The 144,179-nt window shown below is 39.8% G+C and overlaps 4 protein-coding genes across 8 annotated transcripts; 1 reads left to right on the top strand and 3 right to left on the bottom strand.

The window, feature by feature from the left end:
* Positions 1–10,565: 10,565 nt before the first annotated feature.
* PDP1 (pyruvate dehydrogenase phosphatase catalytic subunit 1) lies at positions 10,566–18,123 on the bottom strand. Of its 3 annotated transcripts, XM_051785366.1 has the most exons (3): positions 17,987–18,123; positions 17,546–17,580; positions 10,566–14,500 (listed from the first exon to the last, which is right to left on the bottom strand). In XM_051785366.1, the coding sequence occupies exons 2-3, from the start codon at positions 17,574–17,576 to the stop codon at positions 12,849–12,851; spliced, it is 1,683 nt and encodes a 560-aa protein (XP_051641326.1). In that variant the 5' UTR covers positions 17,577–17,580; positions 17,987–18,123; the 3' UTR covers positions 10,566–12,848. The 3 variants fall into 3 exon arrangements, with proteins under 3 accessions (XP_051641326.1, XP_051641328.1, XP_051641327.1); XM_051785368.1 differs by lacking the exon at positions 17,546–17,580 and having other exon boundaries at positions 17,987–18,105; XM_051785367.1 differs by lacking the exon at positions 17,987–18,123 and having other exon boundaries at positions 17,546–17,906.
* Positions 18,124–43,719: 25,596 nt separating this feature from the next.
* TMEM67 (transmembrane protein 67) lies at positions 43,720–73,685 on the bottom strand. The gene is made up of 28 exons (XM_051785358.1): positions 73,470–73,685; positions 71,435–71,523; positions 69,911–70,004; positions 68,399–68,498; positions 67,882–67,951; positions 67,712–67,786; positions 66,490–66,552; positions 63,991–64,145; positions 63,765–63,873; positions 62,069–62,155; positions 58,949–59,014; positions 55,892–56,048; positions 55,391–55,514; positions 54,071–54,176; positions 53,513–53,569; positions 53,313–53,411; positions 52,744–52,842; positions 52,307–52,393; positions 51,490–51,589; positions 51,249–51,388; positions 48,845–48,985; positions 48,296–48,376; positions 47,703–47,819; positions 46,391–46,507; positions 46,204–46,308; positions 45,854–45,956; positions 44,708–44,850; positions 43,720–44,255 (listed from the first exon to the last, which is right to left on the bottom strand). Exons 1-28 carry the CDS (start codon positions 73,654–73,656, stop codon positions 44,175–44,177), a joined length of 2,952 nt encoding a protein of 983 aa, XP_051641318.1. The 5' UTR covers positions 73,657–73,685; the 3' UTR covers positions 43,720–44,174.
* A 1,677-nt stretch (positions 73,686–75,362) lies between these two features.
* RBM12B (RNA binding motif protein 12B) lies at positions 75,363–82,925 on the top strand. 3 transcript variants are annotated; one of them, XM_051785360.1, is made up of 3 exons: positions 75,363–75,506; positions 78,413–78,458; positions 79,155–82,925. In XM_051785360.1, exon 3 carries the CDS (start codon positions 79,183–79,185, stop codon positions 81,280–81,282), a length of 2,100 nt encoding a protein of 699 aa, XP_051641320.1. In that variant the 5' UTR covers positions 75,363–75,506; positions 78,413–78,458; positions 79,155–79,182; the 3' UTR covers positions 81,283–82,925. The 3 variants fall into 3 exon arrangements, with proteins under 3 accessions (XP_051641320.1, XP_051641322.1, XP_051641321.1); XM_051785362.1 differs by having other exon boundaries at positions 75,363–75,510; XM_051785361.1 differs by lacking the exon at positions 75,363–75,506 and having other exon boundaries at positions 75,528–78,458.
* A 2,568-nt stretch (positions 82,926–85,493) lies between these two features.
* Positions 85,494–105,647, bottom strand: CIBAR1 (CBY1 interacting BAR domain containing 1). Its single transcript, XM_051785388.1, has 9 exons — positions 105,530–105,647; positions 103,497–103,731; positions 101,791–101,859; positions 96,905–97,006; positions 93,136–93,240; positions 91,811–91,924; positions 90,189–90,308; positions 86,195–86,293; positions 85,494–85,623 (listed from the first exon to the last, which is right to left on the bottom strand). The coding sequence occupies exons 1-9, from the start codon at positions 105,559–105,561 to the stop codon at positions 85,603–85,605; spliced, it is 897 nt and encodes a 298-aa protein (XP_051641348.1). The 5' UTR covers positions 105,562–105,647; the 3' UTR covers positions 85,494–85,602.
* Positions 105,648–144,179: the final 38,532 nt, after the last annotated feature.

The raw sequence follows: 144,179 nt of genomic DNA, 5'->3' as shown, positions 1-144,179 counted from the left end.
ATTTTGAATTTACTGTGCTAATTATAGTATAACTCACAAAGCTTAGTTTAACTTAGCAGTGTCTTTGTGAACGACCTCATTATTATCTTACAGCTATAACAATCTGGAGAAGAGTAGAAAGTGCAAGTGTGCAAAGCACTTGTTCAGTTGTGACTTCTCTTGCTTGGTTTTCAGACATGCTAAGCATTCAGAGAGCCATTTGAGGCCAATATGGTACAGGTGCACTCTCAGCCTGTATGGCCACAGGCTTTGAAAATGCAATCCAAAGTCTGAGGTTTGCAAATTAAGTGACCATATTTCAAAACTTGATCTTGAGCAACTTACCTACAATAACTCAGTCATGCCTGGCAGAATAAGGAACAAAATCCATATCTGTCAAAGATCAATAAAATGCTGCCAGATGCTGTGCCACAACCAAGGATTTCTCTTGATTTCACTTGAGCCAGGATTTCATCCAAGAATTCTTTCATGTAAGCAGGTTTTAGCTCAATTTTAAGCTCACTCACTTTCTTAAAAGGCAGTGCAGTTTTTCCTCTTTATACATTTATTTTATGTACCCAGAATTCCCAGTAATGTAAATGGTTTCTCTCTTTATCTGTCTGATTCCTTCTCTGTTTGCTTCAATTACTCCCTACTTTGCAAAATTACCTGAGCTGTTTATTAGGACTCCAGAAAAAAACTCATGGTAATATATTTTTTTTTTTTGCATTATCCAGACACAAGTACCTTCAACAGATTGTTTTAATAAAGTTGATGAAATGCTGAATTTCTACATTCTAATGAAACTGCCCTGCTATGATACTGGCTGGGAGGTCAACCAGGACACAAGCAACCTGGGTGTGAAGAACACGATTCAGGATGGGAACAGTTCCGGGCGTGGAGAGAAGCGTGCAGCAATTGGTGGGACTTTGTTGTGTGGACTTTGCTGTTATTATGTGGTTTCATTGTATTCACACTACACAGTGCACAGCCTGGACAAGCACAGGCTTGCCATGAGTTTGCCTCCTCCCTGCTTCCCCCACTCCTCCCCCTTTTGCCGGTGTCCCTATCCTGGTTTGTCCCCCTGCTCCGCCCTATGTTCTGGCCCGTTCCGCTCCCGCGCGGACAGAAAGAGAGTGTGTATGCCTGAATAAAGGATTCTGCTTGCACCCTTCCTCGTGTCCCGTCCCCCCTTCGGACCGTGGCACCTGGGGGTTACTGGAGTGCATTGATGAGAATTTGCCAATGAAGATGGTCACAGAGCCAATGTGGGCAAGCACTCTGTTGGACCCCACACTTACAACCAAGGAAGAACTCTTCAGGGCTGCGGAGGTCAAGGGCAGCAGTGGCCATGAAATGGTGGAGGACCCCAAAAAGAGGGAGCAAGGGAAATAACAGGATCAAACCTGGACTTAGGGAGAGCAGACTGTGGCCTCCTAGGGTATCTACTCGGAAAAATCCTGTGCAATGCATCTATAGAGAGAAGAGGGGAAGAGGCGATCATTTAATTTTTGTCTCACCTCCTCCCACTCCAGAATGATCCATCCCAACGTGCAGGAAATCAAGCAAAGGCAGGAGGTAGCTGCAAAGATGAGCAAGGAGGCCCTGACAAAGCTCAAATATAAAAAGGAAGCATACGAGAGGTAGAAGCAAGGACAGGTGAACTGCAAGGGATATAGAGATACTATCCAAGCATGTAGGGATAGGGATAGGAAAGCCGACACCTATCTGGAGTTAAATCTGGTAAAGAACTGTGGAGAGCACCAAGAAGAATATCTACAAGTATATCAGCTGCAAAAGAAAGAAAAGGGAAAATGTGGGCCTGCTGCTGAATAGGGTAGGGGACCTGGCAAGAAGGGATATGGTGAAAGCTGAGGTTCCTGTGTTTTATTGGCAAGGCCATCTTCAGGAACCCCATGCTCCTGAAATCTGTGAGAAAGCCTGGAGCAAAAGGAAAAAGATCAAATTAAGGAAAACAAAACAAAAAGCAAACAAACCAACAAAAGGACATATTAAAGTCCACAGGCCCTCATGGGAGGCATCCATACCTCCTAAGAGTGCTTGCTGATGTTATTAAGGCCATTCTCGATTATCTGTGAAAGGTTATGGTGATCAGGAGAGGCTCCTGAACAGTCAAAAAGAGTGAATGTCATTCCTGTCTTCAAGAAGGGCAAGTAGGAGGACACAGGGAACTATAGGCTGATCAGTCTCATCTCTGTTCCCTGGAGCATGATGAAGCAAGTATTCCTGGAAAGAATCTCCAAATAATTGAAGAACAAGGCGACTGGGAGTAACCAGCATGGAGTTTGTAATTACATAGTCCTGTAATACAGCCCAGCCATTGCTAGCAATGGGCCATAAGCTTTGTACTGAGTTTGCAAGGCCTCAGGATAGAGAGTCTTCAGGCTTGGTCTATCCAAACTTCTTCTGACCTTTCTGAGGCTTTATTTAATTTGGTTTATCTGTGACAGCAGTTTTGCTGACTGACCAGGGGCTTAAGCAGGAGAGTTGTACTAGATGATCTCCAGAGGTTCTTGCCAACCTCCACCACTCCATGAAAATAAAACCTGAAGAAATTAATCCAGAATTTGCCTCCTATTTAGCATTTTTTAAGTTGACTTCTTAATAAAATTTCAAACCGCAATTTCCTCTTTATTCTGACCCTCTCTTGTTTTGACTCAAGTGACTAATTATAGCTCATGAAGAAATGAACAGAAAAGAGCTGATGCAAAGTGTTTGGGAGGAGTTTACAGATATAGAATGTTTTATTCAAAATCTTAGGTAAAATACTGGGTTAGATTAACTGAAATTTTAAGAAAGACAGAAAACTAGCAAAAAAAGAATTTGTAGTATTGCTTTCATTCACTGCTTCTTTGAAGAGTAATTAATCAAATTCATTTGTGTTAATCCTTGGAAACGTAATGAAGCATATGAAAATTAATACACATTTTCAATCCAAGATGTCTTTTGCAGCCGTTGTAACTTATGCTGCTTCTTAGTTTCTTCTTACAAATACATCAGCAAAGACCTGTTTCTTGGATAGGTCTATCGATTTTTTAAAATCAGGAGTAGATCAAAACTGGTACCTATGTGATCAAACATTACTTCTGTCCTTATTATTAATCACTAGCTTTTTCTTTTACAAGAAAACTTTGAACTTACAGTGAAAATGATTTGTTTGTTCTTGATTTGTAGGTTTTGTTTGTTTCTTTGTTTGTTTGTTTTTTCAGCTGGAACACATTTTACAACCTGTCATCCAGACCAATAATGCTTTTATTTTCATAGTTTATACAAGATTGCCCATTAAAATATTATGCATAACATCCAGTCAAATTTGTTATTTACTTTGGGTTTTGCTTTCCGTTATGTTTTCCTGTCAGGTCTGGATGTATTATTGTCCCTGCTAGTTGAATACTCTAGAATGTCAATTTTTGCTTAGTTCAGTCAATAACTGATCAATTCACTATTGCAAAGTCCAAATGTATGTTGGACTTATATTCCTGGCTGGTTCTGCCAAAACAGTCACATCATCAATACAGACATTATTCTACTTAACTCCCACCAGTGAAATATTCTGGGAACTAAATTTATCTTGGAGGAAGTTTCTGAAAATGAAACACCACCAAAAGTCATCTTATGATAAAAATTTTAGTTCTTTGCCTGTGAAGCTGCCAGGCATCATGTGATGCTCCCAGTTTTGCAAACAGTTCCAATTATTTACTCCCCACTTGGTAATAGTTGACCCAGTTGTCTCTGATGGACTGGCAGGATCTCTGAATGCCTTGAGGACATTCTATTCAAGGAATGCACATGGACACTCGTGCATGCATGCAGCATGTTCTTCTCTTGGGTGGGGGTGATTTAAGATAGACAAAATGAACTGTTGGTCTTCAAGACAGTAGCATTCACCTGAAGTATGGAGAACAAGAAAAACTTGTTGAACAAGGGAAGGCCACAATGATTAGTATTCATTTGGGCAGCAATTGTCGGAATGCATGAGCAAAACTTCCAGTTTTGCATTTTAACACCCATGAAAATGTCAGCATATAGTTGCTTTTAACTACATTCTAAGCCAAACGTAACTTTTTATAGTCTAAAAGCTTAGGGCTCAAAAACCTACAAAAAACTCCCACACAGGCATCATCCAAATTTGAAGACTTTGACAGAAAAAGAAAATGAAGTGACAAGTGCTCCTCAGCTCTGATTTTAATTTCTTTCCTCTACTTAGTTTTCCTGATCTTTTTTCTTTCTTCCTAACTCACAGCTTCTTTTCTGTCTTCTGTACTGAGGTGCCATTGTAATGTAAAAATCAGAAAGGTACTGTTTTTTAATGTGCACTGTCCTTGGTTTTTAAAATTCCCTTTACCCATACATTTGTTTTGATGACTTGTGTCTCTGTTTTCATGTTTGCACAAAAGCAGTAAACTTAATTTAAAAAATCAAAACAGCAGCAGCTGTACTTTGTTCAGCTTTCCCTTTTTTTTGTTTGGTCATCAGCTTAGACATGCAGCCATTTCTATCTCTTGGTCTGTTGTTTGTTTTTCTGAGCAGGACAGTGTCACCAACCATAACTGATGCAAGATTCTTTCTCTTCATAACTCTCTCTGACATCATTGTAGTTTACTGTGCTGCCTTCTATATCTGTTTTATGACACACATCTAGGTTTTCTTTCATGTGTACAATTTCAGATCTAAAGACACATTAAGACAGGTTTTTTTCTCCGTTACATTTTCCTACTTTATACCGATTTTTTTTAGGATTCACATTCATTGTATTTCCATGTACTACTGAAAAATTCCACATTCTGTTGCTTTTCTGAAGCTGTCTCCTAATTCCACATTGCCAATTCAGTTATTGTCTCACAGCTTATGATGTGCTTTTTATGTCTCTTCATTAGCTAGACAGATCTTGTTACTTTTTTAATTTTTAAGAGTTAGCTGCTGTGGCAAGTGAGTTTCCAAACCTCTTTCCTGCGGGTGCCCTGGGAACACTTGATCTCATATCAAAGGGACTCTTATGATTCCCTGACTTCGAACTGATCTTTTAATATCACTGCTGTGGCATGTTTCAAAGGCTCCTTTGAGCTGCTGCATTGAGAAATAGGACCCATAGCATTCCGATATTTCTATTTTAATACAGGTTACCAAATAAAGCAGGCATCAAAATTGTCCGAATTGAGTCTTTTACCAAATTCAGTAATGATATATTTCAACTCTTTGAATGCTTGTCACAGCTCAGGCAATTTTAATTCCCAAAATGTTGTTTGCTACAGTGCCTTTAAAATGCAGTAATACCAGCTTGAATGCTTGCCAGCTACGAACCTGGAGGGTCTGTTATTTTTGGGGCCTTGTCTTGCATTACTTTTCTCCTCACATTTTTCTGTCAGCTGGATTTTCACAACTGTTCCTTACAGACTCTTGACAAAGTACGAGTAGTCATCAGCTGTAAGAAGCATCTCTTGCACATCACTTCTACAGAATATAGATTCTTTTCACCTGTTTGAAGATGATTTGGCGTGAAGTTACATAAACATGGTCCAAATGTAAAAAAAAGAAACCAGAATACCAAGAAGACAAAGGGTCTGTCAAACATCTACACATTTTTTATGCTCATCTATCTTTCTGACACTAAGCTAGACAGCTTCTCAGACTCTTTTGTGTCAGTGTTTGCTAAGCAGTGAATGGCTAAGCAGTGAATGGCACTTCAGTGTTCATTTCTACATCAGATTCGCTGACTCAGCATCGCAGAAGTCTATGGCCACATTACAGTGTTGCCAAGCTTCCTGATAGAAGACTCTTCTTCTCCCTTCTATACTATCAACTATAAGTTCAGGCTGTGTTTTCCCCTTAATTATTAATATTTTACCTTTTACAAGGTGGACTATTTTGACAAAAAGACATTGTGTCCTCAGTTTAGGATTTTTTATTTCGTTTTTCAGATAAAGGGGAACTATGTAAAGGCTGGATCATCTTTTTTATAGAGCCGTTCTCACAACTGAGCTTTGTAGTAGAATGAATAGAAGAACACAGATTTCTCTCATCAGCTGTGTTGTGAGCTTTATAGACTAGTGCTCAGGAAAGCTAGAAGGAATGCTGAACACTGTTGCAAGTGCAGGCTTCAGAGGTTATGCCAAAGAAACCATGTTGCTCACTTAACTCATAAACAGTGGCAGGGCTCTATAACAGGTAAAATAAAGGGTGTAATAGCAACGCATCATAGTGCACTGCAGCAACACCCTACACACTACCTGGGTAGGTCAACACAAAAGATGACACTGGAGTTTGAAATGCACTTCCATATACCTTAAAAACAAAAGGGCAAGAGCAGGCCCTTAGAATAGGGTTAATTACAGGTACACTAGGTACAACACAATTAAAAAATCTATAGTCATTATGCAGAAGTGGCAGATGCAATGTGGCCATGGGAGTCCTTGTACAGGACTGCTGTACCTTTGAAGACACTGGAAGGAATGGTTAAGATTTGCCTCCAGGAAACACCTAAATGGAGCTGCCTGTGTGGATAAGGTGACTAAGCTTCTATCGTGCTCAATGGAGTTTAATGTAGGCATGGAGTAGGCTGAAGAGCTACTCAGACTCCACAGTAGGATCTGAATACAGCTCCATCACCTGTGACAGGAGCTTCAACACCCAGTACATACAGAGGTATCCAAGTTTAGGTGTCTTAAGATAAAGCTGGTAAGGGATCTGCTCACAACAGTGACTGTGTGTATACACAGGAAAACATCGAGTTTTGCAGGGACATTTGAGCTTGTTCCAGAGTAGCAGGGTGGTAGTTGTACTAATGTAGCATCCTGTACAAACGAATACATCTGGCTTTTTAGTAGGAGTAATAAATCCCTACCAAGCACTGCTGTGCTATAGCTTCTGTACAGGTCTTCTGTACAGCAGACAGCTTTTGTTAAGAGATAATAGAGATTTACCTTTTCCCCCTCTAGAAGAGGCTGCCATTAGGGAAGCAACATTCACTCCTCTCCCAGCTGCCTAAAACTGGGAACACTAACCAATTACCATTAGTCATTTTAATCAACTTGCATATAATCCACAAAACTTTGGAAAATGCTATTTTCATATTAGCTCAGCTGTTAAGCCACCACAGTGGGCAAGGAATTACTAGGGAAGAACAACAGGGAAGACTACATAATTAATTATTATAACCTTGCTGCAAGTCCGAGATTCATTTCATTAATATAGAGAGCTTTTGAAAAAAACTATGCTTAATACGTGGCTGTGTGTCAGCTCATGGGGTGCTTTCCTGCTAAGGTCAATGATTTCCCTATTTATTAGGCATTTTTCCTGTCTTTCAGCATCATGTGACATGGCAGTTAGACAGCTCTAACTGGATTATTTTTGCAATTAAGATGTGAGGCAATACATTAAAGGCTACACTAAGTACAGATATAGGATATTAAAACTGACCAGTTTGTTTGTGATGCTACAAAAAATAGTTTGGTGTTGACAAGTTTTGTTCAATAGGATTTCCTAGCTAGGAAATGTCATAAAAAGTCTGTAAATCATGGATAATTTTTCTGTTCAAAAAAGATTCATCATGATGATAGTGAACAGTCTGCTGCATGATACATCCCCTGCAATCTGTAAAACTGATTACTTACTTATCCAGATTGGGATAGTTGGATACTTATCCAATCTAGGATAGACTGTTCTGCTGTTCTTTTTACCCTTTTTTTCCCTTTCAACACAGAAAGAGATGAAAGAATATAGGGAGGACAATCCCAAAATAATCTCGTACTGTGCCATGCTGATTTTTTGAGGGGTGAGAATTTTTAGTCTATTCCTCTTACTTAAGTCCTAGGAAAAGAAAAAATCTTGTTCCCTGTTAATTGCCACATGCAAAATAAAGTACCCGGTTATCATGGCATACTGAATGGTGCCTGTATTTTCTTATGCTGTTTTATGTAATCCTGGAAAGCTTCATGACTGATTAAGTGGGTCACTTGCAATAAATGCAGTTTCAGAAGACTTACACGTTGATCAATACATGAGATAAGTTATTTGGGTTTGTTTTTTTACCCTCAGACCCTGCAGAACAGATGAGAACATACCATTTACCCATCTCAGATTGCTTTTGTTTTTGCCACACAGTGCTCCTACTGACTTCCACTGCATTTGTGAGCCACTTGTGAAAGTTGGGTTATCCTTTGCCACTATCCAGAAATTTATTATTAAAACACGTATGAGCAGCAAACAAAACAGAAAGTGTAACCAGCATAACAAGCTTATCTATTGCATTGCAAATACATCCCTAGATCTGCCATCATGTCAATGGGGTTGTTGCCATGGAATTTTGGTGCTGAAAAAATCTCCAGAGCATTTAATTAGGCGTGAGATATTTTGCCAAGGCTAAGATGTTACAAGATGCGCGTTGGCCCTGCCTGAGATGTTACATTTTATAATACCATCCATCCAATCCCAGATGTGTCCACCCTGCGGCCTTTACTCTGGTCTGCCCCGGGTCCACCCCCTGAGAATTGAGTCGGGGGGCTTTCGGGCCCCCCCGTTCATCCCATCTTCCTCTCCCTCAGAGCACAAAGGGTACATAGTTACCCAATTTTTGACCATGTTCTGTGGCTTAGGCCCTGATATGCTGTTTTGCCAACAATCTAGGCCTTGCCTTGACAAAAGACTAAACATTTCTGCTATATTCAGGGGTATGAGTGATATAGGGAACATAGAATGGGGTAAGAGGGTTAAGGAATGTGTAAACAAGGGTGCTAGAGAGAAAGGGAAAGGGACAAGGGACAAAGGAGGGAAGGTTGCTGCTTTTAAAATCTACTTCCACGGATTTTGTTTTTATTTATATATTACTGAACAACAATCAGAAGCTGCATGTGTTTCTTCCCTAGGATCAAGTGTATCAACTAAAAGATGCCAATTACCTTGGCATCTCAAAATGCCTTGTGCTAGCACTGTTCTTGGACTGTCATGCAGCAGCACTTACGAGTAATCAGCAGTCTTTGCTACAACAGTCATTGGTGCAAATCAGACAGCACATATTTGTTTGTCATGAAACCACATGAACTGCCTGTATCAGGGAGCTTAGGTCACCACGGATGCTTAGAATTAGAAACCTGAATTATCCATCTACATCAGGTAATCTCATTACAAATACGCTTCCGCTGTGAGGAAGAACAGAGCAGCCTAAGCCTTCTACAGAGTATTTATCAGAACGTTACCAGAAACATCTCACTCCAGAATTGTTCCAAGCAGAGAGACATAAGTTTAAGAGACTAACTTCAAACAGCATCTCATGTAGAGACTACACTCTTGTGTTTTACAAGTCTGCTATATGCAAAACTCTGCCCTACAACGAGGAAATGAGTGGAAAGGGAAAATACTTTATTAAGTATTTTATTAAGTTCTGTGCTCACCAAGTCATGCACATAGATTGCACATGGACATTGGAGCACAAGTCTTAGGAGAAGCAGCTGAGGGAGTGGGGGTTGATTAATCTGGAGAGAAGGAGGCTCAGTGGACGGATCTTACTGCTCTTTACAACTACCTGAAAGGAGACTGTAAACAGGTGAGAGTCAGACTTTTTTCCCAGGTACCAAGTGATCGGACAAGAGGAAACTGACTCAAGTTGTGGCAGGGGAGGTTTAGATTAGATATTATGAAAAATTCATTCATCAAATGATTTAGTGGCAGACCTGGCAACGGTGGGTTAACAGTTTGATTCAGTGACCTTAGAGGTCTTCTCCAACCTTCGTGATTCTACAGCAAACTGAGAATACAGACGTTATCACAGCAATAGTTGTAAAATACTGTCCAAAGAAAATACAATGCACATACCACTATGTGCAGACTAACAGGAGATCTCCCATTCCTCTCTTACCTAATATCACTGTTAAACAATTCTGTTGATATTTATCAAGAACAGTTTTAAAGATTAAGGTGAATTTGAGGTCTCATGGTGACTATCAAGATTCAGCCACCCTCTTCAGTTGAGCCATGTATTTGCAGCTGTGAAATCCTTATCTGGAAAAGTAATCACAGCATCCCCCTTACATACACAAAAACTGTACTTTCTGCAATGCAACAATTCTGGTAGACAATGCAAACAACATATCCACAGCCTGTGACAGAAGAGCTGTTTCCATTTAGTTCATGATCAGTTCATTCTTATGCCAATTTAATCCACACACGTTTTAGATTGTTTATGAAATGCTGTATTGCTCTATACACAGTACAGTACACAGCTCTGTGATCTCAAATTATGCTGCTTCATCAGCAGCACTGGACCCAGAGGTATTCCTGCGGTGCTGGGCACTGAGACATGCAGCGATACTGATGGAAGGATTTGAGTTCTGCTGCCTGGGGGAGGCAGCACCAGCATGCCTGATGTAGGTGTTCAAGCCTCACAGTGGCATTTAAGAGCTCAGACGTTCAACTCTCACGTCTGTTTCTATTTATACTTCACTTTGTTTGGCCATCTGCTCTATTCATAACAGGGACAACACAAAGGAACAAAGTCTTGAAATATAAGCAGTTCATAAGCTCGGTCCTAGCAGAATAGAAATCACATTCTACATCAATTCAACACACGTGGATTTTTGCATAATTGATCGTTTTATTGGAATCTGTTAAAAGATGTTTGTTCAGACCACCTGTTCAGCAGGCAGTTATGCTGCTTCTGTTCACTGCATACATACTGAGCAAGTCTCCAAGCAATACATAAATATTCTTTTGTCTGACCCTATATATATATATATATGCATCTTTACTACAAAAAGCAGCGTTTCTTCAATAAAAGTTGTATCCATGGGACCAATGTGCATTTGTTTCAGCTATGACTTGTACCAAACCCATACTAACAATCATAGGGTAAGTACATCAATACATGTAATAGACCTTTAACAGTAAAAAAAGTAAGAAAGTTAAATACTGCAACAGTTGAGATTACATACTGCATTTGAATGCTAGAACAAAATCTATTGACCTAGTTAATGACACAGTCACCAAAACACAAGATACAGAAGCAATGTCAACAGCCAGTAATTGTCTAAGCATTTTAGAGTTCCCCTTTTCCCTTCAAATAAAGAAGGGTTGTGCATATCTTGAATGTGAACTTAGATATCATTAACCTTACAGCAATACTGATGCTGATACTTAGGTCAGGTAAAGAAACAGCCATACTCAAGCTGCAGGCCACTGAGTACACATAGCATTTGTGAGTTTGAGGAGCCAATGTTCACTATAGGACAAGTTCGTTGTTCAAAACAAGTGTATCCTATGGAACAGCAGCATTAATTGGCAAGATTTATATGTAGTGAAAATGCCACTTTAGAAACCTAGCATATTTTGGTTAATTGATAAAAGTGTTGATTTAACTAGCTATGATGAAGGCTAGGGAGGTATTTTAACTGAAACACCTTGGTAAAGTGAAATAAGCTGACCTATCATTGTTCTCTGCAACACAGGAATCAAACTGCACGTGTTCTCTCTGTCATCAAGTATTTCAGTCAGCATTTGAGTTTTTAATCTAACGCCAGGTTAAAATACATCAACATGCCTAAATTAGATACAATGATGACCAATTAGCTGTCAGTCCCTACTTTCTATAATTACAAGCCCAACAACTTCAGCACACAAGTATAGCCAATCTTTTTAAGTTCAAATTAAACCATTACAAGACAGAGAGACCCATTTCAGAGATTGCTGTGTGATAGCATTCTGGACTGTGAGAACATGCATAAAGCAGCTGTCCAGAAACACACAACTAAAAGAAGTTGCTAGAAATAGCCACTGAACATACACATGCATGCCAGTTAGTTTCCCAATTAAAATGCTATTTACAAGCTGTACTTCAATTTTTTGTAATTTGTAGTTTTTAACCCAAAGTGAGGGACTTCCGATGTGACCATTTGAAATAGCCAAAATGAAAATGAGTGCAAATTACAAAGCCACAAAGAGGTTAGCAATGATTTCCTGATCTTTTCAGGTAAAAACTTATTTACTAGACAAGCAACACCAGACAGTGGTGGAGTCCATGAAGGACATAACCTCTAGGAAAGCAAACACAGCCTTAAACAACAACACTGACTTTCTGAAAAGTCTGAAGGAGTGCAAATTGAAGTCCTCCACAAAGGTATCTGGTATCTTGCTGTATGTTGTAATGTATTATTGCCCTACGGGTTGATCAGAAACCCACAGCCAAATATTAATGCACAAGAAATTTAGAAGTTACCGTGCATAAGATTATGATTAAGCTGTAACAATCTCAGGTACTGATTATGGCTTAGACCTGCACTGAAAGTTAACACTTAGACAAACATCCTTATGTGAATGACATTGTCCATATGAAAGTGAGACAACTTTGTTACACTGAAGACTTACTTGGTTAAAGTGGCCTTTGAAGAAACAAGACAATACATTTATACATAACCATAGCAAGAATTAGCCCCATAAAAAAATTCAGCAACATTTTTACTCATCTCTTCTTATAGATATTTGCAGATATTTTATAAACAGGTTTTGTTTCTAGCCAGATCTTTGATAGTTAATTCTTCATCCTACTTCCCTCCCTCACCCAAATCTGCCAAATTCAAGACATTGTTCTAGCAGCATTCATGAAACCAACAGTGCAAAGCTGTTATAAAAGCCTCTTTTCCCAAACTGTGACATCCTCTTCAAGTTTTTTATTAGGTCAATAGCACTTCCCATGTATTTAGAGCTCTGGGGAAAGGCAGGAACAATGGATATGCTGAATCTAGCAAACAAACAATTTGTTTGCCAAAGGCTTTTTTGGGGTTTTATTGTTGGGTGGATGTTTTTAATTTGCTGCTCATACTGGCCATTGTTACAACTTTCGTAATTAGTTCATTACATTAAATTCACAGTTCCTCATTTTGACATGCACCTATAACATGTGAATTGAACTGCACCACAATAATTGTAATGTCATCCCTATACATTCGAGCCAGCTCTTCTGGAAGACTAAGCATCTTGGACAGTCGCTCATGATCCACGGTTCCAAACTCATTGTTACCCACTGCATGTCGGATCAGGTGAGTCGCTGCATTCTGATCTTCAAATACTGAAGAGATTCTTGCTCTCCTTTCTGTTAAGAGACCATGCATCTGTCCCAAAGTTACCTTATACCCACCAACAGCTATTGGCTGTTGGTGGTGAACACCAGTGAGGTACTCCCCTACAATTCTAGCCACATCTTGCCTGTGCATCGTCTCCCACAGTCCATCTGTAGCCAAAACCAGGAACTTATCCTGTGGCCGTAATTTGTGATATATGACTTCTGGTTCAGCTGTGAGGTATGGGGGAGTGTGATAGTTTGGAGGAATGAACTTTGTATATTCATTGTCATTCAGCTGATCTGGGCCTGATTCTATTACTCTCTTCTGCAGTTCGATACTCCATTTAAACTTCACATCACCAAAAGCTCTGAAAGGCATCAGGAGACCCAAGAGACGATCTTGTTTCACAAGAGTTTTCTCTTCAGATTTTGGATGCTCCGTTTTCACACGTTCCACTTCATGTTCATTTTGTGCATTGTGGTCATAGGACAAAGTAACTGCAGACCAAGATCCATCTTCTTCCTGAACCCCAAGCATTGCTCTACTGTCACCTGTGTTTGCAATGTGCAAGTCAACACCATCTACATGAGCTACACAGGCAGTTGCACCAGAAAATGCCACTCGCAGTACTAGATAGTTGAGAAAAGAATTTGGATCTCCTACTTGAGCTTCCAAAGAAATATCGTTATCAAGCCTCTTAAAAGCATTAATTAAAGCTTCTCTCACATCAGTAGTCTCTCCACTGTTGAGATCAATCAGCTCCTGCCAGTAAGTTCTTAGACTGTTGAAATAAAGCTTGGAAGCTTCTTTGCTAAAATAATCATTGGGATGCTTGTGCCACTGTAAAATGGGCAACAGAGCTCTGCCACTTTCCACAGCATTTTCTATTTCAAGTAAAGTCTCATGAGGTAACAAAGAGACAGCAATGTAGTAAAACAGTCTTTCACTTACAGCTTGAGCACAAGCACAGCCTGCGTGGCCATCAAACACACCCAGAAGCATCCCTCTTGTCTGTAAACATGTGGCAGCACTCCTCCGGTCCTCTATTGGAGCATTAGCAGGCAATTGGTTGCTATCAAATCCAAGAACAGAACTTACATTTTTACCATCAAATTCTGGGACTTTGAAACTGTACTCATTTGCCTTCAGGATGCTGTTGACCTGTGGAGGAGTGAGGTAAAACCTCTGTGACGCAGAAGCATGATCCCTTGTGTGAATGAAGTGATTAAAGTTCTCCTTTGGCCTATAAAGTGCTGCAAATTTCTTCTGTGGTGCATATCTGAAGTGACTGTGAGCAAAATGAGATGACAAACAACACAGATGTCTATGGTGGCAGTAACACGCAGTGCTGCCTATTCTGCTAATCTCACAGTTACGAATCAATGGGAACAGATGAGCTGGTGCTGGCATGGCATCAGACAACAATGGTAGCCTGGAGCTTCGGACTGGAATTGCTGAAAGACAAGAGAACAACTGTGCTTATGGGGACAGCCAACAGATTCTTACCCTGCCCCCCAAGGTCTGTGTTAAGATGCTTACAGCCCCTAACCGAGTTCCTTATATCGACTTCATAGCTTCAGAGGACTTGACAAAGAAAGGCATTAAGAGGTGTTTGTTTATAGACACTACATTGGGCTGTAACAAAAAAGCTATACCACACTTCAGTTCAGAATAGATATTTTAGCTCTTATACCCACTCAGGTAGCAGGCAGGAAGTGAAAACATCAGCCAGACAGACAAAAAGCTTCAAAGAACTTAGGACAACAGTCATCATGGACCACTCTACAGTATTGTCACCTTCTACAGGGCTTTCATAGGTATTTGCTTTCCTGGTGATTTCACAGATGTCAGAGTCAGATATCAGGGCACACAGGGAGGAAAACTCTGTCTTTCTATAAGGCTAAAGAAGAGAAAGCATCTAACAGTAAGACTCAAGAACAACTTAAATACAACATACAACTGGGTTTAAAATGAAGATGGTTTAGATGACAGAAGCAAGCAGTAGGTCATAAAGAGCAGATATTCTTTTTGTAACCACATCTTACTAACAGCTCATCTACTCCAGTGAGTTTTAGAACTATAAAACACTTTAGGAAGCTATTCAATTGAAGAACTACATCCAAACTGTGTTTGCTTCCATGACTAGAATAAAACCCTGCTCAATAGACTAATGCTAGTTCAGTATTAAGATAAACTATTAAGTTCAATACCAAAAAAAATTATACTACTTGCCACATCTAAAATGTTTCCTTATTTTTCATTCCCCTGAAGAAAGATCATTCTAATATACGCTTCCTTTTTCCCATTTACATACCAAATCACAACATTAGTGTATCTCTCAAAAGTCTTATTCACTATGCTTCATTATCAGGAAGTCTTCTACAGTGTCATACTTGAGGAAACAATTCCAGAATGGAAATGGAATTGAACTGTGCCTCGTGCGAAGTACATGCAGTTAAGGAGAATTCAATTTTCTCTAACTTTTATGATCAAGTTCCATCATAAAAGCTTCTTCTCAGAAAAGACCATTAAAAGGCTTACTGCAGTCATAAGTACTAATCTATCAGCACCATTCTCAGATTCGTTTTACTGAAAAAAATGAATATTGCTGTGTTATGCAAGGTGCTTCAGTCACTAAATTGATTTTTTTTTAGCCAAGTACTACAGTATTTCAGATGAGACACTGCTATAAAATATGCAGCAAGCCCCAATACTCAATCTAAAGGATTGTGCAATACAGACAGAATTGCATTCTGTAATCACTCTATTCCCTGAGCTTTCCATAGCTTCAGCCATAGGATTCTGATCACTCAGACCAGCTGAGAAGTGTCTAGAAATATATGAAACTTCACCCCATTCACTCTGTTTCAAGAGAGGCAAGCAAGTCACATTCTTCCCTCCAAGCTTGCTTCTTTTCCTTATGTAACCTGGAGTGGAGTCCATTTCTCTGTTGCAAGATACATAACTGCCAAAAGCAAAGCAGAATTCATGTTGCTATTACTCCACCGGCTTCCCAGTCTTAATGAGTGACTGTCACTCTTGACTTAGATTGACAAAAAATCTTGTCCATTGACCTCTCCATGTCTCCCACTGACAGCTGTGAAGAGTGAACTGGTCAGTTTTCTGTTATGCAGCTACAAGAAGAGCTCTGGTTGTAGTCCAGATGCTCAGCAGCAGCATATTGGCTCAAACTTCCAGATGAATACTAAATTTCTGTTACCCATTTGCTTTTCAAAGTCTTTTTCTCCAGTCCAAGTTTCACATGCACAGAGCATGACAGCAGTAGACTGCAACTCCAAATATTCACTGCCTTCTAATTATAAAGGATCTATTTTGGTAACAGTTATGTATATTTCTTCAGGTGACATTTAAAAGCAACAATTTTGCTTACAGAACGGTAACCTCAAGGTTCTATGGATGTGCCTGGCCTACAGCAGCACCTTAGACTCTAATGGGAGACCAGTGCTGAATCCAACTGAGTCAGGTTCTCCTGACTGCTCAGCATTTGTGTTCAGTGCTGACCCTCAGTGGTGCCACAACTGTTCTGACAGTTTTGTTGTTGGTCCATGATGAAGCAAAAATACCAATATACCACTGTTGTAATGGCTCTGCATCACCACTGGAGGATATTTTGCTGATTTTTAATCATTAGTTTATTAAATATTACAGGAAATCCAAGAGGAAGTAGTAGAAAGTTGGCCTCAAATAATCCATGGTCTGTATCATTTACATTAGATCTACATTAGCTTAAGAGATCAGTTTGTTTCACATACTAGATTTAATAAATCCTATGAAGTTGATGAAGCAAATGCAAAATTTCAAGTTTCCCAACCTGAACTGAAATTCTAAGTCTCTCCCATTTATCCCCACAACACAGATGTCCCAAATATAACCAGACACCCCATCTAGCCTTTAAATAATTACTTTAAGATCCCAAGTTCATTATGATTGATCAAAAGATGGCAGAGAAGAAAAAGAGGTGAAGTAGAAATTTTACAGTTCAATGAAGATTTGTCAAGAGATTAGAACTGATGCAGTGTAAACATCTCTCCAAGTTCTGAACAGGGTACAAATGTTACTTTTCAAGCTGCAAACATAATACAGCCAATAATGAGTCAGGTGGTCAATGTATGGCTTTTATACTACTACACTAAAAAAACCCAGAAAAATATCCCTTCCTTTAATAAAGGGATGTTCTAGTTGTACTACTAAGGTCAATTGACACAGCACAGACAGGTTCCTCCATAACACTGTGCCAAAGACACCTATGGCTTCAGCTAATAAGACTTCCCTTGGGTGCCCTTCCTACACCTTACAGACCTGAACGAGCCTGTTGTAGAGGATGGAGGTGGGGAGGAGGAACAAGAAGCACTGAACCCAAGCAGCACCGCTAATCCTCCCCCCACGCCTCAGCCCTCGGACACAGCCCAGCCCGGTAGCCCCTTCCCCGGATCCCATCGGACCCTCGAGCCCGTCGTTCCACGCAGGGACATACATACCGATCCGCCTGGGCCCAGGACACACACACATTCTCCTGTCACAACATGAAGCCGCCAACATCCACAAAGCAGAAGCCCGGGGGGCGGGGGGAGAAGCAAGGCAGAGAGTTTGTTAGAGAAGGCGCAGAGCTCCGGCACGGAGGCAGGACGGCAGACAGGAGGAGACACGCACACAGCCCTTCTGCGGGCGCCCGGCGCCGCCGCCCGCTCGGCGATGGGACCGAGCCAGCTCCGCAGCGATCGCCCGCACCGAGCCCCGCCGGCCCCGCTGTCCCTTCCGGCAGGGCGAGGAGCCGGGCCCGCCAGGCGCCGCCGCGGGGACAGCGCTGCCCGCTCAGGCGCTGCGCGGTCCCGACATGGCCGCCCCTCCCCAGCCAGCCGCCCGCCCGCCTCCGGCACGACGACCACCTCCTCCTCCCTCCGCCCGTCCCGGGCACAGACCTGGCCCCTTCCCAGGCAGCACAAGGAGGCGGGTGGAAGGACCAGGCGGCACAGGGAGAGAGGCGGGTGGAAGGCCCGCGACACCCCGCACGCGCCACACCCTCCCGGACCCCCAGCAGCCACCGCCTCACGCCCGCGGCTGCTGCGCCGCGCCTTATAAAGAGCCCTGCGGCGCGCGGCGCGCCGCCCATTGGCTGCCGAGAAGGGCAAGGCGGTCACGTGAGGCGGAGGCTGCGGGAGCGCGCGTGGGGGCGGGAGGCGCAGGGGGCGCTGCGTGCGCGCGCACCGCGCAGGGGCGGGAAGGCGCGAACGCGGCGGCGGCGCGCGGCACATCCGCCGCACCCCCACGCCCCGCCCCGCCCAGCGCGCGGGGAGGGCGAGCCCGTCCGGGCCCTCGTTTTCCAGGGGGAAATGTGTGAGGGGGTTCGCCCTTGAAATCTTCGTGAAGTTCCTTTTAACAGTCACAAAGCACGTTAACTCCGCAAGAGACCACTGCGAAGCCTGTCCCCTAAACCGGGGAACTCTGCCCCGAGAAAGCCCCCCACGCTGGTCAGGAGCTAGAGTCACACAGCTTCGGTCTGTTAGGGAGACTGAATATGGGAAAATGTCTAAAAATCGTCTGTAAGGCGTATTGACATTTACTTTGAATTAATCTTAAAGAGTGGAAAATGTGGGCTGGGTTGTTTTTTCCACTTGAAATATTCACGATGTGAACAGTAACAAAACACGTTAACTCCTCAAGAGTTGACTGAAGTCTGTAGCGCAACATGTGCTTTTTCTGTCTGTTGGGTTTTTGTTTGTTTTGTTGTTTTTTTTTTCATTTGCCCTGTGGTGTTTCGTCTTCACCAGAATCCCTCCAGAAAAAGCTGCCATGGAGTGCCAACATCCAGGGACCTCTGCCCTGACAAAGCCACCCTGGCTGCTGCCACTGCCAGCTAGGAATGGTTTGAGGGCAATGGTTACAAAGCCCTTCCCCAGAAGAGCAGCACCTATCATTCCCACCAGTGCGGCAGGAGCAGCAGCCTCGCCTACTCCCTTTCTCTCCCCGCTGTTAGTTATGGTCCTGTCCTCACTGATGTATCTAGGGCAATGCTAAATTTTGCACGTGCTTCTGAGATACTCTGATCCAGCCTTATTCTTCCTGTAAATTTCTGAATATGGAAAGTATATAACTTCAATAGTCAATGATGTCTTTCTCTGTCGATAGATACCTGTGCTCTCATGCCTTTCTATTTTCAGGATGGCCGGGATGCCCACTTTGCTGTGTGTTGTTGGCAGCAGATATTCAGCGAGCCTCAGGGTGTTGCAATTAGCGTTCCCTTAGGAGCTCTAACAAAACATGGATTTTGACTATACTTGCATTTTACCCAGTTGGTAGGGTGTGTATAGCTGTATACCAAAACCAGAGGTTTTGGAAACAAAAGAAAATCTGCACTTAGTGAGCTGTACTTGAGATGTAAGAGTGTGGAAAGTACTGGCCTGTGACCTTCTGTGTGAAAACCAGCTAGAAAGATAAAATGATGCCATCCTTAAAAATGCAAGTCTTCCCCAGCAGTAGTTGGAAATGCAGAGTATTATCATGTTAATTCATCGATGTTCTGGGTGACTTTTGGGACATTTGTCTATCAAGAATTGTACTCCATCATCTTCTCTTTGAGGTTTATTTTAGAATTAAAACCAGAAAAAGGCATTTGACAGACACCATTGTACATTAAAGACTTCATTAAACAGGCATGGAAGATGAATAATTTGCATTCCTTTCTAATGGCTAGAAATAGATTGGCGGAATACGCTGAAACAACAACCATTTACATAATTTTCTACTTGCAGCAAGAGTGACTGTAAAGCCCCCAAGTTTAGAAATGTTCTTATAGATTACGTCCAGTGGCACAGTTAAGGCATCATCTTACCCTGTCAGAGGGTAGAAGGCTGTGGGAAGACAGACCTCTGCCTGGGTGAATTTGAGTAGTAGTTATATGAGTAGGTATACAGAAATGGATTGGGATGAAGTCGCCACCCATCACCTCGTATTCCTGACTATAAGTACAATAAGTACAAAGTTTGTAGAATGGATTCATATATGAATTCTGCAGAGACTGTTGGTCTCTAGAGTTGTCTACTGAGAAAAAAAAAATCTCAAAATAGTTAGCATTTAGTACTTTTGGTCTCCAGAAAACTTGTACCCATTAGTTTGATTCTCCATAATTTGCTGTGAAATCGGAAGTGTAGTTATAGGTCTCTGCTCATTTATTTATTTATTTATCCTTTTTTCTTCCTGATTTCCTGATGAGGCCAGGAGAAGAGCTACTCTTAGAGCTTGTGTTGGAAGTTGTGGCTCCTTCTCCTACAGTATCCTATTGATACCACTTATCTCTGAACAATAGACAAAATCTGAATTTTAAAATACTGAATGAGAAGAGAATTTGGCCTTAGCAACCACATATAAATCCTACAAATGAAAGACAAAATACTAAAAGTTGGCTGATATTTTGCTCCTCAAGCTGATGCGAGTTTGCTGGTCTTCCAGAAGTTGGATGTTGCAATCTAACTGGAAAATTAAGTTTTCCTTCTCTTCATCTTACTGCTGCCAAAACCTTTTTGTGCACTTTGAGGAACAATCCATTTTTGCTGATTCTAAAGAATAAAAATTATTTTAATGAATAAAAACCTGTTGTTCCACATTTTACATCAGAGACTGATGGAGAAGCAACCACTTGTAACTGCTTCACGATATGCAAAGTCTCCCTGTTTCCCTGGATGAAAGGATTATCAGCTGAGTGTGACAAAAGACATCAGTTCTTGTCCACTGTGCCTGTTGCTGGCAGTGGGTAATTCTGCACTGCAGAACCAATAGGCAGCTATGCATTATCACTGGAGCTAAGGTGCTGCAGTAGTTACCCTAACACACATTTCCAGAGAAACTCCATTACAGAGCATCAAACCCCATTTTCATTTGAAATCAAGTGTTTCTAATAACTTTCTAGTTTAAATATGTTCTTGTGCCTAACATATGAATATTTTATTTATTCAATTTTATTGATTCATTTTACTGAAAGCTAGCTCAGAAGCATAGGGTAACACTTTACTTGTTTTTATGTCCACTGACTCCTTAACATTCTTATGATATCTTTGCACACAATGTTTCAGAAATGCTGTTTTTTCCAGAAATGCTTGTTGAAAAGAGCAGTTGCTCCTAAAACCTGCCTTGAAGCTGAGTGCACAGATCAAACACTTCCACCTGGCATGCTGCCATACCAACCTAGAGCAGGACAAAAAGACAGAGGGGTCATACAAGTTTTGAAAGCATAAAAAAGAAAAGCCTAGAAAGGGGGGAAATAAGGGAGAAAAACATACAATGTACTGGATAAACAGGAAGAATAGGACAAGACTAAACTATCTTCTTTCCTTTCCTGAGAGCATTACAGAAGCACTGACACCAATCCAAGTCTGCAGTTGCACAGAGCAGTAATTTATTTTTGGTGGAGGCATTATGTGGCAAATATAAATGTGTCAGTAGAGTTCAGAGCAGCTGGAGTACCTGCAAACAGCGGTAGCCTGTGGTCTTCAGTGTGCTTCAAAGGGAAGGTTTGGTTGTACATTCAAGTGTTCTGCTGCCCTCTCAGGGAGTGTTTGCTGCAGGTGGGACATTCATCCTCCCTCAACACAGCTGGATTCCCAAGTATGGTGAATGTTTCTGAAATTTTACATTGAGCCCTGCAAAAGGTGTTTTTTAAAAAACATCTCTTAAGAGTATCAACTTTAGAGTAAACCAGTGGTACACGATTGATGTCTCCCACTGCCCTTTCTAAAGGCAAGTCCAATGGGGAATCGTAGTCAATTGCTTTCAGTGGGTATTTCGCTATCACTGTGAGACTCAGGGATAGTGTAATTTATTTTATCTCCCCTGGAGGCCCTTTGTCCCTTCACTCTCAGTTGCTTTCTGAAATGAAGCAATGGTTCTGAGTCATTCAACCATTCAAATCCAGCTTCCCAGAATCATAGAATAGTTGAGGTCAAACAGGACCTGCTCAGAGCAAGGCCACCTTCAAAGCTAGGTCAGGTTGTTCAGGGAGTTGGCCGGTCCTGTTTTGGACATCTCTGAGGACTGAGGTGCTCCAATCTGCCTGAGCCCCAGTTCCAGTGGTTCACCACTTTCATTGTGAAGATTTTTAACTTGTAGTTAATCAGAATTTTCCTTGTTCAGCTTGTATCTGTTGACTCTTGCCCCTCAGGACTTCTTTGCTCCATACTATGTGTTGATCCCCATCTCATTAGCAGAGAACTAAATGCATTTTTTGCATTTGGTAGTAGTTGTGCACTAGTTTGCACCCTTCACTTGGGTTCATCTTTCAGGGTCTGTATCCAGTTTGGGGAATACAGCATTCTGACAACTTGGTGAAGTAAAGGAAATTCTGGAAAATAATTTTTTGGCCAGCCTCAAGAATTATACTTATGACATTATCAGTGTCTGTGTTATGAGGAAGCAGTTTTGGGATATCAGGAGGTTGAATCTGGGAATTATCTTGTCTCTGAAGGGTCTGATCCCTTTTCCAGCTGTAGTTCATGATGTGCATTTTTCAAATGTCTTTGTTACAGTCATTTAAAAAAGTAACTACATTTGCAGTTATAATGGATGCCATGCAAAAGATTCAATAGACTCCAGGGGAACTAGCAGAGATTAAAACTCGGAGGGGAATTTGCCAGCATTTTTTTTCATACAGAGAATAGCCTACACTTTTCAACAGCCAAAATATGACTTACCTAATACTGCTGAAACAATGATATCCTGGGTTCATTTTATCAGGTATGATACTTCTGAAATCAAAGATGATTTAGAGACTGGTAATTGCATACAGCCTTTTGTCTTTACTTGAGGTCACTGGAGTTGAAAGATGGTCTTTAGACACAGCTGGCTCATTTGAGCTGAGATCTTTCTAGGCAAATGTGGATGTTAAAGACTAATAACTTTTCCAGCAATGAGGAAGAGCAACAAGTGCCAATTACTAGAAGTACCAGTGTTACCTTCTTAGCATGAGGGTATACTTTGGAGTGGAAAGTAGTTATGGAAGATAAAATTAGAAATTTCAATTTAGAACCAAGAGTAGACTCTGAACCAATCTCTTAGATGTCTTGTAGCCCAGGGTTAGATCAGGTCTCATTTCCACTTGAAACAAGGAAGTTTAGAAAGAATACGAGACAAAAGTGACCTCTTTGTCACTCTTATTTATCTTTCTGAAGATCAGCCTTGCCTAAATGCTGGAAAAATAAGACTGAGCTGTATCTTTTGGGGTTCGAAATTTGTATTTGATGAAAAAACATAAGCATTTAGGTTTTTTTAGTGGAAGAAAGATAAGTTAGGTTACTGTTTTCCTTGGTTGATAAATAGACATGATCTCAAGTGACCCCATCTACATAAATATTTACTATTTGCTTTACACTATGTGTTTAATTTAAATTTTTAAACAACAAATCAAAAATGTATTTGTTCTATCCTCTTACCTTTGGTCTGGTTTGTCTGCCCACCCCTAAACAGTGTGCTTCTCAAAAGGAAAATAATTTCCTGATGTCTTGGAAAGGAGTTAGCTCAAGTCTAGCCACAAATAACTGAGAATATAGTCCAAGAAATATGTAACCAATATAATAATTGAAAAAGATATGGAGCCTTATGGTTGGATCCAGTAAATTACTCTGTTTTTCCAGGCAAGTGCCTAGGCAGAAGGTTACAGAATCCCAGCTGCTGCCTCTGAGCCAAGGAGTGGTTGGACTCCTGGGTGAGTCAGGGACTCACCCAGCTAAGGGATTGCCCTCACCTCAGCTGACCTACAGCCAGACAGTAACAGGACTTGTCTGGAAAAACAGGCCGTGTGGAATGAAGGTGACAATTCTATCAGTGTTTTACAGTTACAACCTTTAGCCACTAGGCTATTACAGAAAGATAGAGACCAGCAGAAAGAGCAACACTGTGTCTTACAAGGAAAGCCAGAGCTTTGTTTATTGTGTCCAGGAACTGGAGGCAGCCAACTCCCTCTGAGAAATCCTCTCCATCTCAGCAGAACAAAGCTGTGCTCCTGTGCCAGGCTTTTAACCAAAAGAGAAGGCCTGACTGACTATTTCCAGCAGGCCTGATATTGGGGTGCTCTTCTTGTCCTCGGGAGTTTTTTATAAGGTCATTTAGGGATCCCCACTCTAATTTTGCCCTGCATTGGCACCTGGGTGCTTTCCTTGGATCTAGATTCCAGCCCAGGGCTGGATCTGGCTTGCAAGTCTGAATAATCTGCATATTCAGTTGCACAGCTCAATGATATTTCTGTGGCACAGGCTGGGGAGGTGGTGCAAGATCACAGGTTTCCTTACAGATGGGCTGTGCCTGGGAGGAACCTCCATAAAGATCTAGGAGCATTGGGAAGACATTTAGTAAGAACAAGATGACTGCCACCTTGCTGCTTGTCAGGAGCTCACGTCACATGTTTCCTGTGGATCATTTTGGGCTTGTACGTCCAGGCACCTTGCTCCTTCTCCATGATCATTTTACTTCATGTGTTTCAAATGTCCTGGAGCATATCCAGATTGCAAGCTAAGTGTTTTAGAGCAGTATTTTAAGAGGAAGGATTATTTATTTTACTAGTGTTGACACTAAACACCAGGGCTAAACGCCAGCCACATCAGGTTGTTTCTGTAAAATTTCTTTGAACTTCGGATACATCTCTGCAGCCTGCAGCCTTGTGTAACTGCAGAGGTTTGTCCAATTTGGCTGGATGTTACATAAGCTGTCTTTTATTTTCCTTTTGCTTGTGATCATGTTACGTAGGCTGCCTTCTTAAATTTCAGCAACCCTAAGGCAGCCTGAGTCATGTGTATGAAGCTCGTTTTTGCACAGTTGTATAAGGTAGTGAATTGCAAAGGTCATGGGAATGAGTTATTTAAAACTGAAACATGCTGGGCTCTATCCAGCTTAGAACAGATGAGCTCAAAAAGGCATTTATGTTTTAAATTACATTTTGGGTTATCAAGAACTGATTTATTTCAGTCACTATTTCAGTTACCTTAGCAAACTCCTGTAGCACACAATATTCCTGTTTCTTTTAAATGTGTTGTTGACATAATCCTGCAGTCACACATGAGACAAAAAAAAATATTTACTTCCAATCCTCAGGAAACAAATGCATTCAAAAATATTGTCATCATAGGCACAGACTCCATGCTCATTTGTTTTCAATGCTCACAGCAATTAATGTCCTTTACTGTTTATTCCCAATGGAAAAAGTAAAATTCATGGTCGAAGTGCACAGAGTGCTTTGCTCGACCCAGTGGACGACCAGGTTGTGATGTGTCACTGTGCTCATGTGTAATCTGGCTCAGTCATACCGATGCCATGCAGGTTAAAGGCGCAAGAACAAATAACTGTGGAGTCTCATTCTCTGTCTAGTTTAAGCCATCCAGCTGTAACCTCATTTATAGAAAGCTCTTTCTTGCTTCATCTTTCATGTCCCCTCCCAGGCACTCCGAGTCACCACTCATACAAGAGCGTGTCCAGCTGTACTTTAAAGTGCTCCCAAAAGCACTTTTAATTTTGGATCGTTTCACAGAGCAGTTCAGGACGCGACTCCACCGACGGCTCACTACACAGAGCAGGGCAGACAGCAGTCTCTGGCAGCAGGGAGGGGCATTGCAGCGGGGCCGGGGAGCAGAAGGGAGTACAGAGCCACACCCTGGGAGTGATTTTTGTTCTCTCCATCAGCCCGTGCAGCTATCCCAACATCACTTTGGCCATTTACCAAATTCCACGTGTGCAATTCCAATTTACTTCCGTTTTCATGAAGCAAAATGTAATCAACTTGTGATCGCATCGTCTTGTTGAAAATAGAAAGGAACAGTTATGGGATGAGACAAAATTAAAATAAATTTGTTTGGCATGAGAAAGCAGTGAAATTACTCTGATTACTAAAAACCAAAACAGTACAATCCACCTCCCAAAATATTGCACCAGCATCAGAAAATTAGGTAACAGCATGTTCTCAGGCAGACTCGCTATGCAGTGTACTGGTAAATGATACAGACAAAAAGTGGCTAAGCTAGAAGTTGTGAAGTCATGTGTGAGCATGTAAGAAAGGAAAAGAATTTAAAAAAGGATAGAAATGCAAAGGCACAGTAAACTGAGGTCAGGGACATGACACTGAAAGGAAGGAGAACACTGGGGCAAAGAACTTCCTGGAAAGGGCTTGAATGTGAGCACAGGTGGGCTCTTACTGTTTACCTGCCTGCTTTTTGCTGTGTTCAGGAAAACAAGAACTTTTCAAATAAAGGAATTGTACACATGGGTCTATTACACTATACTCAGTACCAACATCATGACTCATAGTGATTGCTAGGATCAAATAGAAAAGGCTAAAAGAAGAGCTGGACTAAGGAAGAATAGGGTCTATGAAGCTGTAAGGGTTTAAAACCACCAGCAAAAAAAAAAAATAAAAAAAAATCCCAGTGATTTTCCTGTATTCAAGTTGTTCTGATTTGTATTTGCATGTGTCAATGGGTAAAATATATGAGTCACGGGTGGGGCTTTTTTCTCGTATGTTGATAATGAAGGGATGCCTTATCCTGAGTCAAAAAGCAGTGCCTTAAGTTAATCTAGAAACCAGTTCTTAAATCTGCCATCATCTGGAGACTGGCAACAAGCTCTCTATCCCCCAGAGGACAGCAGTAAAACCAAGCAAGAGAAATCTGCAAAGAGAAAGTCTGTTCAGTTCTGTAACACTGCTCTTATCCTCTTGAACTATCTTGGGTTGAGCAACTGGAAGACAGCATGTCCTGTAGGCAGACAGCTCCTGGCAGGCAGTCAGTACAGCTGCGAATATGACACTCTGTGCCAAACATGAGTCTGTAATTTCTACTGCTCTCCAATGGTCAGCTTTTTGAGGATACCATTTAGTCGTTTCCTGGGAAGACAAAGGATGCCCATCAGAGCTAATGATACTTTACTTGCTCACATGTTGCCATGTGGGAGGTGGCTGTAAAACACACTTGAAAAATAAGCACAACTGATTCAAAATTACAGCAACGGTGTTGATACAGGAATGTGCTGCCCGGCAGTTCTCAGAGTCCCTGAACTCTTTGTCAAACAAGTAGGAATTTTCTTCTGACTTCCCCTTCTCAGCTGTTTGAATAGGAGAGCAAATGCACCTCAGGAGAAATTAAAAGTGTGTTAGTTTTCATTAACTTTTAATTTGAAGTCTGCATAACTGAATGAAAGCACTGTAGTAATCTGGAAAGAATATTTGAAAGCCCTGTTGAATCAGAGATAATTCCTCCCCTCTCTCTGAAAAGTACATATTAAAAAGGTGCTTTGTTCAGAGGCATAGTATCCCCACCAGTATTGCCAAAGAATCTTTTCCAACTCAAGCAGTGGGAGCGGCTCTACAAAGTCATTTCAGGCTGCTGCAACATTCCCAGGACTGTAGTAAAGGTCAGTATATGTGTCCTTCAGCCATGGAGTTTTGATTAGCAAATCTGCGTTGTCGACAACTCTGAACTGTTTCCAGATGGTGACATATCAGGGCTCTCATGTGCACGAGAAGTGCACTCCCTGTGCCCAGCTTGTCCTCAAAGGCACTGGGCTTGCTGCACAGCATTCAGGCTGTAACACATACTGCAGCAAGGCTCACACCCAAACATTCCAACCATGTCAGAAAAGTTTAAAAATGTTGTTTTGCTGCCAGATCTTTCTGGGAAAAAAGAAAAAAAAAAGGCTGGTTAATATCCAAATAAGGATGACCTATGACAATAGACAAACTGGGTCTTGAGCGCCTCCCTGCATGCTTATAACCAGTAATGCTTGTGAACAGGGATTTTGTACATGAAACAAGGCAAAATTGACCTAAGGAAATGGGACTATGGTGTGATTGAATATCTTCTCACACTGTACCATTTTCCAGGGTCATTCCTTAAGGCCATCTTTACAGTACTCACAGTGCCAGACCCTCATGTTTTCATGATTTTAGCACACCTGCAGCAATCATAATTCTGCCAGGTGCCTTGCCACCTTTACCTTGTGTTCTATGACTGTGCTCAAGCCTGTTTGATCTTGCTACCAAGGCCAAGTCATCAGGTGTAGTAGTGTAATGTTGGGAAGCCACATCTCTGACCCCATTAAAGATGCAGTGATGAGTCCTGTCAGAAATCTGCCCATCCTTGTTGAACTAGAAATTTCTTGTTTGTTGCATACAAGCACCACTAACCAAGCTTGTGTGGCTATGGATTAGTGTGTCAAATATACTTCTGCTGCAGTTGCTCCACATGATGCATTGATATAACGAATGTTGAAGTAAATACAGCATCTGGAGCATTCTTTGGCTTCTTTTGGACATCAATAAACAGTGTTCAATAAAAACTTGTTCACTAGCTGTCTCAAATCAAACACCTTTACAAAGAAGAAAGATTTGGTTTTGATGTTTGAAAATTATTATTTTTAATGCTTTTGCTTTATCTTCTGTCAGCTACAGCCAGTTTCTGTACCAGCGGAATAGAGAAAAATGCTGTATGATGCAGAGATGAACAACAGGCTTGTTTGTGGCCACATACCAGGGAGCAGCTGTGAAGCGCCTCCGTGGCAGCCAGGAACATCAGAGGAGCTGGATGCAGAGAGGAAATGTCACTATATTGATCTATTGCTTCTGTTTTGTTTTGTTTTCTGTTAATACCACACTACTGCTTTATTTAAGCTTAAGTATGGGGAGCAACTAGAGACTGTGACAATGCAGCAAGCTGAACCTGCCAACGCCAACGAAAGTGGGAGGGAAAAACATACATTTCAGTGAGAGAAGAACTTGGCCGTGTCACCTTTTGATTTTAGACAATCAAGGCAAACTAAAATGCTGTTGCTGACAGTGCCAGATTTTAACAGTAACTGCACAGTTACAGGACATTATATTAGAATTTACGTTAATACTTAATTTTGGATTTCACTTCTTTTTTTTTTTTTTGCCTGTCCTCCTGAAATGTATCTCCCTTAATGCTTGGCCACTCCACAAAGACAGATCCCTGTAGTCAATATAAACAGGCAATGGAGAGGTAATGTCAAATGCTTTCTGCAAATACAAATACAAAGTTTAATTTTTGTGAAAGCTCATGTGTTTGAAATCTTTGTAAGCCAATGATGTAGTAACTTATTTATTCAGGCTTGCTAAGTGCACTGTTTTTCTATAGTCTCACTTAAATACTGTGAATGAAGGTTGCCATAGTTACAGCTGAATTCCAAAATTAGCTCTATTGTATTGTAATTCTAGTTTCTTATCTTGCTTCTCTTGCTCTGCTACAATGAAAGACACATTTTCCATCTCTGTAATTAACCATGGTGTGAAAGATCTTGCTCATTCATTTAAAAATGCTTGTGGAAATGTGAGATGAGGGACATTTTCCATTGTCTTGTTTTCCCAAAAAACAGAGTGACATGGTACTTCCTGCACCCAGTCTGCATATCTTCTGTGCATAACTTCAGCCTAATCCTTGAAATTTAGATTGGCATTTTAATTCATTGCAAAATTATACACCATCAAGTAAACAGGTATGCCCATGACTTCCTTTTATAAAGGATATGTGGCGTGTAAAGACCTGCATTACACTCGCGTTTATTTTGACAAAAACCCAAAGGTCCCAATGTGACTGGAGTTGGAAGGTCTTAACACTGACTTCTCTGTGGTTTGGATGAGGTCTCAGGGTGGTGGCTGGTAAGCAGGAATCGTCAAGGACTTCATGTAATATCTACTGAGAAGCAAATGCCTTCTCCTCTAGCTGAACAACAACAAGGTATCTGTCTTATCATCAGAACAACTTGTCTCCAGGAGCTGCTTGTTAACACTTCAAAAATGACACAGGAATAATTGGCAGTGATTCAGAAGTTGTGTCAGGCTCCTGAATCCTTACAGAGCAGACTGGGAGCTGAGTCTTACTTCCCTGCATGTGAGGTCTTGGCACATCTGGGTCTGCCCTGTGCTTACCACTGAGAGCAAGACCTGCTCCAGGCTGCCACTGCTGCTGGATCTGGGCAGGGAACGGGGGCAGCAGCTCAGTGATACAGCTGAGGTCATACCTGCTTACCACACTCCTGTTTTCTGCTACCTGCATTTCTCACCTGCAGTCCAGTCCCCTTCCTTGTGCCAGCTGTCATGCTCCACAGACCCTTTGCCAGGACAATGCAACTCCTAAACTGGAAATAGATGACTACTCATTTTTTTCTCATTGTGTTGGATACTGCTGGTTCAGTGAGTTGAATCTGCCCAGAGAAGAGGCAGAGGGGCTGTTGGGCTGGGCTGATGGGATACGTTGACTCCTGGGGAGAAACAAAGGGGAGCAAGGAAGGCAGGTCTCCTCTTGTCTCTGCTCTATCATCAAGCTGTTCCTTTGGATCTTAACGGTGTGTGTTGCCAAGGATTTGTTAAATCAGCATTGCTTCCTTAATACAGTAGTATATTATGGAATTATAGGAATTTATCATGTGTGTACCTTACAGAAGGGATCCCCTGGCCATTTGGGAGGAACCACCATAAACTGACATGAACTGGGCTTTGTTTTGAATGAGATATTTGATGCAATACTGGTAGAACTTTAAAGAAAACCAGCATTCACCATGCTTTAATATCAAATTTCCTTAGATTATATACACAGCACATCTGCATAGTGGACGTAATGAAATAGGAATTTCATACCCATAGTGAAATAAATCTTCAGTTTGCTTGCAGCCTGTGAATGTGATGCCATATGCTTGGCTGAGCGTTGCTCCTGATGGATCACTCTGCAAGGATACCTTACGCTGGGGGCTGAGCTGCTTGGTGAGTCACTGCAGTAGAATGCATGGTGGAAAAGCTCATTTCCCCAGTTACTCAGAGGTAAAATATTTTTGGATCCATTCCTGGTTTGTGCTAGGAATATTAAGGATGTTTTTGTTTTTCTGATAAAGTTCCATTAAGAGAGACAGAGTGATCATGACTGCAGTTAGCACTGAATTCTCCCAGAATGAGAGATGACTTTTCCTTTCCAAATCAGTTCACACGGCTTTGTCTAAAACATGCCTTGAAACAGTACACTTGGCTTCTGTATCAATCACACGGGACTGCATTTACTCTTTCATCTTTGCTTTATCTTTAATCCCCGAGAGCAAACTGGCATTGAGCCTTCATCTGAAACATGGACTGTAGCAAATATGTAATTTTTCAAGCCTTGATACAGTAATTAGAAGATGAAAAATAATACAAATTTTTTTTAAGCACTGTTAAAGCCATCCAAGTTCTTCAAAATAACAAGTGGAATTAAACCGACGCTTTTAATCAGAACCAACGCAGTGGAAGGAGTGTCCAAATTTTCCTGTGGTGAAAAACTAATGGGGCTAAGAGTGCTGGAGCTGGAGGTCAGTCTGTAAAGCAGAGCATATTGTGTGCTCGGGTGTCTGTGCACAGTGTTGATCAGCTCTCATGACATCTGGATGTGAGTGACTGAGTGCAGAACTTGCTCTGCCAGCAGTAAACATGGCTAAAGCAGACAACCAAAGAGAAAGTGGTGAAGGACTGAGCAGTCGTGTTTCTCTGAGTTCTGTAGATTATGCTCATTGGGGTGGGAAAAGCACAGGCTTTTCTCCAAATCAAAGTGTATGTCTCACCATTTATTGAATCCTAACCTTTTCTAAACATTCTCCTTTTTGCATCTGTTCTGTTTCTGAGGGGGTGGCCACCTGCTTACAGAGGGCAGCAATGTCATCTGAGCTACCTAAGGTTCTAATGTTTTTTTGACCAAAAAGGGCACTGTGCTGAGCATGGTGAGGATTTCTGCCTGTTTCTGCTGGAAGCACAATACTATAACCTTGTTGGCAGGTGTTTTTAATGCACTATAGCAACAAGGTGGTCTGGTAATCAAGTAATTGTAGGGAAAATAGGGTGATACATCAGGCCATGATTTATTTGACGTCAGAAGTCATCTCATAACCCCTCCTGTAGGCACCAAAACTCAGTGGTGATAATGGGAAACCTTTTCTCTCTCCATCATCTTTCCTCATCTTCTCTTCTTCATTGTTCCCTATGTCACTCATTCCTTTTTCTTTCTGCAGACAAAAGAAATGAGATGTATTTAGTGCCTTTGGAGCTATGGGACACCTACTCTGTTCTCAGCTTGGGGTCTGACACCCTTTGCCACTGGAACTCCTTTGCTCGCAGCAGCACCATGTGATGCTGAACCAAAGCTCTGGAGAAGTGTGTGAATATCTGACATGGTTGTTAATGAGGAATTCAAGCTGGTGCTTATTACTAAGCAGATGGTTACCCACAGGTAATCAACCAGCAACAGCACTTCAGGTTATAGGGGAGGTTGCAAGTGTATGCCTTGACCCTTTGGGGTCCGGAAACTCTGTATGACAGAGCTAGGCACCTGCAAGTCTTCAAAATGCCCCTGAAGATCACCTTTGGTGTGAGTCCTGGAGACCATGTTTCTATGAGCTACGAGTGCTCAGTGTTGGAAAGGCATCCAAATATCTTGGCATGGGTAAGACGATGAGGGCTGTGGGCTTGTTACCTTGCATGGAAAGCCCTTGGAGTGTGCAGAGTAGTCTTTGCTCCCTCCAGCAGCATTAAATGACCCACCCAACTGGGCATCCAGTCTTGCCCTGGGTGGTAGAAGGAATGGTCTATCCAGAAGAAGAGACTAGCATAGCCAGAGCAGTATGTCTCTTATTTCCCTATCTCTGATTCTCATATAGGCAATTTCACTCTGGCATACATAAAGGAAGCAATGCCTACTATGAAAACATCTTGGAAATCATTGTCAAATAGCTCTTACAAACATCAAACACAGGAGAGATAAGCACCTGGATAAAAAGACAAATTATGTACCTTCAATACCATGAAGGCAGCACTGAAGGAAATGCATTTTTCCATAAGAAATCCACAGGAAAACCTGCAGTTCCTGCAAGAAGTGAGAAGAAAGGATGGAGAATTAGAAAGCCCGAATATTATCCTCTCCCGAGTGTGGGAGGACAGGTGGTGAGCCTGTTCCTCACAGACCACAAAGTAGATGTTCAATTTCAAAATGAAGTTTGGACAGTATGAGACCTGAATGGAGATCCTGGGGATTAAGTTTGTAGCTTAAGGTTTGGTGTTCCTATAATCCTCCTTTATTCTGGGAATTTCATTTTGTGTTATCCACGTTGTCTTCAATGCGTCCAGGCTTCTTGTTCCCTGGGCATGAGAACCCTTATGTCCTTGGTGTGAGATGATATCCTCCAGGGTGCTATGCTCTATCCTGTGCTGCAGGGAGCTATAAGCTCCATTCCTGCTAGGCTTTTCCAGGCATCTCAGCCCTAGAAAATGAAAAGTCAGAAAGATTGGGAGCCCTGCAGAGTTGTCGAAGTTGTGGACAACTGTGCAGCTCAAGGAACCAGGAAGGAATGAAGCAGGTCCTGAAAAAAATCTTTCTTTTTTTCTCAGAAGTTCATTAGAAACTGCTCAGCTAGTTCAAAACCTGCTGATTTTGATGAACTGGCATTTTCTAATGAAAACCTGTTGTTTTGGTGAAAAGTTGTACCAGCTGAGGGACAGACTTTACTGGCTGGTGGAGCTGCATGACCAGTGTCAGCCAGGCCAGCAAGCTCTGAGCCACCATGCTCAGGGAGCATAGCCCTGCTCAGCCCATACCTGGCTAGGGTCCATAAGCTGCCTTCAAACCAGGCCAGGAATGGAGAGGAGCAGTGTTAGAGGCAGGCAGGTCCTCCTTAACATCTCCTGCAGCCAGCTGATGGAAGGACCTGGCCCTCCCCTTCTTTGGCTGTTGATGCAATGGGGTTACCAGAGCTCCTGTGTCTCTAGAGCAGTTTCTAATTTGTTTATTGATGTTGACAAAAGCCCATTTGTACTTCTGTCAGCAGAGGTGATGTGGCTGTAAACAAGCAGGCTGCTCTGCCTCCTACATTATCAGCAAAATTGCCAGCTAAGCACTAACTCCTGGACCCTCTGTGGCTGATACATAGAGCAGAGCAGCAAAACAAGTGGCCTATTTACATTTTGCTATGCTGGGGGTGAGAAAAAATGAGATTTTAACCGTGGATTGCCTGAATTCACAAATAGGAAATGTATGTGTATGCAGGTGGGTGTATGGCCCCATGATTTCATGGAAGTGTGTTTCTGATCATAATTGATCTAAAATAACTGGGGGTTTAGTACTGTCTAGCTAATTTGGTGCAATTCATGCTTTCTGAGTAAAACTCATAAGATATAGATAGGAGCGATAAGAAGCTAATGGCCCTGAAATGATTGGCATGTTGTTCCATATAATAATATATATAACATATACATATAAAAGTGTTAACTGAGATTATCGTAGGCATGGCATTACAAAACCAGCATTAACTTGAGATATGACAGCCAAGCAACTCCCAGCAACACGTCCAAGACCAGTGTGACAAATGCTCCTTAACCCTTGGTCAGGGATAAGGCCAGCAGCACAGAGACTCTGCTGCTCCTCGTTCTGCAGCTGTGAGGAGTTTCCTGCTGATCAGAGGTTGGCCTGACAGCAGAGCTGCTGCTGCACAGTGGACTTGATCCTAACATGACACCTAGATGTAAAAAGGGCCGTTTTGGAAGTGGGTGGGCAGCACATGGGTGTGGGAGTGCTGATGAGGCTGCACTGGGAGCAGCAGCTGGAGAGAGGAAGGGATGCCAGAAAACACCCTTCCTCCCTCAGCCTCCACAGCTTACACAAGTTTGTCTTTTATCCCACTTTTTTTACATCCTTCCAAAGATGCCAGCCACGGTGAAATCGCCCCTGCCAGCTCTCTGCTGCATTTTGGGAGTGCAGCCCCCTGAGCCAGGAGCCAGCCCACCTCTGCAGGGCTCAAGCACTGCACAGCCTTCCAAAACCCCTTCCCTGAAGCTGTATCTCATTTATCTGCATACTTAGGTATAGGCAAAAGGGGGATTATCAGCTGCTTTACCTTGTCCTTTTCCAGAGCCCTCTTGTTTTGCCTATGACAGGCCAGTGCAGCCTTACAGCAGAATTAAGGGATACATCTGGCTCTCTGGAGAGCAGGGCTGTGGTGAGTCTGACACTGCCAGGAAGGGCTTTCACTGAGAGGCCCCCTTTTCTCTCCAGGTTGCAAAAGAAATTTAAATTTTTCTAACAGGTCACCATCAAGACAATATTCTTAAATCAGTATTGCTGCAGGACTGAGCAAACAAAAGGGAGGTTGTTTGAAACATTTCTGTTCCACGTTTGGCTCAAGCACAGCCTTTGTTACATGTGTGTAAACCCAGAGGAAAATTGCATTTGATAAACAGCGTAGTTTGCTGGGAGCCTGAGTACCTTCCCTGCTCAGAAATTAACCCTAAAAATAAATACTCCGGGAGCAAACTGTGCAGCAGCCTGTGCTATGATGCAGCAAGGGGGATCAGGGCACCGGTGCGGTTTCAGCATGTGCTTGGGTTTTTTTGAGAAAAGCATTTACAGCACCAGGATCACCAACCAAAGCAAACAGGGTGATTTCTCCTTTCCTTCAGCTAAATCAGTCCTTGGCAACAAAGGAGACAGAGAGCTGCACCATCCCCAGACTTTGGACAGGGATGTGAGCTCTGGGGCATTTTATCAATGCTTACAGCCTACCTTTAAGCTCTTAAGCAATGCCTTGGGGTGAGGAAGGGCACTGGACCCTATTGGCTCTTGGGCTAAGTGTTACAAGCACTGAGGGCTGGGGGAACCATCTTTTACCTGCCAGTGTGGCCACGCTGCTGGGAAACATCAGGTTCGTTTGCAGAGGTGACCTGGGGGAGGAAAGTGCACTTTGGGGTTACCCAGACCTGCTGTAGAGCGCAAGAAGTTGTGCTCTACTGCTCCCCTTGCTGATGGCTCTAGTTCTGCAGAGTTTAGTTTGTGTGTCCCAGCAACTCCCAGTGCCTTTACTGATCCTGGCAGCAGGAACTGACAGGGAAGCAGGGGAGGGGTGGCTCCCAGAGGGTCTCTAGGAGTGAAAAGGAGCCTTTCTCTCACAGCATGCAGCTTTTCTTAAGGGACCAGGCTTTGTCCTTGGCCATCTCCAAAGTTTCTGACATCTCTTCTGGAAAAATATCCCAACAGCTAGGAATGTGGAGTGAGGACTGGGGTTGGCCTGAGACTATGAGGGTACATGCTGACGGTCTGCCTCTCATCTGAGCTGGCCTGAGCTAAAACCATGAGCCTGGTGTTAAAGAGACAAGTCCTTGGTACATCTCAGGGGTAGGTTTTAGGCTCATCAGTGGCAAACCCACACAGCAGGCTGGGCAGAGCTGGATGATTTTGATGCACATACCCTCTAGTGGCTTCAGTCCTCAAATTATAACTAACACCTTCTCTCAATAAATAAGTGTTTCCTTAAACTCTGCTTTAGAGTGCTTGAAATTAAGATGAGTTGGCCTGTTAAGATGTCCCATGGAGAGGCAGTCAAGTTTTCCTGTTTATCAGGGAGACCGCAGGTACATGGTCTTCTCCACAGCCCAACATGCACACACACTTTCTATTGCTGTTTTCCACATCCCGGAGGAGTTTTCACTTGGTGCATACAGTTTCATGCAGCCATCATTGGACATGTTCACTGGCAAGTTGTATGGGGCTTTGAGGTGGTGGCCCTGAGCTGATGCTGTGCTTTGTTCCAGTGCCTGGTGGCAAGGCTGAGTCCTGCTGCCCCAGCTACCTCTTCCTAGGCTTGGTTTCTCCACTTGTTCCTCTCCTCACCTGGTACCACCAGCATCATCCCAGCCCTGCAGGACCTTCAGGGCTCCTTGCTCATCAACAAGCCACTTGCCTGGACAGATCCATTTCACTGCTGCTGCACAGACAATGTCAGAGGCTGAGACTTGTTCCCAACTGTGAGCCGGGTTTTAGAGTTGTTTATTTCCAAGCACATGCATTCACAGAGCTGGCTTGTGCTCCTTGCAGACTCATGCCATCCTTGAGCTGAGAGACTGACAAGGGGTGTGAAGAGCATCCAGGATTTTGCACTCCAGCATACACGCAGGCACAGAATGTGAAAACATACACTGTGGTTTCTAGTACAGCTTTTAGAGCTACCGGTCGTATGGCAATGACTGGGGGGAGGTTAAGTTTCCTGAATTCTCTAATCCTGCCTTTACCTACTGCACCCCTTTCAGGCTCTCCCTCAAGCTTGCAGTTAAAGCAGCTGCAACCCAACAGTTCTGGAGAGAAAGGGGAAGCTCAGAAAGCTAAAAGCCTAGGGAAACAAAAACCATTCCCCAGAGGAGATCAACTCCTTTCCGTTCCTCCATCTAGATACATTTAAATGTGTCTACTGCTTAATTGTGTCTTAAAGGATCCCAGCCCTTCTGTGGTAATGGCTGCTGAGCAGGCAGTGCTTCCCTTGATGACAAAGGGTGGGGAATCAGTGTGACTGGGTCAAAGTAGCCAAGAGCCCTGAGCAACCACCAAGAGAGGCTCCATTACCTCATGGTCTCTTCTGGCTGGACATTTGGTGAGCATGGGCAATGAATATTATTATTTCCAAGAAGCGTGTCATCACTCTGCGTAACAACTGACCCTCCCCTACACCAAACTGTGTGATGGGGCTGTCACCATTGCACATCTGTGCAAACCAGACAGCATCGCTGTAGGGTCCTGCTCTTCCCGTGGACAGACCTAATGGTCCTGATCCACACGTCTCTGATCCAGTGCCTCCCCATCACCATGCTCACAAATCCCTGAGACCCATCACAGCATCTGCAGCCTTCAAAGGAATTCAGTGTTTTGCCTTTCCAACAGCATAGTGCTGGGCTTTCTGCAGATGCAAAGGCAGGCTGTCACCTAAGAGAAATAACATTCAGTGAGATTGGAGTTGGTCAGCAGTGAGAGCTGCAGCTGCCTATGCAAGCCAGGCAGCCATATCCTTTTATTTTTAAAAAAGAACTTTAATGATGTCTACACTGAGAAATTTGTCAGATTTTGCCTCTGTCCCTATGGAGAGGTATGTCTCCCTGTCCCTGCTGGTTTAGGATGCAGGGAGAACCCAGAGTCTCATCGAGTCCATCAAGTTCTGCACTGAACTTTGCAGGACACGACCCCCCTCTGCACTGCAGCTTCCACAGAAAAGAGTCACCATGTCCTGTCATGTGCCTGACCATGCAGTAAAATTTTACAGTGTTTGTAGAGAGAACTACTTGTACTACAAGGTACAGGAGAGCAACTTTGGTCTTTTCAACAGTGAAGCTCAGATCTTAATATCCACATACACGAAAAGAAAGAAAATGCTGGAAATGGGAAATGCAGCCTTTTCCTCCCCAGTAAAAAGTGCACTCTGTCTCAAACTGTCCAACAAAGTGAAAGTGGTTTCTGACTGTATGCTCTTAGGAGAAATGAACACCTGAGAGGTCCCTCTCACGGCATCATCGCTGCTCTGATCTTCCAGGATAACACAATAAATACCGAGCTTTCAGCACAGCTGTTATTAAACATAAAGTCTTCAGCATAACTCCTGCATCCCCTTGCCAGGGTTTCTGGGATTTGGGTCTCTTCAGGCCCAGGTGACCCTGGGAAGGAAGAGGTGAGAGGATGGATTGGTGCAGGTGGGGCCGCAGCCTCAGGATGTGCCCCAAAGCCAGTGCCCGGATCCATCATCCGAGAGCCTGCAGAGGGAGGATGCTGCCCCCCATTGCGGCCCAACAGCTCCATGGAGAGTGGGAAGGAGTCAGGGGAAACTGTAGCAAATGAAAAGTGCAAAATCCATTCACCCCAGCTTGGCTGCTTATGACAGGGCATGGATGGGAATGGGAATCAGGCCAGGCTTTGGGAGATAACAAGCTGTTTGCTCTGTAGGTCTGTTGGTGCCACTCTTCTTGTCCCAGGGATCAGGCAAAGCCAGAAGCAAATATCTCCATTCAGCATTTGCAGGAAGAACTGGAGATTTATTTTTTTGTATGATTTGAAGGGGATTATTTTCCTGGAGTTATAAACCAAGGTGAGAAGAGACCATGGTCGTTTTTTTCATTCCTATTTCTTTCATACTGCATGAGCCTTTCTGCCACCCTGACAGAGAGCTGTTAAATGGGAATTTGATAATTCTGTAATAGCATGGACTTACGTAAAAAACCCAAACCCAATGACAGAAAGAAATCATCTAGATCTGTCTCTTAAGTGCTGTGTGTTTTCTAGGAATAACTGCTTTAGTGCTAGGGCAAGTACATTTCCTTCTCTCCACTCAGATACAGCCTCTGTGTTTGATTCCATGAACAACCACAGTTGTGAGGAGGTTGTCAGGTGTGGGCTCAGCTTTTGCAGACTAACAAAAGAACAATTCTGAATATTCGAAGGGAAATTCTCAGTATCAGCTAATGCAGTGCTGCCTCCTGATCTCTGCAGAGCTATTCCACAGGTAAGCTTTGAACATCACATACTTCCTCTTTAACCCCAAAGGCTGCCTCACCTCTCTCCAGCTGCCAGGCTTAGACCTACTCCTGCTGAGAAGGAAGTCACACAGGAAAACTAATGGAGTGACAAGTCTCAAGTGCAACAGTAGCCTGGTAAAGCAGTCTGGATCAGAGAGGGATACAGCTGGTCAGGGCTTGAGACCATCAAAGCTTACTGAAGCTCTACTAGGATAAGATAGAAACACTCAACTTACAGAGGAGGCAAATGCATCTCCCATGGAGTTTCCTGGACATTGTTCCTCAGGCTCCACAATCCCCAGCCCAGACTGTGGATCCAGGTCCTCCCTGTGGGCACTGGAGCACAGAACTGGCAGCAGCTTGGCCACCCTGCCTGCAGGGCCTGTTCACTTTGGCAGCTGGTGGCAGGCCAGCAAGGACGGTGGCCTTTCCAAGCCACCCATGGCAGGTGTCATCTGTCTGCTGTGGTGTAGTAGGAGTCACACGAGAAAGCTGGGTGTGCTGGGGTGGAGATGGAATGTAGGCAATAGAAGAGGCAAAGCTGGAGGAAGCCAGTGCTCAAAAGCAGGGTTTTTTGGAGATGTCTTGCTTTCATTCCTTCTTCCCTTTACACATACATGAAAGTTGGGACTTCAAGGTTTTGACTCATTTTTAATACTATGTTTGGATTTTCATTCTTCTCACCAAAGAACCTTGCTGCTACCTCGAGGCACACCTTGGCATGCAGTGCTGCCCAGCTTGGCAGCGTTCTCCTGACAAGGCCACCTCTCTGCTCATTTGCCCAGGGAAGCAGAGAAAGGCAGTAACCGCCCCGGCTGAGAGCCCTGCTGCCAGACCTGCAGGAAGGGAGGGACAGGATCTGCACCTCAGCTGACAGTGGTGGGGTGAAGTAGGAGGCTGTGCCAGGCACTGCCTGGAGGCACTGGCTTGGGGTACAGGAGAGTCAGACAGGGGATTAGTGCTTTTAACTGGTGAAAAGGCACAGGAGAAAAGGGTGTGGTACTGGGTAGTGAAAAAAAGGTAAGGCAAAGCAGGTGGTGTTGAGAGAAACCAGTTTTTAGAGGTTTGGTAGTTACCTCCCTTCCACCATTCCAGTCTACTTGTGATTTTCACAGGATCATGTCACAATGTCACCCTCCCCCTGTCACCCACTCCTCATATGCTCCCACTCTGAAAACCAACACAAACCCCTCGAGCTCGGCTTGGCTGGCATCGCCTGCTGCCCGCACTGCAGAAAGCTGATGGGCAGGGTGTAATCTGAGCATCCTGCTGGCTGCACTTCTCACCTTTGGCAGGATTTACCTCAGTCACACCCATCTCTACCATTTAAATGAATGCTATAGTAAAATGGCAAGTCTTTCACTAGTAAATGAAACCTGTAAATTTTAAACATATTCTTGAAATTACTGTACCTTGTCTGTACATACAAGTTATAATTATTTGTGGAAATAATTTGTTTGGTATCTAACCTCCAGGATGCTTGGCAAGAAACAACCATTCATTCCATTAGTTGTGGCTATCCAAAATTATACTCTCTGTTGTTGCACTGCCTGCAAACCCCCTTTCTTACACTTGTCTTGACAGAGCTTCTTTGGACTGCAGAGCCAGCAGCAGCCTCTGGCCCTACTGTCATGATCATGGAAGGAAAAATATGTTGCAGACTTGGGTCCACTCGTTTGACAAGTGCAAAAAAAGGTCTCCAATCTTTGAAAATTATTTTATTGCTCAGAGAAACAGACAGCATAGTCTGAAATGCCACGTGGCCAAATAGAACATTCAGAAACCTGAAAGACACTCATCATATGAACAACATGGTGTAGATGCATACTAATTTTAAAAAAGAAAAAAAATTGTTGGAAATACAATCACAAGAGATATTTCTTGAACAAATACCAAGCTTGATATTTCTTGAACAAATATCAAGCAATGGGGAACAAAGCTCAGTCAACCTGTTCCAAGAGTTCACTGGGCAGCAAGAATTAAGAAAAGCTTCTACGAATTCATGGAGCTTTTGCCTTCTCTAATTATTTCCTAAATCATGTAGAGTGTCTATGTTAGCTATATTAACATTTTAGACAAATGACCTGGAAAAATAAAACAAAATAGAGTAATGTGTACACTAAGAAGAAAGTGGGGGCCAAGCGACCGAACTGTTTTGACAGGACATTTTTAGATAATTTTATCATTTATCTTGCTTTTAGCAGTATTTCTTGCAAAATGCAAGGTCATTAAAGCTTCCACATACCCTTTTGAGAACCAGATAACTAAAGCAAACTCAAGCAAGGTTTTTGTACTGCAAGTTAGCACAAGCACTGAGAACAGGGTATAGCGTGAGAGCCCACAGGCTGAAAGGTCTCCATTTCTGCTGGCATCGAACTAAAAACCACATCTGCGTCTACAGATGGCACAACTGCATCTTCACTTTGCTTGCAGACATTTGCTGGTTTACTCAGGTCTAGTTACTTTGTTTTAGTTATTCTGACTGCAGTGGGTCATAAATGAGACCATTCTGGAAGAAGTCTGTTTGAGGTGTGGTTCTGTTCCCTGGAGTAAACTCATGCCCATGAACACGTCACCAGAATTCAGGAGGAAAAGCCTGTCCCTTTGACCGTTGACACTGACTCACAGTTCTATTGCTGGGAGGTGCAGTAAGCAAAGACCAGCATTAGGGCAATTCACTGGGATCACCTGTGCTCAGTTATGGACCACAGCAACCTTCTACACCCCTTTAGTCACATCCACCAGCTTAAATAAATACGGTCACATGAGAAAGATTGTATTTCCTGTAGTACACTGACTTAGCAGTAGAACTTGTAAGGACTTAAGTTTAGTTAAGCTATGCAAAGATATCGACCAAAGAAACACAAGGACACCATGTGAGCCTAACTTTGCCTTGTGAATGTCTTACTGCAGACTCTTTTCAGATGGCCCCTTAGCTTAATTTTGGCACTCAGTAGATCACTAACAAGGAAATTCACAACTATTGAGGTCCTACAGCCATGGCAGCCAGTGGAAATATGATTTTTGGCTGTTTAAACAGATCCAGAATCTAATGGACAATTCAATTACTACATTCACTATAAAAGCAACAACCCTAATTTTACTTATAGTGGACATTTCACTCTGTTAGAAGTCTTGTATTCACACCTTTTCTGAGGCGTAGTGTGCACCAACAAACTAAGAGTTGTGTGCATAAGCAGACAAAAGCAAGGAAAGCATGACATGGAAATGCCCGTGCTAAACTGCACACTAATAAATGTAAATCAACTCTTCAGTTATCCGTCTGGTCACAGCCTTACTGGCAGACACATTCTATCAGTCAATGGCAACTGTATTGGACTAGCAGGTTACACAGGCTTTGCAACAACAAAAGCAAATGCTTTAAAGCAATAGTGAGATTCATGTCTATGGTGCTCTAGGTTTAATATAATATGACATGGTACCAACATGAAAATACCTTCTTTATGAGGCCAAAAAACACCTGAAATGCAATGCTGCTTCAACTCAGATAAGAATGTCTGCATCAGAAACCTGCTAAGTCCAACTAATCTTGAGTCTCTGTTTTAGAATAAGCATGAGATGATGTTGACTTACATTTTTATGGTATTTTTGCTGGTGCAAGTCCCTTGTTGAATCATCTAAAGGCAAGTAACAGCTATAAAAACAGCAAACACTATTCACATTTAACCATTTATTGAAAAAATTTGAAGTATAAAAAAGGTAGAGAGACTTTTCAGTGGTAAAAATGGGAAGTAGTCATCTCATTTTAAGGTGATTTAAAAGCCATTCATAATCTCCCTTAACACTGAATAAATGGCACTTGAATAATTATTAACTTGACTAAATGCCAAAAATATGATGACTGTAAAACAATTATGGTCTTTGTGTTATATCCAAAGATAATAAAATTAAGAGAGACGAAGGTACATGAGCACATGTGCAAACACTTCTAAAATGATCGAACAATTGCTTCCACTTCACTTGTGCAGAAAAACTGAACAGAATAATCACTGTTTTTTCCCTGAGCATCTTGCATCAGACGACAGATGATCAGGAACAAACCCCAAATGCAGATAACTATCTCCTCTGCTCTATCATAACTGGCCTGTTTTTCTCCATCACTATAACACCACTGTATCTCAAACACATGGGATGTCATGTGTAGGCCACACCCAAGAAAAACAATGGTAAACTCCAAGAGAAGACACAGAAGCATACAATACTATGACACAATAAGAAAAAGTTAAAATTTTAAACTGGAGTCACCACAAATAAGTGATCTTTAAAATGTCCTCCTGAAAGATTAACTTAATTCAGAACAAATCCTGTGCTGTGTAAAACTGGAAATATGTTTGCTCAATTACACCTCAAAATAAATTTTAAAAAAATAAAAAAAAAAGATTTAAGGTATTTTCAGACAACTTCAGAGTTGACAACCTCTCCAGTCAACCGATGCTCAAATTATTGCCTCAAAGTGACTGGTCCATATATTATCAAAAGCCAATAAATAATTGTTATCTTATTCTAAAAATAACTACAGTAAGTTTACTTCTGTCTTATTTGCATGTACATTTCCTTTTAAAGGCCTATGTCTCAGTGTTCACAAATTAAAAATACATTTGTAAATACAGAAAAATAAAGCTTACTACTACACAATATAAAACCCAACACATTTCAAACCCATTACATTATTATTATTGAAAAGTGCTCTACAATTAATCTGCAGATCAGAGATGCTTCGATCATGGACATCATTTCCACAATTAACTCCTCAACGAAATTTTTCATCTTCTTAATTAAATGAGAAATCTTTCATCCACCAAGGTTTTGGATGCCAAATTCTTCTGCCCAAGTGTATTACGGATAAACCTAAATATCTAAGAACATTTTAGAAAACATGTATGAATGAGGAAATACTTAAAACAGTATGTTTCAGTATCAAACATAAAATAATAACCTCGTATTATCTTTAAATTGTAAATAATATGAGTGAACTAGGTGTTTAACTTTAGCATTTTTGAAACATTTTCTTCTACCCTTCCACCCTAAAGTATGATAGAATTATGTGTGATTAATTTTAACAGATATTTGTGTTTTCTATTGAAAATTATTTGTAACCTCTTTATTCATGACAGCCATGTGAACAAAATTAGTTTCTCACAAGCCTATTTGACAAAAAAAATCAAAAAACTATTTTATAAGTTCTCAGTATAATCTTCTGTCACTGCATACTGCTAATTTACTGCTTAAATTATCTAGTTAACTGTATAAACTGCCAAGGTGACCCATATTTAAAAAAATATTACTTTGTTCTTAAGCTGAAATTTACCTCTTGTTGCAAATATGTCAGAATAGCTGCTAAAACAAAACTTTGGGAAGCCAGATCCACAACGGAGAAAAACAGGATATCGAAAATGAGCAGCGTTGTTTCATTTCCATAGTAGAGAACATCAATGAAAGTGTGTCCTTCATCTACAAAACAAAAATATTTTTTGAAAAATTACTATTGCTGTGAGTTGCAAGTTTGTGAAGTTCTTCAGTCCATGCTGAGAAAGCTAGTAAGAAAAAGGGAACTCAGAGCCATAGCTAGTTTATGACATTCTGTGGCAACATAAAGCTAATTGTGTCCTTCTATTGAACAATAACACAAACCTTTTCACTTATAAAATGGTGCAATACTGGTGGAAAACAACAGGAAAAACCTGCCTACCACACGCAACTCTATTCCCTCCTGAAATCTCAGATTGTTTAAAAAGGTAGTTTTAAACAACAAACAGAGGTAACTGTCTTGTCCCTGAAACTTCTAGCAACTGTTAGCTCTGGCCCCAACTCAACAAAATAATAAAAACATATGCTTAAAGCCTTACTTAGGAGGAGGTTCAGAGCTTAGCATTATCTTTATTTATTGGTTAACAGTGCCCCAAAAAATAGGTCTTTTAAGCTTAAAATACCTTTTTCATAGCCAAAGTGCTCTAGACCATTTATCCACTTCTTTATCTTATCAAAAAGCACCATTTCTAAAAAAGAACACTTAAGCAATTATAGAAAACATATTCTTTCCCCTCTTAGTACTTTTTCAGAAAAATGTCCAATACAAGTTTGATTGGAAACAGTGTATTTTCATTAAAAATTGCATATGTCCTACTGCCATGAAATCCTGATTTATATCTGAACTTCTGGGAACCATGAGAGTCTCAACAAACAATATATCAAACAATATATTTCTATCAGTGTTTATGATTATGAACTGTATCCTTTCAGTTGCCTAAAAGAAAAAACATCGCAGATAAACAGCAAATTATAAATAGGATTTCTGTAACCTAAAGAACTTCTCTTAAATATAGAGACCCCTCACAAGGGGTCATTTAATGATCCCTCCTGCTGTAAAGTCCAGTTCAGACTGTAAATCCTGAGAAAGAAATCTACACAGAAACCTAGACACTTAAAATAGTACAAATACCACAAATCGTTTTACCATTATAAAAAATACTTTTCTCTATTGGTTCCATGAACTCCATGCCAAGAATCCGTTCAAGCAGCAACTTATCTTTAACAATATAATCCATTTCTTTATGAACCTATAAGAAAAAGAAAAACAATACTTCTTGTTTCATGATTTCAAAGAAAAAGTGCTTTCTACAAAGTGAGGCACAGCTACTTAGACCTTTATGAATGAACTGGTCTATTCCAAGACAAAAATAAATACATAACAAAAAAGGGTTTGTTGTTTTTAAGAGCAGTCTTACTGTCTTTCAGATTTACAGTTTTTAGTCTCTACTTAGTATAACGATATCTTCCTTAATATAGGAATGTCAATATACATACGTGATCAATAAAAGAACCGAGAAATTTGTTCATGGTGTTGTATGCCCTTGTGCTCTGTTCGAAGGTATTTGCAGATGACTCCAAAAGCCTTGCAGGACCACGTTTCTGAAATATAACATGACTGTGACTTCAGCAGAAAAATTACATATTTTAAATAACATTTAAAGAATACCAGTATTTCACTCACTCTTGTTAGGGTTTCATGAATCCAGTCATAGTGCAGTCGCATTTTTCTTGAAATGGAAATTTGAAATGTCTGCCCATCTGTGTTCGGTAACAAACCTCTCTGACTACACAGATTTTCCTATACAATCAAAGCAATTATAAATTAACATTATTAATGTCATTCATAGACCCAAAACAAGTCAAAAGCTTTTCATCTCCTCTCTTTCATATATACATAGCACTTAATAACTCTAAGTATTTGAATCCATTGCACTCTTGTTTCTAGTACAGGAACATTTTCTTAAGACATAAAATCCTGACCCCTGCTGTCACAAAGTCATATTCCTCTTTTCAACTGTGTTCAGTTCATTACCTTTTAATATATCTTCTGATATTCACTCGGAAGACCTTTGCTTTAGGTTTATTATTTTTTTCCTATACTTGTCCTGCCTTTTTTGGTTGTTTGTTTTGGATTCCTGACTTTTTCCATATGTTTTCCGGGTCACATTGAAAAAAATGTCAGAAACTCCCAAAAACTGAAAAATTTGACAACCCCTGTTTACCCCAAAATTATATTAAAATAAGCATTTAGGAAAAAAATTATTGGAACACACAAGTCAAAAACATTGTTAAAAGGTTACTCTATATTTCAGTGTTTGAGATTTAATTTTCACATGGTTATGTTTTTTTTCTGCCAGTTATCACTAAAATAGCAATATCCTTTGTCTAAGGTACTTTCTTCTTAGTTGTCACTAAAAAGATGCAAGATATGGCATTTAGTGCAAAATCTCTGAACATATATTAGACATTTTACATTTGCCTGATCTTGCACCAAAGATACAACATATGACAAACTAGAAAAAATACTTATAGAAATTAATTTCTGTAAAGAAGAAGTTATATTACCATAGTAGAAGAGATGGAATAAAAGAATTTATTGGTGGAGCAGATGTTTCTTTATTAGGAGTTTTTCAGATTTGTGTCTTTATGAAACTTTTTTGGTATGCAACTTTTTGAATGTGGCCATGATCTTATGAAAAGCTTGAATATTAAAAAAGAAGGTTCTTAAATACAATAAATAAGACTTTTTAGAGAAACAGGAATTTCATATCTTTGAAGTCTGAAGAAGTAATGAGAGGAGATAGTGAAGAAGATGAACAGCTAGTTAAAACAACTATTGAGTCATAAATTTACATACCAACACCTGCTATCTTGTGCCTAACATAAGTTGGTGTAACGTAATGCACACCTGCAGTTCCACAATGCAAAGGTCTGAGGGTTTTTATGTAAGATAAATAACCAGAGCAGGTGTAAACTTTAATAATTTTACTTACTGCTTCTCTCTTTAGGTTCATATTCATTTCTTCCATATTGGTATCTGCATGTCCATGCACTGAGCGACCATGGATATAATAACCAAAGCAGTTGTGTGACAAGAGAAACACTGAAATCTAAGAGGTAGGGGAAGAGAAGAATACTTTAATTAACAATTATAATTTTATTTTTGAACTTTTGAATTCACAATGAAGATCAGCCAGACCAGCCAGCCCTTCCACATATACAAAGTAGGTAAGTACCAAAATAAATACGGGAGAAAAATATTTAGTAACTCTTTTACTGATCAGTTTTATCTATATGTAGCTAAAACACGCACTAGCTTCAAGTTTAGTTTATCAACAGCAAGGATCGTTACTTAATTCCACTGAGCCATAAACCTATGGTTCCAGAACCCTTTTCAAATTAAAGTTTAACTGAAATCTTGCAGAGTTCACCAATAAAGTGAGCCGAAAGAAACATTGACTTTGGCTGTTAGCTAATACTATCTGATTAAGCTAACGGAATAAATATTATTTAATATTCTTAAAATTATCTTAGGCATTATTCAATTTAAAATGCCACTGTACAACCGACACAAAGAAATACTTACATTGCTCACGCAACACAAGTCAACAAATTGGCTGATCTTATCTTCAACAAATCTTTCATAAAACACAGAAAAAAATATAACCTGAAATAAATCAACCAAATTTTCTTGTATTAGTTCACCAGATTTGACTTTATTAAGCAATTAATTTCACAGTTTAACACTCACAAATGACAGAATTCTGTAGTCTGTCAGAAGGATTGACCTTTATGAAATGGGATTAACATACTTCTTCTAAGAAGTAAAGTTGTAGCAATAACCTGCTTTTCATTTTGAACTTGTGAGATCCTTGAAAGTTGTTTAAAATAAAACAAAGTAGTTGCATATAATTCACATCTTTGAGAGAAATAAAATTCTGACTATGAAGTAAGATGTCTCTAGCTCAGAAGGTTCATTTTGAGTCCAAAGGGTGTACTATGCTAAAGCAACTAAACAAGAAGTTAAGAATGCACCCAATGCTATGATAAACAGTATGATTGTCCTAGTGATATATTCTAGCTTCCAAGAATCAGTCTGAAAATGGTAATTCAGTATGTCATGTGTTTCACATACCTGTAGGATGGCAATGGCTATCCAGAGTGCAACAGACACACCAAATCTTAAAATGCGGCTCCAAGGAGCTACGTAGCTCTCACTGCTTCTTGTAAGACTGGAAGAAGCGTCCATTAAAGCCAGGTTTGAAAATCCTACCACCTGAAGAGGTAAGAAGGTCCATATAACAATAGGAGGCAATGAATAGTACTAATTAGGATCCTGTTGTTCCCATCATAGCAGGAAGTAAGAAAAAAATTAGGAAAAATGCACCTAGGAATAGTAGCATTTTCACTACGATAGAGCTCAGTTGTGCGATCCAGTGTCATTACTGAGAAACATTACAAACATAAACTGTATATATATGTGTTGATACATAAATTAAAAACATATGCAGCTAAATCTCTGTATTAGGGAGGGGTTCGAAACATATGGAAGCTTGAAATCCAAGACACCGTTGCAAGCTCAACAAAAACCAATGTTTATTACCAAAAGGTGGCCAACAAAACGAACGAACCCAAAAGGGAGGAAGGAGGAGAGAAATAAGCCCCCAGCACGACCTCCCCAGTTACCCAGCTGTTGCCCATAAAGTTATCTTACCAACCTAGCATACCTATAATTACCCATAGCAGAAGCTGCATCCTTGGAGAGTCAGTAAGTTCACAAACTGGCAGGCGTCCCCGCCAAAAGGCAACGTTGTCCTTGGTGTGAAGTTAGCTCCCCCCAAGAAAGCACTATCTGCTCTTTATACAATTAATTGAGTGGCCACAACCTCCCAGGTGTGGCCAGCACTGCCCAGGCCAGGCCCTCAGCCCCACCTCCTGGTTATGTAAGTACATCTCTTCTGCGCAGGCAGGAGAACTTCGGAAACCCCCTCACGCACGCGCAGTATGCTTTGGGGGTCTTTCTTAACTGAGTCTGGGGGCGAGCCTTCCTCCCCCTCCTCCTCAATCTCTCCTTCAAGCGACCTTGGAGGACGACTAGCCAATCACAGAATACCAATTAAAACAGTTTATACAAGAAGCTCTCTTCAAGGACAACTGTCCCGTTTATCAGTGCTTGTTTTCCCATAACTTGGCAAGGAAAGAGCAAAGCTTTCACAGGTGGCAGGGCCAAACACAGACCAAAAGTAAATAAGTAAATAAATTCACCCTGGCACAATCTCACAAAAGTCAACATTGGTTTTTACTGAAAAACTCCACAGGATTCTACTGTTGGACTGCATAGGGATCTTATTTCTGTCAAATTTCAGCTCTTTGGTCCTACATATTCCAGTGTTAGAACAAATTTTTCATGTGTTTTGCAACTATAAGAAACTAATTTTTTTTGTTTCTATTGAATAGAAATACATTTCCCCTCCACTATCTGTATGGCTGAATCTATTTTAAACTAAAAATCTGGAAAAAGTCCACAATAAAAAGATGAGACGAACATTATGTCTTGAAACACTTAACTGGTGAAAATCATTCAAAACTGAAGCTGCACCAGAAATACAGTTGTGGAAGGTTGACCATTTCCTCATGATCATTTCCTCATGTCCTACTGATTATTACCTGGGAGAAGAGACTGACACCACCTCACTACAACCTCTCTTCAGGTAGTTGAAGAGCGCAATAAGAATACGTGCTCTCTTTTCTACCATTCTTTTCTTGTAACAAGGCACCTAAGCTGGTCCTGGCCTGTAGGTACCAACAGCAAAAATGCTGATGTAGTGAATGAGGAAAGTTTGGGTTTTTTTACTGTATTTAATTTTACTGTATTTAATATTATTTAATTTTATTTAATTTAAAAGAAAAATTTAAAAACAGAAGTATAAAATTGAGTAAAAGTATTAAACATATGTAGAAGAACCTCACATAAACAACTATATGCTACATGCTTTAAGAATACTTCCCCAAAATAGAAGTAACTATTAAACTACAGAAGAAGCAAACCAAAATGTTTTTTAAAAGGTAAAGCACAATTTCTCACATACCCTGAAGCTGTAACTGAAGGCATACTGCCGTAGGAAGGAAACCAGAAACAAAGCTGTAAGCTGTGATGGGAGGGAGCTAGTAGGCAAATAAAGAATTGAGTGTGTACACAGATTTATCAGTCTCTTAAGCCATTTAGGGTAACTCATTACCTTAAAAAAAACCCCAACCAAATAAAACTAATAAGGGTGTTTAGGTTATTTAAAGGTTGGGGGTTTTTTAAGTCTTCCTTAGTCAAATATTGCAATGACCTATCCATACATATAAAATAAAAAAATGCGTTAAAATAATTATTTCACTAAGTTACATGTTTTCAAGCGAACTTGAAGGTGATCCACTGTCACCTCAGGGAATGCAAGAATTAAAAACCAGACTCTCAAGTTACACTCTGATTGTGAATCATAAAAAATAAATAACAACAACAACAATATTCATCATAGTAGTTACACTACCTCCAAAAAAAAAAGAACTGCAAGCACTTGAAAGAGGGGATTTATCTTCCTCACTGTCTGAATCTCATTCCATTCATTTGCTATAAAATATGTCCTCCATATGCTCACAGGTGCAGCAGCACTTTTAATAACACCTTCACCTAAAAAGAGTACATACAATAAAGCTCTGAAATTTAACACTTGAGAGTAATACCAGAATTTAATCAAAGCTGTTTATACAAACAAGCACAGTTCGAGTTACCTTCAACTGCCTTAAGAACTTTGCCCTTAGGTCTTTCCCAGTCAATAAAGAAAATATCTACAGTAAGTTGTGAAATCAGCAACTGTAAGAATTGCAGAGCCTAAGGAAAAATAAAAAGGAGAAATATAACAAGTAAGGACAGCAATAGCATGAAAGATGAAGAAATAACCATTGCATTCATTAAACATAACAAATAATGTCTTGACTATACTTGAGACAGCAACGTTATTACCAACTTTCGATATTTTTTTTTAATTTAAAAGCCTGGAATAATGATAAGTCATGTGATGATGTCCAAAATTACAAACAAAATACAGCAAAGTAACAAATTCTAAAAAACTGTTTCCTCATAACATATTAACCTGTATTATGAATTCCAATAGAATTCCATATAATACCCACAACTAATACAATATTTGCATGTCCCATGAAGACAGAACAATGATCTCTGAATTCTAAATATTTGAATATGTTATTTGAATCCATCTTCTTTTTAATCAGGAACTGACAGCATTTATATTCTGCTTCAAAAGAAAGCACTTTCTTCTTGATACGATGCTATTTTATTTGGGTTTCTTTAGACCTTTATCCTTGAAAGAATGATTTTTCATAGACAACCTTCTTTAGACATTTGTTTCCCTATTACGACTCCACAAAATAAATTTCTATGGGAAAATTACTTAATTATTATAAGAACATAATTGTTTATGTCTATACACTAATAAAATGAACTGTACAAGATGTTTAAAACCAAGCTTAATTAAAATATACAGAAGCATGTTAACATGTATTTAATGGTGAGGAAAAAAATATTTACCTTTAAACTAAATGCACATGCTACGTATGTAACAAAATCTTCTTCTTGAGATGGAAGTGGTAAAAGGACAGAGACAAACTGCTGAGCCTGTAATTGAGAAGTTATATTGAAACACTGCACATGGCATATGTAAAAACACAGTAAGTGCTTAAAAGTGAGTAAGCTTTTGCAGAAAGAGATCAATATTTAATGTGAAATCATTTTAAATGTGTAAAATATTTTAAGTGACTATTAAGTAGACTGTAAGTACAATGAATCCTAAGGAAAAGAAACAGGTGAACACAAAATTTAAGCACACAAAACAGAATATGATATAGAACTTGCCTCAATAGTCTGACCAGAAAGAAAAAAAAAAAAAAAAGAAAATTAATCTTCATGTAAAAATATATGTAATATTAATAGGTTTTCGTAGCACTCAAATCTGAAAAAACACTTACTTTGAAGAATACAAGCCAATAAATCCCTGTGCCCACTGTGATGATAAAGAAAACGTTGGCAAGGTCTCCAGCATAAAACAGTAAGAACTTGAAAACTGTCTGCAATTATAAAAACACACTGTAGAGATCCGTAAAGCTAATTAAGTAATGCACATATACATTTATATAAAATGTTATGCAGCTCACCCAGGAAAGTCTAGAGCCTTGAACAAAGCTTTTCTACTGTGGTCATATATTTATGGTATATTCACTGTCTGAAACTTCTAAATGCTAGTCTTTGTTCAAAGACGAAATAATTTGAAAACTAAGTCCACTCAACTGATCAGAATAGCTCTGTAAATACCTTTATTTTTACCAACAGCATATTCTGAATGACAATGAATCAAAAAAAAATGCAAAAACCTGTTTCCTGAAGTAAACCTAACTCCCGGGCACAGCTCTATGCAGCTGGGCTAGAAATTATTTCAGTTAGCTTAAGAAACAGAATACTTATAATCACAGGGAATCATAGCAAGGTCTCATTAAAGGGGGGAAGAAAAGTCCCCTTTGAGGTTGCCAGCTGTTTATACCTGCAAGTCAATTATAGAGCTTCCTGTACGCCTCTTCCAGCCTGCAGTCTTGAGAAGGGACCATAACACTGCAAGCCCACCCAACACACCCAATGCGACCTGAAAATAATGAAAAATTATTTGCAGATATTTTTTAAAAAGTAAAAAAATAGAAGTTAATAATTCATTAAATCGACAAATTAAAGGGAATTGCAACTTACATCAGTCTGAATCCGAGCCTCTGACTGATCCATCTCATAATTGACTGAGAATGAAACCTGAATATTAAGATGCAAAAAGTAAATATGTATAGAAATTCTGAAATGCTACAAGCATTACAGACAGTGGTAGTTTTCACAATTTTATTTTAAATTAAACTATAGGTGACCTGAAATGTTTGTGTCATAACAACCTCCTCTTAGTGCATTGCTTTAAACAAAAACTCATTTCCTTGCATAAATCATTGCTTTCAGTGTACTGCATAAAGAATACTTTTCCTGTTATTTTCTGTGCATATAATTTTATTTGAACTGTAGCCTAATTTAGCATTATACAACCAACTTTGAACTCTAATTATTTTAAGTTAAAAAAGACTCAATATAAATTAAAAAGAGAATCCTTTTAACCACTTTGTTTAAAAGGCTTAAGTTTTAGCAAAAACTTACGAGCAGAATTAGAAACTGCACCAAAATGTTCACTCAACTGGAAAACTGGAATTCCAACGGACCTAAAAGTATGATTACCAAATCAATTTGGTTAAGATAGCACAAAGATCTCACCATCACACTCTGGATTTCAGGGTTTTGGACAAGCACATCCGTGTAAGCAATAGTAATTAGAGGAGGGTAGATGGTTCCTCTCTGCATATGGGATACCAGACGAATACTGCAGAAATACAGAGTATGATTAAATGAATGAGTGCTTCGAAAGCATTCATCGAAACTTGTACTAATAAGAAAATACTAAGAGAACAGAACAATCTGATCAATAAAATGTGAGTTTCAAACCCAATGGCATGCACTTCACATTTTAAAAACAATTGGAGTGTACAAAGGCATGTACACAAATATATAAAAAGAAAAAGCTGGGAAGGATTGTTTATTTGTAAGAAAATACCTGAAACAATCTTTACCTGCCTACTGACATTAAGATAGCTGCAACTGAAGCCAATTCCATAAAGTAACTTTTCTCAAAACATTACAGATTGACCTTTCTTATGTGTATTTTGAATTTCTGGCATTATCCTTTTCTTGAAGGGGATGGAAGGGTGTTCTTCTAAGATACATAAACTAATCCTTATCTTTTGAAACGATGTAATATGTAATTCTCGGTAAATGGAGTCAGTATATTAAATTAATCTCTTGGGGATGGCCCTGTGCAGGGCCAGGAGTTGGACTCGATGATCTTGTGAGTCCCTTTCAACTTGGCATTTTCTGTGATTCTGAGAAGATTATTACTTGTATGGGTCAGTACTCAGTGCTATTCAGCAATCTTTTAACTGATAAGTTGAAGGAGAGCTGAAAGAAAAGGAAGATACCAATTTCTTGGCAGTCATCTCAGAAGACATTACATCACATAAAGAAGAAAAAAAAGTTTCTTTCAAAATATAATCCAGCTTAGATTAACCACCAGTAATGAGCCTAATATGCAGTCTCACATTTTCAGTTTAATGACTACAAGCCTATTCTGGATTGTATAACAGAATAGGCAACAGGTTGTAAAAATACTGCAAAAAAGAATATGGAGTATGAAATAACATCCTTGTATAGCCAGCAAAACACACATTGAAAAAGAATTAGCAGAGTTTTCAGGTCTTTCCAGATGACACCTGCTTGCTTCTAAGAGGTGACTGAATGCCTGCTAACATGGTCTGATCCACTGTACCTATACCACAAGTCAATGTTTTCTCACTCACTCATCAGAACAACCTATGGAAATTCATGCCATTTCCAAGTAGCCAATGGAGAAAGAAGCACATGTTATATATTAGACATATTAGAAACAACATAATAAAACAACTTTCTTTTGAGCCAATAAAATGCAGACTGTGCAATACTGGCTTTATTTTCTATGTACTATATATTATATGAATGAATCACCTTATTGCTATTTTGCTAGCAATCCGAATTACCCTTGGTGGTTTTCCCAAGTCAGTCTCTTTTCCACTAAGTGTATCCACCAAAAAAAATCGGCGAGTCAAAAGCCAGTTGTTCATATTAGTACCTTTGAAAAAACATAGTTTCACACAGATAAACCAGCACAAAAATAGAAAAGAAATCTACTAGAAATTATGCATATAATGGTATAACACATAGAACTGTTGAGGATATAAAATTGTTTATTTTCAATTTAAACAAATACATAATGAAATGAGATTACTTTATTTGTGCATACTATTGATGGGAACACTGTATGCAACCAAAGCTTACACTTAAACTATCAGAACTTGCCCATAAAGTATTAAATTCTTTAAATGGAAACAAGTTGTGGTGTGTTGTGGTATCTTTAAAACAACTTAGTAATAGTAGTGAATATAAATTATTTGTTTAAAGTTATTCAGATTACTTAAATTCAAAGAAATGTTACTGTGACAGTCTTACCTTGATTAACAAACTTTTCGTTGTATTGAAGATTCAAATTTAAAACTGGCACGGCCCAAAGATGTTGTTGTCCATTGTCATCATTATATTCAAGGAACAGGTCATAAAAGATTGGATTAGCAAAATCCAATAAAATCTTAGAAACAGAAATTTTGCACTACAAGAAAAAAATGTTAAAATAAAAAGATCACTAGTGATTTAATTATTTTATCGAGTTTCCCTACAAAACTATTGTGCAATCTGTCCCGCTTCTTCACAGAAGACAAAGTCACAGAATCATCAAGGTCCCCCCTGAGCCTCCCTTTCTCCAGGCTAAACAACCCAGTTCCCTCAACTGTTCCTTACAAGACTGGTGCTCCAGACCCTTCACCAGCTTCGTTGCCCTTCTCTGGACTTGCTCCAATACCCCAATGTATTTCTTGTAGTGACGAGCCCAGAACTGGGCACAGCACTCGAGGTGCAGCCTCACTAGTGCTGAGTACAGGGAGACAATCACTGCCTTGGTCCTGCTGGCCACACTGTTTCTGATATAGGCCACTGGCCTTCTTGACCACCTGGGCACACTGCTGGCTCATGTTCAGTCAGCTGTCAAACATCTTTTCTAAGAGAGAACTTTCCAGCCACTTCCCCAAGCCTGAGCACTGCATGGAGTTGTGACTCAAATGAAGGATGTGGCACTTTGGCTTGTTGAATTGTCCTCAGTACACTGATTCAGCCTGTCCACATCCCTCTGCAGAGCCTCCCAACCCTCCAGCAGATCAACACCCCATATCCAACATGGTGTCATCTGCAAACTTGCTGAGGGTGCCCTCGATCCCCTCATCCAGATCATCTGAGCCCTGGGGAACCCCTGGCCACCAACTGGATTTAGTTCCATTCACCACCATTCTCTGGGCCCAGTCATCAAGCCAGTTTTTCATCCAGCAAAGAGTATACCTATCCAAGACATGAACAGCCAGTTACTCCATGAAAATGCTGTGGGAAACAGTGTCAAACACTCTACTGAAGTTCTGACAGGCAAGGCATTCCAGCTATTGCAAGTAATTACAAAGTACTAATGATTTTATACAAACTTCTTAGAAATTATTGCAATTCACTAGAATGACTAATGTGGAGAATGAAGATTTTAATGTTTTTCAAGAGATTAGGAAAAAATATCCTAGCAAACTTCACAGGCATAAAATTTGAAACAGCATAAACACTAAAGTCAAGACACACAAATGCTAAAGTCATGGAGTACTGAATCTGGTTCTGGGCTCACCAGTACAAGACAGATATGGAGCTACTTGATATAGCCCCATGTGGGCATCTCTGTTATGAGGAAAAGCTGAGACTTCTGCCAGAGTAAGAAGGCTCGGGGAGATCTTGTCAATCTGTACAAATATCTGAAGGGAGGGTGTACAAGACAAAGCCAGGCTCTTTTCAGCACTTCCCAGTGACAGGACCAGAGGCAATGGGCACAAACTGAAATCCAATTCAGGGGTCCAGGCAATGGGCACAAATTGAACCCAGAGGCTCCCTCTGAGCATCAGAAAACACTTTTCCACTGTGAGGATGACCAAGCACTGACACAGGTTACTCAGTGAGGCTGTGGAGTCTCTCTCCTTGGAGATATTCAAAAGCCATCTGGACCTGGTATTGGGCAACCTGCTCTAGGTGGCCCTGCTTGAGCAGGAGAGTGGACAAGATGACTTCCTGAGGTCCCTGACTACCTCAACCACCAGGACTGTGTGAAGAAATTAAATATGAAAGTAGGTGCATATATGAACAACCAGGAAGTCTTTAAATACTCATATAACATGTCAACCATGTTTTCTCCAAAGCTGTAGGAAAGGAAAAAAAAAGTATTGCAACCCAGGAAAATAGTTACATTAAAAATACTCAGTAAGTTATTATTTATTGGTGTATATATTCAAACCCAGTAATATTAACTGTTAGTAATACTTAACAAGTTCTACAAACTCAATATATCAAATACATAACATTTTAAAGAGCAGAAAAAAAATAACCATACTTGACTAGTTCAATGATCATAAAGAGAAAATGTTTTCACTCTGTCTGAAATACTGAAATATGGATTAAACAAGATTAAACAATATGGAAGAGTAAAAATATTTAACACTTGTCAGTGTTATTTGGTAAACACTTTAGATTTCACAGACTAAAGCTTTGTATTACCCTACCAAAACTTTCACATTACCCAAGTAGCAGCCAGAGTTTATGTATTTTTGCACTGCAACACATAATGTGGGGAATGGTTTTGAATGTAGATGAGTTAATAAACAGTATTAATATATAGGTATGAGATGCTGTGCACACATAGGGAGTTTTATAAAAATAAATATGTTTCTTTCACCACCCCCTGCCAAAGAGGCTATCACCTCCCCATTTAACATGTTAAGTGACAAAAATCAATGATACTTTATTGTTGGCAGAACCATGTCTGTGGCTGACTGAATTTAGCATATAAGTATACACTGCTCTATCCCCTCTTTCCTTCCTGCTGTTTAGTCAGGTGTGAAAACTCCAATAGTTTTTTTCCATAGTTGAGACAACTAAAGAACCTCTTTGATGAATCATCTGTTCGGCCTTCTCTCTGTATTGAGATCACTAAAATCAGAGCACACATTAAAGAGTTGACAGGGATAATATATAGGCATGGCCTGATGGGATTTGCCTTCTTTCTGTATGAAACCTGGCCAAAGGTGGCAAAAGGAAAATTAGAAGATATAATGCAAAGTATATGAGTGTCAGAATTCAGGCATTGTGTTCTTCCACTGCTAAGTCAGCAACCTCACTAATATAAATGCCAGTTTAATTTATTTTGATCATGCTATGTAATTCACAAGTTTTGTGATGTACAGTTAAACGATTTAAAAAACCCCACTTATTTCAGTCAACAACAAAAAAAATTAAAATAAGCACCACTCACAAGAAAGAACTTCATGTTGCAGCTTATGGCTAAACTGCAGATGTCCTTCAATATACACTGAATTACTAATGATGTATCAAGCAACTTGACTCAAAATTTAGAATAGCATTTTATATCTTACTTACACTTTGTTGGTAAGTTGTTCCAAATGTATAAGCTGCATCCAATTTAGTTTCTGTATCAGGACAAAGCTGAACAAATCATAATTATAATTAAGTCAATTCAAAATTATCATTTTCTCACATGAAAAATATTTACAGGTACCTCAAGCAGTTTATGTATTCACAGTTCTCACAAAAGATATTTTGTTCTATTTTTTAACAGAAGGAATATTTTGAAGAGTAAACATGATTATTTATTGCAATAATATTGGTGTTCTTAAAATGTTGGTTTAGCTTATTCATACTTGCACAGCATTTTTAAGTTCCACTGAATCTGTGGACAGCAGCATCCAAACAGGCAAGAATAATCTTTTTGGGGACTGAATGTTCAATGCACTGTGCTGCCTCAAGCTTTATTAGTGGCTTCTGCTAAATTCAAGAATCCTGTAAGAAAAGGAGTCCACATTCATATTACACTATTTCTCTTAAGTTGGCATTATCAGAGGATTAAAGTTACAGCAAGTAACAGAATTTTTTCCCTTTTTTTACTCTAACACTTACATTTTCTGCAAAGAACAGCAGATTCAGCTGAATTTAGAAAAAATGGGCCAAATTCTAACTAAATTAGCATGGCATTTAGCAAAGGGCATAGCCATTTTCCCAAAATGAAAATCAAGTCTAAATTGATATAAACCACAATTCTGCTAATGCGAAACTGAAATTCTGGGAATTGCTACAATTATGCACTGAGATCGCTTTAGCACTGTGATGTCTTATCATCACACACAACCTATTACATTAAATGAAGCTTTGAATGGAAAAGATATTCCTTTCCTATTGGTTCTTGATAGCTATGAAATTCTTTGCCTTAGAAAATGAATATGCCCTAATGAACCTTAAAATTTCCCTCAGAATGTATAATTTTCTATGCATAGTAATTGTCTTAGTAACCTGTTCTCTCAGACACTAGTTCTCCTTAAAACTGGAGAGGCAGACACAAGACGGTTCACCCTGAGAGAGTAACAAAAGAAACAGCAGTCACTATTTAAATCCTGAATGTCAGCTGCTTTTCTGTAGACACTGTGGCATTTGAAGTGACACACTCCAAGAATGACATGAAGAGCCTAGAAAAAGGGACAGAGAATTCCCAATTGTTCTTGCTAGTGTTTCTATTGTTGCCTGCCAAGGGAAATACTGAGAGTGCTTAGATCACCACTAGACTGCTAAACAAATTCTACTCTGTAACATGTGCTGCAGCTGCCCATTTCTCTTGGTGATAAGCTAATTTACTATTGCACTTTCTACTTGCTGCTTACTTGCAATTTTTACAGGTTATCTAAACAGCATGGTACTGCTGAAGTAGAATGTCTGTGTGCACCACTGAAATCTGAGGGTAGCATATCCAAGGGTACTGTCAATCTTCTAGCCAGTGTTCCCATTTCTATGTAAAGTCTCCCAGCAAGTATTTATAACTTTCTGTTATGAAAAAGACAGGCAGATGTTGGCCAAAGTGTACATTTTATGTTTCAAACCAAAAGAAATAAGCAAACAAAAATCCAAAGAGAAGTGAAATAAAATGGGGCAGTACATCAGGTTTCCTGACTATTTTGACAGTGACAAAATCACTGATTTGCTTGTTACCCCCACAGTGTGTGCAAGCGGGTGACAACATCCAACAGGGACATACTCATAGAACCGTTGTCATGGTTTGAGGTGCCCCCCCCGAGAGACAGGGGCTCAGAGGTGACTGGGTGCCAGGACAGTGTTCCCTGGAGAGCCAATCACCATTCGTCTTGTTTGCTTCTGCTCAAAAATCATATATACCCAGCAGGGAAACTGTTGGCAGTTTTGCTGTTGGTGTCTGCTGCATGTGGGTGTAGAAGGCCAGGGAGTGGCTGGGCTCCTTCTTCCCCCCCTCCAGGGAGGAGGGGAGACCTGTGGCCCCCCAACTCTGCCTAGGCCAGAGTTAGAGGCAGCATTTAGAGTGAGTGTTTGTGAGGGACGTGACTCACAGCACCTGAGGTAAGAGGAGAGAGGCAGGCTTTGCAGCCAAGCCCTCTTCCCCCTCCTTTCTACAGTTAAGTTGTGGAGGGGGGCCTTTTCTTTCCCTCCGCTGTAAAGTGGAGGAGAGGCTCAGCATTTGAAGCAGAGCCAAGTGGATGGGTTGATAATAAGACAGCTCGGTGCTTGGGAGAAGAATCCCAGGAGAAATTGGAGACGGGCTAGAGAGAGAGAGGCTCGGGAGTTGCCCGCCGAAGCTGACCGGGGGCAGCCGAAAACTGACTTGGAGGAATGAAGACTCCAAACGCCTACTGTGATAAGCTACACTACAGCATCAGGGAACCGAGGTATGAGAGGACAGACTCACAGCTATCTTCTTGGACTTTGTGAGGAGGAAAAACTTCCACAACAGCTGGAGCTTGGTGAAGGGGGGAGTGTTTGGGCTCCGAACACTCCTACGAGGGAGAGACTGGTTACTTCCCAGCCTGAAAAGGCTTCTCCTGGAGTAAAGTTAAAGGGAAGGACTTAAAAGGACTAATAGAAATGTAATATATATATATATAAAAATATATATATATATATATAGTTGCCTTTAGTTTGTATAGTATTTATTTGTGTAAAATAAATGTAAATACTTCCCCTACAGAAGCCTCTGGCCTGAAAGTTCTCTCTTCGGTGTTGGGATAAATTGTGGGAAGGGGTGGGGGAGCCTAGAAATTAAATTTTTAGATTTCTAATGTGGCTCAAACTGCCACAATCGTCTATAAATATATGCGAACTGAGAGCTAAAAAATACACTTTTCTCAACAAGCAAAAGAGGTCTAATCAGAAACTACACACATGGGTAACTGTGCTGAAAGGAAGAAAGAGATGGTTGGTTTTAAGTGACAAGCATTATTTTTCAGATCTTTCCAATGTTCAAAATTTATATTGGTAAAATGGATGAAGGCAACGTCGATGAATTTATACCTGTCATTTTGTAGAGATCATTGATCAAGAATCAGGGGCTATTTTCCCTAATGTAGCTCTATAGTTATGAACTGTCATTAGTGTAGTAACCAAACTTTTGGTTTTTGTATTAATTTGACTAAAGGCAATCAGAAAGTTATGGTATCAAGGAAAGATAACTAAAATCAGACATACCTGTAAGATGCCTCCTTCCAAATTTTGCCATTTAAGAAAGTTTCCTGCTGCATCAAACGAGGCTGCAATAAATTGCAGCTTCACATCCTGATGATGAAAAAAAGATAAAGAAACAATTAAACTGACCTAAAGTGGACATACATGTTTTAAGAGAATGCTATCTCATCGTTTTATGCTTCCTGAAACTTTCAGCATAATCCTTCAATTTTTTCCCTTTTGATTTTGTTTTAAATCTTGGTTTTGGTAGTTATCTTTTTCAAAAAAACTCCCTACTTTACCATACTTCTACAGCTTCACTGGAAAAAGTTCCAAAGGAACTTCGACACAGGTAGACATGCCCTGAACTAATCAAAAATCTATGCAGATTTCTAATGTAGACTATGCTGGACCTTAAGGGCCTCCAGGACTTTCAGTGTTAGGAAGAATAACGAGTATTGTAGTTGTTAAAACAACTGCAGCATTGCAACATTGTTTAACTTAAAACACAGCCTTTTAGAATATGGCTGAAAAAGATTGATTTTATTTTTGAGTCAATAAGAAAACTCTCGATAAATTTGGCAGTATAATTGGCAAACAGATTATCACTAGCACTACTTACCTTCTGTGATTAGCTTAACTTGAATAAACTATTCCAGTTATTCTATTTTTACAGTGAATCTGTAAAATAAATCACTTCACTGTTTGATTTACTATTTGATTCCTTCATAAAACTGTGCCAGTTAACAATCTACTTGTAGCAGTCCATCCCTCCTAGGGATGGATATATTGCTTTGTTAACACTGAAATGATTTGGTTTTCTCACCTCTTTTGTTGTTTGTTTTTTTCCTTAACTCACTGTAGGAAGAGGAAAAACCTGGAGTAATACACTGAATCCATCTCTGATACAACTCAGCTTGTAGAGATTTGTAACAAATATTGCAGTTGGTATAAATGAAGTAGGGAGAGCAATGTGTGTGTACACAACAGAAGCAACAGAAAAAAAGGGTTAAACACCACATAACAATGATGAAGAACACTATTCCCAGCAACAGAGCTGAGAAATGGGTTGTGATAAAACCGTGGCAGAGATAAATTGTCAGCAAAAGACCCTGCACTTTGGTATCTCAGGTGGGGGGCAGCAAAGTTACAGCACACCACATATATCCCGCTTCTTCCAATTATCTCACCAGGAAAACTGAAAAAAGGATTAATGTATTTCAAACAAGGAAAAAAGACAAAAACCAATTTTGCTTCAGATTTATGAAGACTGAAGTAAATAAGACTGAAGCAAAGGACAGTGGCAAAACAACTAGTAACTCCTAAGGGGTATAAAAGATTTGTCTAATTACTAGTCCATTGCTGCCAACCCAGGACCTTGGGGACACAATGAACACTTAATAGCTGACATCCTCTGTTCTGTGTCACACAATTGATCCTGGTCAGACCACTCAGGCAAGCACATTTTGGCCTTATGAGAATGTGGGTATGAGAGCATAAGCAAAGCAAATGTGTGAGTGTCAGTAAAATCATCTTACTAGACATTATTTTACACAAAGATCGCCGCCTTCTTCCGTAAGATCTCACAGTGAGTTCTGTTACACTGACTGCCTAAAATATATCTTTAGTAGAGTCACAACTATAATAAATCTAAGCCTCTCTATGTGATTATGTCTTGTTCCTAATGTCTGCTTTCCCATGTCTACTACCCAAAACTTACCTTATCTCTTCCTTTAAAACTGAAGGTTGTAGGGAAATGATTTTTCTCAAGCACTTGAGAAGCTAATCCTGGTTGATCACCATAATATAGCCATGGAAGATTATGCCTCCTGAAAAGAATTACAATATTTTCTCTAAAGAAACATAATATTTTTCATCAAAGAACATTTAGAATAATTTCCATAAAATGCTAATTAAGACCAAAAGTTATGGAAAAGGCAACTTACCAGTAGGCTATTGAATGACTGATGCCTAGTCTTGCTGTACCGATAAAAATATATTGAAATAAACCACAGGCATCAGTACTTGAAGAACTCAATGAGTTCATATTCATCACACACATATTTCCAAGAGCTTGGCATGCTGTTACATTTGAGTACAACTGCAGTGTAGAAACACAAGAACACACAAAAGTATTTAATTACCCCTCCTTTTGACGAGGCAATCATAAAATTAATGCTATTTTTAAGAAGCCACTCCTAAACCCTTGTTTTCACTTAAAAGGAATTTTGTTTTGTAAACACCTAGTATTTTCTCCCACGTATTCAGGTATCATATTTTTATAGGTCTGCAGATGGCAGCGTAAAATCAATACTCTCTCTTTTTCAGTTTATTTTAGTTGCATCAGCTATGATGTGATGATGTGACAGAAATGTCAAAATCTGCATTTAGAAAACAAAGTAAGAATCAAAATGTTTAATACTGCTTTGGCTATACGACAAAGATGACTCCATCAAAGAGCTCAGACTGACAACTATAGTTGCATGTATTGTAAATATCTTCTTTTCAGTTTCAGTACTTTTTCTATCCTGCTGTTCCTAAACTATGTTGTATCTATACCTTGTTCAGTTTTGGCAAACAAACCAGTGCTAAGTGCTAGGCAGAGGTGATGCCTGGCATCTCTGTGCAGTGATCACTGCACTAGGGCTAACTTGCCACCTCCTTACTCCCTTTGTTTGGGTCAGATCCGTGGCTGCACATTACATTCAGGCAGCACCTCTGAGTTGCTGAGCAGCTTGAGGACACACAGGACAAACTTATGTTAGCAATGAGGACAGTCTCGGTGAAAAAGAATAGGACAAGTAGGAGAATACATCTCAGAGCTGTGTTTACCAGATGATGATGGGAGCAGCCACAAAGATGATCTGGGAAAATACTGAACAAGAGTCTGATGAGACACTGAGTGAGAGAACACCTGCCATCCTAGGAACTAGGCCTGGGAATCTGAAACATCCTTGAGAAGTGCAGGTGGGTACCTAATGTCTCTGGTACATCAGAGACCTCGTGAGATACCATCAATAAGCACAAAACCAAGGAACTGTAACATCAACTTATCATCTGGAAGCACGAAAAGGATTCTAGAGGAGGGAAAACATTCCAAAAGAGTAGGAATTAGCAACTGCTATTGACTGTTGTAGATGAAAGAGCACAAAAACAGTCTGGAAAAAACAAAAACTAGCCTGAGAGAATATAAACCACCATCTTTTGGCTGCTCCAGGTGGTGCTGTCCTATGCCGCATTATGTCTCTGTGATACAAAAATTACTTACTTTTTACCCAAAATGGAGAGTGACCTCTGTCCTTGCCTGTGGTCTCTCTCTTTCAATCTCTCTAACACACAGAGAATGTCCTCTACACAAACTTTTCTATGAGCTCTCCTAGGCAAGTTATCAGACCATGCTGGGGATGCCTGGCTGATTCCAGACTCTGCAATGTGGATCATCTTTGAAGTGAAACTTCACTGTCATCAATTTTGAGGCCCCACTTCTGGGTGTGGTTTAGTGAGTATGGTACTGGTACTATTTTGAATAATATATATACATAGGCATGCATATAGGTAATTGATCCTAAGCATATTTGCTGCTTTACTAGTGATCATTTTGTAGTAGATTGTAATATTGAAATATATGCTTGTTGCTACTACTGATTGCTGCTACCACTGGAATACACATATACTTGCTTTATTAATTGTAAGTATACTCACTTTACTGGTAGCTATTTGTAGTAATCTCTAACAAGGAAATGTAGGAAATAAAGGCTCTGTGTGCTTGTGTATTATGGAATTCTGCAAATCCACTATTGTGATCTTGAGAGACCAGTAGGCCAGGTAACCCTTTGGGATGTGACAGATTGGAAGAAAAAGTAGGGCTTGAGAAGTTAAAATCTGATTTTGAGGAGTGGAATGCAGAAGGAAAAGGAGCATGTGTGATAACAGAGTTGGTAAAAAAAAGAGGCAGAGGCATATCCCCTTCACAAGTGTCTGTGATTCTCTTGCTGCACCCACTCTTCCACCCATGTTTACTGTCACCCAGAGCAACATAACGGCAAATAACACTTGCATACAGAAAGCAAAGCCAAGCAAAACTAAAAAGGATGGTTCTATGGTGATCCTTCTACATCACAAACCAAAATTAATAACCAAAAGTCAAATACAAGGTAAAGACCAGGTGCCAATCAATACTGAATATGTAAGAAGTTAATTTTATGAGTGATCCCTTCCTGGATATGCTCAGTGACAGTTCACATACTGCTGACTAAAGTGGGATTTCTTCTTTAACCCCATTCATCTTGTGAAAATTCCAGCCCTGTTGACTTGCATTAACATTGACTGTCCTCAATATTATTTAAAAATAAGCAAGGTGACTTCCAAAAGTTAAAGTGCCATGCTTTTATAGAGGGTTCTACTTCTACAGAAAAAATCAAACTGCAAATGTTCATGAAACTCACCCAACAGGCAAAGGCTGAGGACTGCAGGTTTTTCAGAAACCACGCAGATGTCAGTGTTATACCCTGTAAATAAGGATTTTTTTTCACTGTCTTTGTTCACAACAATTTATCCATAATGTAACAGTCTGGAAAACTAAGTCAGCCAAAAGATGCTACTTATTTTTTTCTAAAAGCTTTCTGTCCTTTGTAAATATCTCAGTCAAACAATATCAGTTCAAAACACAACCATAATGCAATAATTTCCTTCACTTCACTAAATTAGACAAAATGTACAGAACAAGATGGAATATTTAAGCTTTCAATATGGATTTCTAGGACAAAGAAGTTTTCTTACACAATGCAAGTACTAGCAATTTCAAGGGTAAGATGTTGAGTTGGTAAATTTAACTCAGGACCAAATTTACCAAATTAATTATTTCACAACCTGGTTTTTTTAACAACTTACATTTGAACCAAGCAGTGTTTGTAAATACTGTAAGCCATCAAAAAACCATATTCTCAATAAAATATTGCTTACAAAATGGCATTTTCAGGAAGTAAGACCATTATTTGATACCAGGAAAACTGAAGACTGCTTTTTACTTTCTTTCAAGCAGTAGCCTTTAACATCCATTCATTTAGGAAGTAAAACACATTTCTTAACCACATAGCATTTCCTGAATTCAGAAAATGGTCCTAACTGTGAGCAGATTTCACAACAAAAGTTCATTAGCTAAAATACCTTCATTCTTCTCCATAGAACATATTTTCATTCATTAGCCAATTCAAGAGTTCAGCAACTTCACACAGAATTTCAAACTTTAGAGATGTCCATTTTCTTCTATAAGATCTAAGCTGAAGATGTAAGCTCAATCCTTATATGTTCTTTCAAATGTTTTACATAAATACCAATTTTACATAGTAATAAAAACTCTTCAGTATTTTTTTGTGATACAAGAGTGTGCTTTAAATGCACACAATTAATACAAAAGACCACATGCTACTTGTTTTGATACTGAAGTCATGTAAATTACTTCTCTTTTTCAGTTTCCAAGAGGGCATGAATTTTTAAAACCTTACTCTGTTAGAACAGTGCTTGCCTGGTCTCCATACCTATACTCTATCTTGATGCAAATCAGACAACAAACTACCACCTTTTTTTTTTCAGGATTGGAATTTAAAATATTTACTAAAAGTAAACAATGAAGAGAGCTTAAAAATGTTTTAGAATAAATATACTCACTAGCTGTGCAAAACGAACAGTTGCAACTCCCTTTGGGGGTAAACTTTCCTGAGCAAAGAAACACAATCCCCCGGTCTGAAAGAAATAAAAGAATAAAAAAATAGAAATTTACACACTTGTCAAAATAACTTTTCTCTGCTGAACTTCAATATAATAACCATTCTACTTACCAGAATGTTTGGGCTGCTGCAGTCACAAGACTTGCTTACATGGATGAATGTTTTTTCACATCTTACACACCTATGGATCACAAACATGAAGAATGCACTTAAAATGCACTTAAGTATGAGATTTGCTACTTAGTGAAAGTTGATTACATAGCATGCCCAATAACAGCGTCAGTGGCTTCCCTAGTTCTGAAATTCCAAAGTTATTACCTATTTGTTTCTACTATCAGTGAAGTAGAAAACAAACCAAATAGTTAATTATCAAAATAAGAATTCTATTTCTGCTTCCAATTCAAAGCCTGCTTTCTAGTCACACTAAAGCCAGACAAACAAACCAAGCTGCTGGTCATAAAAGGACTTCAGTGAGCACGAAACAGAGTTTGATATGGAGTTGACAATTTCCAATTCACTGCCTTCGAAACTGTCATCCCGAAGATACAGACTATTCCTCAAGGATGTTCCATTTAAACAGAGCATGACCCGTTCAAATTTATCATCACAAAAGGCAAAGAACACCCACCTACTTCCCGATGCATCTGAAGCAGAGAAGGACTGCTCACTTCCATTACAACGTATGCACAATGCTTCGTTAAGCAAGATGCCATCGATGCTTCTTTCCACTTCAGTAGAAAAGAAAAGCAACTGTGATAAAATTGCACGATTCACAGTATGTCACACAGATTAAGAAAAGTGTGGAAAAATCAAGTGTCTGTGCAGATCTACAATAAATTCAGAGAGTTTATTCTGAAAAAATCAAGAGCACAACTTGCAAATAATTTCCACTATGTGTGTATGTGTACACTGTGTATAGCTATGCACATGCAGCTTAAATTTAGTGAGAATGGCAACATTTCATGTGTAGTTTTTTTGTTCTTTTGCTATTAATTCTGAACCGAATTTCAAACCAAGACTTCACTGCAAAGCAAAAATTCAAAATGTCAAGCTTACAAATTACTGGAAAAAAAATAATTAAACTTCATCTGAAATGATTCATGCAAATGTCACAAATCTCAAGTTTCAAAACTGCATCTTCCAGCAACTAAATCATTTAGCAAGAGATTTCAAGTCTAATTACAAAAAAACCCCAAACCAAATAAAATAATAAAAAAATGACAATACTAATGTTCTTCCTGCATGTTAAATTACAGAATCAGCTTTGCTCTCAACATTTTACTATAAAAGCTCAGAATGTATTTTGTAACTCTCATGAAGTTTAAGGAAGAAGACTGGTATTCATTGTTTTTCAGATTCCTAGGAAATTTAAAATTAATTATCTGGAAAACACTGATTCTCCAACATACTCTGTTAGAAATGTAACTAAAGTGGACATTTAAAATACTTATTCAAAGAATTACATCCATGCCATGTCTTTGAAAATAAGGAAAACCAGGGGTCCCAGGAGCTCTTATGTTTTACACTCCTGATGAAAACTGTACTTTGCTTTTAGGTTTTAACTATGCAAAATAAACAAAAATATAATTAACACAAACACTAATTAAGGTTTTAATTTTAACATTAAAGTTATTCTTCTGTCTACTGAGAGTCATCTGCAACTAAGTAAGAAGCAAAGTTATGGGGAAGCACGGCATAGAAAACCACAGATACAGGTGTGTGTCTCAGGGGAGCAAGAAATCCAGTGATACTAACACACAGCAGTTTGCTTGGCTTGCTCAGGCTGTTCTCTCCCATGTACTCTTATATATAATTCCTTTCTGCTTTATATACTTCATAACATTGTTTTTATTCCAATTTTAATGCTTCCATCCAGTGCCAATAAGTTTAAAGGAAGCAATACATCAGTATTCATTTTTGGAATGTTTACATAATAATTTTTATTGCAATGTGCAATGGTACAGATTTATCTGTTGTCTTTCAGGAATGACAATTAAGATCAAGAGGAAAGCTGAATTTTTGCAACAGATATGTAAACATACGTCAAATTTCCTTTCTTATTTAACAGAAGAGCATGTCTTAGTAAACTCAAATATATAAAATAAGTACTATCATCTCATAACTTGCATAAATTTTTTACCTAATATTTCATTATTGAGGCATTTACATTTGCCTTCCAAAGTCAGGCCTTTAGGGCAAGTAATACAATTCCACCCATCCTGAGTAACTCCGCTCTGAAATAAAACATAAAACTATTAGAATTTTCAAAAATATAGACATCACTCAATATCTGTGAAGAATTGGCCTTATCCAGACATTAGTTACAGAAAATGTGTTCACATAAAACATTGGTAACGTTCATGAAGCTTTTAAAGACAAATAAAAGGCTAAACAATCTGGTAAAAGCAATTCCTATGCAGACACAGACTAAAAAGAAATTCAGCTCTTCTGAACCTGTTAGCTCACACTCTTTAGTGAAGATAAGAGTTAATTAAAAGTAGAAGGTTTAAAAAGAGATATAGACATCCTACACTGGAAAAAGAAAAATAAATAAACATAATAATAGACATATTTGCATATAAATATATGGAAGTAATGGATATGGAGGAGTTCTAAGTTAAGCAGCTTACATAATTGCATGGAATTTTGTTCATACTCAAACAGTTCACATCCACACTTACTTTATATTATGAAGTAACTGCACTACAGATAAAACCCAAAATGTTACTCCCTTCTCCACTATCATCATTTTATCTTTTCAAAAGCCTTGCCAGTAGAATTAAAGACAAATACCACCAGTGCAAGAAAGAGAAAGAAATAGCAAATGATCAAATCACCAAAGAATATTTGTCAATGTCTTTGTCTAACTTAGCAAGTAAATGCAAAGAAGAGGGAAATTACCTACAATGCCCATTACCCATTAAACACCCAACTCAGGCAACTAAGCTGGCCTCTTAAGAGTTCTATACTTATTGAAGAAAGAGAAGTATTTGGGAAGGCTTCACCCTGAAAAGCTGATTTGCTACAAAAAAATATTTCTCTATTTACTATGACAGGAAAAAGCTGGCTAAGCCTGGTGTCTCTGGCTCAGTGCTCAAAATTATAGCTTAATTTGTCAAGAATGGTAGAAAGAACTGACCAAACTACAAAGGTATTTGTAATTAAAGTAACAAAATACTAGCAGCTCATTTTGGAGTAAAAAGAAGTATCGGGGCTATAAAGATACAGTCTAAATATTACAATAATAGGATTTGTATAAATAATCAAATAAGATACCTATGAACTGAAAACTATCTTTGACATTCTACAGAGCTGTGTGGACAAGAATAACATAAAGCAGAAAGAAAAAGCAGTGGAAGGAAATTAACATTTAAAATCTTATTTTGTCTGCAGGGTCAAATTTGTAATGAAAAAATGCCTGCAAAATCATAATAATAAACACTTCTAAATTGAGAAAAAATACTACATATTAAATATATGAATTACTACAAATACTTCTAAATTGAAAAAAATACCTGTAAGTATGGTCTTAAAAATTCCCAAGCAAAGACCATAATGCAAAAGTATTTTAAATTAATGAAAAATAACTCGCAATCAGGATGAAATTTAAAATTAAAAAGTTATTATTATTATTATGGTAAAGCATGAAAAGTTCAATACTTACCATATTTTCTGGGCATTTTTCACAAGTAACAGAGAACCCACCATCACTGGAAACCATCCTGTATCCTGGTTCACATACACAGGAACTACCTGAAAAAAACAAAGCAAATGCAGTTTTAATCTATATAAAACTGACTGTTTTTTACAGAATGCTAAGAACTGCTGTTGTTCCCAAGAGATCAATATGGATTATTAGACAGACACAAAACACCTGAGATGTGGATGAAAATCATCTTGCTTTTTGAAAATGTCCATGTTACGATTCATACACAGATATTTTAGGAAAGTGTTACAAGGCTGACTGATCCACCAGGGTGCAACAGGAATCTCGAGCTTGTGTTTTGTGTGTTCTTTTTTTAAACCAAACAGATATAATCTCTCAATCTAAATCTTGCCACAGTGACTTTCTCAGCCCATTCTCTCTACACCACCAGCATTATATGTTTGTATACAGTTTTGACTATTTCCACAGGAAGTCAGTCCTAAAAACAAAATATGTTTAATGTTTACATTCAAAGGTTTTTTAAAATTTAACTGTCGTATGTGAAGCTGTTTTAAATTTGCAAAGCTTTTAAAATTGTGCATGGGGATCAAACTTTACATTGAATGGTTTTCAGTAACTAACAGAACATACCTAACATTTAATATGAAATGAAACACTACTTTCATAGCACATCATCGTGCACATCTGCTAGTCCTCAGCAACTCTTTTTTTTTAGAAACCTTTTCAGTCTATCAGACTTCTCACCATAATTTGGAACACATACTACAAACCAAAACTGATTATATGTACTAATAAACTGTATTTATTATTACTTAAGTTTATTGAACTGTGCATGTAAAAATAATGTAAAATTCTGTGAAAAGTTTAATAGCCTTAAAGTGCATCCTCATGTGATCAGTTGCACAGAAACATTTGTCAAAGGGATGAACCACTCATAATTATAAAAAAGACCAATAGGATTATGTCAGTGAAGAGCCTTGAGTTGTGATTTCACTGTGACAACACCTGAATTTGTAGGCATATTGCTTGATGGCAGAATCCACAGTGATGAGCTATCGAGGGAGTGTATGGGCAGACTTGTGCAACCACAAGTGGAATTCAGCCATCATGCAAAGAGCAGGCTAAATGTCACCTACCTACACTGCTCCAGTCAGATGCTCCAAGAAAAAAAATAAACCCTTGACCTCCACCTGGAATTTATCTCTCCCTGAAGCCCCTGATTTGGAGGAAGATTCAGCCTAAGGGGAGTTATGGATCTAGACACCCACATTATAAGATCGGAAAATGATTACAGGGTATTTTTTTCTGTAAGTAAACTACAGGACTACTCTTTAGGGTGTCATATTGGCGGTGAAGAGGTGACCAGCTTTTACACAGCAGTTGTGAAAACAGCCATCCACATCACTGCTTCTCACTGAAGTACCAGCTCTGAAGAGAGATGCTGTTGGGTCTTAGTCTCAAATTTGTGTCTGTACACGACAGTGAACTCCCACTCTTATCCCCTAAAGAAAGCGACTGACTATCTGGATTTTTCATCTAGTACTGTCAAGGTGTGTTGTATTCGCTCCAAGCTCCCGTGTGGGACTCGGACCAGCACGGGCACAGCCTGAGGATCTCTACATCTCACACATTCAACCTTTGACAAGCAGTTTAAAGTTACCGAAGTGTTCAAGAACATAATTTCAGGGCTCTGTGAGATTTTACCAATGAAAACGCAAATACTCATAACCATACAAATGCCTGAGGAAAGAAAGAGTATTAAGAAAGGCTTTATTAAAAAAGGCTTTATTTAAAAAGCCGTTTCTCAGGGCTGTATCTCAGACACATCGCAGCTGTGCTGCGCCCACTTGGGTCTTTGCGGCATCGTGGTGCTTTTCGCTGAATTCAGATCCGCCTCTGAGAGCTACTGTTCCACCGCCACGGCCTGAGCCCCGATTTTGCGCCTCCCGCTGCTGGGAGTCGGATTCAGCGCGGAGCCGCCGAGCCCCGATCGGGCCCGGGCCCGGGCAGCGCCGCCTCCCCCCTCGCTCACCGCCGGCGCTCTGCCGCTGGTGGGCTCCGCAGGGCGCGCAGGCCAGGCGGGAGCTGTCGAAGTAGCGGTCGGTGGCGCAGGCGGCGGGGCGCTGGAGCGGGACGGAAAAGGCGCGGGCGGGAGGCAGCGCCACCGACACCGCCACGAGCAGCGCGGCGGCGGCGGCACCGCGGCCCCCCGCTGCCATGGCCACCGCGCGCGCCACCGCTACGGCGAGCGCCGCGGGCCAGCCGCCGCAGTACGCGAAGCGTCCGCAGGGTGGGCGGGAAGGGAGTGGTACAAACCCGGGATTAGGGTGTGGGCTGCACAGGGGTTTGTTTGGCCTGTGGGAGATTAGGAGGAGGACACAAGAGCACGGTGAACCCCGGATTACGCTTTCCTGTACCTCGTCTCTAGAACGGTGTATCATACTAATGTAACACTTGTTTGTAACTTCCCCCCTGTGAGAGGAAACTGGTAACAAGGTGAAAACACAAAATGCCTAGAGGAATGGATACACAGCCGAAGTAACTCCCCTTTACCTCTTTCACCTTTGTCAGGACGTTCTTGTTCCCATTCCACAGAATGACAGAATGGGTCAGGTTGGAAGGGACCACAGTGGGTCATTTGGTACAACCTCTCTGCTCAGACAGGATCATCCCAGAGCACATGGCACAGGATTGTGCCCAAACAGTTCTTGAATATCTCCAGCGAGGAAGACTCCACAACCTCTCTGGACAATCCGTTCCAGTGCATGGTCACCCACACAGTAAACAAGTTTTTCCTCATATTCAGGTGGAACTTCCTGTGCAACAGTTTCTGCCCATTGCTGCTTGTCCCATTCCTTCAAATGTTACCAAAACTTTGCAGGGTACTTTATGCCTTGGGTATTAATTATTCCTTGTTGCCCCTGTCCTGCAAGCTAATTGCCTAACTATTACAATTCTCTATATTAGCATTGCTTGGAAGCCTATATGCTTATTGCACCAAATGCTTTATTCCTCACTGGATTTCTTGTGCTGGCTCAACAAGGCTTTAAAAACTTGAGTTACTGATATCTTCAAGTCGAATTATCTGTCCCCAGGCTGAAGTTCATGTAAATTTTACTATCTAAAAGATTTTAGTTTTTATCCCTTGGTGTGCTTGATTTGTGGAAACCTCCACCTTGCATCCTGCGCAGGATAAGCAATGTCTCCTTTCTAAACTATATTGTGTGTGTTTAGAGAGCTCCTAAAATCGGCAGCATTACTAGATGAATCTACCAAAAATAACATGGTTTTTTTATTATTTGTCTATGTAAAATGGAGCAGACAAGTGCTGAATAAGCATAGAAATATAGAGGAGAATACATAAAGGCAGGTGGAATAAACACTAGGATAAAATAACTACCTCACCTGCCCAACAGTCCTGCCTCTGCCCTTCCCTTTACACAGCCTTTCCTCCTCCTCTGCCATTCCCCCATCCCTGCCTGCCTTTCCTTCCAAAACCCAGACTTAAGCCAGCCCGAGCTGGGTTAGAAGTTACTGGCAGAGCAGCGGTGAGCGCAAACCCGCTCCCGAGTTCTGAGGCTGGGAAGATGCGGCACTAGCGGGTATGAGCCTGAGCACAGCGCACAACACAGCCGAGTCCCGCAGCCCGCCGTGTGACCGATCTCTATATACCGATCTGGCACTGTACAGCTCTATCATTCCACAGTTTGGTCATTATACAGCTCTATTTAAACGGGACCACAGGGCCGCCCCCGGGCCACAAGGCGCATGCGCACTACCTGCGGCGCGCGCGGGCATCACGGTGAATGGGGGCGCATGGGCGGCGCACGCGCAGCAGAGGCGGGAGGGGGCGGGGTCACGGGGCAGCGGCGTTTCCCGCCCCGCCCACAGGGTGCGCGCGCAGCCCCGCGCTCGCGGCGCGCGGCAGGGCTCGCGGCCCGGAAGCGCTCGCGCGGCGCAGCCGCTCCTCGGTGTGGGGGGGCAGCGGCGGCGGCGCCATCTTGGCGGAGCCGTGCGGGAGCTGCGGAGTCCGTCCGAGAGCTGCGGAGTCCGTCCGAGCGCCAGTCCGGTGGGTGCGTGGATGGATGGCGTGAGGGACAGCGCCCGCCTCTCCGGGTGCGGCGTGTATCTGAGGGCGGCTCGGGGTTTGCACCGGGAGCCGGTTCTCGGGAGTTCGACTCTCGCGGAACCGCTGCGCGCCCGCTGCCCGGGCCGCGGCCTCCTCGTGCCGCCGGCTTTCCCACCCCCTTTCCCCGCTCCTGGTGACTCCCTCAGTCCTGTCCCGGTGCCGAGAGGCGGCCGGGCTTCTCCGTGACGGCGGAGCACGACCAGCTCTGTTGGGCCCGGAGCGCGTGTGGCGCAGGGCGGCCTCCCCTCGGCCCGTCCCCCTCGCCCGTGCCCCGTCCTGCCGCCCGCGGCCCCTCGCTCCGGCCCGGCCGGGTCCTGCGGCGGCGGCGGCGCTCGGAGTGAGCGGTGCTCCCAGCCGGCCCAGCTACAGAGCTCAGTTGCGTCTTCCTCCAGCGATGTGCAAAGTGCCATTAGCTGCAGCCTGCTTCCACTGTTTAGGCTTATTTTGAAGAACAGAATAAGAAATCTTCCTCTGATCTACCGGTTATTTTTACACTGGTCCAGTTTATAGTCAGAGTGTTTCTGCGTATGTTGTTTCTAGCTTGCATACAGATAATGTAATCTCTGAACGTTGTGGTTAAAATACTGGTCTAGTGCAGGCTTAGTTTCCCACAGTGTTTACAAGTTGTGGGTTTATTTTAATGGCTTTAATGGTATTTGAAATTTCTCGAGGCTGTGGAAGAATAGGTATAGTAGTGTTTTCTGGTCAGCTTTGTTTAAATATAAAATTTCATAAAACTGTGTTTGCTTCTGTGCTTTTAAATTGGTGGCATGAAGTTGTCAATCTGTTCTCCAAATCCTTGCTCTCTGAGTCTCTGCTGAGTTAATGAATTGGTCTTACTTTTCATGACAAATCATTGCTTTTGGTCATTCACTTTAAATTGTTGGATGGCTTGTCTGTACTTTCTACCCACGCTTGATTGTTTAATATCCAGTCAGTAAGAACTTATTATTTGAACTTGCATTTTTGTTTGTGGACTTCTTAGAGATCACATGATCTGGAATCACTGTGTCTAGTTTTCACCGCTGAAGGTTGTGTGTTGTGTCCCTGGTGCATCATGGAGAACTTGCTCTTTATCACCAAAGAAATACGGAGGAGAGCTGTTGTGAATGATGTTTAAAAATTGGGATAAGAATGTGGAGTTGTGAAATCCAGGAGTACTACAGATTAAATACATCATGACGTAGCAGGGCAATGGATTTGGTTTTTCAAGACACGACGGTGCTGTATGAAAATTCTGCCCTTGAATTCTCCATGCTTTTTGGCACTGCCGTTGCATCTGTTGAGAAGAGACGTAAAGTTCTGGGTCTGGCTGGGACGGAGTTAATGTTCTTCACAACAGCCCATACAGTTCAGTGTTTTGGATTTGTGGCTGAAAGAATGTTGACAACGCATCAGTGTTTTGGGCTGTGGCTGAACAGTGCTTGCACAGTGTCAAGGCTTTATCTCTTTTCCCTACTCTGCCACTCCAGCGAGTGTGCTGAGTATAGGCGAGAAGCTGAGAGGGGACATGGCTGGGACAGCTGACCCAAACTCACCAAAGAGATATTCCGTGCCATGTAATGTCATGCTCAGCAACAAAAACTGAGGTAGAGGAAGAAATATTTTGATGGTTTTGGTTGCCTGAGGGGACTTTTTCTTGGCTCCCAAGGCAGTTGTTATTTGAAGGTAGGCTGGGCATCAGTCAGCCTGTAGGAGGTAATGAGTGATTTTCTTTGTTTTGCATTTTTCTCCTCACTGATGACACTTGACCCACAAGTTCTCTTGACTTTGTTCTTCCTATTTTCTTTCCCGTCCTGCTGATGGGGACAAGGAGTGCACAACTGGCTGTGTGGGTGCTTGGCTGCTGGCTGGAGTCGACTTGCCACAAAAGTACAGAGAACAGATGGTCTTTAGAGAAGTTACTAAATAGGCAGTTGTTTTCTGTTGTGCTTGCAAAGTGGTGATGTAGAAGTGACATAAAACCCATTAGTTAGAGAATTTGGACTTTGTTCTTGTTTTGCTGAGTTCAGTTGGAGTGACAGTTACAGTTATTGATAGACGACTTGTCACCAGGATCTGGTGCTTTGAGCAAGGGTGTTGGTTTGTAGGAGGGATTTGTCAAATGCTTGGAGTGTTGGGCTGTTGTGTTTGTTCTAAAGGGATATGGTAATTTGCTACAGAAGCTTGTGTTTGTTCTCAGAGTACTGTGCTATTTATTTGTGATGTTAGATAATGTTGAAAATCAGGGTATGTTTAAGTCAGCGTAGTAGAGCATTTCTCGTTCTTATGTGTGAACAGCAGTGCAGTACAGTAAAGATACAGGGAAAATACTGAAGCTGGCTTTGTAAATTCAGGTACTTTCCAAAGTTTGTCCTTGTTGGATATTTTGCTCTTTCATTTGATGGTCTTCACTGTGTACATTAAGTGTAGTGCTGGACTGGTGAGTAGCATACTCTTGTGAACCTTGAAACCGGGTGGATCTCAGAAGAATGGACACGTCCTTTAATCATGAGATGGACTTAAGGATCCTTCAAGGACTCAGTTGAGAGTTGTTCCCTCGATACACTGGCAGTCTGTTTCACTGCAACAGTTCAGTGTGGCACAACCAATGACCAAGTAATCTCATCGTATTTTCATCGTTTCCAGAAGTCAACTTAAATTTTGAATTTCTTTTGCTTCTGAAATGGAAACACAAAGATGCAGTGCATAGCATCTTGGAACGTGGAAGGAGTTCTTCACATGGGTTCATAACATGTTTGGCTTTAGTGTAGCCACTGCTATGGATGAGCTGCAGCAGTGTAGCGCAGTATGTAAAGCAAAGTACAGGTATCAGCCATTAATTATGTTTCATTTTCTTTCCACAGTTAAGTTGATTTTACAGAATTTATCAGGTCTCCAAAGCAGAAACAGGTAAGCTGCCAAAAGCTTAACACTTCTCAGTGAGTATTGTGACAAGATCATACACAGCCTTTTTTCCTCACGTACTTGTGGCTGGGAACTAGGATATGCTCTCCTGAGTGCTCGTGGCTGCTGCAGTTAATACTCTGACTACGTCAAAGAGACAACTTCTTTGAATGCTGAGAAAACATACATTACTGAACAGAACTGATCACTGGGTAGAGCAACTTGTCAAAGCAGTAAAGGCATCACTGTTTGTGAATTATGTCATTTTCAATGACATAGTTATTCTTTTTCCTTTCTCCTTTTATCAACTAGTGTCCTGTTCAAAAGGAAACAGGATTTTTTTGTTCCTTAGGACTGGGTAGAGATCTCTGGCATACAGTCACTATGCCATGAAAGACTTGATGTGTTCTTTAGGTATTGTGGATGGTGAGGAATGACTTAGGTGGATTTTGTTGCCCTTAGGATAGGGAATATTGATAGATTTGTGCACGTGTGCTGGTGGAGTAGCTGATTGTTCTGACTAATCAACATTCAGTGAACTGTGTTTTAATCTTGTTCTTGTGAACTTGTGGGTGTTTTGATACCTTCTCTCTCAATTGAGACAAGGGCATTCATTAAAACGGCTCTAGCTTCTTAAATGATAAGATACTGTAATAGCTGAGTACTAAAGACGTGCTATCATGTGTACCTTTTTGTCTGCAGGTGATTTTTGCTGTGGGTTGAGCTCAGCATGGCTGTAGTCATCCGTTTACAGGGGCTTCCTGTTGTTGCGGGTCCTCCAGATATTCGTCGTTTCTTCTTGGGATTGAATATTCCTGATGGAGGTGTGCATATTATTGGAGGAGAGCTTGGGGAGGCTTTTATTATATTTGCAACAGATGAAGATGCACGGCGTGCCATGAGCTGTTCAGGAGGGTTTATCAAGGACTCACGCGTAGAGCTCTTTCTCAGCAGCAAGGCAGAAATGCAGAATACCATAGAAATGAGCCGGAAACGATTTGACCGTGGGGGACGAGAAACTATGTCTAGCTCTAGAAGAACAGGTACTAATGGTTCTGGTGCATCAAGTGTTGGAGACATGCCACATTTAGTCACAGCTTCTCCAAAAGGAATAAGAAAACCTAGTTACGGGCCACCAAATCGCCTAGAGGCTGGTTTTCATACCAATGGCACAAGACACGGTGATATGGGCGTACCTAAGTCAAACTATCAGTTAAGAAAGGATTCTCACCCATTTAACCCAGATGACTGTTACTTATTTCTACGTGGTATACCTTACGCTGCAACAGAAGTGGAAGTACGTGCTTTCCTTTCTGGGATACGTGTGGATGGAGTGATTCTGATAAAGCACCGCAATGGTTTAAACAATGGTGATTGCTTGGTAAAATGTGCTACACCTGGTGATGCCTTGGAAGGACTTAAACGTCACAGACAGTACATGGGTCAGAGGTTTATAGAAATTAGTCCAACTACGGAGGAACGGTGGATTGAATGTGGTGGGACGGTGGATGTGCCAGATGAAATGGATCACTTTTTCTGTGAAGACCTTTCTCCAAAAAGTTCAGGCTACATGCATTCAAGGAGGCATTCTCGTTCAAGATCACCAAGGAGACAAAGAACGCGTTCTCGTTCATCTCCCAGCCAGGAATATTACATACACTTAAGAAATCTATCTTTTAATGTGGAGAAAAGAGATTTGAGAGATTTTTTCCCTGATCTGGATATATCCAGCAAACAGATCAAGATTCTAACAGATAAGCATCAGAAAAGGACTAGAGATGCCTTTGTGATGTTAAGGAGTGAGAGAGAATACCAGGCTGCTTTGGAATGTCATAGAAAGGTTCTTCTCAATCGTCCTGTTTACATTTTTCCAATTTCAAGAAAGTCAATGTTGAAAATAATCGATTCTTGTGAGAGAAAAAGATCACTAGACAGAGATCATCCTGGACAGGCTATATCAGAAAAAAGTTACCGGGAAGGTCATTCCAGCCCTAAGATATGTGTTTATGTCAGGAATTTTCCATTTGATGTGTCAAAAATTGAAGTGCAAAAGTTCTTTGCAAGATTTGATATTGATGAAGATGATATTTATTTACTCTATGATGAAAAAGGACTTGGACTGGGAGAAGCACTAGTGAAGTTTAAATCTGAAGAACAAGCCATGAAAGCTGAAAATTTAAATCGTCAAACATTTTTGGGAACAGAGGTATTAATAAGACTTATATCTGAAGAGCAGATGCAGAAGTTTGGTGTATCTGTACCATTATCTGAACCGAATCAAGTGCATGGTTATTCACATCCATATGACAGAGGTGAGCTTTCCCGTCCAGTCAGTTCACCATCTGGGCCACCACAAGGGCCACCCATGCATTCATTTGGTCCCCCCGGGAACTTTAGGCATCATTCTGAATTTAGACACCCCCCTGAGGACTTCATGGGCCCTCCTAAGGATTTTAGAGGTCCACCACCCCTCATGGATTTCGGTGGTGACAGTGAACCTTTTGGCAGAATGGAGTTTGGGAATAATAAAATGGGAAATTTTCCTGAAGGAAGATTTATGCCGGATCCGAATTTCAGTGGTGGTTCTGAACGTGTTGTTCCTATTCTATTGAAAAATTTACCTTTTAAAGCTACTCCTAATGAGATTCTGGATTTTTTCTATGGCTACAGAGTGATTCCGGAGTCAGTTTCTGTGCAGTACAATGAACAAGGATTACCTTCTGGTGATGCCATTGTTGCTATGACAAACTATGAGGAAGCTATGGCTGCTATTAATGAACTGAATGATAGGCCGATTGGTCCACGGAAAGTTAAGTTGAGCTTGCTGTAGAGGAGGAAAAGATGCTCTATAGTAAAACATTCTCGGTTTGACAGTATTGACAGTTATTTTAACTTTTTCTAATTCCTGGAACATCCAAAAGAAACAGTTTCCATCAACGGTTGTAAATAATACCCAGTTCAGTTGTTTAGCTCTTGGTTGAAATGTTTGTAGGACACTGGAAGTCACACATTGAGGTCTAAAGGGATGGAGTTGTAATGCTTTGGGGGTTTTTTTAGTTTGTTTTAATTCCATGTCCTCTGTCTTTGCATCAAATAAAAATATAAAGGCTGGTTGACTGACCACACAAATGGTTCAAATAGAAGATTTTCAGTGCTACCTGCATTAGTAAATAACATTTCTTCCTGAGGTTAGCTTAAAATTTAAAAGAATGATTTTTATTTTTTGGGTTTTCTTTTGTGTAAACTTCAGGTTTTATTCGGTTTCATGTGTTTGCAGGCGTTTCTGTTAAAAAAAGAAAAAAGAGCTTCCTGTTCACATTAGCTGGCTTTGCAATTTTTTTTTAATAAAAAGGAAATTGCCATTTAAATGTGTGTCTTCTATTTAAAACTTGGATAGTTAATGGTTTCAACTATTATGCTCAGCAGATGTGGGTCTTGGTGAGAATGATGCTGGCTACTTCCTCTGGGAAGAGTGAACTGTTACAGTTTGTCAACACAGTGAAGAAAAGGTAGTTAGTTTACAGAGATTTCAGTCTGTATTAAGGAGTTGGACAGGTTTTCTTCTCACTCACTGTAGTAACTTGAGTCAGAAAATGAATGTTGAAATCAGATCAAGAATTCTGATTCAGTGGTCTTCATTTTATCTCCACATGCTGCATAATGTGAATACTAGCTTGCTGATGATGTTTGGATACACTCCAGGTCAATCTGATTAGTTTTGACTAACATCTGTCATGGTAACCAAGCTGACAACCAACTATGTTATTTTCTTTTGTAATAAAATAAATGCTTATGTCAGCATTTAGAATATGTTGGTTAGATTGGTTTGGTACCACCATATTTAAATTTTAGGAAGAAATAAAAGCTAGCCTGGAAAAGCTGCATGTTCAAAATTCAGGCTTAGTTGGAAACTTTGGTTGTGTAGGTAAGGACTTTTGTTCACATTGCAACTGTACAAGATAGTATTTGGAGTACTAAAGAATTTCATGAATTTTAGTCCCCTCAGACTAGGACAGCAAAGTTGCAACTTGGCAGTGAAAACTTTTAACCTTTGCTTGGGCAATACAAATAATCATAAATTCATGGAGTAGGGAGGTCTCTAGTCCAACCCCTTCCTCAAAGCAGTGTCCGCTAGAACAGGTTACTCAAGGCCTTCAGTATTTAATAGCTCTAGGAACGGAGCTCTCTGGGCAGCCTGTGGTTGATCCCCCTCACTGGTGGGTCAAATTTTAACTGCTTTATTTATGTAAAGTCATCATCGTAATTGCTAAACTTGCAAATAAACTGTTAAGTACAAGCAAACAAAATCAAGAGAATTTTTTGCTCTGTAATTTTTAAAAGGTTAGTGTAGCTTTATTTCCTCTGCATATCATTCTCTGTTTTAAGTGCCCAGAAAAAAGCATTTTGAATGAAAATGCAAGGTCTGTGTATGTAGCAAAAACCAAAAAAATGTGGCTAAGTTTAAATTCTGAACACTTAATATTCAGTTTTTTGCTGTCTGGTAGGAATTAGCTTCAGAATCATATGGCTTTGAATCCTGTAAATTTAAAGGGCATTAAAATAAAACCCACAAAGTTGTGCTTTTATTTCATAGCTACTATGAAAGAGATCAAGGAGCCAGAAGACTTTGCAGGTAAAAGACACGAGAATCCTCAAAATGAACTTCCCTGACATTATCATTATGTTGAAAACTTCATTGTGATTATTTTTGTAAGCCAGTGTCTTTACTACTAAGCTGTGTTGTAAATATGAATGCAAGTAACTTCTCCAGTTAGTCAGCTTTAGATCATTTGCTGGTTTTAAAGTTCTTCCAGCTACTATACAACAGGATATTTCAAACTTGGAGGCCAGAAAGACAGAAGAGTTTAGTAGGTTTTTTTGCCAGTAAAGCATGAGAATGTCTTTTAGAAATAACACCTGTTCTCAAAGAATTTAAGAGTAATTACTGATAAAATACCATTAATTTTTGGGATGGTAAACTCCCCCCCCCCTTAGTGAACATATAAAAAAGAATCATAAAGCTTGTAATGGCAGAGGTCATAATCAAGGCATTTCAAAATGGTTTTCTGTTTGCTCTATAGCTAATTTGTATTTAATTTAAAGCCAGATTAGAGTTTATGACTAGTTTATCTGAAATGTTTGATTGACAGGCCAAAGAAATAATTATTTTTTCAAGGTCTATAAATACAAAAACTGTACTTCAAAGTATGTACAGATGAACTTGAAGCATAGGGAAATTGGGAAGGGATGCCAGTGTATCAGTGAAATAATAAGGTTACTAGGATAGTTGATTCTTAGTTTATAGGTGTTATCTGATTGGTGCTTTGGCTCTGTGTGTGTCTGTCCTTCTCTGTTCCCCTTCTCCTCCACTGAGATGTGCATATATAGGCATTATATTCTGATTCTGCCTGAATAGGTGGTAGAGGTGCATGGTGTGGTGGCAGCATTTCCTGATAATAGGGTTATATAACTTTAGATGTTTAGTGGCTTGAAGGCACTGTACTTTTGGTACAATGGACAAATCAGAAGCCATCTTATAATTACATGGCTTGAAATACTGTTCTTTCTTTTTAAGTACCATCCACATAGTAAAAGAATAAAAAATGAAATGCTGCAGTTTGTGACGTTGATAAAACACAGCAAGTTTCTTTGGTTATGCCTTCTCTGAAGTTGCTTTTGCTACCATTGTCCAAAAATTCTGGTGTAAAGGAGAACAGTCTCTATCGTCAAGAACTAGAAATAGTGATCACCTACCAAAGCAGCTTGAGGCATTCAGGGAAGCTGTAACAGCACAGTCTGGTTAGTACAAGAAGATAACCCTTAATCCCAAAAGGAATGTGCCAGCATTTTCAACAGAGTGGCAAAATATTCTTAGCAAGATTGATACAAGCCTGCATCATCTAGGTGTTAGTAGTCAAAAATACATGAGTGAGAAATGTCAGTCTTGCAGCAAGCACTTATGCCACAAGAAAAATCTTTGCAGAAGTATCTTTTAATTCTGTAATTACATTCTAAATTATTCTTCTGGTTCTAAAGTATTTTAATCAGGGACTTTTCATCTGTAGTTTCAAGGTCACACAAGTGCTGTGCAACGTGCAAACCTAAGACATCATACATGCAGGACAAAGTTGCCCAACACTCTGTTTCTCCTGTTCTGGAGGTTTTCCTGTAATTCCTGAAGTTGACTTTTTTGTGAGGTAGTGAGAAGGAATTTGAAGCTGCTCAGGAACACAAACCCCTCATTCTTACCCTAGCTACTAATGTTTTAGGGGGGAATTAATGAAACATGGCTGCCTTTTTTCAGCATTCCTTTCTCAAGGCATAGTACACAATCACTGTTTGCATGTGTGTATATGATATGAAAGCCTAGTATTGTTATGAAGTTGGCCATCTGTTTTGGAGATGGACTACTTCATTGAGTATGAAGTGGTAAAGTGGTGACCATAATTCTGATGTTGTGATACAAATATTTATTGAAGTGCCTTAGTTGCTGAAATAGATGGGAATTGGTTACCTAGATAGTTTTAAAGTTGGCTCATTTGTATTTACTCTTTGTCAACAGTTGTACAATGTCAATAGTATGTAATTCTGGTGTAAAATTATTTTCTGGGTTTAAAACAGAACCCTTTATTGTGACATTTTCACTTATATTTCCATCACATTAATTTTGGCAAAAGTTGTTTTTTCACATCAGAATAGGTATGCATCAATACTATAAATGCACTTTTTGGTTTATTTCCATAACTTGAAATTTTTTTCCTAGTGACAAGTTTAAATTCTATATTTATGCATGCGTTCGCTCTTTAACTAGAGCTGGAGATGAACAGTGTGGTAGTGGCTTTCTGGCAGACAACTGTACACTGTTAAAAAATGAACGTGTGTATCACCATCTCCAAACAGAATAAGAAATTACACTCAAAATGTGTAATTTCTTGTATGTTTGATGGAATCAGTAACTGAATCATGTAGTTAAGCACATGAAATTTGAACTCTATAGCATATCAACTAATATAATAAACATCAACTACATAAAATATCCACTAGTTTTATCATGAAGGCACTTTATTTAAAAGCAAAGCAGCAATAAACGTAGATACTGGGCTCAGTCCTTATTTGTGAGCATTGATTCTCTATGTGTAAAGGAATCAAGTCATCTTAGCCTGAGGAAAGCCTGAGGAAAATGAAAACAAGAAAACAATACACCTCACCCTGCCTTCTGCCATCCAAGGTGCGTAACAAAGTGAAAACATGTTGTTGCTGCAAACAGTTTTTTGATTACTACAGTTCATTTAGGATATATAAACCCAGTCATGACAGGTACAGCTAGAGGACTTACTAAATGGAAGAGGTGTTTAGCTAGAGAATAAGGTAATATATTGGCAAAGTTACAAGCAAACCCTTATGTTCATAACTGCTTGTCAGCTTAGTGCAGTTTTTGGACACTGTTCATGAAAGTTTAAGCAAATATGACTGCAATACAATATTTATGCAAATATAATACAGGATTCTATTTAAATATTTCATTTTCTAGCTACTGAAATTGTCCATTTTCAGCAGATTTTGTTCCGTTCTTTGAAACTGGTCATTTGTTGTCCGGCACTCTAGAATTAGTGCTTGTTCCTGTTAGAATTTTAAATGTACAGCCTCAGTGAAATTTTTGATCAACACACAAAAGCCTTTAGGTAAAGGGATTTTTTTCCCCTTAATAAAAACCCTCTCTTAGAATAGCTTTGTTATCTCACTTCCTTAGTAGCATCAAATTCTTCCTCCTCATCCTCCTCTTCCTCATCCTCATCTTCCTCCTCTTCTTCTTCATCTCTTCTTAGCATACTGCGGGAAATCTGCCAAAACAAAAATCCAGCAGAAGTAAATCAAGTGTTTTTTCTCCTCAAAGAAAAACAATTATCTGTTGGCATTTCCAGTCTAAATATTTATAGTTTTTTGTTTGGGGGAGTGCATAAGTTGTTTGTCCCTTAACCCTTCATAACGTGCAAGCCAATGAAAAGATACATGGCACAGAATAAAAATACTGTAATGATTTTTAAAAGCTAAAAAAAAATCCCCATTGTCATGACAACTATTATAGGATTGGGAAAACTATACTTTGATCCAATTAATGCTAAAAATCAACAAGATGTTTGTTCCTGGGTTGGCTGTTGAGACAGCAGGCTGAAGATGAGTATTAGGGCCTAATCTTATCTTGAAGACATCAGACCTCCAGTTAAAAGTTCAAAACTATGCTGCTCTAGGGTGTTTTTTTTTGAGAATGAATTAGACAAACTATTAAAAGTCTTCATTCACAGATGAACAACTTTCCCTGCCCATCAGTGCTTGCCCTTCAGAATGACATTAGTCTCCTTTCTTTGGTTCATCAAACATTAAAAACAAGTGGCAGCTGCCAAGCTTTCATCTCATCTGACAGATTCTGCAATCTGTACTTTTTTCTAATGAGGGTTCAATCTAATTCCTATTGAAGATAGATTCTTCACAGACAATGCAACATTTACAATTTCATGTAGGATATATGGCGTTCTTTTTCTTTCCCCATGAGAAAGAGAACATTAGTTATCCAAGTCATCTGGAATGCTTTTGAAAAATGATTTCAGGTTCAGCAGTTCTTTAAGAACATCTGCAGATCTAATTTTGGTTATATTTTCTGTGTTTTCTCACGTACAGTGATATAATAAAACTTCTGTACTGAAGACAGAACATGCCTTTTTTTTTAAACAGCCCCTTATTTTAAAAGTCCTTAAATGCTCATTATTAAATTGACTTCTGAGATGTTATAATTCATACAGCCATGTATGTAACAAGATTTTTGTGTGTGCATAAAGCAAACTGCAGTCATTGAACTAATGAAAGCAGAAAAATCTTTAGTCTTGTTGATGCTCAAAAAGTACATAATTTAGCTTCAAGCAAATGCTTACAAATTCCTGAACGTAATAGAAAATGCAGTTAATCATTGGATGAAGCTGGGTTAACTTGAGCTAAAATGCCTAAAACAGCAATCTCTCATTCTGTGAAAGAAAAAAAAAAGACAATGGCACTGATTTGTAATTAGTGATCAAGGAATGCTGCAGACTGACCTTGTTAAGGTAGTGTCATTTCAATGGGATAGACTAATTTTCCTGGTTTTTTTCTAGTTAAGAGTATCTCAAATTCTTAAACGGAACTTGCGTCACATTTCTGAAGAACAGTTCCCCCTTCCCCTTCCTGAAATAAGCGGTGTTGGGTTTGGCTTTATGGCGTTTTTGTGCTCACTACTCAAATACCTCTGACTGTGCTGTAATTAACTAAATAGTACGTTAAATATTATCACTGATAGTGGTAAGGGAATTAGGCAGTTTAAATCCACATTATTGTGCCACAGAGCTAGAACATACCGGTACTTGAAAATTTAATTTTTGATTACTTCATGTTGAAAAAATTTAAAATAATAATAATAAAAAAATCTGATAGTTTGTTGCTCATAAATAATTTTATGTGAAGATTAATTCTATGAGTTTGCATGTAGGTGTGATGACTGTTCTTGCTTAAGCTGTTCAGTTCCATGTTTCACTGCAGGTGTTACTAGAGAAAGCATGGTAATCCTCTCCTCATGTCTTGGGCAGTGGGCAGTTTTGGAGCATTCAGATGCAGACATTTTCAATAACTGTTAGAATGATACTTTGCTGTCCTAGAGAGTCAGTGCAAAACAGTTTGTTATATTAAGTGCATGTAGATAAAACTTACATAGTTAAGTTTGATTTAAAATATCTAGAAAATGTCATTTTCTTCTGCTATATTCTAAAAGTACAGCATATACCAACTTGAATCAGTAAAACAAAATGATAGGCTAAATTGCCAAGTGAAGTGCAAAATGAAGGCGGTAGCTCTTTGTGAAACAATGTATCAAGCTCAAGGACTACTTTAGATTTTTAACATACAAATAATACAGAAAGTTAGTCCACAGAACCAGAAATAAATTCAAGAATGGTATGCCTTAAATCTTCTGAAAGACCTGAACTGTATTAGTGGCACAGTTTATCCCATCTGGTGTGCAGTGACTTCCCCCACGTCCCCCACCTACGGGTTAGTGTTGGCATGTATGTGTCTGTCTGTCCTCCCCCACCTCACAGCCCTAGGCACAGTGATGCTGTGAACTGCTTACCATATCGTTTGTACTGCTTTGCACTGGAAATTGTCAAGTGCTGCCTTGCAGTTAGTAAGGGATTACTATGTAGCAGGAAACTAGACTTGTGAAAAATCTGGGAGTGAAAGATCCCCAGAAAAGAGAAAACAAGTCACCTGAAGGTTTTTCTGAATACAGCTTTTTTTTTCTCTCATGAGATGTTTGGTGGGTTCCAGAGATTAGAGCCCTTAGTGTAACTCAACAACACGCTGTTTGCAGAATCAGAAAGGGCACATGGGGAGTGAATGGAACAGGCTGCCTGCCCCTTCTTCACTGCCCTATAGTGACTGCATTAGTAGGATGTTCCACTGCTTTTTTTCTGCCATATGATCCTCTGCAGATACACTGCACAGCCAAGTAAGACAACATTATTTTGAAATGTATTGCAGTTTCCCTCTAGGTCTAGATGACTTCCTGTTCTTTTCAGATATTCCAGTGAGATGTTATGAGAACATTAACATCTGAAGTTATAACTAAGAGAGAGGTCTAGGTAAACTTGCAAGTTAGTCAAAATGGAGTTCCACTCCATCTCTGGGAGAAATCAGTGTACATATATTCAGTTTCCTGTTGCTTTGGGTTTTTTTTTCTCTCTCACATTTTCTAAAGTAGCTTGAACATGAAATTTGCTTATTTGATAGAGAAGACTGGTGGGTTACTCTGAGTCCAGGTTGTATTTCATGCACTGAATCACTGGGTTCTTTTATCTTTTCAGATGACTTAACTCACTTTCAACAGAATAGCTCAACTGTAATAACTGATCCTTTCTGTGTTGCGAAGGTGTAAAATGTGTATGTAATCAAGATAACTTTTCCTTATTACAGTATCAATGCATGATTTGAAAGAAGAAAAGTAAGACGTACATTTTAAATGTGTCTATCTTTGTCTTAGCTGAAACACTGGTAAGAATCATCATAGTTACAGGATTATGGCTGCAATAAAGAAAAAATAATTTAGCCATTTTGCAATGTCTGCAAGTTTACTGATGCAAACAAGTGCCAAAGACTATTGCAAGGTAGCTGATCCAAAACCAGTGGCACTGTTTCCATTTGTTTCACTCATTTTTATCATCCTCCTTTTCCTCACCTCCTCTGAATTTTCAGATTATATAGGGAAAAGTTTGTTGGTCATGGGTTTGCTCTGCTGCTACAAGATATCACTAATCTGAGTTAGGATCTGGTAGAGAAGTCACACTCTAGAATCTGATACTGAGACTAATAATATGCAAGTGTTATTTAAAGAATGTCACTTCTCTTTCAAATAAGCTCCTAGATGTTTTCTCTGTGAGATGCCATAGTTTGTTGATGGAAGAAATAGCATTGCTGGAAATGGCATTTTTCAAAAGTAAGCAACACAGCTTTAAAAGCTGAATTTTTTTTCTCTCAAATGATAAAGCTGCATTATTAAGAGCTTAATATGATATTTATGCCCTTGGAATTTTCTTTACCTTTCTGACTGTCATGAACTGAGTGAAGATAGTGGATCCATGTACACTAGCTAAAATACTATCTTAAGTAGAGCTTTAATACAGTGATTTTTATCATGCAATTGTAATTTTTCTTTCTTACCTGTACTGTCCTCAATGAAGATTTTGAGGAGGCAGTTCTTTGCAGGGGGGACTTGGAATTTGCACGAACTATGTCTAGGCGAGACTGATAGTCCGATGGATAAAGTGAGCTCCGAAAAACCTGTTGAAATGGAGAAAGCTGTGACTCAGGTACCATGATACAGGTTGCAAGCTAAGAATCACCTATACTGAAGCTAGCAGAAATGCAGCACTGGTCAATGAAACCTGATCTAAAGATATGCATCAGCTGTAGTCTGGATTGATCACTTTTGGCTGAAACAACATCGTTTCTCAACCTGAGACACATCAACATACTTATGTGGTCAAAGTAAACATTCTTCAGAGACTTGAGGGCATTTACACATGGAAAACTTGCAAGAGTTTCTCACCAAGGTATGTAGCTGAGTTTCAGGCTAACCTAGAGGTATGAACCCCAGCAACTGCCTTCAGGTTCTCCATTTCTCAGAAAGATGAACTCTTAGCCCCTTCACAAGGAATTCCTTGCTGACAGTCACAGACACATCAGAAAAATTTTACTTGAAATGTTCAGGAGACGAACAGCTTGAGAAAAATTTGGGAAACCTCTTAGAATACAGAGGAGACTGCAACATCCATGATATTTGCAAGTTATTTCCAATAAAGCTATTCATGCAAGACTTTATTAAAGTCAAGGAAATGGCAGATTACAGTCAGTATTTTTATGGGAAGTAAATAATTGTCCAATTAACAGGAAATTTAAAATGAGATTAGAAATTTGGTTGTGAAAGACAAAGTATTGACTTAAAGGATTTTTCTGAATTGGTGCCACATGACATTTTAATCGTGAAACTACAATAGTACAAGATTGCCGTGGCATAGTTTAAATGAAGCAAAATTACCAAGTAGTCTCAAATGTGATTGCCACTGAAGAATCATGATTTTTTGTGTCTTGCACTAACTGAATACTTGATCCTGAGCTGTGTCATGAACAAAATAAAATCAGGACTTGTAGGCTTTACAGAAGAAGACTGAAAATGATCCAACTTTTTTGACAAGCTGAATATATATATACAACATACATCTCAGTGATACTCAGTTTAAAGGCCCAACATTCAGAAGAACTGCAAGAATGAAAAAAAGGACTGAAAAGCAAGTCTTGGGACAGAGAGACTATAACTCAATAGAGAAGAAGGAGTGACTTGAAGTTGTAACTGCCACAAGACAAAAAAAACCCAGTAGGTTTTTTTAATGCAGTAATTAGTCTTTAGATCATCTGATCAGAGCAGTGTAGGGTTTTCTCTATGCACATCTTTACAGCAAGATTCACTGCAGAGGTATTCTTTAAGAACTGTGATTACCTGAGCTTGGAGAAGCAGGTAATTTCGGAAAAATCTCTTATCTGTGTTTTGTGGGAAAGATTAGATTGCCACTGCAGTTGTTCTCTGTTTGTTTGTGTTCTCTGAGATTATAAACCTGTATGCTCTTGCTGGAGAAGTGCAAAAAAAGGCTTGATATACATAAGAAGTTTGTTCTGGGAACCTGAAACATATGTTGCATTTTTCTGCCTGGGACATGTATAGCCCAAGTGTGAAAACTCTTTTTAGGTAGGAAGTATACTGAAAAGCAAATCTTCATCACTCTTACCTCCAAATCTTCACTTTCATCAATATTTTGGATAGTTTGGTAGGCAGCAGTATATATCTCTAAAGCTTTCCCATGGAACAACATTTCAATAGTTATAAATTCAGAAAAGATGTTCTAAAAGCAAATGAAAACAAAGGTTTTCTTAATCCAATAAAGTACATTTCCACTTCAAAAAGTTACTGAGTTCTGTACTTGGTATTTCTATGATACAAATAACTGCACAATACTTAGTACTTTTAAGTAGTCAGACCTGAATTTTAGAAATTAAACATAAATGCTGGCTGGGTTATCACTTGTGCAGTTGTTATTATTTCATTATAAATTCTAAGTAAATGCTTGAAAAGTGAAGAGGAGACTCATTAGGAATAAGGTCATGGTGAAAAGTGATAATCCCCAGTATGTATTTACAAGATGTAGTTGGTGGATTTTTGCTTTATTGAAGACAATCTTTTATAACAGCTTGGGGGTAAGTTATCTGTAAATTCTATACATTTCTATAATTTACAAATATTTATATATTTTACATAATAAAGTATTCTTTATATATTGAACCCCCCCCCCAATTACTCCAATATCAAGTACTGGTTGGTTTGGTTGGGTTTTTCAACCATCTTTCATTCTTTCCTGTTTAGACTGTCTGTCTGTCTCCTCCCCCCCCCCCCAAAAAAAATGACTAAAGCAATTTTATAATTGAGATCACATAATGCAAGTGTTTTTCAGTCACTGTAGTCTTTGGGACTTGCGCCACTTAATGTTTGACATTAATAGAGAAATGAAAGCTTTCACTGCTTGCAGTCACTGAACATTTTGTGCTTTTTGCATCAGTAAAACTTTTAACTACAGTAACATACACATACTTCAGCATGGATAAATATATTATTTACTTATCACTATTTCTGTTAATTCTGCTGATATTAATCCACATATATCATTCCACTAACAAATGCAGCTACTAGTGAAGTAGAATACAGCAACTCGTGACGGTGTAGACACTAAACAACTGGAGACAGGAAAATTTTCAATTCCAAAAGCTGGAAGAGTAATGAACTGATTTTTTAATTTCAGATTTCCTCATATTTGGATTATGTACGTTCCTGTGTAACCTGCTCTAGGTGACCCTGTCTTGGCAGGGGAGTTGGACTTGATGATCTCCAGAGGTCCCTTCCAACCCTAACAATTCTGTGATTCTGAAATATTCATGAATACCACAAGATTTGCATTTAAGTGAATATTAAATGTTGCTAATCTTGCCCAACACTTAACTATAGTAATTTTATTATGCAAGATAAAATTGATATCACATACTGAAATGTGAGCACACATACTTTGATATCCTTTATCTTCTGTTTCTCGAAATTATCAATAGTTTCCTCTAATTGCCGCGTTGTTCGAGTAGCATCCAGTGTCGCTCTCTGCAGTTCACTTTCAGCCTGGTAAAGTAACACAGAGGTGAAATTAGTCTTGCATTTGATACAAAGCTATTTGCTCCAATTGCCATGAAAACATTGAAGTCTGGGTTTTCAAAACTACATATCTGTGTTACAGTATTTGTAAATCTGTTGCTTAATAAACATATAAAGATGCCTCCTACACTGTTGTTACTTTGATGTGAAACATGAAAAATGAACAGCTGCAGCCAGTCAGGAAGGTCCCTCTGCCCTGATCCGTTTTCTGTAATAATCATCTGATAATTTCACTGAGCCAGCCCTGACACCCCATTGACAACACAGGGACTGGGTCCAGGTACTTAACCCAGCCCAAGGGTTTACCCTTCAGAAAAAGTTCTTGTTTGTTTTGGTTTTTTTTTAAGCTTGCGCAAAGGAGAAGGCAGGACTGCACGTGCCAGTGCAGTGGATGAGCAGAAAAGATCACGCTTGTTTTCAAGTGCAGATCAACCTGCTGGGTCCTTAAGGAATCTCTTCCAATGTCCTGTGCTGAACCTCATCTTACTAAGTTTTTATATATTATTTAAATAGACAATTAGAGCAGCAGCTGAAAGTAATGCATTTATCCTGTAAATATCTCAATCTGCAGGCTAGAGTTGTTATAATTTCTAGATCCAAAAGCATTTCAGGTATTTCATATTTTTAGTATTTTTGTATTATTAAGATATTTTATAGTAAACATCTTCAACAGGGCACTGAGATGGGGACACATCAACCAATCCCTAACACATAAATACACAGTTTTCCTTATTTTGTTACTACAAAAAGCATTTAGATAGCTTTTTGATTACATATAATTATGAACTTTATAAAAATGCACACTACCATTTAAATAAAGATCTTGAAACTGTTCTGGTTATGTCAAGTCTGAGAACTGTGTACTACTACAAAATAATGATGTACAGATCTAAGAGCTTGTACTTGAAGACTACAAAATTTGGGTCTAAACTTATGTAATTTTCCATAGATTACTGGTCAAACATCATATACTAGTGATACTTATAGGCTCACTCAGTGAGTATCATCACAAATCTATTTTGTGCTGAGATTTGAAAATAGGACATGGATCAAGTATTGTCTACGATCAAGTGGTAGGATTCTTCCCATATCTAAAAAACTGTAACTTAAGAGAGGAAATTTTTTTTAAATAGGCACCACAGGTCCAGTTCCTGTGATCTAGTTTTTAGTGCCACACATATGGAAACCTAACGCATAAGGTATGCTCTGTTGACTTCTTTGATTACAATCTGGTAACCTTGTATTACAGGATTATCAAATTGAAACAATCTTTCAAAACCAGCTTAAAGTCACAGACACAATTCTGCCACCATTACTGGGCAAAAAAATTGGTAACAGTGTTTAGTAGTACATAAGGTCACCTGTTCACCTCTCTTTCTTGATTTTGCCCAAAACACAGGAGGGAAACAGAGTAAGAAAAGACATTTTGTGTATTCTCAATTAGTTCAATCAGTTACTCCCTGTAAGTGAAGGCAGCATAAGCTGCATAAGCAGCCATTACACATACAAATACATTATGTTACTTCTATGATAATCAAATACATCTCAATACATCTGAAATAGACTGGCCAGATTTTTGTGTGCAGATGCTTTGGGAAAGGAATTCTCTCTGTTGTAGAGTGAAATGTCTAAAGTCAGAGAGCGTCCATAGTTCGCACAACAGCAGTTTGATATTTTCTCTTCTAAACACTCACCTGTGACTGGAAATACTAGTGAAGGAAAAAATGGCAATGTAACAACCAATATTGATTAAAGTATGCATTTTCACTTCTGCTTTTAATATGCTGTGAACTATTTACCTTAGTTATTTCAAAACTTCTGTATACTTAGTGCTACTATTATGTTGTTTGAAGCTTCTGGCTCTAAGACATTACAGTTTGTTACAGCTTTGCTAGAATTCAAGTATCCAGACCAAAACATTTCAGGACAGCTGTTTGTCTTGGACTGAGGATTTGGTTATTTATTAAAAAAAAAAAAAAATTAAACAACCTAGGTAGACTATTTCAGGGGAAAAAATGATTAAAAATTGTATTTTTATATTTTTAAAAATTTGGTAATGTTTTCTTTTCAAAGCAGTACTACCCTCCCACCCCCATCCCCACCCCCATTTTGTAAGATGGGAGTGAGTACAGATCCTTTGCTATCTGGGGCCAAACTTGTTTGCTGCTGCAACATCATAGTTGTTCGACCATAAGAGAAGCATTGCAGGAGCCCAACTACTGTGCTCCAATGTCGTGAAGCCTCTCTCAGACCTGAAAGCTGACCTGCACACGTCCCCAAAAGCAAATGAACATATTCCTGCTCCTAATACCTTTTCACGCATTTTGTGTCAATCACGTTAAAATGCAAATACAGAGTGTTTGGTGCCTTTGGCCATATGAAAAGCAGACTGTACTGAGATTTTATAACTCTTCAGGCAAAGCCTTAACTATAGAAAGCACAGGTGTTACAAGAAGCTAAGCCACAGAGGTGTGTTTGTGAGAAGCTTAGCAAACAGATAAGAAGAAATTAACTAGGTGCCAGTGACATTCCCATGAAAAAACTACTGCTCAAGAGGGAGAAAAATGTGACCAGTGTCCCTCTGGGGAGAAAGCTTCCTGTTACAGTTTACTCTAATTCCAACAGAAGAGAACTTTGCATCACAGCTCAAGTTCTAACTATATAGCTGACATGCATCTGTCTTTATTACAGAAGGCATTCAAATTAGTTATCACTTGACCTAACTGATCTGATTAATATTAGATGTGAATTCTTTGGCAGAGACAAAAATAAAATGTAGTTCTCCTGTGTGGCACTTGACCATCACAATCATTTTTGCTTTCTACACTCCCATGCCCCAGTCACTAAAGATCCTAGTTTCTGAAATAAAGTTGATAAAATCCAACTAAGAATAGGACTGCTTAACTCCTGAGTCCAGCACTAGAGTGTAATAAAAAGTAAACAGCACATCATCATGAACTTAAATGCTTTATGTAGGCATAAAGGGACATATGTAGGCATAAAGGGACTGAAGTAGGGTTGCCTTGATCCTCTTTGTTTTGGCATTTCCTATATTCTGATTGCTTCAGAATTTGAGACTTCAGTGAGATTGTAATGGAAGTTCTGTGGGGGCTTAATTTTTCCCTCTGATACAGAATAGTGTACTGGGGAAGGTGACTGGTCTTTGGAAAGGAAAAGTAGTCTAGTTGAGTATGCTACTAACAGAATAACAACTTTTCCTTTCACACTTCACGCAGTTGGAGGAAACTCATACCCCATCTACATCCAAGGAAGCACAACAACTACCAAAATGACAGGAAGAAAAACAATAAAACAAGAAATCCACAGAAATAAAAAAAGTTGTCTGATTACACTTATTTTCAAAAACTTCCAAATTCCTAGATGTAAACTATGCCTACCTCTCTTACATAAACATATCAAAAAATAGTTTCTGTTCAATTAAAAAAGAAGTAACAGCAGCTATTATAAGCTGTAACTCATTATGAAGTTTAAGAAATGATTTGACATTGGAGAAAATCCTTCTAAGGAGACTTATTGCTACTACTACTTTCTTACTGCTTTCTAAACACAATAGTTTAATTCCCAAGAAATTTTAAAAATATTTCTCATAGTGACTAGAAAAATAGGATACAATAATGTGTAGATCTGATGGATTCCGCTGACGTGTCTTTTCCAGTTGAGATAATTGCTTGGCTTCTCGGTTCTTTGCTGTTAAAGTTGCTTTAAGATCATCCTGGAAATAAAAATGTTTTAGACATGTTTAAAATGAAACTAGGGTAATACAAAATACACTTCCCTTCATACATGCATTGCCTAGAAAATGGACCAAACTTCTGCTTTAAACAAAACCAGATTTTATAGATCTTATCCTGTTAATTGATCCTCTGAAAGAGAAGTCAGTGGGAACCAAAGGAGTGCTGCACAATCCCAACCTTGCACAGCTCCCTATAGCATGCACTGTAATTTTAAATGTGGGGAAGAAAAATACATTCACAGCTTTTCATGACAAGTATAGCAGATGGCCAAAAGCTGAGATCCCCAAAGCAGTAAGAAGGCAGGCCCATTCCTGACTTAGAAACAGAATAAAGGTGGCATTTAGAAATAAAAAGTGGCATCAAATATATCAGTAAGAAAAATAACAAAGCAGGAAGCAGCCAGTACCAGTCAGAAGTTATGAAGAAAACATAACTGCTGTCACCTGTCCAGAGGACAGCAGAGCTGGTGAAAGGTCTGGAGCACAAGTTTGATGAGAAGCGGCTCAGGGATCTGGGTGTGTTCAGGTTGGAAAAAAGGAGGATGGAGGGAACCTTATCACTCTCTACAACTCCTTGAAAGGAGGTTGTAGCCAGGCTGGGGGTTGGTATCTTCTCCCAGGCAACGAGTGACAGGAGGAGAGGACACCAGGAGAGGTTTAGATTAAATAATAGAAAAATTTTTTTCACTGAAGGGGTGGTCAGTCATAATAGGCTATCCAGGGAAATGGTAAAATCACCATTCCTGGAAGTGTTCACAAAAGATGTGGATACAGCACCTGGGGACATAGTTCAGTGGTAAACATGGTGGTGCTGGGCTAACAGTTGGATGATCTTAGAGGTCTTTTTCAACCTTAACAACTCCATAATTCTGTGCTACACAGATTTCAAGGTGTGAAATATAAAATCTATGGCTGAAAGGGTTGAACTGCGTATTTTTATATATGCAGTTAGTAAGGTGTTTAAAACCATTTGAAACAAAACACATCCTACTAATGATGTAGCTGGAGAAGATGAAACTTACTGATTTAGAAAAGGCAGAAACTGCTGATAAATATTTTTGCTCCTCATTTCCAAAGGAGAAGATGTACTTTGAGGAAGATCTGTGACAATTTAATCACGTTTATCTACCAGTCTCAAATTTTTGTTCATGCTATAAAACTGTGTTTTGAAGAGTGTTTGGCATTCATGGGATTTAAGATTATCAGTCAGATATTTATCACTTCCCTGACCCTGGTATCAGAAATAACATACACTTTGATGGCTTCAATTTAAAGGAGCAGTAGTTTAAAACAAGCACAGATACAGCCAGAAGTCTTAACAAAATCCGAGCCAGAAGTTGGGTATACATTTCAAACCATTCTTTTCTCTAAAAACACCAGTTCCCATTTATCAACTACTTCAGAATGGAGGGAATTAGGGCTATTAGAAACTATTGTATTGGGAAGTTGTCTGTGCTCCTTCCTTGGATTTCAGAGTTTTAATATGCTTGTATGTCTCCTTTACCCAGAAGGATATGCAACTAAGGATGTGTCTTTCAGCAGGTTTTGTAACCCTGTGACCAGATCACTTGTCAGTGACACACACAAGCGTGCCAAGTTTTACAGTGCTGTGTTCCTTCAATAATGTGTCTGTACATGAGGTCAGGGTCAAAAAATGCAGTTTCCTCCTTGTTTCTGTCTTTACTGTCTGTCTGTATGTCCTTGTGTATGACTCATTTTGCTTCCCCTTTAGGGGGACAAAGCTGGTTTCTGATAATAATAACTATTGCATCTTTAGCCCATCAAAACTAATTTTACTGCTGTTCTTTCAGAAGGGAATTTACAGCACCTTTAAGGTCATCCAAAACACTGCTGGAAAGGGCTTTTCCCTTTATCAAAACCATGAAGCTACAAGAAAAGCAATAACAGAATTTTTTTTATTGCTTTATTGGTTTGAGTTTTAAATTTTAAAGGTAGAGAAAGAGAAGAATTATTTATTTTTGGAACAGAACAAAACGATTTGTATCTAATGTTCACAGCTGCATGTTTAGTGTTATTTAATGACTAAGTCCTGTTAACAGCACTGACTTCTAGGCCCATCTAAAACAGTCAATCAGATTTCAAGCTGTGGCTAAAAGGGGTCTGACTTTCATGCAGAGTTCTAGAATTGTTATAAAATTCAGTATGTTCTTTCTAGCATGTTGTGACTTTGGAAATACTTACAGTTCCCTCCTCTACCTCTGTTTTCTGTAGCATCAGCCACCAAGAAACATACTTCTCTACTAACCAATGCCTGATAAAGAATTAGTGCTACTTGTGGCTATAGTGGTGAAGCTATACACAAGTTTTGGATGTACAAAGGCAGGGCACAGTTACATGCATATTTTGTCTAACATGTTGAAAAACTGAAAAGGGTGCAGAAAAAAACCCTGTAAAAATATTAAAAAGCTGGGGAAAATGTGATAATGGTGAAAGAATCAAGGTGTACATTATTACCTAACAGAAAAAAAATGAATTCAAGTCACATGTAAGAACACTGGTCACCCATCTAATTTCAAGCCACAGAGAAGTACAGCTACAGTCTGTCCACCAGACAGTGAGCTGACAGAGCCTCATCACTGTACTGTTACCTGCTTCAGTCACTGAAGTTATTAAAGCAAACCAATCCTTTCTTCTGCATGTGGATCACCTTGGTTTTATGATGTCCTGTTTTATATGAAGAAAAGGAGCCAGGAACAGAGTTGCCAAAAAGCAGAAAAGTGAAGATTGATATACAGAACAATGAAACAGAAAGAAATCCTAAAATCCTACATTTAAGGTACATTACAGAACATTATATTAATGTCCATTGAAGCTATTTGGCATCATAAACCAGAACAAGTGAATGAAACAATTTTATTGCATTAGCAGTTAAAGGACAACACTACTCTCATTATCTGGGCCTCTTTAAAGCATTTAGTAGCACAGGACATTGATGTCTTATGCCACAGAAATAGCAACAGTCCTTTTTAGATAAAGCACAGAAGTACTCTTGTGTACATCCTGGAACAGTTCCAATAAGTAAGTAACAGTGAGAACATTCCCTTTATAGAAAGTGCCATAATGACATGTTCTAACAGGTTTTACTTAGCTAAGGTAGTTATAGGTAAAGCAGTCCTACACCTTGTGCTAAATTTAAGAGTCACAAAACTTTCTTTTTCACTAAAGATGTCCCAGTGTTTAGAGATGATAACTGAAGACCAGACAGTTGAAATTTTAACCACAGTTTATCATTAATGTGCAATGGGGAAAAAATAACCATTTAATGGCCTACGTCTTTAGCAAAACCTTAGTTCAAAGGTGTGTTGACAAAAATAGTTAATCCCACCTACAGTTTAAGAATACTCTTGTACTCCTCACTGTAGCTGAAATAAACATTATGCAATGCTTTCTGGCATTCTGAAAGGCAAAGACAACAGGAAATGCCATTCATTGTTGCAAGGGATGACCTGGCTTCAGTTGCTTCTGTCCTCAGCATTACTGGCTATCAGTGGCAATGCACCTTCAATGCTTTGCAAACCCCAGGCACTGCTGTAGTGCTCTGTGTCTCCTCAGCAACCATACTGCCACAAACACATGAAGCTTGTCTTCCACCCTCAACATTTATATCCCATGGAATACTCAGTTCTAGATCTCACCAACTGGGTTTTATAATGACTATTAGGATACCAGATTCTAGCCTCTATAGTCTACAACTCTGCTAAGGACCACCACATGTAATCCCACTCAAGTGCAGGATGCATCTCCTTCACAACTGTTTCTCCAATCTCCAAGTGAGGTAGCTGTGCGGTAAGTTCCACACACTGTACTCGGTTCTTCACCATATGAAAAAGATACAGAACAAAAACATATGAAAAATGCTAGTTTGAGATGCAGTGCCACAACATACTCAAATTAACCATGATGAACACACTGTAAGATTTTAGTACGTAAAATATAATCAAAGAATAATAATTTAATATTTTGATTTATATAGACTATGATACAGATAGACATCAATTACAGATTTGAGTTTACAGGACTAAGGTATTCTCTGTGTAATATACAAGTATTACAAAGATCTGCTTTTGTCCTATAAACTAGTATCTGCTTACTGAAAGTTAAGCTCAAGCTTATCCCTCCTGGAGGAAAGAAACTTTCAGATATTTTAAGGGAACATTTCAAACTCCTATAAACACTGTTTCTAAAATATAGTGAATGAAGAGACCTCAGATTTTTTGTATCTTCAGGTCATCATGATGACTTAACAGGACAGAGAGGGATTTAGGCCACTACCTATATATCAGTTTCAAATGTGTCTTCTAAATTATGAACTTTAATGTAGAATGGAATTCTGAGTTAGAAAAGCTGCTAAAGGCAGCATATTGATGACTAAGATGCAAAAGCATTACATATAATTCACCTTTTGGAAATCTGAATAATAGTGGTAATAATCATAATCATAATAATAAAAAAACCCCTAACAATAATAAATGACACTATCCAGTAAGTTTCACATTATCCACAATGCCTTTTTTTTTAGCATTTGCTTGTGCTCAAAGAGCCTGAATATCCTCATCTTCACACTAAAGCTTCTTTCTCAAACATATATATAGCTTCAATTTAGATGTATCACTACATAATTAAGTTAGACTGATTATTGCAATATGAAATATCAGAACCATTCGCCCCCTAAAGCAGAAGTTTTCAACTGAGCGGCCAGAACACTGAAATGTACCTTGTGAGAAAACAGATGCTTAACCTACCCTTTTAAGTTTCACTATGGTCCCATAACATTTCAGAGGTTCAACAACCTTGGCTTCAAGCCTGTCGACCTACAAAAGAAATCACAAGGCCACTAGAATCATCCATATCTATGGTGTGCAGAAACAGGAAACAATTAATAGTGACTCATCTTATTAGGAATTAGTCCATATATGCTGAAAAAATAATGGGATAGTTTTAAAAATATTGTAAAAACTATAGTCAAGTACATTAGCCAATAAGCAATTTGTATTTTGAGGAGATCAAGCTGATTTCTAGTGGAATTACGTTTTTCTTAATTAGAAATACATCAGGATAAATGAAACACTGAGATTCTAACAACTGAGTACTAAATACATCAAACACTGCATCTTGGAGATGTGTAACTTTCTATCTAAGATCAATGTTTTGCTCTACACTTACTGACAGATCATGGGTTAAGCCATCTTTGCTAACAAATATATTGTACAAAATGTAACACTTCTTGCATTGTTGGTACTGAATGCACTAAAAATACCAATAACAGGGTGTGTAAAAGGCACGAATGCTTTCACAGGTGAGTGCATCTGAATTTTTGTTTCAGTTCTCCTACTTAGAAAAACAGCTACATATGGTCAGACAGGCAATAGGATAAGACCTGCTCATCAAACCTGACAATGCTGTCCAAGCAGCACCAGCATAAGCTGCCAATGACTTATGGACCAGTGAGTCATCTGGCCCACTGCTCGGCCAGATGGGCCAGATTAGGACAAGGCGTGTACCTCTATTAGGAATGTACAGTTCCCTCTAAACTGGGCTAAAATTTATGCCAACTGAGCAAACGTTTTTCCTTTATACACTCTACCAGTACACTGTCAAACAATTTCACTTGAACTGCCAATAAAATACAAAGGATTAGGGCAGTAAGGCTCTGAATGAAGTGCATGTTACTTCGGTCTCTTTTTTGAATTATAGTGGGTCTTAGCTGTTCAAAACTATAAATGGTAATTTTCTACACTCTACTGAAAGTATAGATACATACTCCAAAAACTAGTTTGAGTCCATGTGAATGAATTTATTTTGTCTTAAATCGCAGTATTTGGAATTCTGCATCACACGTTACAGTTTGACTGGCCCAGCAGATAGATGTGGAAGTGGCATAAACACCTTCCTTTACACTCTCACTCATCTAGCAGACATGTGACTATATAGTCACACATTGTCCAAATCAAGTTTGTACTTTGAGTGTTAAACTACAAACTTAAGAAATCTGCAGTGGTCCCTGACAGCATCTCAGTGGGGCCACCAGTGCCCATTCTCTTCCATACTATTTCTGATAAGACTCAACAAAAGAGAAATGACTGATTTTACCTCAGCTGCTGCCAGACAAGTCAAGTCACACAAATAAAAAGAACACTTTATTAACCGTAAATCACAATCCAAAGTCTAAGACCATTAAAAAACTTGCTCTGTCTCAAATACTTTGAGTGCTCGTAGGGATAGTTTTGCTGACTTCAACAGGACTAATTGCAGGCAGTTTTCATTAGTTGTTAGGGGGGTAAATGATGAATACTTTGGCAGCCTACCCTGCTCAGACACTAATATATTTAGAAATGTTTTCTCCTATGTTTTCTTGTGATTGCAGAGTATATATTTCTCCTTTTAATCAAAGAGAAGTAACTGAAAAGTTCAGATGGCAAACACAACATGTACAGCTTTAATTTTGTACCTCTGCCTGGCGATAATCCTGAAGTCTGGAAAATTCATCTGCAAAGTTTTTCAGTCCAACTTTTAAGTTTGGTGTCTCTGTGGCTGCATATGCATATATTTCATGTACTAGAAGATCTGCTTTGTCTCGTAGTCTGGCAGTTTTACGTACATATCCAGCAAATATCTGGCACAATTCACCAAAATGTTTTTCCACATTTGAAACAGCATCTTGTATTTGTCGAGTCTGATTGTCCCTGGATACCAAAGAAAAATAAGTAAAAAATAAGAAGGGCACAAATCAGTGCAAAACAGAAATTTATTTTTAAAAAGAGAATGTTGTAACAGTCTGACGTACTATGTGCTTATTTCTGAACAAATAACAAATGAACTACAAAAAAAAGCAGGATTTACACTTAAAGATCCAAGAGAGGAAACCCCAAATCACAAAAATCTGCTTGGAAGTTTTCTTACTGTATTTAAGCAAAAGCTCACTATTACTATTGGTATTATTACTAACACAGTGGTAACACCTGAAGTCTAAACCAAGACCTTCCCAAGACCACTGCTTCCTGCATGAGTCTGCAAGCTAAACTGGCAAGTCAATGGCTGGAAAAATTAGGCAGCAGAGGACAAATCTGGAGAAATTAGGCAGCAGAGGTATTAAATGGTTTTTAAATCATGAACAGGTACCAATCTGTTCCTGGTCAGCAGCATGAAGGATAAATATTGCTGAGAATTAAATATGAAAAGTGAATGGACACAAGTACAGAGGTGAACACTCTGAACCACTGAAAGAACATTCATTACACTAATAAACTGTTTTCTTTTAAATTACATAAATCTGATTAATTTATTTGATCCAAATGCCTGTGTGTTTCATTATTAATGATCTAGATAAGTAATTCCAATAATTCATGTATTTCACTTTGTATTTTGCTTTCATATTCCTATATCATTTGATGGTTGTGTGAATTCATGCCAGTTTTTGTTGACAGACTGAATCAGCTACAAGACAATTTAGCTAACAGTATCTTCCACATACTGGGTCCTAAGAAGTCTCCACAGTCTAAGACAAGACTGTTCATGTGAAGTGCTTGAATTCTCAGCAAGAAAATTCACTCATACCACTGTCTTGGCAAGGGGCAGAAACAAAAACTTCCTTCATATCCTTAAGCTACTCCAATATTGCTGACCAATATTTAAATACTGACTTCCTATCGGGACACGTGAAGATCAGAAAAACTGGAAGAAATGTAGTATTTTGAGAATGAACAATAATACAGTCAATTCAAGCAAGGAACACTTTTACGTCAGGAAAAGTATTTCAGGCCAAAGTTACACTATGGGCAAAATCCCAGTTGCATTGCTTCATGGCAAGCAGTCTAGAGGACTGTTAAAAAGAGATTTCATTAAAGGAAAAAAAAAATGCTAGTAAGTCCTCCAGAACATGCTGGAGCACAGAACCATTTGATTAGTGAAGGTTTCACCCAGTGAGTGGGAAAGTAAGAATTTCATGAAGTACAAACAAAGTTGGTTTTCAAAATTAATACTACGTGATAAGATCTTCAGTTAAAGGTACATTCTATTTCCTTGGAAGGTCTTCATGTCAGAAAGTTCCCCTCCCAAGGGGAAGCCTTAAGCACGTTTCCTCACCCTCTTTACAATTCAGATCTCACAAGACTCCCGTGCAACTAGTGTTTAATTTGGAGACATGAAACACTGCATTTATTTATATGGGGGTGTAAAAATTTTTATTCCCCCGTCATTATTCATGATCGCTTAGAGCTGGCCACAAAATTATCTGCGAGAGGCCCAAATAAATATCGGCACATCTTTACTTCATCTCTGCAAAGCACATTAAGCCTAGAAAAGTTTTGCGGCCTTTCCCGGAGAAAGGCAGAGGCGGCCCCACCGCACGGGGTGGGCAGATGCGGCAAGGGGGACTGGGCCCGCATCGGCCTCCGACCGCCGCGCCATCCCCCGCTGCCCTGCCCGCGGCCAGGCCTCCTCCCCCGCAACACCCCGGGCTCCCTCGGGCCTCCCGCCCCGTACCTGGCGTCCAGCCCGCGGCCCAGCAGCATCATAATGGCGGTGGCGGTGGAAGCGGCGGCGGCGGCCCGGCGGGAAGCAGGGAAGGAAGGAAGGAGGCGGCGCTCGGCGTGCGCTCTGTTTCCATGGACACCGCCCGCCGCCTGCGGGACGGGCTGCGGCAGCTCCGCCCCCGGGAGGTGCCGTGAGGGAAGTCACGGGATCGGAGAATCCGTTAGGTTGGAAGGGTCGTCTGAGATCGTGGAGTCCAGCCTGTGGCCGAGCGCTACCATGTCAGCTAGACCATGGCCCTAAGTGCCACGTCCATCTTTCCTTAAACACCCCCAGAGACGGCGACTCCACCACTTCCCTGGGCAGCCCATTCCAATGCCTAATCACCTTTTCTGTAAGAAGTTCGTCCTAATGTCCAACCTAAACATCCCCTGGCACAGCTTAAGACCGTTTCCTCTCGTCCTGTCACTCGTTGCCTGGGAGAAGCGACCGACCTCCACCCCGCTACACCCTCCCTTCAGGTAACTGTACAGAGCACCAAGGCTGACAGCGTTCAAGAAGCTTTTGGATGATGCTCTCAGGCACATGGTGTGACTCTTGGGAATGATCCTGTGCAGAGCTAAGGTTTGGACTCGATAATCCATGTGGGTCCCAACTGAGGATGTTCTGTGATTCTGTGATCCCTGGGGGAAACAACCAGTGACCGGAGTTGTCCAGGTGCTCCAGGTGACCCTCGGGGTGTGTGGAGCCCCACACCTGAGCCTGGCCCAAGGGCAGGGACTGAGTCTGTGCCAGGACAAGTGCAGTACCAAGGCCTGGACTGGTGCAGGAGCAGAAAGCCAGAAGGCTCAAGCCTGTCTCACAAAAAAAAAAAAAAAGAAGTCTAGCCTTGGCAAGTGACAAGCAGTACCAGGGGATGTGGCCCACAGGTCTTCCACCTGAGGAAGATCCACTGAGGTTGGGCAGCCATGGGAAAGGTCTTTAAAAAAAAAAAAAAAAAGAAAAGAAAAAACAAAATTCAAAACCTTAAAAAAAACAACCCCAACCCCCTCTCTGTAGACGTAATGTATTGGGAATGTGACTTTGTGACTGTGTGGGCATGAGCCTGTGTCAGAGTCCCTGCAGGTGCTATGTGAGACTAACGCAGAAAAGGCTTTTAAAGGGAGAAGGAGGGAATTGTGCTGTGTTCAACACAAACCCACCCGAAATTACAGCAGTCCACGAGAGCTAAGGACTTGGACAACTGTTAGCATGCTGTCACGGAGGTACAAGACAACAACTTCACTCAGGTAACAAAGTCAAACTTTAATTTGCAACTAAGTACAATGGCCAAAACTAGTGAACAAGGTGGGTAATGATGGTGATCCAATGGCATCTGTCAGGTTACAGGTTTGGTGTACCTGTCAGGATTATTTTACTACACAAAGTGTGCACACACACACACACACAGTGCACATGAAGCTTCTCACTCAAATGGTACCCAAAAGATCCAAGGATTGAAGGATCACTCAGGTATATCTAGTGGGAAAATAATTACCAAGAAGAGAGAGGTAAAGCAGTCAGCCCTTTTAAGTCTTTTTGGGCTGGCTTCCCAGCCCTTAGAGGAGGGCTTCTCCTCACAGACCCACTGTTCAAGGAAAATCACACCCAGGTGGCGTCTGGCAGGGCCTCCACGGATAACCTGGTCAGGTCAGAGCCCCTGGTCATACCTGGTCATGGGCCAGAAATATTTCTGGGCCAAGGCCCCCACTGGCTGAGGACCCAGTTGACCAAGACATTCTGTTCTCATTCCCACCATGGAGGAGTCTGTGGAAATAAGGGCACAAAAGGTTGGTCATCTCCACGTGTCAGCTGGGGGGGAAGGTGGATGCTACTACCACACATGCATGAGAAAATCTGATAGGCTTGCCTGAGCATATGAATAGAAACTGATTCAGTTAAGATTTGGTTTTAAACTTTTTATCATATTTTTCTACTGAAATTAGATTATTTAGATCACTTAAACCAAAGCTTTAACTCACATAAAGCAAAATACTCTTCAAATAATAATGACCTATTTAATGGTTTGCACCAACTTAAGCTAAAACAAAATGTTGCCATTTTACCTTAGGCAAGTTTGTGAAATCAATGGTAAAACTCACCCCAGCCCTTATGGACTTGGCAGACTAATACATCTAACTCCAAAATGTCTTACAGAGGATGCAAGGGTGAGACATCAAGCTAACTGAAGGTCTTAATTTCTCTCAATTGCAGGCTTGAAATGAGAGGCTAAAATGTTTATTGTTAACCATTTTTTAATAATTTAATAAATCAGTTAAATGACATAGCAAATAATGATGTCACTATTATTAATGTGCAATCCTGTAATTCCCCACACTGTAGCAAGATCTGAGTTTATTACTCTTAGGTCTTACTCATTACACACAACTACCACTGAATTACAACTCTATCACTCATCTCTCTACCACATCTCACTGCTTGTTATCAGGGTGCAGTTTGTATTGAGATAAGTTTGTACTGAGGTGAGATTTTTTTCACTTCAGAAATATCTCCCAAATTCCCCTTCAGTTATGTAGTTCCTACTATCTGCACATTGTTTACCCTTCACACTTTGAGACATACCATTCAATTTTAGTCTTTTCTTTACTTTGTTCCAATTAAGTCTAAGCACTTTATCCTATATGCAAACAGTTGACATACCAGAGCTAGGCTTATCCTGTTAAATATAGTTGTTGGGTTTTTTTCCCCCACTGTTTTTGTACTCACATAGCATCCTGCTCTTAAGTGTTTAATTACAAATCATTGCCCTTGACATGTTCTTTGGACAATCTCTTGGTCTCCTGAGGTGGTCTTGTCTCTTCACAGGGACCTGTACTCCAGCAGGACCTCTCACTCACAAGTTTTAAGAGCTCTGAAAGTTGAAAATATCTATTCTGCTACTTAGAGCATGTTTAGACTTGGTCACCCAGCAAAGCAAGTTCCAGAATAGCTAGAAATTCTTAATAAACAGTAGAATGGTGTTGTATGAGGTGCTATACAAACTTGTAAGAAGCACAGGGTTATTGGCTTCAAATTATGGGCCAATGAGAAACAGACTGACACTTAATGAGAAGCTGAAAGACTGAAAATAAGGAAAAGTTACTTGTGATTAAAATCAAATAAGTAATTGTTATTGGTACAAGACACAAAAGAGGAATCACAGCTCATATTCAGTTACTGAAAACTAATTCTGCTTCAGTCCTGAAGTATAGTACATGGCATAGACATTAAAAATCTTATTTTGTATATGCTGATATCACACATGATTTGACTTAATAATTCTTCATATGATGCTATAGATAGTCCTGGAATATGTGGCCCACCAGCTCCAGCTGCACACAGAAAGTTGAAAATAATGTCATGAGGGCCTGTTGAAATATTGAGTCATCAGAAAGTGTACAAGAGCACAAGCTGCATAAATCATGGAGTGGAAAAATATTTTTGTACTGTGGTTTAGAAATAATTATGGAGAATTTTGTTGAAAGTAATGCCAAATTTCCTGCTCATTACCTCTAAGTAAGTTTCCAGAATAACATACTAAAGATGATGACATCTTATAACAAATTCTGAAAATAAGAAAGCTCTGAAATATCCAATTGACAGTGTTTTCCAATATTCATCCAGAGGATAAGCAACAGAGTCCTGCTGATTTAAATGAACACATGGAAATTCTCTGTACTGGTATATTGAACAACAGTATGTAACTCCAGCAGTTTTCAACAGTGTTGAAGAATTGCCTGTCAATGCTAAATAGAAAAAACACAGTATGCATGAGTCTGTGGAAATTCAAGAACACTAGTTGGAATAGAATTTCTTCTGTAATATTTAGGGAATGCTTTAGCCATTGGTAAGGTAAAGCCATTTTTCTGGGTTGGAATTTCACATTTCATCAATGAGTGTGTCCTAGATATATGTAAAATATCAACAGAATATTCAGTCAACTTTATTTAAGTTAACTGATGTTAATTTATATGGTATAGTAGTTACAAAATGATCCATACAGGTCCAGAGATTCATCTGTGCACTGCAGTTTACATGATTAAGTCTCTGTATGTAGTTGATGAGCTGCCTATATATTCATGTGACTACTTCTCTTCTCATAGTGTGTTTTGTGACTTTAGAATATTTTTTGCAATCTTTAAACTTTTTTTATAACTTTCCATTTTCGTGTCCACCTATGCTATCAAATCTTATTCTATGTATCGAAAGGCAATCACTGTAGACTTTGAATGTCAAACCCCATTAATTTTAGCATACAAGGGATTGTTCTTTGAGATTTAATAATTTCAAATAGTTTCCCTCTTCCTGCTATTTCACTTTGCGTCTGCAGTTCCCTTAATGCAGGGACTAGACCACCTCTTATTCCTAGCTTTGTGTTTTCTCAAGAACAAGAGGCAGCTTATGGGAGCCATCCTTCCCTGATGCACAAGTCTTCAACAAGTTTCAGATACCTTAATTAAAAATCAGTTAGTTTGTTAGAGGAGAAAAAGACAACATAATTAGAAAAACCGTAAAACACTGTTTCCTCAGGCTAATACCCACGGGCTGGTGTAACCTTCTGTCATCCATTTTGTCAGTATTGGTGAGAGCATAGAAACCTCTCAATGATTTATGCATTTGCCTGTTGTGTTCTTAGTTCTGTAAAAGAGCTTTAGCCTCTGTCAGAGGCAGGATGCTGGGCTAGCAGGGTCTTTGATCTTGTTCAGTACATGCACTCATGCTTTTATGGTGTTATATTTTTTATAAACTAAGAGAAGTTCTTTTGTTTGGTTCCTTGCTTACCTCTGTATAAGTATGTCTGCTCCCGTACTTCTCTTTATGCAAGCTGAGTTTAAAGGGAAAATGCAAAATATGTCTGGAATATGCTGCTATACAAGTTCAGTCTTACTCTCACTTTTTTCTACCATGTAAACTTTGACTTGTTCCTCCCAGATTCTCACTTATGTAGAAGAACCCTGTATTCTTGTCTTGTTTCCCCATCCTTACTAATCTGCATTGTATCCCGTTTATCATTGAGATTTACTGCTTGAATACGGACAGATGAAGATGTTCTGTGTTGACACTGTTTTATAATGCCTGATACTCTACTTAAGGTATTCATATTTGTTGTGATGCAGACCATGATCTCGGTCATGTGTAGTGAGTACTGATTCATATGCCAGGGAAGGTGTTGGAAAACATCTGTTTCTTGGATCTGCAGTCTAGATGATTCTGAATGTTCTGATTCATTAGTGACAACAAATGGTGCTCCAGTTTTTGTTGGTAGCAACGTAGAAATCCTAGATTAGGCTGTCAGAGTGCTTTACTGAAGCCTGCTCAAGGTTCCTGAGCCGTGTAGGCACATTGTGAACATTGCTGAAGACAAATTGGCCTGTGCCAATCTGCTTGTGCTGCTGGAAAGACAGGGCAGAGGGGACTCTTGGAAGGAGACTATTACTACATGTCTCCATGGAAATCTTTAGTAAAAAACAAAGGATTTATTTGAACTAAATGTATAGATGGTGAGGAAAATCAATTTTGGAGAGCAGGTCTGCTGCTCTTTCTGCAGCATTGTCCCTTGTTCCTTCAGTGACAGCACTGTCACAGCCTGCTCAGCTTTCCAGGGCTCTGATTGATGAAGGTAGGCAGTGGAGCCAGGCTGTTTTGCCATTCCCCTCAGGCTAGTGCCAGAAGCAATCTAATCTGCCTTTTGTTTTCAGATAACTGTGATAATAAACACATTAATTAAATAGACACTTGTATTATTAACATAGTACATAATTTTAATTAGTTAATAGTTACTTTCCAGACATACTTTATTATTGAAACAAGTGTGAGTCAATAAGAATTAGCAGGTCAGAATTATTATTTTTCAATTTCATATGTGTTAAAATACAAAACTGGTGGCAAGTCACTTTGCTGCCTGAGAAGTAGAGCAGAGAATATAGAGTTCTTTGTTTGCCCCATTCAGCAGGTAGGGAGTTTCTCCTAGATCCTTCACAGCTGAAGTGGGTTGGGCTGGAAGACTGATAAGATGGATGGAGCTCATGTATCTGCAGGTATCTGCAACACGTACCAGGTGCAGTACCTTTGATGGAAGTTTCTTCATGTCTTCTATGCCAGATTTATACTGGTAGTCATGGCAGAATTCCTGAAAGATGTCTATACTGCTCTCTAAGAATGAGATTGTACACAGGGTGTGTTCCTAAATTGCTTCTCACATAAACGAGTGCTTCCCAGAGATCCCAACAACAAGTGGCAGGAGTTGTCTTATGCCCTTACTGTAATTGCTACCTCAGTACTGGTAGTAGACCAGGCTGCCTGCCTCTGTACTGTGGGCCTGGATGTCTCCTGTGGGTCTCTTGAGGCGCCACTGTGACTGAAATAATGCAAAGCCATGAAATAGCCCTCATGAGTGCTCTTATAGCATGGAACTGAGGCTATATGTATCCTGGGATATGGTTTATGAGATATTTGAGAGGCAAAACTTGCTGCAATAATGTTGAAGGATGGTAGTGAATGGAGGGAGTCAATCGCAGAGTGAATGGGCACAGCAAACCTGGTGCAGTTGTAGCCAACCGACTTTTGTGATCATTCCCTGGAGTGAAGTGTTCCCAGCACTGTGGCTGTACTTTGTCTGAGAGAGAACAATTTGGAACTGGCAACGGTAGGGTGGTGATAAACGAATTAAGCAATACTTGGGTTTGTCTCATGGCCCTATAACATTTAGCAGTGTAGATATACCCAAAGAAGCAGATATACCCAGAGGGTCTCTTCCACGTGCACCTGGGAGCTCTCTTGCAGGTTTGCTATAAACCTAAAATGCAGATCTGGTCTTTTGAGCAACCTCAGATTTACTCTCAGAAGATTAGTGGTGTTTTATGAGGCTTTGAAGGGAAGTTGATATTGGTTTCATTGAAGTCTGTGACAATTTCTGTCATTAGCAGTAGGAATCAAATTTTATCCTTAGTGAATTCTTTTCTTCTTTTTACAGTAGTAATATTCCATTCCCAACAAATGGCTGTACCAGGATTATTTTCTGCAGCTGAAGTGGCAACCTGGAGTGAGGTCATGCTGAAGATACTGGTATGTGATAATAGCTACCACTTGGTGGCATCCATGCCATGCTTTATTTAGCTGAAAACTCCATAGCCAGCAAGCTGGGAAAACTTTGGGAGTATCTGTCTTGACATTCATTCTTTAAGGGTATTTAAAATAGTTAATCTGGGTTGGTGTGCGAAGTGCTCAACATATACATGACTCACGTTATGCTTGTAGTTTAGTGTAGGAGTATATATATTTACTGGCCTTGCAGTTGGCTCAACTAATCAAAGTAAAGTGATTAAACTCTATCTTGCTGCTTTCTTTGGAAGACTGTTCAACTAATTTTTATTCACAGAAAATCTGTTTAAGCTCTTAGATCCTTGGTCTTGACCTTGCCACTTACCTGAGTTTAAAACAAGGTTTGATTTTAGGTAAGTCAATTAGAAATAAAAATAGCACAGATCTGGTTAGGGGGAGAGTGTATTTGAAAGGAGTTCTTGAATCTTTTATTTGCACTTTTCAAAGACTCATTCTGGAAAGTGTGAAACATTGGCATTACTAAGGTTTATTAGGAGGTAGAAATAGCTACAGATTCACTTTACCTGACTTTTGACATTTAAATGAGATGTCAGAAATATATTTCACCAATCAAATTCTTAATTTGGAGGTTTCTATCTGTCTCTGAAGTGATATCTAGCACAATTCAGTTTGATTCTTATGAGTATCTAACTTCGGATTTAAAGCTGAAAACCTGTCCTTCTTGTATTTATTATCAAAGTACTGAGAAAAGAAGTGTTGTGCTCAGTGGTTGTCAATTAATGGTTGTGCTCAATGATCTTTTCCAAACTAAACAATTCTATGATTCTAAGACAAAATTTTTAAAATGGCTGGTAAATATGAATACATCAGGTTTTTAGTAGCTTAATGCATATATATGATAGTGGGCATTTTTTTGATATAATTAATCTGATGTAAGGGAAACCAAGAACTCTTTAAGACTTGGTCTGCAAGTCCTTCGTCACTTCAGGGGACATAATATAGCAATGAGCATGACATAAGTATGGATGAAATCTAAATAAATGGCACTTGGCTGTTTGTGGACTGGTACTAGAACAATATTTCTACTTTTGAATATTTGACCCATAAAATCCACTTGTGATGGTAATGAAATAAAAAAAACTCTTACAAACGCTGTAGACTTGTAATTTAATTGCATTATACAATGATCATTGAATAGTAGCTGACATTTGAATGTTATTCATTGCTTTGTTAGATTCTTTAACTTTTTGGAGTAGAGGTTAGAAGGTTTGTGGGTTGTCTTATTTATTTTTTACTTAAATTTTAAACAAATATCACTCCTAGGTCATTGGAGAGTTGGTGGAAACCAGATACTTCCCAGCACTTTTGAGACTTTTTTTTCCTACTAGTAAAATCAAAATAAAATGGAACAAAAATTTCTAAACACTTGACAAGCAAATAATCATTATTAATGAATGAGATTGCTACTAGTTTTGGAGGCAATAAAAGATTAACTATCAAAACATTGCACGTAATTGAAACTTGATGACTTATTTTGACCTGGTGAATCTCCCATTCCTCTCTGTGGCCTGCATCAGTGTGGTGAGAGATGGGCTTTAAAAAAAAGCATGATTGTATTCTGCTAATTTTCAGTTTTATTAAGCAGGATAAAGCAATAATCTGAGTTAATTTCTTCTTGAAAGCTAACTGTTTGATAATCCCAAGAGAAATAAATAACACTATTCCATGTTTCAAACAGAACAATCATGTTAGCAAATGACTGTGAAATTGGGGAACACCAGAATTCTCAGTACATCATAGTTCTTCACATCTCTCTAGTCCTTCAACATTGCTAGGCATTTTTGTTATGTACATATTTAAAATTACAGCAAAAAGGCCTGTACTGAAGAAAACTGAATATGAGTCAGCAGTGCCCTGGCAGCCAGGAGGGCCAACTGTGTCCTGGGGGCATCAGGCAAAGCATCCCCAGCCGGTCAAGGGAGGGGATTGTCCCGCTCTGCTCTGCAGTGGGGTGGCCTAACCTTGGATACTGTGTGTGGCTTTGGACACTACAATATAAGAGAGATATTAAGCTATTAGAGAACCTCCAAAGGAGGGCAATGAAGGTGGTGAAGGGCCTTGAGGGGAAGCCGTATGAGGAGTGGCTGAGGTCACTTGGTCTGTTCAGCCTGGAGAAGAGGAGACTGAGGGGACACCTCATTGCAGTTACAACTTCCTTGGGAGGGGAAGAGGAGGAGCAGGCACTGATCTCTTCTCTGTGGTGACCAGTGACAGGACCCAAGGGAATGGCCTGAAGTTGTGTCAGGGGAGGTTTAGATTGGATATTAAAGGTTCTTCACCCAGGGGGTGTTTGGGTGCTGGAACAGGCTGCCTAGGGAAGTGGTCACAGCACCAAGCCTGACAGAGTACAAGAAGCTTTTGGACAATACTCCCAGGCACATGGTGTGACTCTTGGGGGTGGTCAGTTATGGGGTTGGACTCGATGATCCTTGTGAGTCTCTTCCAACTCGGCATATTCTGTAATTCTTTGTGATTCTGTGATTCTGTAAAGTATATGCATTAGTCTACTTCTAGAGGGCAGCAAATGACTGTGTTTTCATCACAAGAGAAACGACAAAATTACCATACAGTTCTGCCAGCAAACCAAAGGCACAATCCAGCATCTTGTATTTAATGGCAAGCTTCCCATTTTCTTTCATGGGAACAGGATCAGGCCCCTATTGCTTTCCTTACTTTCTTCCCTCCTCCACTTTTTAAGTGGATAAATAATGTGCATAAAATGCACTATACTCCTGTTATCAGTTGTCACTTTTTAAAGCAGGGTGAACTATGGATGGTTTTTATTAACACTCTAAGGCTAAAATTCAGTGGATATAAAATGTACATGACAGAAATGTAATATTATTTATCTAAATATGAGCTTATTGGGGTTTCTTATCTGTTTTGTTTTGTGGTGTTTAAAGGAATGTGGATGTTTCTTTTTCTCTGTCCACACTTCGTAGAGAATAGTGGGGGGTGCCTCTTCTTTTGGAAATAACCCCTAGTGATAAATTCACAGGTGCAACCAAAAGAAAGAAAGACTGTAAGTAATTTTTATTTTAAATGTAGCTAACTTTTATTTACATGTGGGTTTTTCTATTGTCTTTATCATAGCCCTGGTATATTCACATGTAAGCTTATACCAGTAGTGTAATCTAAATGATGATAAATTGCCCAAACATCTCATTACTATTCTATTTTTCTTGGTCGGTGATCTATCTCTATAGAAGCTGTTCTAACTTTGTAGCCTCTATGATCCCTTCTTCTTCCTTTTTTTTTTTTCCCAGAAAAAAATACACATCTATTTTCAAAATTTTATTAGTTGAATTCATGCAGAGCTAGAGGAAAGGGAACTGCTCAGATAGCAACTTCTTCAGAGAGTGTGTTTTGACTCTTTGGCCCTTTACTTTGGAAGAGCTTAAGTTTTGTGTTCCACATATCTAGAGAACAATCTGGCTGCAGATATAAGCTGATGAAATTATAGAGCTTCTCAAAGGTATGATTTATTCCTCATGATTACCTATGAATGTAGAATGAAAACAGCCACAGTTCAGTACATTCTGTACATTCAGCACATATATCCTTTGGCCTAGAGGGCATTTTTACCAAGTATCAGAGTATCAGAAATAGCAGTGTAACAGAGGCAAGCTCCTGTTGTCATAATTTCAATGCTGTGCAGGTCAAGAAATGGGATTGTTCCAATACAGACTGAAAACCTCTCCTTTAGATGAGAAACATCCCAGAGCCTCTGGGCTGTGGGACAGATAGGATGCCTCTGGTTGAGGTAAAGCCACTGTGGATCATGTTTGCAGCACCCTTGCCAGTGGTGACCTTTCCTGGGGGAGTTTGTTCCTTTGAAGGTGCTCAGAGTCCAGAATTGCTGGGAGGAGGATGCTGTGAACCATGTCTCTTCTGGAGTCTGATGAGGTCTGCAACTATTTTCTTTGTCTCAGAGAGCCCTTACTTCTTTCACCAGTGAACAATTCTAGTGGCAAATCAGATGTCATTTCAGTTGCATTTTAAAAAATTGTACTGGAACTGCCTTTTCCAGGTTGACATTAGTTTTCACTCTGTTTTCAGTGCTGGTGCTGGGTATCTGTTTCTGAAACCATTTACAGTTCTGATTCATTTTTTTAATAGAAAAGTCTAAAGAGTGACTCACACCAGAGTTTCAATTTTTCTTTTCAACAGTTATGAATAAAACATAATGTAAAGGGAAAAAAACCTTTTGTTGTCTACTTCTGAGGAGTACAAAGGAAACATAGAATATTCTGTGTGACTTAGTGCCTGAAAAAATCACAGCAAGGCTTCTAGAAGAGTCAAGAGGTGAAATACTTTAGCTAGATATGATATCTTTGAGATGCCTCAAACAAGCCACTGTAGAATTTTGCACCCATAAAAACAGAAGGTTTGTTCTCCAAGCTTTAGATTCAGTTTTTAGCAGTCTAGAAATGATGATGTTTGCAGTGACATAGTTGTTTCTTGGAATAATTCTTCATTACTCATTTTTTTCTGAGAGATTAGCACAGATACTGTCCCACAGCATACTGTAGTTTAGGCTACTGAGTGTATTACTTCTTGGCTGCAGACTTCTCCAGCATATGGTACTTTATTGTGTTGGCCACAGAAATGTTCTATAGTCTTGCAGTAGCTTTGAATGTGGTTCTGTGGCTTTCAACTTTAATTATGCTTAATAACATAATACATACATAGCAAATAACATTTCCTATATTTAAAGTGTGGTTCTACTTTGAAATGTGATGATTTTAAGATAATTCAAAAAATAAGTTCCTTGTGCTAGTCAAATCATAACTGACTAGTAACAACCATAAATTTTTCTATCTGCCTTTTCTTCAGCAGGGCAGAACCAGCAGAGTCAGTGCCCGTGCTGGACTCTTCAACCTCCATGCAGAAATGCGTATGGTGTATTCAAGGGTGAATATACTGCCTTGTGGCAGCTCTGCAAACTCTTCCCTTTTTGAAAAGATACCTTTTAGGATATCTGCCTCCACCCAGCTGAATTTTTAATACAGTTATTATTGTTTAAGCTATCAGTAAAGTTTTGACTGGATCTCAGTAAACAACTCAGTCTTTTATTCACATTTCAGCAATGACATCAGAATGAATCAATAAAGATAATTTAAAAATCTGGGCATTGCTGTCACTTTTTTCTTTCTCATGCTGTAGAGAGACGATTATGCTGAGGTGGGGTTTTTGTTTTGTTTTCTTTCATTTAGTTTACAGGATTTTATTGTCAGCCCTTTTAAACTAGCCATGCTTTTATTTTGATACAGAAAAAGACAAGTAAGCCAGCTTGACAGGCACAAGCTCAAACCCAAAGCAATTGGGAATAACCAAGGAAAGTTTGAGACTTAATTTAGAGCTGTCAATATCTTCCTAGTATATAGCTTACCTTGTATCGGGGCATAAGTATTCTGTGGGCACAAGAGACAGCTGTGCTGTGTGCTGCCTTTGGAGCTGGAGGAGCAGCAAGGGTGCAGAGGACAGCACTGGCTCTGAGAGCCATCCAGGCGAGCTCTGTGCTGGCTGCGGTGGCTGATGGATGTGAGGTGGTGTCTCTGCACAGCAGTGCACAGGGCAGCTCACCTGGAGGTCTCTGCAACAGGCTTCTTTCTTTGGACAGGAGATAGCTTCAATTTCCTACAGAGAAATGGTTATGATCTGTTCCTAGTTTATTGCACAAAATTGAAAACAAGCAGGAAGTCAGTCCTTCTACTTTAATAAAACTGGCCATCTTTACAAGCCAGTAAAAAAACCAGAACCGCCTGAGATTGACGGGAGTGAAGTAAGTGAAATTAGCCTTTGTTGATGCTTTGAATTTCCTAAAAAATCCATCCAATATCTCACTCAGAGCACATGTGGAGGCAGTCTTGCTGTACTGTAACACGAACTGCGATAAACTCATCCCAGTTTATAGTGTATAAACTATTCATGTGTACATGGTGGAGTTTCATTCACACACACACATATATGTATAAAGAAAAAAACCTTCCAACTTGAGCAGAAACTAATTAAAAATAGAGATTTTTTTCTTAATTACATTGCAAATAACTTTTTTTTAAAAAAATAGTCTGCAAGTTTTCATTTCAAATTCTCCTAGAGACAAGGATTTTGGATGAAGAATTCATACTACACTGTCTTTTTCTACAACTTCCTCACTCTAACAGTCTCTGATTTGTTATATGAGTAAGGTAAAAGCTGACTCAGCCAAACAAACTTTGAAAAGCAGCACTAAGCTGTGCTTAGTGGAACTGTTGCTTAAACCTTGTTTTCAGTGATCAAGGCAGCCCAAAGAAACTAAATCTTTTGATAAAAACTAAACTGAAAGCTAAGAGGAAAATGTCATACCCTAAACATAATTTTAAAAAAGGTTCTCCTTGTGTCTCTAGCTAAGGTTGCAATAAAGTCCACACAAAAGAAGATAAATGGTTGTTCACTTTTGCCCTTTAAAAGATTGCATTAACCCTGTTCTCTCTGCTTTTTTAAACTTTGACTGGATGCTGTCACTCAAGAAAAATACCTCTAGAAAGGTATACTAATGGCTTTGTGAGTAGAGACATTCGCTGCAGAGGTTCAACCAGTTCTTACCACAAGGCTTGGAAATGTAGTGCCAAAGGTTGTTTTGGCTGGGCCTGGCCATCTCAAGGTCATGCTCTTCCCATAGGGTTTGTCATTCTGGCTGCACAGCTGCCAGCTAGGGAACACCTGGACATGTCAGGTGTACCTCACCTTCTCTTTGTGGTACAGAATACTCAGCCCTTAATGCTTTCTAGGTGGTGGAAAGGAGAAATGAGCTGCTTGGTTCAGTGAAGACAGTGGAGGAATGTGTCACTTCAGCTTTGCTGTAGCTTATGCAGAAATTTCGCAGTTAATCATAGTGGGTTGCCAGATACAAGGTAAAAGCAGGTCTTAAAAGTTTGAGCATGACTTCAAATAAAACACACTGAACTTTTTCTTAAGGGCAATAAAAATGAAAATGCTTAAGAGTCAACAAAAAATGCATGATAGTACTTATAGTCACCTACAAAGCTTGTGTGATGATGATGACAAAGTAGTGTAGTTTTCTAAGATTTTCTTTGCTAGAAGGATAGATCCCAGTGCAGCAAATACTCCATAGATTAACAATATATCAGATCTTTTTTTCAACTGAGAAAATGAAAACTTTTGAAATGTGTACGTTTTTTATTTTGGACTCAATAATGGAAATATTAAAACGTTCTCTGTAATTGCTTTTAACTACACAGTTTAAAGCAGAATTGTCCACCATATGAATGATTATTTTCAAGACATTAGTAATACCTCATTACTACTGTCTCCAGATCTAAGAGATATACTCCAGCTTTGAACTTTGATAATAAATCATCATGATAGTGTATCATTTGTAACAGATAATGCTGAAGTAAAGTGTATACAAATTAATGGAAAACTGAAAAGTTATTTGTTTTCAACTAATTGTTTACTTCATGTACTACATAATACATGAACTAACAGTCTAATACATGTAATAGCTACATTATTATTTGTTCTCAAGGTTGTGTAATTTAAGGTTTTGTATCCTGCACTGCATCTGTCAAAGAGCTTAAAAATTACAAGGGAGATTTAATGTCGTCAGCCTTGAAGATGAGAAAATAATGAAGCATGGCCCCACAAGGTGGTTAATTCTATATTGTGCAGTTGAAAGGAACTTAAACTGTTCTTTATCTCATATAAATTGCTGTTAGGTATGAACTACACAACTGCAATTTTATGTTCTTCCAGGAAAATGAAAATAAGAAAAGCACAGAGATATTTCCCGTGACAGTGTACTACCTACATGTATTTCAAAGTGTCCTAAAATATTTCTATAGATACGCTTATAAAATTAAAATAACTTGATTTTATGTGTGCTGAAGCTTAAGACATAATTTGTTAATTGAATAGTGAATTACCACAAAAAGCTTGTGACAATTTTTGGCCATAGGCATTCATACATAAAGCACGCTTCATGGAAAAACAGGAGAAAAATGGAAAATGATGGTGAAAAAAATGCTGGCATTTTAGTAAATTATAAGCATGGTTGGAAAACTAGTGGGTTCTGAGATATTCTGTTGAATGTTTGGTCTTCTTTTGGGAGTCAGAAAGTCCCTTCTTATCTCTAGTATGGCAGCAGGAGGATACATTCCTAGTGCAAACATGTTTGGACAGTTTGCAGAAATCTGCTAAAGACTTGTGCTTAAACTGAGCTTCAATTAAATTAATTTTGGTTGTATATGTAAGGAGTTCTAAGAATTGATTAGAAAACCAAAAGAGAGTGAACTATATCACAAATGTTAAGTATAATTTAAATAATAAATCACCATTTGTGTTAATTTAACCTTATATTTCATAACACCAGAAATGCATTCTTAAAAGGAAGGTGAATGGTAGGCTAAAAATAACCATAATTTTATAATATGTTTGTTAAAATAAAGAATTTTTCCTTGTCTATTAAAATACTGGTGTATTTTTTTTTACCATGTCAGTTCACAAGTTCTTGATTTTCCTTTTTTTAAAAATTCAATAACTTTTATTGGAGTAACACCAAGGGAAAGTAGAGAGGACACTTGCCTGAATAATTAAATTGTAGTAAATTACACTTGTTTCACTGGTTCTAATTTCTGCTAGAGAAAATGCAGAGAGAAAACTAAACAGGATTTTCTCTTCGGTCAACCTTGTGCTCTCTGATTAGGAGCTTGATACGTTAACTCAGGTTTTGAATTAAACTAAATGCCTGTTTCATCATCACTCTTAGTTTATTGGGGGTGGTGTATTTTATTTTTGAATTGCAGCTATATGACCACTTACTAATGTTTATCTTTGTGGATGGAAGGCAACTTCAATGAGAAGGTGCAATGAAGTGCTGGTGAGCTTGGCTGTTAAGGAGCAAGAAGTTTTGATGGGGAAGAGAGGTTTGAAAAATCTTGGTTGCATGTAGAGGTCTTGAGGCATTGGAGAGCTCCAGGAGGCAGCTTGCTCCTTGGCAAGCCATGTACTGTGCAAGGCTAGTGAACTTCTAAAGGGATCCCACCAGTTGCCTTTCTGCCAAGGAGTCACCCGATACTCCTTTTTGCTTCTGATCCATACCATCACATTTCTGAGAAGGTTCATTAGGAAGCATCCCTTGGGCTTTGCCTTTCTAGGCTGATAGGCACAAGGCTGCAGTCCCACATGGCCAGGGAATGCAGCAGGAGAGCTCTCTCCCGTGGGGGCTCCTCTTGGTTCCTTCAAGGTCCCTGTCTAGGCCTGAGGGTGTTATACCGGCTGAGCATTGGCTTTGTGCATGCATTTCTTTTCAGAGGAGAGGAATATGTGTCAATATTATCCTCACTAGTTATAAGTTGTCTGGGCTGGCACAAATTGAAGGCAAGACCTCATGAGCAGCCACTAAGCTTTGCATCAGCTGAGTGAAGTACAGGACAGGCATGCTGGGTAGCATAAGGAAGCTGATGGTTGAAATTACAGCTGAAAGCAGTCAGAGAATTCTCCTGGGAATTCTTTTTGAAGGTGAAGGATAACTTTGAAAGTTGAGATTTTGCTTTTCATTGACTTTGTGGTGCACGACTAGTGTTGGTCACAGTTTTGCAGCAGTAGGAAGGTATGACCCGAACTTGGCTCCCTGAGAGACTGGGCATCCTACTGGAGGCATGCAGGTCCTGTGAGATGCAGTCTCTGCAGCAGATTTTTCAGTTTGCAGGAAGCCCCCCGGCTTTAATGAGGTGCAGGTAGAGCAGCAAGGCTGGTTGCTACTAGTGACAGAATCAGGCCTCTATGTGGTTAACATGCTCTGCGCAGCTTTACTACTCAGTTGGCAGAAATTTTGTCTTCTTCTGAAAAATCGAAGTGATCATTAGCTTACACTGAGCTGACACCAGAAATGAGTCAGAAAGGATCTTGATCTGAAAGCTTCCCTGTAGGGCATGTACGTGTGTCTTCAAGCTTTTCTCTTCTTTCCCTGGGAGGGCTTGCCCTCATCCAGTTCATAACTCTTTGCCTTCCTACCTGATATTTGTTGACTTTTGAAAGTTGCTGTTGCCAAGAGGCAGAATTATCTGATTCATGGGAACCTCTGCATGTTCTCCAAAAAATGCATTTTATTTTTCAATAACAAAGATTTTTGTGAAATCTCAGTAAGGTGAGATTTCCATGGTCCTGCTCAGACCATGGGGAAAGAGGCAATTTAAGCACTTAACTGATGTATAATCATGATTTGTCATACCTTCTGAAGTCTTTTGTTGAAGTGGATAAATGGAGCAAATAAACAAAAATTTGAAGATAGGGCTTTCCAAACTGTATTCATCTATTTATGTTCCCACTTCATAGACTTTAACTGATATGCTAGGGCAATATTTACAATATTCATTACCTGTAATCCAGTAGGAAACATTTAATGATCTGCTGAGCCACTTGAATCCCCACAAGTCTATGGGAACAGATGGGATCCACCCAAGGGTAATGAGAGAGCTGGCAGAAGAGCTCGCCAAGCCGCTCTCCGTCATCTACCAACAGTCCTGGCTCACTGGGGAGGTCCCAAATGATTGGACATTGGCGAATGTCATGCCCATCCACAAAAAGGGCTGGAAGGAGGACCTGGGAAACTACAGCCCCATCAGCCTGACCTCAGTGTCTGGGAAGGTTATGGAGCAGATCATCCTCAGTGCAATCACACAGCACCTACAGGATGGACAAGGGGTCAGACCCAGCCAACATGGGTTTAGGAAGGGCAGGTCCTGTCTGACCAACCTGATCTCCTTTTGTGATCAGGTGACCCGCCTGGCGGATGAGGGGAAGGCTGTCGATGCAGTCTACCTGGGCTTCAGCAAAGCCTTTGACACCGTCTCCCACAGCACACTCCTGGGAAAGCTGGCAGCCCACGGCTTGGGCAGGGGCACCCTGTGCTGGGTTAGGAACTGGCTGGAGGGCCTGGCCCAGAGAGTGGTGGTGAACGGTGCTGCATCCAGTTGGTGGCCGGTCACTGGTGGTGTCCCCCAGGGATCAGTGTTGGGTCCAGTTCTGTTTAATATCTTTATTGATGATTTAGATGAAGGGATTGAGTCCACCATCAGCAAATCTGCAGATGACACTAAGTTGTGGGGGAGTGTCAATCAGCTGGAAGGCAGGAGGGCTCTGCAGAGGGACCTGGAAAGACTGGAGAGTTGGGCTGATTCCAAGGGGATGAGGTTCAACAAGGCCAAGTGCCGGGTCCTGCACTTTGGTCACAACGACCCCTTGCAGTGCTACAGGCTGGGCACAGAGTGGCTGGAGAGCAGCCAGGCAGAAAGGGACCTGGGAGTTTGGATTGACAGGAAGCTGAACATGAGCCAGCAGTGTGCCCAGGTGGCCAAGAAGGCCAATGGCATTCTGGCCTGTATGAGGAACAGTGTGGCCAACAGGTCCAGGGAAGTGATTCTTCCCCTGTACTCAGTGCTGGTGAGGCCACACCTGGAGTACTGTGTCCAGTTCTGGGCCCCTCAGTTCAGGAAGGATATTGAGGTGCTGGAGCAGGTCCAGAGGAGAGCAACAAGGCTGGTGAAGGGAGTCAAGCACAAGTCCTATGAGAAGAGGCTGAGGGAGCTGGGGTTGTTCAGCCTGGAGAAGAGGAGGCTCAGGGGAGACCTTATCACTCTCTACAACTACCTGAGAGAGGTTGTAGCCAGGTGGGGGTTGGTCTCTTCTCCCAGGCAACTATCAGCAATACAAGAGGGCATGGTCTTAAGCTGTGCCAGGGGAAGTTTAGGTTAGATATTCGGAAGAAATTCTTTACAGAGAGGATAATCAGGCATGCCCAGGGAAGTGGTGGATTCTCCATCCCTGGAGGTTTTTAAGATGAGACTGGATGTGGCACTCAGTGCCATGGTCTAGTAACCACAGGGGTAGTGGATCAAGGGTTGGACTTGATGATCTCAGAGGTCCCTTCCAACCCATCTGATTCTATGATTCTATGATTCTATGGTTAGGACTGCTGTACTTAGTAAAAACCCAGGCAGAGGGCTGAAAAAATTATGAAGCAATTTTGCTGCATTGATTACTAACAAGAGAGAGCAAAATGAATCAAAAAACCTGCTGTTTTCTCCCAGAAACTCCAGAATGTTACTTCTTCTAACATCATCAGGAACAAAATTTACATTTGAAGGCCCTCCTCCATTTACAGAGTAGGTGCTGTGGCATGAGGAGAGGGATAGTACAATGTCACATTCTGCAGTTCACCATCTCATTTCATTGGAAGGAAGAAATTAAGTCTTATCACTGTGTGAAAGCCTCTCTCTTCATGACATCCTGGTTGTCAGTATGTGTGAACAGATGTCAGATGCTCTCCCCAGAGTGGGCAGGGTTACTGCTCCTGTCCTTTCACAAGAGGATACTTTCCAAGACTGTTTTTCTACATGTCTGTGCACCGGCCTTCTCTCTGAACTCTCTCAACAGCTATTAAAAAGCAGTTAAACAAAGTTCTCCAGCTGAGACCAAGCAGGTCTGTTGCTGAACAGAATTCCTCTACCACAACATTGCTTTTAGAGAGAGAAAGAAAGAAGCTAGTTCAGGGCAGATAGAGACAACAGCAACCTGGCAGACTAAAAAAAAAAAAAGTATCCATCTTGTTTTGAATCTTTTGCTCTTTTGCACCTTCATGCAATCTTTCATGGGAGGATTTTTTTCCTCATTATCTAGTTTCTGGAATTTTAGAGGTTCACTATTTGCTGAGGCCTCTTTATGAGACCAGTATCCCAGCAGAAATTTCTGTTTGGTTGTTAAACTTGTTATGACAGAGTAAAGGGTCAAGGAGCTAGGCTGTCCCCACCTGGGAAAGGTGGTTACTCTCAGGAACCATTTAAATAAATCTGCGCAATCTGGGAGAGAGAGGACATTTTTTAATAACTGGCTGTACATTAAATTCTCCTGTAGCAATCCACTACCCCCTTTCTACTGGTCTAGGTCTTCAATTTCTGATGTAAATATATTCATGGCCATTTGTGTTGTTGTTTTGCTTCAATTTATATAGCTCTTTCCAGCTCTGATGTTGCCCTTTTTATATTCCTAGAGAGAAATCATATCTTATCTAAGACTTTGTTTTGCTGGGTTAATAACCTGAGCTCTTTGCCTTTTTTTCTTTTTCCCAATTGTTCTTTTAGACCATCCCAGCATTTTTCCCAACTTTTTTGTGAAAATGAGTATCAAGCTAATGTATAACATTCCAAATTAGAATTTACCATTGACATCAGTGCTAGTGGCAGTAATGCCTACCCTCTTTTTGCATTATGCAATTAATCCTAAATTGCATGATTTGTCATAATGAAATCATCTCCAGTGTTGACACCTTTGATTAGGGTCAACCATATAAGCAGTTAACCTTCGTCTCCTTCCGGTATTAGTAAACCAACTGGTAACAAGAATTCTTGTTATGAGCCCCAAAGGGCAGTAGTTCACATTTAACATTATACCTGCTATTCTCATTCCTCCTTATCAGGCCTGAAGGATGCTTATATTAACATGGGCATCTCACAATAAAAGAGAAGACATGCTTATTCCCATGAGAAACATGTAAACTTATTCAAAACATGACATTATTTGATGGTACCAAAACTGAAAGAGGGTAGTCTTAGATTAGATATTAGGGAGAAATTCTTTATTGTGAGGGTGATGAGGCACTGGAACAGGTTACCCAAAAAAGCTGTGGATGCTCCATCCCTGGAAGTGTTCAAGACCAGGTTGGATGGAGCTTTGAGCAACCTAGTCTAGTGGAAGGTGTTCCTGCCCCTGACAGAGGGGCTGGAACCAGATGATCTTTAAGATCCCTTCCAACCCAAACCATTCTATGTTTTTATGACTGAGGCTGAGGTAAATAAATAAGCTCTCAGTATAGATCAGAAAGACTAATACATAGCATGATGGGATTACTAATTTTTTAATTTCATTACTAAACCAAATATTTTTTAATTGATATTTGGCAGCAAAAATAGCTGACAGAATGCTGGAAATCATCAGAAAAGATATTCAGAATAAGACAGGGGATATTGTTTCACCACCATATAATAGCTTCTAGCATTCACATCTTGGGTCCTGAATGCCATTCTGGTCTCTACATATCAAGGACAGTGTGGAGAAGGTATTAGGAAAACAGCTGAGATGCTTAAGGGGATGTAGTAGTTGCTTTATGAGAAGAAACTGTAAAAGCTGAAACTCTTCAAACAGGAGACAAAAAAGCTGAGGTAGGGTACATGGTTAAGCTTTCAGAAACTGTGAAGATATTGGATAAGCTGAATGCAGAACAGCTTTTTAACAAATTCCTTGGTATCAGAAATATAGGGAGCTCGGTGAAACCAGTGGGAGTCTGGTTTAAAACAGATGAAACAGTACTTTTTTTTACTTCAAAGACAGGGAATTGCTGTACTTACTGCAGTAGTCTGTGTACAGACTGTCAGTAGGTTCAAAATAGATTAGATAAGTTTGTGGACATCAGGTCCAAATAGATAAAATTACTCAGAGCCATAGAGAGTAAAATTTTTAACGACTCCAGATACAGAGGATCCATAACTTCTCAGGGTTACCTGATCCAGTGTTTGACTACCTTTGCATTGGAAGAGGTTTTTCTAATCTTTAATGGGAATTTTTCATATTTCAGCTTGTGTCTGTTGCCTCTGGTTTCATCCCCATTCACCTCTGAGAAGAAGGTGATTCCATCTTCTCAGTACTTTTCTGTGAGGTAACTGAACATAGCAGTAAGGTGCCCCACTGAGCCTTCGTTCTACAGGTAGAACAAATCCAGGTTTCTCATCCACTCCTTATATGTCTTGTGATCCAGCTCCCAACCATATCGATGGCCCTTCATTGGTCTTGCTGCAATATGTCCATATTTTTCCATTGTTTATTTTAAAGAAACGTGTTAATTTGAAGTGGTAGTATTTTGAACTGGTGTTTTCCTTTTTATGTCTTTTTATAAAACTCAAAAAGTTTTTAAATCTGGAAAGACAATAATATCCTACTCATCCCCAACACTGAAGTATGACATCTGATCACTGATATTCTACAATTTGGGTTTTCAACTTGAGAGTGCTATAACTCTCCAAATATTCAAAGTGACATTGGAAAAATATTCTTCTTCCACCTTTAGAAATAATATCATAAACATTGTCAAAATTCATTAAGTTTAAAGGGCGGGAATGTCTAATCTCTGCATAAGGGAGAGGATGAAAGCCACGTGCTCCAGAATTGTAATGAGAATTCCACAGTTGACTTAAGCTGGTGGTTCCAGCAATGGAAAAGTTCCAGGTATTAGCTACATCTCCCGTACAGACTTTCCTCTTTTTACTTTGCAGGCAGAAATCCACTGTGTAGCTTAGACAATGAACTGCTGATACTTCTGGGATGAAGGCTGCAGTAATGATGGTACAGTCAGTCCACTGAAGTCAGCAGAGAAAACGCATTTAATTGTCCCATGAAATCTAGGAGCCAAATGTAGTTCCTAAGGTGCAAATCTGTATTGTACATACCTTAAAGAATGTAGCAGCTTGCAGGTTTTCCTCCCCCCAAACCAGCAAAAAAGTCTGATATCTGCTATGTATTGATTTACTCCACTGCTCCTAGACTGAATTGGGTAATAGCTTGCCATTAGCTTGCAGTTCATCATCTGGTGGCATCTAATCAATAGATCAAGTGGTAGCTGCAGTTAATCTTATTTCTACATATCAATGTACAGATCAGTACAGACTTTTGTTTCTTTCTCTTCACCCTCTTCAAGACTGATCCAAGAATTCCCGTTCTTGATGGCAGGATGGATCCGAAAACTTCCTGCATTCCCTCCTTCCCCTTCTGTGGTTTCCCCAGAACCAGAATTGAGCAGTTCACATTGATATCGGAATTCAGATTTAATCTTAATCCAGACTCAATCTTCTTTTTCTCCCCTTCCTTCCTTCTTTTCTCATTTCAGACATACCATCAGCTCTTCTGTACCTGACTGGCACATTAGGGAATTTCTGCCCCTGCTTCTCATCAGATGCCACTTGGTTTCCTCTGCCCAGCTCTTTTGTGGAGCCTCTCCAGTCCTCTCCCTGATGATTTCACACAAACCTCTACTTGAGCAGTTTTTTGCCCTTCCTTTCATGAAAACACGTAGGCTTTCTCTTATAAGCATTTTTGTTCTGAACTGCTCTTTGATGTTCCTGACTTTCTCATTTAGCTACCTGTACAAGACTTCATCCATAGAATTATAGAATCATAGAATGGTTTGAGTTGTAAGGGACCTGAAAGATCACTTAGTTGCAACCCCCCTGACATGGGAAGGGATACGCTTGCAGCCCAGAAAGCCAAATGTGTCCTGGGCTGCATCAGTAGAGGTGTGGGCAGCAGGTCGAGGGACGTGATTCTGCTCCTCTGCTCTGCTCTGGCGATATGCCACCTTGAATACTGTGTCCAGCTTGGGGGTCCCCAGCACAGGACTTGTTGGAGTAATTCCAGAGGAGGCCACCAAGATGATTAGAGGGATGGAGCATGTCTCCTATGAGGAAAGGCTGAGAGAATTGCGATTGTTCAGCTTCAAGAAGAGAAGGCTTCAGGGTGGACTAATTATGGCCTTCTAGTACCTGAAGAGAGCCTACAAGCAAGATGGAGAGAAACTTTTTACAAGAGCACGTAGTGATAGGACAAGGGGAAATATCTCATATGGTTCAATAATTTTGTCTATTTTTCTAATGCTGTGTGTAAATGAACTGGTGCATGTGGTACAGCAGCACCCCTGCAGTCACAGTACCCTGAAGGTTCAGGTCATGGATAGATCTGACTCGTGTATTCTGGCTTTCACTCCAGGGAAAACAGGGGATGTCAGGGTGAAGGAGCTGCTGTATGTGCCTGCCCTTTTCCCAAATCCAAATTTCTGGAGCTCATATTACAGCCCAAGGAGACTGGAAGTGCTCCAAGGTGCCCCAGCTTGGACACAGCCTAAAAGACAAGAAAAACCAGGGATATTGTTATTTTGTTTTTGTTACTTATCTGTACTTGGACCCAATTCAGACAAAATAGGAAGAAAACACAGGGCTGTGTTTTGTTACCTGCTTTGCAAGTCACTACTTTTAGTAGTGATACATTCAGATGTATTACACAAAGCAAAGAAATAATGTTCCTAGAAATAACTGTGAGACCTCTCATTGAGAATATAAATAAAAAAAGAAACAAATCAAAATGAAGAAAAAGACATATCTTATCTAAATTTGACATTTACGAATCATCAGCTTCAGATTTACATTTGACAGGTCTGTATAGATACAACAGAAAAAAAGAATCTTTCATTGACGAGGAACTGAGGCTAAAAAGTATTATAGAAAATCCATATGAGTCACATAAAATGACATTTGGACCTACAAATGTGTGGTGTGGCCAAATTAACTGAGGACACTTGGCACAAGTTTTGAAATGACAGAAAAAATGAGATGAGAGGAATGCAGTGAAAAGAAGGAACTGAACAGCAATTGTTGTGCTTGCTTTGGAATGGGCTGCTAGCTAGTGAGAAAAATAATGGACATGGCTCAATAAATTACTGAGTTTCAGTTGTTTTTTGCAGCTGGGGTGGTGACATAAACCACTTGTCACCAGGGCTCTTTTCCTTGATTTTTAACCTGGTCACCCATCCATCTCCAAACATCACTTTCTTTATAGTGTACGATTCCAAAATTTTGCCCCTCAAAACTAGGGAAGTCATTGGAACAACAAAGAAAACTATAGAGTTCTTTCAAGAACTAATAGTTTTGTTATCTTGTGTGAGTCAGCTTGTGTGGGAGTTGAAGATCTTTGTAGCACATTTGTTAACTCTGTGCAGCTAGTGAAGTTTAGTGTTTAAATGAATGCCTGTGAAAGTTGTCTCATCCAACTAAATCAATTTATTTCAAGTCTTTGCAACAAATCTGTTCTTACAATCTCTTTGGTATTGGGTTAAATTCCTCAGTGTAAAATGAATTGCTTATCAGATTTTGCATATTATGAAAGCTGTACCCACAATGTTTCCAGGCTTGAGAATATTAATTGGTGGAATTTAAAGATGAATACAGATGGTAAGCCTATTAATAAATGATGGGTAGGGAAGTACACATAAATTCTTAGAAAAATATTATATATGGAGTGTACAGTGTAGTTTAAGATGAGCACGATTTTCATCCCCTAGGAATTTTTATATATACTTGCAAATTATACCCAATATATGTGTGTAATAGAAAAGAACAACTCTGCAGCAGGATGGAATTGCTCACTTTTAGTGAAACATAGAAATAGTCTCTTTAAGATAGAGTATTAAACAACAGGTAGAGAGAACATCTCTTGGCTGAGGATAAGGGAAAAAAAAAATTTAATCAAACACAGTGTCTTTCTATCCAGCGTAACACTGTGAAGAGGCAGTCCTGTGACACCCATGTGTGTACTCTCAGAGCTTGGTGCAGATGCACATGTGTTTTGCAAGGATTTACGGGCTGTGACAGAGGCAGTGCAACATTTTATGAGAGTACTGTGAGTACCAGGACCACCGACTGACCTCATGGCGATGCCACAGCTCTGCCTGGTTGTGACGTTGGCCCCAGCTGGGGTGCATGTGGGTAAGTGAGGCTGTCAGAAGCTGATGGCAAAATGGCACTTAAAGCAGTCTACTTTGCAGTAGGATTTGTGCGTGTAATCCAGGGAAAATAAAAAGCTGCTGTGTTACTGTGATGGTGTAAACATGTGTAGAGCCTCCTGGCTCCTGGCACCTACACCACAGCTTTAAGAGAAGAGTACCTTGTGGGCAACCTGGGGTAGGATCCAACCCATATTGCTCTCCTCACAGTACTGCAGACTCTTAAAAGTTACACAGTGACTTGTACTTCTGTGATGCAGATAACAGTAAGGTCTTGAGTTTAGCTACTAAAAAAGAAGGCTTTCCTTACTGAAATGTCCTGCAGAAGTTAATCTGGGAGACAAAATTAATAAATTAAAACTAGTCAAATAGAAGATTTATAAAAATGATTCTAAACCCCACAAAATGTGTTAGGCAGTGATATTACAACTGAAAAAATCTGCAAGATCAGCTAAACTGTCTATAAACCACACTCTAACTGCATCACTGTTGTTCCAGTCAGAGAAACTGTGGATGGAAATAAATACTAACATGTTATGAATAATAAATGGTTCGTAGCCTTTCCCAAGTATCTTTCTAGTATTTCATTTAGCTGGGGAAATGGTATCTGCTGCTTTAACTGCAGTCACTCTTCTGAAGCTGCTGTTGTCTGAGCTAACTTCTGCATTCTTTGTCTTAGTCTGATGGTCAAAAATGTTTTCAGCTGAGCCCAGACTCAAGTTACAGCTTTGTGAACACCTTAACTAAAGACTGTACTTAAGTTCATTGGCTGACCTGCTGGGAAGCAGCTCTTCAGAGAAGCACCTGTGGGTCTTGGTGGACAGCAAGCTATCCATGAGCCAGAAGTGTGCTCTTGTGGCCAAGAAGGCCAATGGTATTCTGGGGTGCACTAGGAAAGCATTGGCAGCGGATTGAGTGAGATCCTGCCCCTCTACCCAGCCCTGGTAGTATCTGCCTGCAAGTATCTAAAAGGGGACAGGGGGTGACAAGAAGATGGAGCCAGGCTCTTCTGGGCAGTGCCAAGTAATAGGACAAGAGGCAACAAGTAGAAACTGATGCACAGGAAGTTCCACCTGAGGAAGAACTTCTTTGCTGTGTGAGTGACCATGCACCGGAACAGATTGCCCAGAGAGGTTGTGGAATCTCACTCACTGGAGATATTAAAGAGCTGTCTGGATGCAATCCTGTGCCGTGTGCTCTAGGATGACCATGATAAAGCAGGGAGATGGACCAGATGAACCACTGTGGTCCCTTCCAACCTTACCCATTTTGTGATTTTTGAACTTTTGGTATTGACTTGAGGGGCAGTGAGCTGATGAATAGAGGGAAGATTGGAGGGAAAACACCTTTCATGCTATGAAAATACAGAAAAACAGATAAATATAAGTTAAATTTGATATATATTTTTTTTCCTCCTGAGTGTCAGTGTGTAAATTTCCATGTATATTAAAAATGTAGAACAAAGTTCTTATGACACTTCAGTTACCAAGCTCCCATTAGCATAACTGCAGCCTAAATTTTACTAATTTTCTTTACCGGTTAAAAATCTCTTGATCAAATTGAAATCACCTTTTTAAGACTCTGGGATAATCCTTCAGGAATATTTTCAGTAGTTCAGGGCTTTGGTTTGTACTGTTTTATGAACAGTCTTTTGTATTTCCTGTACCTAATTATGCATTTTAATGAGGCTTACCTCTGTAACTTTCATCTCCCAAAGAGATGATAATTTTCACTTAGAATAATTTTAGAATTGTTTCAGATGATTATTATTCTTTAGAATATATGATTTTTTTACTCGGGCAGTTGGAAAGACCATACTAGCAATTTATATCTGTTGTAGCCTCAAACCTACCTGAGTTTAACCAAGTTAATTTTAAGTCACACTGTTAAACAATATGTGGATATCTACCTGCAAATATCCTTTCACATTGACTAAATTTGGGGTTGGATTGATAGATGCTGGTAAAAACAAAAAGATGCAAGCTACGTTTAAGTGGATCTGTCAGCATCTGCAGTACACATTTGCAGTGATTCCCCTGTATCAGTTTTTACATCAGTTTAAGTTTTACTGCTGAAATGTGCTTCAAGACCTTCAGCTTTTTCCAGTTTACACACAGTTTACATAACCTTCCAGCCCTATGTCTGCAGTAGGTCTGGTTCACGTGGATGTCACCACTCACAGTCTCCATTGACGAAGGTGGATGGTCCCAAGATACCAGCGGCAAAAGGTCAGGGCAGAAAGCAGGTGGTAGGGAAGATGTGGTGGTGGCTGGGCATGATAGGCTGCTTATTTGATTGAATATTACTGAGTGAAACCACAGCCAAGAAAGCTTAAAGAGCCTCCCATGAATTTTTGACTTAGAGCTGTCAATGTTTCCAACTATTTTTAATGCTTGCCTTGTGGGCACAGCTAGAAGTATGAATTTGATAGCATACAGAGGTGGTGACATGGCCTATCCCATATTGTCCTAGGTCGTGGGGGCAGAGGAATATGTTGCTGCCTGGAGTCCTCTCCATCTAGGTGGGGAGCTGGAACTGGGGGTGATCGTAAGGAATACCGAGTAGTTGAGAGCAGTGATTGTGTGTGTGTGTTTGTTGGGGAGGGCTGGAACAGCTGGAAGTGCTGACACAGACCCTTTGTAATCCTGGTGGGATCATCATCCCTTAAATGGATTTTCGTAACTGGAAGATTATGAATAACATAAATAAAAGGTGGTGATTTACCTTGCTTTTCTCCTTGTTTGTTACTGGAGTTTTATGCTATAGTTGTGCGCCATCTCTGTTAGGAGCTGGTTGGTAGTCTGCTCATTTGAATAATTGCTCCTAAATTATTGCTTTGTTGAAAAAAACTTTTATAATGAAAGCACTGAGGATGAGCGTTGTTCACTGGACTTTTTTGGTGTGTTTCTGTGAATGTATCTTTATTTTGTTTGCTTAAGGAAATGAGACTTAATATGGTAACAAGGATATACGTGTATGATGTTTGCAAAGGCATATGAATATAGGTACCATAGTGCCTTAATGTTTGTCTGACCAATTTCTGCCAAATTTAATGAAGAGATAGAAGTCTTACAGTCACCATGTGCTCATACATTCTGTAAAAAAATAGAAAACCTTGTAGAGAAAAGAAGCCCTTTTAAGGACCTTGCCGAAGGGAAATCTGCTGTATTTAAAACACATCAGAGAATCCCAGTGGAAGGTTTCCCCCTTGAGATGTAAATCACCGGAGGGTTGTTAGCTCCACTACAAAGAAAGCTACTTGTTTACTCTATTCAGATAACTTCTGTCCCTTCTTCAATCCAGGAGACAATTTATTTGATAATTGTAATGCCAACTTTAAAGGGATCTTTGAGGAAGTGGAGAGCTATTTTTTTGTTTTGTTTTGGACAGTGTATAAGTCTGAGTATAAATGGCAAGTCTACTTCTTTCCCTTCAAAAAGGGAAGGGAGCTGAATTAACAGAAATTGTGTTAATATAATTTATACTGGAGAAAAAAGAAACCCAGCCCACCTTGTGTAAATAACAAGAGCTACATGGTATTACCGTCTCCTCTCAAAAGTGACTATAAGAGCAGAGAGAATTGATGGAACATAGGAGTTGATGTTCTCAATTACCAGAGTGGAAATTCAGAGTAACTCAGCAATCATGCTGGAGTGCCTGAGAGGAAAATTTCAAAAGCAAGAAGAGATCTGAATGAGATCTGATCTGTGGGAAGGAGAACTCCTAAAACTATGTCACTGTCCCACTATCCTTCTGCTACTGATCACTGGTGATGGGAGAGGATGCAGGGTAAGCATACTTATCAGCTAGGAAATACGCTTGCTTTAGAGGAGACACACCTGAACCATCTTCAGTTTAGATACCATATGCACAGGTGCTATATATAACAAACAGCTGCTGAGAAACACCCATTCTCTGACTCAGAGAAATCATTCTGGTTCACAGAAGATATTGAATTGTATTAGTGGGAGGCACCATCTCAGCCCTTCCAGTTCATTTCTAGCACAGCTCTCATTGCAGAAAATTTCATGTTGCAGGAATGGGAGTAATTTGGGAGCTTTTGATTGCAAAGAAAAATCTTAGAGAAAGTGGAAGCAGCCTGAGACTTGCCAGGGTGGACGTTTAAAACTTACAGATAGAGGTTGGAGTGAAGGCTTGAAGGAGGCCCAATTAGACCAAATTATTCAACAATGTCCAGTTAAGTTTTGAACAGCTCCAAAGCTGAAGGATCCATAAACCCTTAGGGCAACCTAGTCCAATATTTGACTGCCCTTGTAGTGGAAGAGGTTATCCTAATATTTAATGGGAATTTTGCATGTTCCAGCTTGTTCCTGCTGCCTTTCATCACATCTCCATTCACTCTGAGAAGAGAGTTACTAGATCTTCTCTAGTACCCTCCTGTCAGGTAGCTGAAGGTAGCAGTAATATGCCCCATTGAGACTTCTTTGTCCAGGCAGATTGAAGTCAGGTTTCTCATCCTGTTCTTATGTGTCTTGTGCTTCAGCCCCAACCATATTGATGGGCCTTTACTGGCTTTGCTGCACTATATCCATGTTTTTCTTGGACTGGCAACCCCTACTGAGCACAGTCGTCCAGATATGATCTCATTAGTGCCAAACAGAAGAACCACTTGATTCAACTTGTGTGTGTGTATACTCTTGCTAGAACAGGAGCATTGGTGGTGTTGATGGTGTTTGTTGTACTGCTTACCAAGACGCTGAAGTCATTTTTGGCAAAGCTTGTACTGTTGCATAGTATTATTACATATACATTGTAAGATTTGGCATTTGGCTTCTTTGAACTTCATTAGATTCCTGCCAGCCCTTTTCTCAAACCTGCTGAGGTCTCTGCATAGCAGAGATCAACCTGCAGCAGATCAACTGCTCCACTCAGTTTGATCTCATCTTTGCATTTACTGAAAGTGCCTTCTAGGTCTTTTATAAACAGTATTGGCCCCAGTATCAATCCTCAAGGGATGCTGGCTGGGCTTTGTGGCACTGATCACAACCCTTTTAGCCTGGCAGTCCAGACTGTTTTCTCTTCATCAACCACTTATCCAGCCACTGTCTCAGCAACTTGGCCACAGATGATCATAAGAAAGGACTTGCTGAAGTCAATATATAAATTATCCTACTACTTTCTTCTTGCCCACTGTGCCAATCATTTCATCATACAAAGCTATGATGTTACTCAGACAGAATTTGCCTGTGGTAAATCCATGCTGACTGTTCCTAGTCATGTTCTTTTTTTCCATGTTTTTAAACATATGTTTACATATTTGAATTGTTTCCTTGTGTTGTCTGGAGTACATACTAATTAAAGACTCATTTTTTTCCCTCATTAAATGGGATATAGTGAATCACTCTGCAGTGGTATTAGCACAAACAACAAGAAACTTTTAAGTATGTTAGGAACAGCAAACCTATAAAGGGAGTCATGTTTTTTCCAGCTTTCGAAGAATTAAACAAATGGTTATGACAGATGCACAAGCTATCAAAAACCTGAATAATTTCTTTATATAGGTCCCCACTTCAGAAGGTGTCAGGATGTTCACTACGTTGATCTTACTTGTGTCAGATAAAGATGGAATTATGCCAAGGAACAATTTTTCAAAGAAAGTGGTAAAATGCCTCCAGGACTCTGTGAAAGAACATCCAGGAAATGCAAAGATACCCAGTAAGGAGGATATTGGTTAAAACTTCCAGCATTGACACAACTTGGATTGAAACTACCACTGATTAAAACCACCACACAAAGAAACAGAAAAGTAGCAAATTTGGGGATGATCCTAGAAAAAACAATAAAACTTATAATAGTTGAACTGGATGAAATGCTAGCTAGAAATAGTATAAAGCATCCAGATGACATGATATGACAAAGCATGAATGATGGTTATATAAAGGAAAATCTTGCATCTGTAGAGCAAGAATATTTTAAATACTTCAACAGAAAAACAGATAAACAGAATTCATAGCCACAATTTGCTTAGATTTTAAAAGGTATTGATATCTATTGAAGTATTGAAGAAGTAAAGAGTAGCCAGCACAAACAACAGCTAACATAATTAATTTATGATTGAACCTTCCTCCCCCTTTCCTAAGGAAGAAGAATAGCTGTTGCCATTGCATTATCTTAGGCTCCATAAGAAAACAGAAGATAAGGAAAGCCAAAAAAAGCCTCCTTAGAAAGATAAAGAAAGGAATGCAGCCATTGCGGGAGGAAAAGTGACTCTGCTGAGGTAAGCAGAGGAATTACCAGCTTTAAACAATGCACTAGAAAAAAACTATAAAAGGTGACCAGAACAGAGAACTTGCGAATGCTTTGAACTTGTGCATGCTTTGAACTTAAAGGAGTGAATCTGCATGATCTCTGCTGTAGACCGTCTCCAGATTCTCAAGACTCCCAGGACATCTGGCCAACAGACTGGTGAGAGTTTATTAACAGAGGTTACATATTACCGCTTAGGTCTGCGTAGTTGTATATGTTCCAGTAAAGCTTGTCTGTTAGAAAATGGACTTTTTAATCTCAGCTGTTGTCTGCCCACTACACACATTTATCACTTTGGCATCAGATTTGGCATTTCTGGGTGGGCTTGAAGGTTAAGTGAAGTGAGAAAGATAAGCTTCCACAGAGGGATAGAGGTCTGAAGGATCATAGTTTCCTTCTCTGAAAGTAAGGAAGGTGCAAGTGCCAAGATAACTTTGTTTTGAAATAGGAATAGTTATCTCCTCATACATTACCGCAAAATAGATTGAAAATAACTGGAAGTTAGGACTTCATGTTTCAAATGTATATTCCTCCCACTCAGTCACTATGGCATATCAGGAGGGATACTTGTGACACACCTGGTAATGCATCTGCTGTCAGGAAAGGCTGATGAGAGTCATGCGTCAAACCCTGGGCTAACCAAGTGGCCACATCCTCAGCTGAACAAAGGGGTCGCAAGAAGAGGTCAGAATCTGTCTCCATCTCTGTCTCTGTCTTTGATTTGATAATAGATGAAGCAAAAGCAGTTAAAGGTCATGAGGGCTTTTTGCCTAAACCAAACCCACAGAAACCACTCTTTTTGGATGATGCTGTTAAAGTAACAGAGCTAAAAAACTAGAGGGTATGTTGGTTGGTTTGTCGGTGGGCCAGATTACAATGGAGGGGGAATAGCTCATGTGGGGTATGCAATGGGGAAAGTAGGCACTAGCAAAATGATCCACAGAAAATTGCGGTCACTTTATGCTCAAGCTGACAGGTGGCAGCATTAAAAGACACCTTGGTGGATCAGCCACTGCTAGGATCCTGTTTCAGATTGTGTGGTGAGGAACTGGCTCTTGATCTGGAGGAAAGGAACATGCAATAAGCAGAGATTACACCTCCTTTAGCTTCAGCATGCAAGGCTTTAAGTCTTTAAAAGATGGCTTTCTCCATCATCTCAGGTAAGAAGGACAGAGAGTTTAGACAAGATAGTATTGCAAGCACCAGATCTAATCCTTTCTGATTTAGTGGAAGAAGAGGAAAATTTGAGATGGAAAGTTGGTATGGTGTTGCAAGTCTATGGACTTAGATAAAAACTCAACAGTGCCTGAACACACACAAATCAGGTTGATAGCATTGGAGAAATTCAGGAATAAAAAAAGCCTTGACGAGATTAAAGAGTGGTGCACAATGGTCTAAGATTAGAGAAGATGTAGAGGTGTGTGTTAGGAACATAACTTATATGACCACCAGTCACATACAAAAGTAATAAACTCACTAGAGATTGTCTAGACTATGAAGCAGGTTGTGAAATGGACCCTTCTTATCCCAAACTTATAGTAGTTTCACCAGTTGACTGAAGTATTTCCAACTCACAGGAAGAGAGCCAGCACAGCTGCTCAGACACTGATAGGACAGATGTTTCTCTGACAGAATCTGGCTATGACTTGGGCCTGTATGTCACAGAAAAAGTTATAAATGATTGCGTCTGGCATTAGGATTTACATAAAGGCTTTGCATTGCTGGACATCCCCAGGGAGAACTGCTGAATGCTGAAGATGGCTCTGAAAGAAGTTGTAAAGCATCAAGTGAAAGCCTGAGAAATGAACCTCCCAATAATCCTAATGCTGGAATGAGGAATTACTGCGTCTCCTGGAATAGGAGAGACTTGAGGATGCTCCATTTGTGATTAGAAGTGTGGCTGCCAAATAAATTACAAACATATGGTCCAACAAACAGATGGATTCAAGGCATGTTAAAGACAGTGTCAGCTACACACCACCAGGTAGCTAGGCATACATTAGAAACAAATGTTCAAAAGATGGATAAAGTAGCATGCGTGTTGCACCTGGTAAAATGAAATATTGGAGACTGAGTAACAGAGAACCAAAGGAAAAATACACATGCTGAGACTTCAGGAGATGAGACTTAGAAATGTCAACTTGGCTAAATCTAAAATAGGGAAGAAAGACCAGAAAACAATGTTCTATTTTTCAAATTCAAATGCATGAAAAGATCATGAAGCTGACTCTCATTTTGCAGAGAAATGAAAATTTAACCTGATGGGGACAAACCTCAGTGCTGTGATAAACCTCACAGCATCTCTGTCCTTGTTTGAGCAAAAGTACTTTAATATTTGTGATTTCAGGGTTTCCTTTGGTTGCTGGTAGATGTATAGCACTGAGTATACAAGGCACATGACTAAACTTACATATTCGTGAGAAGTTTAGTGGGAGAGGTAACAGTTTCCAATTGGAAAGACACTGACAAAGCGGTCAGAATCCAGCACATATTTAAATAAAAGACAGATAAAGAGTGGCACACATTGATCAAGGTATGAAAGCTCCATGAAAAGATACCGGAAATATGAAAATAAAATCAAAAAGTTGCTTGGACTTATTCATTATTTAACATTCAGGCTACATGACATATCTTTTCTTTCTACCCTAGACACAGGATAGTTGACTTGGCTTCACAGCTGTTTCATATATGGAATCTGGTTGATCCTACTTGCTGGCCATGGCACTGAGCGCAGCAGGAAAGAGGGAACTCAGGCAAGTCAGTAGCATGAATGCCAGAGACCCTACAGTGTTGTACAAGATCTCTAAGTCTTCCTAATTGAACAAAAGCCAAGCCATAGTACTGGAACAGTGATTCATAGGAGATATGTTGCCTGTTTGGAAAAAAACCCAAAACAAACCCACATATGAAAAGATCTAATGTTGTTGAAAGTATTGCAGCAAAAAAACCCCAACAAAACAAACTCCCTTGTTCTTGGTTGCATACAGCACTTGCAGCAGATGTGCTGAGATGGAGACAGTCTTCCCCACTGAGATCACAAGGACTATGTTGGATTCAGAGTGGCAAATACAGACTTGATGGAAACTGTTCACTTTTATCCAGGATCAAGTTCTCAGTTAAGTGATTGCCTGGTGTGTCATTTTAAGAACACTGTAGAAGTATAAGAAAACAGCATTAGCTTATGTATGAAAAGGATGTGTGTGAAAAGGACGTGTGTGTTTCAGAACAATATGTGAATCTGATTTAATTAATAACAATTCCAATCAAACTGTGCTTACTGACTCCAGTGTAGCAGTTATTGGATGCTGTCCTTTTTTTGTATAAACCACCTGTGTTTTCCAGTTGATAAGTCATTAAATACTGTACCCAGTATCAGAATATAGTCCCAAATGCAACTGATATGAAAGTGCCTCATGTAAAAGAAATATTCAACATACAACTTTTCAATAACTATTAGAAATACTATGGAAGCAGCCAGACTGGCTTTGATAGTTGATTATCACAGTGGCAGATACTGGAATGAATTAGAAGAAAGAAGAATATCAATGGTGTTGGTTTTGTGTGGCTGGTCACCTCCAGGTACTGGAATCTTAAATGCCTCTGTCTTGGCCACCAAGAAGTGTTGGCTACATTACTGGGCACCACTCAGTAAGCCTTAAATGGCACAGATACATGCCATGCCAGTCCTTGGTACTGATAATGGTCTGATTTATTACAGGAGGGCCTTCAAAGAAGGTGGGACAAACAGGTGGTAGTTGACATGGGTTGCAGTTAGCATTATAACTTTATTCTTGAGGACTTCTCTCTTGCAAAGTCAGGCATAGCTTCTAGCATGTGCTGATAGGTGACTGTGGTGGTTTGAGAAACCTTTTCTCTGAGGTAGTAATGGTTTGCCCCACTGATAATACTGGACCAATCAAAAGTCCACGTGTGCTCTACAGAAATTACATACCCACAGAAATGGAAGAGAAGGTGGTGAAGATAGTTTTAGAAGGTAGGCAGCCATGATCTGAGCCAGGAGGAAGCAGGGGGTCAGTGAGCCCCTCTGGGGGCCAAGGGCCCTCAGCCCCCAGCTGAGGCTACGGGAGACCCGGTATAGTGTCAAAGCTGGACCGGGTCCTGTAATCAAGAGCTGGAAGAGTTTCCTTACTGTCAGCAGCAGTAGAAGACACTGAAAGCGGCAGCAGAGCAGTCCTGAATAGAGACAACAGTGGCTAAAAGCCAAAAGATAGCCAGTAGCAGCGAGATAACTGGAAGCCAGCTGAAAGTATCAGAGATGTTCCTGAAGGAGGGAGAGCTGGCAACAAAACAGAGGAAAACTCAAAGGGGCTGTTTTGGGGTAAGACTGTATCACTTTCCCAAAACCCAGAGATCTCTTGAAGAAGAGGGGTGGACTTCCAAACCCTTAGGGAGTCCCAAAATGCAGCAGCAACTAGAGAGAGAGAGAAAGGAGCTGAAAAACTCGGAGTTGTCCTGAGAGCTGAACCAAGACGGAATGCGGAGGAGGTGGCCTTGCCCTCTGCTGCTGCTGCTGCTGCTGCTGCTATCATGCTGGCGAGCTGAGACAGGGCAGAGGAGCTCTGGTAAGACTGCACTGAAAACTGCCTTAAATGCTCTAACCCAAAAGAAGTGAAGGTCTCCAAGGAAAATCCCCTGAAGGCTTGGGCTCGGGGTTGGAATTTCCACAAAGTAAGACCAAAAATCCTGACTGCCATACTTATATCTGCTGCCTCAGGAAAATGAAGGACACTAACCAGTGCCACAAAAAACTGAAATGAAGGAAGTGTGGCCTGAGGAGTGACAGAAAGACTTTTCTCTTTTCTTCTTAGACTTTTATTGAAGGAAAAGAGGAATTTAATTCAATGTAAATATATATGTGTGTGTGTAAATAAACCTTTGTAAATATTTTCCCCTTCCCCCAATAACGAATGGTTGTGCTTTGTCTGAAAACTCTCCACATGAGGTGAAAAAGATATCAAGTCCATACCGTCACTAAACCCTCTCACAGGGGCAAACTGTGGGAGGGGGGCTTGAACTTAGAAATTAGATTCTTCGGAGTTTCAAACCACCACAGTGACGCAGGGAACAGAATAGGAAATCTGGGGAAAATGTCCTCAGAAAGATAGAGAAAGTAATATAACAGCTGAGAGAGGAAAAACAATGCTAAAACAAGCCTCAAAAAAAGAAATGGGAAGAAAGTTAAAAGATCCAGAAGAAAGAAACAGTGAACAATTTGAACTTAAAGGAGCTGTATCCACTTGAGTCCCTACGGGTGACCACTGCCAGACCCACAAGACTCCCAGTATGTTTGAATAAGAGATTGGTGAGATCTGCTACAAAACAGTGCTTGGCTTTGTATAGTTGTGGATGTATCTTGTGAAATTAATCTGTCTCTGTCTCAGATGTGTAGTGCCCACTATGCAGATTTACCATTTTAACAACAAGAGCTGCTTCTGCTCTCAAAGCCTCTTGAGTCAGTGGAAAGACAAAAGAGAGTAATTCATATCAGAACCTGTGCTGCATCAGCTCCTCTAACTTCTGTGAAATAAAGAAGGTATTGAAAGTGTCATGAGTTTTCCACACAGAATGTATTCATTTCAATTGATGTACTGTGAACAGAGAGTTTATGCCAATAAAGTACTTGTGAGCTTACTGGATGCACAAATTAATTATTGCATTCTCTTGTATTTAGTTCTTTTTTGTCTGCTGTAAGTTTTACAGTCTGAATGACTCTTGGGGTTATGTCCCTTCTTGAATATATTTGATATTATATCCATATATATTTTTCTCTTTGTTTTATTCATTACATTTCTGTTTTGCCTTTTAGATCAATTTCTTCCTGAGATTGTTCAAGAGAGGGTTTTCTGCAAGTTTTGTCTTTGAAAGGTAATTTAGGGCTTTCATAGTGAAAATTCAGTCTCATTCCTTAAAAAAAAGCCTTGTTATATAAGAACAAAAAATGGCTGATATGCTAAACCTTCCCCCCCACACACTTTGGTTATTAAACAAGTCTTCTGGGGCTTATATAAGTTCAGAGATTCTTGAACTTCTGCCAGAACCCTGGTACACTTCCAGTGGGTATATATAACTCTTTAATGCCTATAATGCAGCTGGATATGTTGGGTTTACACATACCCAGAGCCTAATGCACATTGTCTGCTCCAGAACCGATTTGTTCCTTTGCCATAACTCTTCCTGGATTGTTGTACGATAAAGAGCCAGGTGCCAACAATCTTAGCAATGATGCCCCAGCTAAATCTGTTTTAGATGAAAGTGCACCTGCTAGAAATATTTCCCAGGACATGCAATCATTTAGTCTACAAATTCAAATAATGCTTATTCTCTTGGTTAAATTACACCTAGCAGTTTAGTCAAATACATAAAGTTAGTAGATGTGCCAAAAAATGAATAAATTTGAGTCTCTGATCACTGATACAGATTTTACAGCCCTGGAGCACCGTGAATTCCAGTGGAATTACTTCATATTTATACCACTTAGGCATGAAAAGGTTTGGAATCCCTTGTAAGGATTTTCTATTATTATTTGGAAAAATATTTACAAATATATGTTCTCCTGCTGTTTTATTGAATCATGTGCAGTAGTAATGGGTATGTGGCTTCTGTGCCTGTCTC

The sequence above is a fragment of the Manacus candei genome, unplaced genomic scaffold, assembly GCF_025592945.1.
Source record: "Manacus candei isolate 608988 ecotype Guabito, Panama unplaced genomic scaffold, ASM2559294v1 h1tg000019l, whole genome shotgun sequence".
NCBI classification, from domain to species: Eukaryota; Metazoa; Chordata; class Aves; order Passeriformes; family Pipridae; genus Manacus; species Manacus candei.
The sequence above is the reverse complement of the archived record's forward strand: the minus strand, read 5'-3'. Positions and strand labels throughout refer to the sequence as shown.

Bases quoted from the DNA above. Each gene is read 5' to 3' on its own strand.
- PDP1 (XM_051785367.1), bottom strand. From the start codon at position 17,606: ATGTTGGCGGCTTCATGTTGTGACAGGAGAATGTGTGTGTGTCCTGGG. The intron at 14,501-17,545 runs GTATGTATGTCC...CTTGTCTTTCAG, and splicing joins TCCTGGGCCCAGGCGGATCG to CAATTCCAGTCCGAAGCTCC.
- TMEM67 (XM_051785358.1), bottom strand. From the start codon at position 73,656: ATGGCAGCGGGGGGCCGCGGTGCCGCCGCCGCCGCGCTGCTCGTGGCG. The intron at 64,146-66,489 runs GTGAGTTTCATG...TCTACACTGCAG, and splicing joins CCTCAGCCTTTGCCTGTTGG to TTGTACTCAAATGTAACAGC. The intron at 47,820-48,295 runs GTAAGTATTTCT...CCTACCTCTTAG, and splicing joins ACTTGTGTTGCGTGAGCAAT to ATTTCAGTGTTTCTCTTGTC.
- RBM12B (XM_051785360.1), top strand. From the start codon at position 79,183: ATGGCTGTAGTCATCCGTTTACAGGGGCTTCCTGTTGTTGCGGGTCCT.
- CIBAR1 (XM_051785388.1), bottom strand. From the start codon at position 105,561: ATGATGCTGCTGGGCCGCGGGCTGGACGCCAG. The intron at 103,732-105,529 runs GTACGGGGCGGG...TTTGGTATCCAG, and splicing joins GGCCGCGGGCTGGACGCCAG to GGACAATCAGACTCGACAAA. The intron at 91,925-93,135 runs GTATGTGTGCTC...ATTTGCTTTTAG, and splicing joins AGAAGATAAAGGATATCAAA to AACATCTTTTCTGAATTTAT.